This window comes from Sabethes cyaneus, chromosome 2 (genome assembly GCF_943734655.1).
Source record: "Sabethes cyaneus chromosome 2, idSabCyanKW18_F2, whole genome shotgun sequence".
Lineage (NCBI taxonomy): Eukaryota > Metazoa > Arthropoda > Insecta > Diptera > Culicidae > Sabethes > Sabethes cyaneus.
In genome coordinates this window covers 229,738,272-229,854,180 of record NC_071354.1, presented here as the reverse complement: position 1 = coordinate 229,854,180, position 115,909 = coordinate 229,738,272, and the positions used below count along the sequence as shown (strand labels likewise).

At 40.6% G+C, this 115,909-nt stretch overlaps 2 protein-coding genes across 2 annotated transcripts; both read right to left on the bottom strand.

Annotated features, from left to right (window-relative positions):
* Window positions 1–11,874: 11,874 nt before the first annotated feature.
* On the bottom strand, window positions 11,875–14,607 carry LOC128734900 (DCN1-like protein 3). The gene is made up of 4 exons (XM_053829298.1): window positions 14,550–14,607; window positions 13,683–14,210; window positions 13,481–13,618; window positions 11,875–13,420 (listed from the first exon to the last, which is right to left on the bottom strand). The coding sequence occupies exons 2-4, from the start codon at window positions 13,801–13,803 to the stop codon at window positions 12,753–12,755; spliced, it is 927 nt and encodes a 308-aa protein (XP_053685273.1). The 5' UTR covers window positions 13,804–14,210; window positions 14,550–14,607; the 3' UTR covers window positions 11,875–12,752.
* A 9,604-nt stretch (window positions 14,608–24,211) lies between these two features.
* Window positions 24,212–103,767, bottom strand: LOC128734668 (syndecan). Its single transcript, XM_053828964.1, has 5 exons — window positions 102,845–103,767; window positions 60,040–60,159; window positions 50,568–50,826; window positions 43,599–43,841; window positions 24,212–28,793 (listed from the first exon to the last, which is right to left on the bottom strand). Exons 1-5 carry the CDS (start codon window positions 102,932–102,934, stop codon window positions 28,621–28,623), a joined length of 885 nt encoding a protein of 294 aa, XP_053684939.1. The 5' UTR covers window positions 102,935–103,767; the 3' UTR covers window positions 24,212–28,620.
* Between the last annotated feature and the right edge of the window lie 12,142 nt (window positions 103,768–115,909).

Genomic DNA, 115,909 nt, shown 5'->3' with positions numbered 1-115,909 from the left:
CTTTCGATTATTATGGCGTTAAAAATTAATAGCTGGGGTAAAATAATGTAATAACTAATTAAAATATAAGTATAAAAGAAAGGTGAAACAAAGCCATCAACAGCGTTTACAGAAAATCGAGACAGAATTAAGCCAAACAAAAGATAGAGCCCTGAATTTAAATGTAAGAAAAATAAGGTGACAGAGTTGGTACAAAACTTAAAAAAAGACCACAACATATACGAGAACCATAACTGCAACAAACATTATGCTTTTTAACCATTTTAAATTTGTTTTTATCTGAAGCTTGTTTTAATTCAAGTTTCGTTCAAGTTGTTTTAATTTGTATTCCGATCCTGTTTTTTTTTTTCATTTCAACAATGCTTTATTAAGCATAGCACAGCATGGTTTGACAGCCCGTGTGCTGCCTGTGATTGATCTAGTTTAGCAGAAATTACACAAAAAACCATCAATATGATGATTGGAAGTAGCAGATCATTCTCAGTGTGCATCTACTGGTGATCAAATTCTTTATGATGATCAACAAAGCTAGCCACTCCTAATACAAGTCAGTTTAAGAAAAAAAGGAATGGTAGTCCGACACTTCCTGCTACTAGAGATCGAGGATTCCTCTGCATCATCCATAAATGTTAAAGCAAACAGTTATTAATGGTAAGCAGGCTTGGCATACACTTTTCGCTTCGATTTTGCTCTTTTGATTACTGCACCTCAGCGAAACAGAATTTGAAAAAGTGGTGTATGGGGCATTTGTAGAGCTGGTAATTATCTATAATATTGCTGAAGAAAGTAAAGCTTTATCTTTAGTATTTACGCCGCTGTGGGGCTGCATTGCCGTTGGTAGCCAAAAGAGCGCTCTTTTTGCTACCAACGGGGTAGCAGCCTTACAGCGTCACAAATACAAGAGATAGAGCTTTACTTTCTTCAGCAATATTATAGAGCGCTACCAGCTCTATAAATGTCCCATACATCACTTTTTCAAATGCCAAGCCTGATGGTAAGGTGTAAGATCTGGATCCACCGAGATAGATGGTAGGATCATTGTCATTCGATCTTGCGTACGATTTAAGAACGTGTTTGATCGTGGAACAGAAAGTGAAAATCCAAAGCATCGATATAAACAACCTCGAGAACTCAGTTTCCGATTAGTTCGATCCATTCAAAATCACTGTCTGTCCTTAGAACGTCAAAAACGGCAAAAACCTTGAAAATTAGTGGGGCTGGGGAGGGGTTTCTACGCTACCAGGTTCGCTTAACTTCAATGACTATTGAGTAATTGAGGGAGAGCATGTTTTTAATTTAATGAGTGGAAAACATGAAAATTTATTAATTGTAGTTCTCAAGTTTGGGCAGTATTACTGAGGTCTGGTTTGCCAGGTGGTGTGGTCAAAGAAGAAAAGGTTGTTTACTAGTTTGCTTTTTCGTTTAACATGAAAAGAAATTTGCTTGTAATGGGATCCGGTGAATATTTCTGTACGGTCTGCTTTGCTCTAACTTGGTGACGACAGTGCCGAGAAAGTTGAGCATATTTCATTACTATGGACCCCCGTTCGTTTGACAGTTTTTAATCTGAACACTTTTTAATTTGAACCCCGCGCGACGTGCAAATAAAAATGGTTCAAATGGTTCAAAATTCTAAACATGACATCACTTGCTTATGCGGACAATGCACGTAAACATATTTCGTTTGTACTGATCTAGCGTGATTAATCTGTTTTACATAGCGTTTTCCCAACGATCATGATAGAAATCCGATCGTAGAATGAAATATTCGCTGCTTACAACTGTCAACTGAATCAAACAACTAAAACAACAACAAAGAGCAGAGCGACCAGTTCACACAAGCTCCATCATAATAAGGGTTGCCAATTGTTCAAATTAAAAACTAACCCCGCGTTAGTTTGCATTAGGAATCGTTCAAACGAACGGGGGTCCACTGTATACTATGCTTTTTCTTCTGATATTTCATCGAAAAGCGATTGTTTAATTGATTAAACTGCGAAAGAAAATGTCACGACTTTGATTGATAATAGTCTTTTGTCTCCAGTCTGAAAGAGAAGACTAGCTCTGCTTGATAGTTGTGCTCTTTCTGCGCAAGATGACTGGTTATAAGAGAAAACATTATTCAGGCATCATTCGGTGGGATACCAAACGGTTGAACAGAAAACGAAAGCTCTTGGGCGTTGTGCGAAGTAGATTGCTCTGTCTCGATATGCTTATTAAGATGAGCAAAATGAAGCCTGGATAACAACGAGTGAGCATAGCGATAATAGACCAATGGCTGTAAAATAAGAGAGCAAGGGCGCGAAAAAGAAACCTCGTGTTTTTTTAGTCTTGACCTTAAAATGCGTTCAAGCATATATATTAATATTTTTTTGAAATTGTGGTTCTACAATTAATGAAGAGACGGTAGGGGAAAGTAATGAAGATTTTTTAGAATGGAGGGTAAAGAGCGGAAAGGTGAGGAGGGGAGGAGGTTATTGGTAGCTACGCTTAACAAGTAGTCGTTGTGACTCCTAGATTTTGTCCAATGCAGGACGGTGCATGGATCGAACCAAGCTATAATCTGTGATTATAACCGGATTAGAACCCTCAGGTCTCACATTAAACGGGCTTAATAACGCGCCCAAAATCCTCACAAAGCACCGAACACCATCCATCGCGGCCATATTTTTTTCAGCTTCCCTGGAAAGTTGTTTTCGTCCATGATTTTCCATAGCTCTTCACAGTTGATAGTATCGAAGATGGCCTTGAAATCTATGAAAAGATGAGCGTAGGGACTTGGTACTCGCGACAGGAGGATCTGTCGTGGTACAAAGATTTGGCTCGTCGATCGCCCGTCCGCAAAATCGGCTTGAGAACTTCCCACGAGTCTACTTGCTAGCGGCGATAAACGGCGAAAGATGATCTGAGAAAGCACTTTATAGGCGGCGTTGACAATGGTGATCGCTCGATAGTTCTCACATTCCATTGTAGTCTGTAACCATCGGTTACAATGCGTCAATTAGCATCGCCAATTTAATTTGCTTCGTCATTTAGCTCAATATTCTCAGCCCAAATTCCCTAAGTCAGCCCCTGAGTCAGCTGTTTACTAAGTGTGTGATATCCCTCCACGTCTGACGCCCTGCCTCTGGACGGAGGGGTCCTACAAGCGGGAAAGATTTTTATATCATATACACTCAGATCTGAGCCAGCATTCTACTGTGTGTATGATCACCCTTTAAGTCGGTTGCTTTGCGATTGGGACGGAGCGATAGCCCCCAAGTCGGTCGTTTTGCGACTGGGACGGAGGGGTCACTCACGGGGGGAAAGCTTGCTAGAGAGTCTGTTGGTAAAAAGGTTGATCTGTCAACTGGGTGAGTTACCACTCACTTACCACTTCCTCCACGTCTGTTGCCTGGGAGGGAAAAGCCACAGATACATGATCGCCCACAGATATCCTGAAACATGCGATCAAGAAATTCAATGCCACAGGGTGTCAACCAGGAAAACTGTTGCCAGGACAAAATTTTGGTAAAAAAGTATATAGTTATTAGAAAGCGAGAAATATAGTCAATTAAAGATTGAAGTGAGAGAAAAACCAAAGCTGAAGTAAAGTACAGAAAGAGTTAAAAGTTAACGTTAAAGCAAAAGTAGATTGAATCAGGTATAATTGGCGAGAAAAGTGCAAATTTAATGCTTTATCGTTCCTCCGTTCCAACCTCAGCGTGCGTAGGTAAGCGTACGATAGTTTGCCTGTTAGCTTGATCACGATCGCATCTTTGTTCTTTTGGGCCTTCTTCGATTTTACCGCCGCGGCCCCTCTGGGTTTCTTGGTAGTCGGATTCCGCTTGACCACCCGCTATTCCTCATCGGTCCCTCACCTGAAAAATTTAGGTGAGGTGACTGTGAGAATAGGGCCCCTGAACTTATCCTGATAGCTAACGCTTACTGTGATTCTATATTAACGTAATCTGAAACTTTTCGTGTTCATCCTTTGGTTATTAGTAGTTCTTTTAAATATTGGTAAAAAAATTGTAAATTAGGAGGAGCAGTTCATGATTTTAACCATTTTAAGCATTCAGCGTCAACTTCGGATCTTAGAATTTTAATACCGTTAGCATCAGCAGATTCTAACAGTCATCATCAAATTTTTTACACATTTAAAAACATTTACTTAAAAATCTATTAGCGGTATCGTTGTTATGTCTAAATGGTATTTCTACTGAAAAGTGTCAGGAAAGCCAAACATAACATACCCAAGAAGTACTAAAATTGAAATGCGCAAACCAAACACCAACAAAACATAGGAGAATTCGTTTAGCAGTTCAAATATTAGCTCGATCTTATGGTGTGTTGAATACATTATTCTCCATCCGTCCCATTTTCGTTGAATTCTAGCTCATGGCAATTTTGTAGCTCATAAACAAATTCGCAGATCTAATGTAGATAAATATATACAAATTGACAGACTGTTTACGCCGTTAACTGAACCGTACGAATGGGCGGATCATCTTAAACTTGAAACAATAACCTTCACGTTCGCGTTGTTTTAGACAACGCCTTTCAAACGGTGCACTTTGGCTGAGTAAATTTCATCTTAGTCATGTTCGCTAAAAATGATACACCCTGCCCAAAAGCGTTGCTTTGCTTTGCACAACTTGAATCCGGGAAGTACAATTAAAACTAATTGCCGATCCGATGGGCCGGATATGGCGCAAACTGATACGCTGCATTCAATTTTTCAAAAGAATGCACTTCACATGCTGTTCAAATTAACGGCCCCACTGGACTGGATGATTACTTACCAATCAATTCAAGAAATAAAGTTCCATATTGAACAAGCTGTTTTACTGCAAACATGTTAACTTCCACTAAAAATGAAAACCTTTTCGAATTGTTGTTTACGGTTTTATGTTGCATTACTCTCTTAAATGCATCGAATCAAAGCTCATAAACCGCACCCTGAGCAATGATTAAACCTGACAATGAAAACTCAAATTGCTGAATGTTTACTGTAGGGCTGTAAATTCCGACTTTCACATTCATTCAAACATTGTACGAATAAAAGATTTGATGCTATGGTTAGTTCAAGACGCCAAAAGCGTATAAATTGAAGTTCAAAATGATGATGATCACAATGAAATATTTCAATCGCAAGTTGCATCATAGTATTTGTCTACTTTTGTGTTCAATTTAATATCAACATTGAAAAACCCTTCAAAGAAACGAATCGCAAAGTTTCAAAATAACTTGGGAAACTTTTCCTTTGATTAGGACCAAACTGTGTTGAAGAAATAGATGGAATTTAACCAAACCTTAGTTTCCTCGAACTAAACGTAGCTTTGAATCAAGTTCAATGCCATCTTGAATGGGACAGTACGCAATCTCAATTTTGCACGCCCAAACATCATTTGAAACTGGAATTGTTCGCATTAGTCTTGCACACCAGCCGAATTGAATTCATCAGCAGAGTGGTTGGATCACCTTTCAATGTAATTTCCAGCTGGTTGAGTAAAATTTGCATCAGACGAACTTGTGAGTAACATTCATCCTTTTAGAGAAACGAATTAAATTCAACACCATCCATCGTTGTGGATGCTTCGAACTGCGGTTCAAACGAACTCTGCTCTGATTTCAATAACTCAATAAGCCGCTTGTTTCCATCAATCTTTCGTAACTTTGACCTCTGCTGTCGGTCGGAGCGAGCAGGTATTGCAATAGATATGTATTTCTTCTTGCACCACTTGTGACTTGTGTGAACTATTTTTTTTGTTTTTACACCAGCTCAATTCAGGGTCACCCGCACCGACGACCGGATTAATTTTGACAGTTGAACCAATTGTATAGTGTTGTGCCCCCACCGCACCGCACCACGCACCGGACGGACGCACGGTTCGTAACCTCTAAGTTTTATCCAGTCGAAGTCACCCGGTTTGCCTAGCAACGCTTTGAGCATTGTAAAAGTTTGATTTGTTTACAACCTTCAAATTTTCTTTTGGCCAATAGTGATCACTCAAGCTTGCTGCAATGCTTGAAAAATAGTAGCAGAAATCATCTTCACTACTATTTTATCGTGAAAGTTACAAGTCACAACTTGAGCTTGTGGCAAACCTGCTCTGGATGGACCATCGGACGACAACTGACGCCGAAGAACTGTACAAGGTAAAAACCAGTCAAATTGGGCAACAACATTCTGCGCGCGAGGTTTGTGAGGTTTTTGATACATTCGATTACAGTTATTTCACTTCAAGGTTACTATACATATTTTTATGTACCTATAAAAACCAAACTGTCACCATACTGGCAGTAGGTGTGTATCGTCGATTACAATCTGCCGGTTTCGGGTTTCTTGTCACCACCCCATGCGCAAACGAGCAACGCTAGGCAACGAATTGGCAGATAATTCGTGCTAAAGTTTGTGAATACTTCATTAAAATGCACTTACTCAATTATTAATTGATGCTCTCCTGATTGACTAAAGATCTGCAGTATATAATATTCAACATTCTTGAAAATAAATTTTGCAATTTTATTGTAAGCGCTTGTGGTGTCGTATTGTTTTATTTACGCACCCCAAAGACAATTTGCTCGATATGCTGCGATAGGCAGCCAATCGTTAGAGCACAGGACATTCCTAACAGTTCCTCCCAGCAAGATTCGAACATGCGACACTGCGCTGGTTTCTTAGACCAATGTCGTACCGTGAGCGCAAATGGAGCGTCCAATTTGAGCTTTCTTTTTTATTGTTAGTTTGCAGTACAGTAATGTTTTTTCGCTAGAAAAATTGAAAATTTTACTGAACCGATAGAAAAACTTGAACAATTAGTTTTCCCTATAAAACCCGTAACGCACCGTAAACGACGATGATCGCCGACATCTGCCGATACCACGTTCGACCTGGTCGAGCTCTATTGCACGATGAGCCTCCCTGTTTCTGGGGCCGGAGGGATTGTTGAAATAAGCGTTTTCGTCGTACCGTCGTTCGGTATCCTTACGATGTGTCCAGCCCATTGTAGCCTACCACCTTTCGCCAGATGCACAATAGCAATAGCAATCGTCAGTCCTAATCGTAGTGTTGTGCGAAGGGCGAAGTACGTCTGACTTACCGCAAAACTTGATCACTCGATCTTATATAGCAAACTGACCGGAAAACCTTGTTCGTGCATATTCTGCCATAGCTGATCTTGACCGACTGTATCGTATGCTGCTTTGAAGTCAAAAAAAATGTGATGCGTTGGTACGTTGTACTTCCGACATTTCTGCAAGAACTTCCGGATAGTAGAAAGATGGTCCGTAATTGCGCGAGCCTTCAAGAAGCCCGCGTGATAATTCCCAACGAAACCTTGAGCTATCGGTAACAGATGACCTAACAGGATCTTGCAGAGTATCCACAGAGAACAGACATCCATTCACGAACAAATTTTTTGGGAATTGTTGGATAAAATTTCAAATTAAAATCACCTAATATGCTAGCGTCACCACCACTATAGTTTCCCAACTAAATGATTCTTTTGATTTGCACACTGACAACCTTTGGCTCCTCTGCCGCTAGTTTATATGGACTATAAGCGTTATGCTAGCGCCAGAAGCTAGCTGTTGTGAGTTTAGTGTAGAATTTTATGCGCCTTCAGCGACATCATCACTATAGTTTCCCAACTAATTTGACATAAGTTTTATCCAAGTGGGGACCTTTTGCTTGGATGTCTGTTCTCTGTGGAGTATCTTGTAAGCGGTATACCGGCATGCGGCTTTGTTGATCTTCAGCAATCCGATTTCTCTTTTGACTTTTTTGAGATAAAGTGTTGAAAAGTTACTATTTCTTGACAGTGTGCAGGCTATGGGTCCTGTGGCGAACAGTTGTCATAGGTTGCCTTTAGCCGCGCGTGTAACGGTTCTTTCTCGTTATCAGGTCTACGTTCGTTTTCTCACTTAGCTGTACGCCTGTAAGTCTAACCAGTTCATTTACGAGCTTCTTCAGTCCCGCCGGATTGAGATGACCCATCTGTCTATGCCAGGCATCCAGGAATACTGCCGAAGAACACGCCAATGTCTTGTCACCTACGTTGTACTGCTCCAGCTTAAAAAGATCGTTCAAGTGACTGCCTGTTGTCACTACATCGCCGTTCCCGTTCACTTTATATTCGTTTTGTACAATATTGCTCATGGAAACGAGGTTAATCGAAATTTGGTTAATACAGCGCACGGCTTTGATTTGAAGTTAAAAACTACTTTTCCGGCAGCGTGGCTTCACCATAGTTTTACCGACCGCTTCTCATCTCATCTCATGTCATCTTACCCAAATGTTACCACTCGATGGCTTCAAGTCCGTCAACACTGCCTTGTTTGGTGTGTCGTGTGAACCGTTGTTCTGCAGTCGAAAAACCAGTCGATGTTACTGGTTGACTCGATCGACGGTAAGACGTTAGAGAACACTTCTCCCTTGGTACTTACTCCTGCACTTCTACAAGAAAAAATCTGACATAACCTAATCGTAAGGAGTTTGTTCAAGAAATGGGGAATTATATTCAGTTAAAAGCTAGTTTGGTTGAAATTGGATCGACGTGGATGTTTTTGGTTGTAAGGCAGACGGACAAAACGATGTATCCTGCTATGTGTTTGAACCCTCAAAACCCCCTCCGTCGCTACGCTCATGCTTTCACTGGTCACCAGGATAGGTTCTCGTCAACAGCCCGGATGTCGTTGGCTAAGCTGCGTCGCCATGAGCCTCTGGGTCTGCGGATTCCAGTTGAATGCTTCTCTGCAGATCTCGATCGCTCCTTTTCTCAAGGTGTGTCCGATCCAGTTCCACCTACGTTCACGAATTTCTGTTGCTATCAGCCGTTGATGACATCGACGATGGAGTTCCTCATTGGATATCCAGTTGTCAGGCCACCAGGCACGAATGATATGTCGCAGGCACCGGTTAGTAAATACCTGCAATTTTTGCGTTGTCTCCGCTGATACGCTCCGCTGTGAAGTTGGTGGGATTGTTAGTGTTCACCCTTCCTGCAGGCATAGTCGACGTGGCTCCCGAACTTGAGCGTGTCGTCGACCATGACTCCCAGGAGTTTTACTCAACCTCTCAGATAGATTCATCGCAGACTTCCAAGGTGATATCGTCCGCAAAGCCGACAATCACAACCTCTATCGGAAACTTTAGCTTTAACACCTCGTCATACATGACGTTCCACAACACCGGGCCCAGTATGGTACCTTGCGGAACCGCTGCGGTGATTGGAACGCACTTCTGACCCTCCTCCGTGATGTATCATAGCACACGATTCTGGAAATAATTTTCCTGTACAGCGACACCAGCACTTGAACGTTCCGAAGCGAGTTGGCTATGGAGTCCCAGCTAGCGCTATTAAACGCATTTCTCACGTCGAGCGTGACAACTGCGCATTAGCGGATACCTGTCCTCTTGCGCTGGATCGCCACCTCGGCTGTCTTAGTGACAGACAAGATGGCATCCACCGTAGATTTGCCTTTTCGGAGGCCGAATTGGTTCCTTGACAGACCGTTTGTCAATCACCCCACGGGTTCGCATTGGCACTAGCACATAACCTTTCAAAGCAGGCACGTTTTCCCACAACTTCCGCAATTTCAACTGTCCACCAGTAAGGACCTCCCATACCTAGGTCGGCTTTTCCTAGACATGGTAGCATTACACACTCGCAATAGTACCTCAATCAAATGATCAGCGTTCGGATCGGGCATACCGCGATCACGGCACTTTTTTTGGATCGCTTCCACAAATACTTTGGGATCGAAGTATGATGTCTTCCATCCACGGGTGGTTGGAGTGTCGGCTCTACTCGCCGCCTGCCGGAAGCAAGCTTCCGACTGCTTGAGCACGTTCAGTGGGCATACCGATCACCCCACTTTTAGCCTAGCAGCTTTCAGGGCTTCGTTTTCGTCCGCCAGTGGAAGTCGTATGGTGGCTACCTGGGTCCCGGCCGGACCCTTATGTAGGCGAACCGTCTCGGTTGCCACCACCACTCCGCTTTGCTCTTTGAGAGCTTGTACGACCTCGCGCACTTCGGTGATCTCATCCAGGTTCTTAGGCTGCAGTCACTTCTGGTGTGAGATCACGTACCTGCACTCCGTCCCCGAGCACTCCTTCCGCTATGGACTTGCATGTGTAACTCTTTTTGGTGGCGTCCTTCTTTAACTCGAGGATCATATCGCCCGTGCGTGAGCGGCGCATGCTCCGCACCTCCGCGCCCAGATCCCTGAGTAGGGCGTCTCCTCTCATGGCCTTCAGAACCTCCGAGTATTTCGACCCGTCGGTTTTCAGGATAAGTGTCGCCCTTCTAGCACATTCCGTGGACTCCTGGGCCGTGTTGCGACACTCCGTCAACGGGTAGGCGTCCATCTGTACTGTCTTCGACGCCTTCACGGTCACCTTCTTCGCCTCTCCTGTACGCGCCACGAGGTCGTTGTGCGTTTTGGTCGCTGCATTCAAGGTTCTCCGAAGCATGAGCAAGCTCTGCTTCAGGTCCTTGGAGAAATTGCCGCGACATGACGTGAACTCGATTATTATATCGAGCTGCTGGGACGCTTCTACCATTTTAGGTACTTTAGGTTTTCCACCCTACCTGCACTTGTTGTATTTTTGATTTTGTTTTCCATAAGATTCCCATGAGTTGAGGGGAAAGAAAAGTCCGCACATCAGATCTCCTCATAATGCGGTAAGGCCGGATTACTGTGGAGGACGCCCTGGTACTCCACTGGTTTCTTTTATTAATATATGAATATCAAAATGGGTACACGGGTTCCCAACCCAGTCGCCCACATTAGGGTTAATTTCATCCAGTGACGGCGCCTCAGTCATGCGCTGTTGGTTTTGTTGGCCGTTGATATTTGAAACTCGAAAGAATTGTTCAAGATGTATCTGAATTTCTGCAACTCTTGCATGTTCGACCTTCCCAAATATGTTTAGTTTCATCGCCCATACCTAACTACCTACATCATCACTTTTATCACCAGCATTTGACACCTTTTCTTTGGCTATCGACTGACCACCGTTTGACTTCAGATCGCGAGCAATTTTCAACATTATAATTATTATTATATATGTACAATAAAAGAGTATAAATTTCCTATTTCCGCTTCATTAAAAAATATCCTACTTACTTTTGCGGCAACGAACCAAAGCGAATCCAGCATCCTTGGTTTGTCACTCTCCAAACACCCTGAATATCAGATGACCGCAAATGCATCGAGTATGGGCCCCGAAGTTGATGGCTTCTTCCTGGTTTCCTGCTGGAGATTAATAAAGACTTTATTCATCTTTGTTTCGGGGTGGCTCTTCCATGAGATATAACCGCAAGTCCAATACGCGTGCACGATTTTCTAATTTGCCACGAAATCGCTTCGATTCGACATTCCGATTAGGCCTGTTCCTATCAGAAACATAACGATCGACGTGTGTTATAGCACACGTTGAATTCTGATCAAACCGAAGTTTCTGATCGGATCCGGGTCCGATCGGTATGTAGAATAGAGTAGAATTAAACTCAGCATTTCATGCTCAACAGCCAAGAATACTCACCGACTAGCTTCCTTCAGCAATTCTGTCGTTCTTACGGAACGTTGAAAAATGTTGCCTGCTCAGGGATTGAAGCTTCGTTTTTGATGACTTCCTGCATAGCCTGCTGAGTTGTTGTGCTATTTCGGCAGCCGTGGCTTACATTTCTTTTATCGTTTCTCACTATTTTAAATTATTTATACATAGGTATCAACAAGGCGTTGCAAATTTAAAATTAGTGCCTGAGCTGGAAACTGAGTGAAAACATAATTTAACTTCTTTAAAGGCGCTAGCCCACATTGCGGCAGCAGCAAAACTAACAAGGCCTTAAGCTTGAAGTTTTTTTTTTCAATTTTATTTTGCATTTTTCTAGATTTATCTTAAATAGAGTTTTTCACTAGTTGGTTTAAATTTAACCTACTGTTTTTTTTTCTCTCGATCCATCTGTTTTTATCTGTTTTCCTCAATTTAGAACTGACTGTTTCCAACAAATACATTTAACACACACATTTGTTTTTGTTTCTCTTGTTCCAAAATAAGACATTTCTTTTATTATTTTATTCGTTTCCGTTTTGAGCTAAAATGTGAAAAAGTTCAATGTTTAGTCGGTTAAGTGTTTGTTGCTGCGTCGCGCTGTAATAATGTGGTTCCGACGACGACGACGAAAGATAAAATTGTTTTTACTTAGCCGAAAAGCTTGTACATAAATTCCATTTTCACTATCGCCTTCCGCAATTTTCCTCGCTATTTTTTGCGTTATCATTTGCAGATGATATGAATTTTTTTTTGCTAAACGCGCAGAGCAGACTAAAGTTTTGTATTTCGTTTCTCATTTAACAAACAAACCACAAATTCTTTTTTTTATCTCTGATCGTAACTGGATTACGCTAAATTTCGATATCTATATAAGAGTGTATATAAAAAAACAAATATTAAGAGTACTCATAGTCTTAAGAATTAAAAATTCGTTACATTGAACAAATGATTAACATGCGTAAAGTTTGTTAAATATTTGCTTCTTGTCCGCTCGAGGTACGGCCACCCGAAGCCGGACTTAAGGATGTTCGCAAATTTCTTTAAGTCATATTGCGACGGAAATGGTAGCAAGCCGAGAACACGCTGAACTCTGTCCGGTCGAGCGCGTTCTCGCGCGGTTGCTGAAAATAATAAATAAAAGTAAAACGCGTAGTCGTGCGCCGCCCCAAAAGCCACTGCTGCTGAACGAAGGCGTCGTTACAAAATACTATGAATTGTAGCCGTTGTTGTTGTCGTCCTCCTCCGGGACCGCCCCGTCCGGGTCCTTGACGGCCAGCTTGGTCCGTTCCTGTTCGTACTCGACAAAATCGTCGAACAGGCTGGGCCACGCCTCGGTGTCATCGTACTGTGTAATATCACAGGTCTCTACAAAATTCAGAAACATATTCCAGGTGTCTCTCGGAACGCCCCGGATGTTCTGGTGCTGCTCTAAAAAGTGCAACCACCGAGGTAAGATGTCCGGTGTGTGAACGGTGAACACCAGCCGCCACAGGCTGATGGCCATATCCAGCGATAGGATTCGCTGGCCCTGCTCTAGTCCGAACCAGAACGTGAATCTGTACAGCAGCTTAAAGTCTTCCGAATCATCCTTGAGCTTTTCCACGTTCTGCTGCAGCCGAGCTTTGATGTCGTCGATGCTGGCCGCGTTCATCTTCTGCAAACCCTGAATGAACTCGGACTTGGTAAACTGGCACATCTGGGACGCATTCAAGCGCCAAGCCAGCACCAGGATGGCAAAGTCGTCCGGCTTATAACCTAGATCACAGCACAGCCTTTCGATGCCCTCCGACAGAATCGCGTCCTCCTGGTCGTCCTTATACTCCTCGAACAGCTTGTTCAGATCGTTGTCCGAGATTTGCGTGGCAAGATCCTTTCCTGCAATCGGTCACGGTTTAATTTTTATTCTGACTCGTCGTTCCCAAATTTAGGTCTTACCTGTTAAAACAGCCCCATCAGGCAACGCGCCCAAGTTCCCATTAAGTAATCCGATCGGTTTCTTAAAACTGCCACTTTTTCGATCCGAACCAAGTGACGGCATGCGTATCGGACTGGCGGCCAACAGGTCTGCTGTTTCTAGAAATAGAATCAACAGACGTTAGACAAAGTAACATCCATCAATCAACCAGATTGAACTTACCAAGAACGGCCGCATCCGCATCGCCTGTGGCCGCTTCAGGTCCGGACACCAGACCAGCAGTACCGACATTGTTCGCCGTTGTGTTGGGCGGTGCCTTGAAGCATGTTAGACAGCTTCCCATCTCTTTTTGTTCTGTTTCTTCTCCTAACGCGAAGAAATCCTACCGTTTCGGTTCAACCGAAAGCTACGTTCTATCTACCCCCTACGTTCTATGTCCGCCGAAGTTGAATTGCACGCTGGATCCAGCCGGTGGAGTTGCTGCTCATTCTCCCGATGTGCCCTGCTGGAGGTTGTGGTGATGTTTGATGACGCTTATGGTAGTGCTTTGTCGATGCTAACTGGTGCCTTGAGGTGCATAAAAATTGCTTGTTGGTTCCCAACGTATCAACGATTCTGCATCGGAGACATTTTGGTGGTTGGCACTCGGATGACTGTGGTGGCTGGCTAGTGGTTGGCACTCGTGAAAGAACAGTTATGTCTGTTGGTTTTGCGGTGTCCCCTTTCTAGTTGTCGTGTTCTCCCAACTACCTGCGGAACGATCGGTAAAATTTAGTTTTCAGATGGTTTACCACAAAATAGGCGAATTAACAATCACAGTAGGCATAGATCGAAAAAGGTGGTTGAAAACACATCACAAAGACTTTATTTTCACCAATGTTTTGAAGAACATGAAAATGCGTGTTGTAAACTTGTTTGACAGATGGTACAATTCCAAGTATGTCGAAAAATAAAACCATTTAATATTTCTGAATCCTGCGAAGCGCAGTCGATCAAGGATGAATCCATAGATATTTAATTCACTAGATTGCTATTAATACTGACCAATCTGAATCTGAAAAACTTACTTTTTAACTACGATAAATTTACCTGTATTATTTTCTTTCCTTCACTTCACTGTGGCAGGCATTTCACATATCGCTGACTCTTCTTCTTTCTGACACTTCGTTGTGTGTGCGTCAATGATTGCAAGCAGCCAGTGACGTTCAATCAATGACGCCGATGATTGTGGTGGGTTGCCGTTTTCATCGTTGTTCTGTGGGATGAAAAAATCGTCTCACAATATGTGGATGCGGCGTATAAATTGTTAATTGGTTTGTCAATCCAATATTGCAAATTGCATTAAAACGCGAAATGCAAAAATCTTGCAAACAGTTTACAAGTAAAATGCTAGCAGCGAGCTGTCAAATATTTATGTCAACTTATTGCGAGTGTCAATCCCAATAAATTGACATGAATAATTGACGGCTCACTGCTGGGATTTTGCTTGCAAAATGTCTACAAGTTTCTTGCATTTCGCGTTTTTGATGCGATTTGCAATAAATAAATAGCTAGCTTTTGATATTCATGAAAACTTCGGGTTTGCGACTCTATCGACCCTCTTCTCGCAGTTGAATTTTGAAGATATGACTAATTTGTTAGACTAAATAAGAATTTTGAAGCTGAGATGCTCTTTCATTCGAATACGTATGCGTAGGTTTTCACTAGTGATCGACATGAGAATAAAAATGCCCTCCGACACAATCGCGTCCTCCTGGTCGTCCTTATACTCCTCGAACAGCTTGTTCAGATCGTTGTCTGAGATTTGCGTGGCAAGATCCTTTCCTGTAATCGGTCATGATTTTAATCTGGCTCGTCGTTCCCAAATTCATCGTAGTAAATTTTCAAAGGTTAATCTTGGTTCAGTTACAGTCCGATCTCGTTCCGAAAGTCTTGAATTATCTAAAGTCAAAATTTGCTGGTATGACCTTTTTCTGCCACTTTCCGTACAAAATAGGCAAACTTTCTATACACAATTTTTGAATATCCAATTTATATATAACAATTTCTAAATTTCTAAATAATAACAATTTCTAGATATCCAATTAATATTGAACGTTGATAGCTGTGTTTTTACCACCCGCTAAGTTTTCGATATTATTTCACTTGTTTTTCGTTCGTTTTATTGTTTTTTCTTTGTGAAGAGTGCTAACGAAGATTGCCTGTGGCGTTTTTCAATAGTAATTTTAATAATCGAACACAATCGAAGTAACTCTACGAGCTTTTAGGTGATCTTGTTCGACTGTTTTGTTTACATTAAAGAAACTGACTAAAGAAATGACAAGTAACTCATTTTCGGTTCGTCGAAATCAAGTGCGCATGAATCTCGATGAAACCTTCTGAATCTTTTGCTCGAAAACTTGCGGAGTGTCAGTCGATTAACGCGGGAGAAAATATAGACTGCAATCAAACAGTAACAAATATCATCGTATCATCACGAAATCGATCCGTGCTGCCTAACGAAAACACCAGGCAATCAAGTTTGTAGCGTAAAGTTCATAAAATCGCCGAAATGTTTAGCTCGAAAAAAATATTGTTAGAACTTTTTCAGCAACATTGAACAGAGTCACGCACGACAATCATCGTTGAGCAAATCAGGTTTAATGATGACAGGAGGCCACGAGTGACTGAGCTCCAGTGTCATTTCTTTAGTCAGATTCTTTAGTTTACATCTTGTACGAAGCTAGAGTGACTATATTAAAGATCTTGTGTGCACTGTATCTACCTCCTGATCGCATCCGCGACCCCGTTATCTTGAATGCTCATATGAATTCAGTTACTGCAATAGCTTCAATGGCGTCTCCTGTAAACGGTCGCTTTCTCGATTTATGCTTTGCTAGTGTGCAAGTTCAGGCTCTCGAAATAGCGATGGCTCCTTCCCCGCTTGTTAAGGACGTTCTACATCATCCACCTTTGCTGGTTATTATCCGTCAACAAATACGTCATGACGTGACTAGTGCACCACCGATCGTTTACTATGATTTCGCCCGTGCGGACCTCAGGGATATCCAAAGAACCCTGACTAGCATCAATTGGGATGCAGTTTTGGACAAGAATGACGTTAATTCTGCCGCAATGACATTCTCCAATATCCTAAACTACGCTATCGATCGACATGTGCCAAAAAGAACCATGCCCGCTCTGAAGCAGATACCCTGGGTAAACGCTATGTTACGACGTCTGAAATCCGAGAGAAAGACCGCTCTCAAGAAATTTTCAAAATATCGAACGTTGCCACTCCGTAACCACTACTTGTCGATCAACACACGTTACAAACGATTGAGTCGCTCCTGTTTCCGGAACTACCTGAGCAACATCGAACGTAGACTGAAAAGGAATCCCAAATCCTTCTGGAAGCACGTCAACGAACAGCGGAAGGACAACGGGCTTCCTTCGGTAATGTTCCTGGGTAGTGAAACTGCCAGTAACACAGAACAGTTTTCCCAACTATTCGCGCGGAAATTCTCCAGTGTATTTACTGACGAAAGATTGACAAGAGAAGAAATTTCCGCAGCCATCCAGTGCGTCCCCGTACTTAGCAAATGTTTAACTCACCTTTCTATCGACGACGCGATGATCATATCAGCCGCCGCGAAGCTAAAATCTTCTCGTTCTTCTGGACCGGATGGTATTCCGTCTCTTTTGCTGAAACAGTGTATCAACGCCTTGGCGGCTCCGATGAGCCACCTGTTCAGTTTATCAATCAGTACAGGTGTCTTCCCAACAATATGGAAATCGGCATACATGTTTTCTGTTCATAAAAAGGGGAATAGGAGAAATGTGAATAACTATCGCGGCATCTGTGCACTAAACTCAATATCAAAACTGTTCGAGTTGTTGTGTATGCACCTGTATTTGCATTCTTTAAGGAATATGTCGTAGACGATCAATACGGCTTTATGCCTCAGCGGTCCACGACAACCAAACTTCTAACTCTTACGTCCGACGTGATAAAAAGTTTTGACGAGCGGTCGCAGACACGGACCTTTCCGCTGCTTTCGACAAATTGAACCATCGAATCGCCATCGCCAAACTGGACAAACTCGGAATCGGAGGCTCGTTGCAACGATGGTTTAATTTTTATCTCTCCGACCGCCACCTAGAAGTTAGCATCGACTGGTTTACCTCCAGACCTTTCACTGCTAACTCTGGAATTACCCAAGGTAGCCATCTCGGACCTTTGGTTTTCCTCGTCTACTTCAACGATGTCAACTTCCTGCTTAAATGCCCGCGACTCTCTTTTGCCGACGATCTGAAGCTGTATGCTAAAGTCGATAGTCCGTCCGACGCCGCGTTCCTGCAAGAGCAGCTACTGATTTTTGCGAAATGGTGCACAGATAACCGCATGCTGCTTAATTCCGATAAATGTGAAATAATTACATTTTCAAGGAAATTGAACCCTCTCGTTTTCGACTACATGCTATCAGACGTGCCTTTACGCCGCGAATACTGTGTCAAAAACTTGGGAATACTGCTTGACTCCAAGCTTGACTTCAAACAGCACATCGCATATATTGTCGATAAGGCCTGCAGGAATCCGGGATTTATCATGCGGATCGCCAAGAACTTCAAGGGCATCTACTGCCTCAAAGCTCTCTACTGCGCTCTTGTCAGGTCCAACCTTGAGTACTGCGCTCCTGTGTGGAGTCCTTCTGTTTCTGTTTCTGTTTGCAGCACAAGGTGGGGCAGTTAGAGCCAAGTCTGTCCAGGGCTGAGATAAGGTGGTTGTGATAATGTTAAAAGAATCCGTGCGGATTACGCTAGCTCCATAATGTATTGGTGATTATGGATTAATGGGCGGAAGAAGAGTGACAGAACTTGGCTTGATATAATTGTGTGCTTGGTCAATATAGCATAAGATGGCTTGTACTTATCTTGTTTTCTCCTTCCTTTATTTGTTTCCTCATCTTGTTCGTAGTCAATCTTGATTAAACCTGAAGCAGGCTCCACGCCGGCCGTTCTCTCCATCGTTGTCACCAGTGTGGTCATCTGTGGCTGGTCTCTTGCCTCCCCTCACAGCAACATTATTGTTGCCGTGAGAAGAAGCGATAGAGATCAGGCAGAAAAGAAAAGAAAAGAAAAGAAAAGAGGAATTTTTTAGTCAACATGTTGATTGCAATTTTCAAGTTAGTAATATCACGAGAATTCTATGTCTGTCCATCACCTATGCTACTACCGACTAACTACTCGCTAGGCTGGACGCTACTCATCTCCCAAATACCCATGTCATCACGATTGACCCAGCGCTGTTCCACAACCTATGCTCATTAAAAACCACAGCCGCCTCTTTATCTCCCATCTTTGCAGTATTGTAGCTGATGGCGTAAATTTTCGAATATTTTGTGCGGAATATTATTCAAGAGCAATATTATCGCTCAGAACTATCGAAAAACTACTTGAACTTCCGAAAAATAGAGCAGATGCGATGTAATGGGGACTGGTACTCGCTCGTATTATTCCCGGTGGCATTAATTGCATATTTGTAGCGGTAGTCAACCGATTTGTCGGTATGCTCTTCAGACCGTGGTCAATTGAAATGATTCTGTAACTAAGAAGGGATGAGGTGGATCAAAAAGAACTTCGCTTGGAGATATGTATATATGCCGTGTTAGGTCTTAAGTGCAAGCTGTCACTAAAGCAAGACTTAATAAGATGTTAACGACGTTGATAATTCTGTGAGGATGGTATTGAATCGAAAAATAAATCCTCATACCACGGCCATATATTATGTACTATGACCCCATTTTAGGAAGTGGAAATGATTGAGGACAGCCCTTCGCTATCACTTGAATCAACCAGAGAATCGAATACCTGTTTTTACTTGAAGAAGTTTTAACTCTAAAAAGATTTAGTTAGAAATGGAATTTCAGTTGAAGTCTGCCAGCATTGGGCAATGGACAGAACAAGATATATATCGAGGCTATAAATCTTTTCGAGTGATCCACTAAGTCCGACCGCGACGACAGCCGCAAGAATGGAGAGGAGCAGGCCGCCGGTGAGTTGCCACCGTTCGACTTGATGGACTCTCCGACAGAGGCTCATCAGCATTAGGAAGGCCCTTGGGAGACAAACAGCGTCATACATGATCATTTTATGTTGTTAGTTGAATACCGTTAACGCGGTTAGTCACAAGACATGCAAATCATTCTAATAAAGGAGGGAAATAAGAAAAAAAAAAAAAATTATAATTACATCCAAAACAATACAATAGAGGTGACAGTAACAGCAACGATAGCAATATTAGTAATAATAGTAATAGCATAGGAAACTGATACAGGAAACACAGCTACTGACTATAACTTCCTGCCCATTAATAATTGTAATTTGGCAGCATAGGTATAAGAATTTCCGACTCATCATAGAACACTCAAACATATATTCATTCGTACCTATACACCCATGCACACTCATACATGCATACACATGTATACATGTACGTGTGTGTATATTTTTCAGTGCTGTGCTGTCCATAATCGCATAACAGCCACAAATTCTATGGCAATCTCATAGAAAATGTCTCGATTACGCAAATAAAGACATCACATCATTTTTGAACACTCGTTCGTTCTAACTAGCGATACATTTTAATTTTCATGAGTAAGTCAAAATCTCATGAATGGTGGGTAGGATTTGGTTTCAGTTTTCTAGAGAAATTTCTGTGCATACCAGCAATTCATCTAGGGAACCGAGTAAGCCCTCCCGGTGCTTCGGCCCAAACGGATTGAATTTAAAATCAAATCCGTTCGATTTCGCTCCATTCCGCTTTACGAGACACATGCTACACATAAAGCTAAATTATGCAATACTACATACTACACATATATCCAACTTAAACTATAAACATTCTACATGCGGAACTAAGAATTTTTAGGTCGTTTGGCCGAAGTACGCGTCAAACCACCTACCCATGGGAGGGAGGTCCAACCTTGAGTACTGCGCTCCTGTGTGGAGTCCTTACTACCAAAATGGAGTTGACCGAATCGAGTCAGTGCAGCGCCGATTCATACGTTTTGCTCTTCGAAGATTGCCCTGGAACGACCCCTTTCAGCTGCCCTGCTATGAACAACACTGCAGACTCATCGATCTTGACCTGTTGAACACTCGTCGCGACGTGATCAGAGCAATGGATGTCGCCGACATGCTGACCTCGAGAGTGGATTGCCCATGTCTACTCGCGAACCTCAACATATACGCCCAAAGTTGTGTTCTACGTAACGGTCCATTTCTGCGTGTACCACATCGGCGAACCAACTATAGCACATTTAGCACAATCATCGGTCTGCAATGCCATTTTAATCGACTAAAACGTCAGCCGCGGCGTACTGAAAATTCGTTTCCTGGCACTAGCACGTAGATTTTAGTTTAAGTGTATCAGTAGGGCCAGAAAGCCTCTTGATATTTTTATACAAATAAACAAATGAACAAATAAAGCAGGACGTTTAAGAGCAAATTTTAGGCCATTTTAGGGCAAACAGGACCAAAAACTAAAAATGTTTAATAACTCTGTAGCGATTGAGATTTGCTCATATGCGTAGAAAACATTTTTTTCATCAAATTTGGTCCTCTATCACCCCCTGTAATATTTGCACTAAGCTACCTAACACCCTGTATATAGGCAAAAGTAGAACAATCTCATCTGCAATACTTTGTGTGCAATGTCTATTTACACTGGCACTAAGAATCGCCCAAGACTTACCCCTTTGGATGACCGCGAACGACTGCGCGCTGCTCAGCAATCAGCACTATTGACGCGGCTGCAATGCCAGCGATACCGATGACTGCCGACACGATAGCGCGCCGAACGCAAGGCATCCGTGGCGATGATAGCTCAGAGCATCACTGCCAAGAGCTGCATGATGCGCGCTCCCGATACTGGAATATGCAATGTGATATTCTGTTCCAGGGGTACTCAACCTCCACACTTTGAATTATATCAGTGCATCTAAAATCCAATAATAAATTTAATTTTTCGGTCTGATATCCATGTGCATTATTTAAACTTATTACGGCCAAAGTTTTCATTATACAGTAGGAGGTGCTTGATGAGCTAAAACGAAATAAAAATAATTAAAATAACATATTACGCTTACCTGCTAACAAGGCCATGTGGCTTAGCCGTCTGCCCAAAATCGCAGCTTTGAGATTAGGCAGCCGGAAACCACGCAGTATGGCGCTTCCTAGCAGAGCTACTCAATAAAGTAATACCGGGTTGGCCGCGTGGAGACGTTAATTCACCGACTAATTAACTCGATCTTGGACTTCCTGCCGCCTATTTCGCAGACGGCTCAGAAGTCTCAAATCACTTTCGACCTGGTCGAGTCAACTTGCACGTTAAACCCTTCTGACTAAATAATGTGCAATGTGGTTCTAAGGTCCTTATCCAGCAACTCCTATCCCTACCCAGTCATGGTACCAGCCGCAATACGAGCAACTTTTGCGGAGATCAAGTACCAAATGTAAGCAAAGGTCGTATACCAACAGGGAAGGAGGCACTGATCGGATTATTCGGCAGCGACTTAGGCGACGAAACAAAGACGATGAATGGATACTCGGTACTTGGAACTGCATATTGCTGAATTTCGCAGGTGGCAACCGGGTGCTGCTTGAACAGTTTGAACAGCGTTAACTTGGTATCGTAGCTCTGCCGGAAATTTGTTGCAAAGGCAAAGGAGAGAAGGTTTGGAAGATCCGCGGCGTATTGACCCAGTTTTACCAGAGCGGTGACACTACCAATGAACTGGGAATGTGCTTTGTATAGTATTGGGTAGCATACAAAATCACGTGATAGATTGGAAGGTGATCAACGGGAGAATCATCAGCATTATCAACATGGCCTGCCCGCACAAAGGTAGACACGACGACAGCAGCTCGCCACGGGACGCTCTGCTCCGAAGTCCCTTTTTCCCCCGCAAAGATATCAACAAAGCCAACTGGAGATCACCTGACCAACGTTTCAATAAACCAGAATAACCCCGTTCTCGATCCCGTTTTTATAGCAGGCCGGTACTTCTCTAACATCAGGACGTATGTTCCCAACGAGGTGCGGATATTGACTCTGATAATCACCTATTAGCAGTATAAGTGAACTCAAAACTGTCAGCCGTATACCATACACGTCAAAGCCGTAAATTGCTTGAAAAAATTATCTCAACATTGCCACTAGGAAGAGCTTGGCCAAATATCGAAGAGCCTGTTGAATGGGGAAACCAGTTGACCACGATCCTAAAGAGTAAAAAGCACCAAAAAAAGGACAAAGATCGTGAACAACTATACTAATCTCACGTCCAAGTTTTATGATAAGATGAACCTATCTCAGGACGGCTACCCGCGGTAGCCTGACATGTGAAGGGACGAGGAAGGGAATCTAGTCACAAACGAGCGCGAGGTGGTCGACAGGAGGATGCAGTCCTTCGATGAACATTTCAATGGCGAAGTTGCAGGAAGCGAAACGGAAGTTCACCTAGGAGTACACATAGAAGATAGTAATGTCCCTGCCCCCGAATCTCCAAGAAGTCAAACGAGAAATCGGGTTACTGAAGACCAACAAAGCCGCTGATAACGGACTGCCTACCGGGAAAGCTTCAGAAACATGGCCAAGAATTGAAAAACGATGGCAACTACACTAATTTCCAAAACTTGGAAGGAGAAGCTACCGGAGCAATGCAATGAAGCAGTGGTTTGTCATCTACAGAATCGGTGATCGGCTCGACTGTTGCAACTATCGTGGCATAACGCAGGTAAACGCAGCCTACAAGATACTCTTCCAGATTCTGTTTCGCCGGCTGTCACCGACAGAACAAGGTATCGTAGGAAATTATCAGGTGGGTTTCATAGGGGCTCGAAATGTCGGCAGTACAATGTGCCCACGCGTCACATCTTTAGTGATTTCAAAGCAGCATACGATACAGTCGATCGAGACCAGCTGTGGCAGATCATACACGAACACGGTTTTCCGGATAAACTGACGCGACTGATCGAGTGATGTGTTTCGTGCGCATCTTGGGGGCGCTCTCGAGTCCCTTTAAGATGCGCCGTGGGTTGAGACAAGGTGACGGCTAATCCTTCATGCTGTTTAACATCGCTCTTGAGAGGGTGATACAACGAACGGGAGGCATGATTTTTACCATTTTTTCTAGATTTTGCAGTTCACTTTGATATCAAAGCCAGGACCTTTGCGACGGCGGAGGTAATCTACGCCAGACTGAAAGGGGAGTCTAGGAGAAATGGGCTAAAAATAATTGCGTAGCTAAGGGCACTGCTTGGAGAGATTCCCATCGTACATCTGGCGAAACTCGGCAGGCTACAGTGGGCCGAACACGTCAAAAGGATGCCGGTCCACAGTGCGACGATAATAGTTTTCTTCAACAACACAGAACAATAGAAGGGCTCAACGTGCTAGATGGCTCGACCAGGTCGAAAGTGATTTATGACTTCTGAGGTGACTGGGAAATTGGCGACAAGTGGCTCAAGACCGAGTTGAATGGAGACGAGTGCTAGTTTAGCCACTTGTTTAGACTCCCCTGGCGAAAGTAAGTTATTTTTAGACAGATAGTGCACCGTTTCCCGTCTATAATACTCAACTACCGAAGGAGAAGTAACTATAACTGGTTTTTCTAACCGCGTCCTGTCGGTCCTCGCAGATACACTGATTCTTTTCGCTCTACCTTTGAAGCAAAACACCGGCGGCGCACACACTCCCAGATACACTGTAAAGACTTTTTTATTTACAATGTCCCTTACATATGTGTGTGTGTGTGATGTTTGTATAGTAAACTTAGCATTTAGTAATATTTCTAATGATTTTTCTTTTTCTTTATGCCTTCCTTTTTGCTGCTGTTGTTGTTGTTTAGTCCATTACTACTACTAGTAGTAGTAGTAGTAGTCATCTGTTCTTCTTTTCTGGTTGTTTACATGTAGTTTCAACACAATGTTTTGTTTCTTCTAGTAGCCGACCAATCTGTTTTTTTTTTGTTTTACTATCGTTTGAATTCCGTAAATTTCTCTTCGTCTTCACACTGCACTGGCTGTTTGACTCTTTTAAAGGTAGTTTACGTCGTTCGAAATCTCTGTGTGAAATTTTGACTACCTCTTTGTTCTTCCATTATTTATCAGTTTCGAAAAAGAGGAGTTTTTTTTTGTTTGTTTTCAAGTTATTTTCAGTTTGAAGCAGATTTGCTTGCATTTTTTTTTTGTTTGTTTTGTTTCTAGTTTTCTGTTAGTGTTGTTGTTGGTGTTCGGAATGTTTTACGTATTTCCGGCGCAAAAAAAGAATTTTTAAATGCCTTAAAAAGTTTGTTTTTTTTTCTGTTCTACTAACGTTTGTTTGATCGACTTTCAAAAAAGCATCGAGCATACTACTATTGTAGAGAGTTATAACTGGTCGCGTGTATTTTTCGTACGTACGGATGTTTTTTTTTGTTTTAGGAGGAAATAAAGTTAGGATTAGAAACATACGGAGAGAGATTCGAGGGATTTTGCAGGTGAACCAATCATACTGGTAGTAAATAGTGTTCTGTTAGGTGATTAGTGAGTGAGTGAGTGAGAGGTTTAAGTTGTGGTGTAATGTAAGCTGTTCGAACTGTTCGAGGGACGGTACGTGTGTGTGTGACTTAGGAAACGCTTCGTTTGCAATATGCTATCATATATCATTTAAAAAAACAAACACAGTATCCGTCGTTACAACACTTTTCAATGGCACAAAAAAATTGTAAGAGGAATAATAAAGCAAACGCGTGTAGTAAAGCATAAATTAATTAGTTCGACGTTTGTGTTTCCTCATCATCGTTACAATCAGTCTCTAGTTATAGCTTTTAATAAAAAAAAAAACGATTTTGTTTTAGTAATATGTTAGAAAAGAAAGCTGATGGAAGTTTTTTTTTCGGTTAAAGCAAGCTGCAAAGCATTTCAATCATCTCAATCAAATCGAATCGGCTGAGAGTAGTTGACATTTTTGTGAATGCGCTATTATAAGAAGATATACAAAGAGTTGCTGTTGTTAGGCCATTGAATCCTTCTTTTCGTATTGTTTTTTTTTTCTTTTGTTTTATAATATTTTTTCTCTAACTTCGGGTTACACACGATTTTTAGTTGACATGATCTTTTATTCTTTTCTATAACGAATGAATTGTTAAAACACCTATCACTGGTTTTTGTTTTGCGATTTTTTCTGATTCCGATTTATCTAAACACTTTTTGTTTCTTTTTTTGTTGAAAAAGTGTGAAGGTTTGTGTGAGTGTTTGAAAGTGGGTCGTTTGGAAGAATTACTCTAGCACTGATCGAGAACAAAGTTGAAATCTCCACAGCGCTAGAGATAGTTCCGCCAAACGATCAGCTGCGTGTTTGTGACTTTCCGGACGTACAATGCGGCTGCTGCATAGTAGTTGACTGCGAAAACAGATACTTAAGAACGAGTATTACAATTTAAACGGAGATTAGGATTGGCTTATTGATTCATTCGTGACGCACTGTTTCCTGTATCTTTTCGCTTCTGGCAATCGATTTGTTTAGCTAAGTGTGCCTCATACAACCAACAATGCGGATTGGCATCATGCATGCATGCAGTTTACATTCTACGGGGTACATTATCGATATACATGTGTGTGTTTGTGTGTCTGGTATGTAAATAATGCTCAAGCAACAAAATAACGGAAATAAAATTTTGGTTTGTCTCCGAATTCCGATTGGCATTTCGTGATGTTTCGCGGCTAACGTTTTGTGTTTTTAGAAGCGGCACGTGCAAGGTGTTGATCAACTATTGCTGGCTTGTAGGATCATATGAACAACGAATTAAAATACAAAATTCTGCACCAAAGCTGCCCAAGTGATTATTCGAGGTTTTATTGCACCCCTATTGCGGTTTTAATTGCCAATGTTGGTCACTAGAACTGGTATAAGTGTGCAATAAAACCTTAAATGTTACATGAGTAGAGATAACAAATAACCGGTAATGTTTTGAATTGGAAAACCGTCAAAACATGCCTAAATACAAGTAATTGTACGCAAGGACCATGGCGACGTTACAAAGGTTCAGTGATTACTATGCTAATTACAATGATAATTACCTATTATGTAATAGCGAATCTTTTTTCAGTGTTTCCTTTTATACATACAGGTGTTGGCAATATTTCGGTTAATAATTTTAAAAGCTATTTGTATGTGATAGTTTCCTCATTTTTTCTTTGTAAATCCGATTCGAGATTTTATTCCACGTCACCCGCAACAACAAAACTATCCGGCATTGTTTTTTTTTCTTTTAAAAATGACTGACAAAAAATCTCTACCTACAGCTGGTTTCGCAATTCAAAGCCCGCCTGCCGACTCCTCAATTCCCCAGCGTGACAAAACTCAACAAATCTGTTTCCTCTTCCCGTTTAATAAAAACGAAAACACAAACAATCGTCATTCGAGAAAAAACGCAAAAACTATCCTTCAAAATTCTATTTACCTCTTGCTGTTGCTTCTGCTGCTTGCTGCTGCTAACACTTATGTTTTGCACTATACCCGAAAGCCGGTCCGTAGAAAATCAATTCACTCTGTATCAATCATAATAGAACTGCTGCTCCTGCTGCACGGCTTTTACTTCCGTTTTTTTTCAGTCCTCGCGAGCTCGAGATTATGAATGGCGGCGCTATGAAAATGTCAACCTCAAATCCGCCGCCTAAGCATGCCATGCCACAATGAATGTTATTTTTCTTCCGCAGTTTTGTTGTTTTGTTTTGTTTCGTTTTAGTAGTAGTAGTAGTGTGTCTTCCAACAGAACGTACTCCACTAAATGGTTTGCTTTTTATTGCTATAGATTTAATTTTAACTAATCCTTTTCTTTAATGATTACGGTTTCCTTATAATTTTTTAAAAAAGTTTATAAGTATTTTGTATAAATAATAGTTATATGTTTTTGTCCTATACAGAGTGTTTGTATTTTCTTTTTTTTTGTTTTACCATACTTTAACAATAAAGTATTAATCATTCCTTTTTAGCTTGTTTAGTTATGAAATATGCTTAGTTCCAAAAAAAGACAAGTTACCTTGAAACGAACGGAATAAACAAAACCTGTCTAATTTAATATAAAAAATAAAAAAAAACTTTATTTCTCTCCTCATACTTTCCCGTTTTTAAGCATGCCATTATATAAATATGTAACATCTATACTCTATAAACTTTTAGCCTTTTTCTTACATGCTAAAACTTTGCCTGTGTACGAATGAGTGTATTCTAAAACGCCTGCCGAATAAATGCTGCTCCGTTACGTAGTCGTGTCGCGTTCTCGACTGTCCTTACTGCCTCTACTCTCGCTACTACAACACACCGTTGCTGCGTTGGCCGATGATTATATACTGTCGTTTCGTTTATTTCAAAGATTCCTTCTACTGAACTAATATTTGTAACAAAGGAAAGAAAAAAAAACTGAACCAAACACAAAAAAAACACATTGCGCCACGATTGTTTTCTTGATTAAAAAGCGATAATTTACTGTACCCAGCACTGTGAACGCGCTCTGCGCGTTCCTCTAATTGGGCCTAAAAACCGCACTGAAAGAAAAAGAAAAGGTTCGTTTTTCTTTTGTTTTCATCATAACATCGCCTACTACTGCTGCTGTAAATTTCAAATCGTTCATCATCATCTGCTGTTTGTGTTTGTGTGGATGTAATTTTTTTTTGTTAGTAAAATTTTGCATTTGTATCTTCATCATCATTTTAAACTTTTGTTTTGAATTGTTTACACTATACATGATTTCCCGGGCCCCGGGAGGGGGAACCCGCGGGAACTCATGGGTTACCTACTACATGACTCTACAGTTGAGTGACTGAGCGCGAGCATAAAACCTATAGAAGCATGCGAACGAGTGCGTGGGTGGTGTGGAACGACCTATGTTGTTCTTGTTGTTGTTGATCGTCGAACCCCGCTCTGCGAAAGCTGATGTGAGAAACGTTATTATAGTTTACTACCGAACCTCCAGTTCTTTTGTTTTTTTTTCTTGTATCACGTTTCCCCGTTACGCACTTTACCACTCGTTGCCAGTACTTTTAAGTTGTTTCTTATTTTCTGTTGCTACTACGGTTATTAATCATCGCTGGTTGTTGCAATTTACAAATCACCATCACTGGAGTCGATCGAGTAGTCTCAGGCGTAGAACTCCCGATTGTTGGCATTCTTCGCGTAGGTATTGGCCGTTGGCGATCGCTTCGGTTCGTCGAGCGCGTAGCTGCCTTCGTCCTTTTTCCGCATCCGGTAGACGATGAACATGACGACTAGGATGGCACACAGCAGACCGACCACCGCGCCTCCGATCACAGCTGGAAGAAAAAGAATAAGATGATTGATTAAATCGTTATTCGTTATTATGTATCACATTAGATTAATAAAAAATATCGGTACTATCCAGACACAACCACAGGCAAAGTAAGTGCGGCATTTACTTTCAAAACGTTCGTGGACTTTGAACCAAAATCTACGAGAAGCAGAACAGTATAAAATCTCGTGACGGAGAAGTGTTGAGTGTTGATCAGCATCTCTAAAAAAACTGTGTTGCTTCATCAAACCCTCTCCGATTCCTAAAACGCTTGAGCAACAAGAGTAAAAATCATAGTGGCCAATCGTCTTGAGCTCGACATAATCGTGAGCGGTTTTCTCGCTTTGCTCGCTAGCTGTCGCGGCACGTTTCCCTAGAACAGTAAGAAGTTTTCCAAATCCCTTCAGTTTATACGAAGCTGGTTGATTTCGTTACGTTCTGCTTGCTTAACATTATCATTAGAATCACAGAATATCAGGGAAACCTCATACGCCAGTTCTACCTGACGAGACAGATAGTTTCGCCCACTAAAGCGCAAGTAGAGCCCCTAGCATAGCCGACAAGCCAATGCTCACAGCGGAGGCGTTCCGGCCCTGCGCGGGCTCCACGAACTGATTCTGAGATCTCTAAATGTAGTAAAATGTAGTATAGAGAAGAAGCCTAACACCGGTTGTCCTCAACCGCGTACCCGCGTATCAATTTTCCAACATAAACAACCACAAATGAGTCAATAGAAAGGCAAAAATCGGACCATCAGTGGTTATCAACTTAGCAGGGTTCTACGTATGGAATAGCCTTATCTTCCATCCCCATAACATTTCGTTCGCTGTCCCAGTAGGTCTACAAAGCAAATTGAGTACAGCACGAACTGGGCGTTCGCGGTAGACGATAGAAGCTTCAAAGTATAGAGTCGCACCCGTCTCTCAACTCTCGATAAGAGAAGTTCGTCGCCAAACCCCAAAAACCAACCTCTACCGAGCGCCCCGCTGTCCCTGCAGTCTGCATAGAACGTTAAGACGTCGAAACGTTTCTCCTCGTTTTGAATTTATAAAATTAACTAAATTTGTAATATTTTGCTACTACCTTTCTTCAACGGTTCCCTCCACCTGTTTTCACCCTCTCCCTGGTTAGCTTTACCTGAATTTTCTTGCTTATCGAGATGACTCTACACATTCTAGAACGCTTCGATCAACATTAGTAAAAATTTTACTTGATTTAAATGGGAACATCATTAAAATGAATTATGAATTTTCGCATTGCCTAGCATGTTGACCATTATTTGAATTGACTGTAAGATTTTTTTTCGATATTCAACCAGATATCCCTTAGAAAAATTAATTTTCTAGCCGCGCCATACGCACGACAATCCGTCCTTGGAATCACTGAAGGTAGTTCACATGGTCTGCGGCCAATAGAGGCGGCAAATGTACAAGCTGGAGAGAATTGAACTTAAAACTGTAAGCCATCCACTGATCCACATCTCGTAAAGGGCATCACCACCAACGGTACTTTGCGAAACATCCGGGATTTTTTCCGTATCATCGTGCGAGTGGGAGTCCTACCTCTTGCAGCATCGTGATGTGACCCAGTGATCAATTGCCTTTGGTTTGGTCACGGTGCCAAAAACTACAACATGGTCCTGCTGTGCACTCAAGTACAATATGCAAACAACCTGATGATATCAGGCCGAAGTTTACCAACTACGAAGAAAACCATCACGCCACAAACCGTGACTGCCCCAAGCGAACAGATTTCAAATGGACCCGATAACAAGCATCAGCAAACAACCATCCTGGTCGCGGGCGCACTGATCACCGACCTTCGGCCATCAAGGATATCGAGTATCTTGCTCTTCAGCCTCTTCAGTCGGCAGGTCCCAAACCTGTGTCCACTCTTTCTCAACAACCAACGAATTGCTGCCACGAATTTAGCAGCTCATCAAGCGGCCTTAAACTCCCGTTCAACCCAGCATCGCCTCACCTCTGCAGCTGTCCTAGCAAATTTAAATCCTATCCCCGCGCCTAGTCTGCCGCATGCCAGTGTCGCCTCCGGTGCTCCTTTCACGACGGAAGAACTCGTGCAACTCATCTCGAAGATCTCTGTTAAAAAACTAAATCAGTCCGCCAATTTTGGTAACTTTAAAATACATCCGTGAGCAGAAGCGTTGAAATTTTACTGTCAGATCATCCTGATCCTGAGCCTCCCAGTTGGCCTCGAGGTATGATGCTGGCCTAATAAGCCAGTCGTCATAGATTCGAATCTCAGCTGGGACAGGCTGTTGGAATCAATAGGATCGTAGCAACTGGCCCTGCAATTGTTTTGTATTCTAACAGTTGGCTGCGAAGTCTGTCGTATAAAACGGTTCAAAAGTTAAAGCAATTTGAGAGTGTTGCCATTTTACCGTGGACACCTTTTAAAGTCAAGTCAACCCAGTGCTAAAACGATACAATTTTCCTATGATCATCAGAGGTTATCTATCTGGCAGATAACTCTGAGTAGTGTCTGTTGGCAAACATTTAACATCTCTGTAGGTGTACCGCGAGGAAGTATCCTGGGGTTCATTCTGTATAACATATACACATCTGACATCCGTCCCCTTCCACGGGATGGCGTGTTGTCTCAGTTTGTGGACGACACAGCAATCGAAGCCTCAAATAACAAACAGTGCACAGTGGGCAAAATCGGGCAACTTTTTGTTGCCGCTGTTCTTAAGGGGTAAAAAGTGACTTTTCTTATGTAAAAATTCACGAGAAATCGATTGGTGATGGTCTCAACGCGCGAAAATTACGGAAAGTAGCCCATTTTGTTCCATACACCCGTATTTTCTAATAGTTTTAAAAGAATCATACACAAACTTTTTCTAATTTGAGATTCTATGGTTAGAAAAGAAAAAGAATGTTGGGAAAAAGGTATCTGAACAATTTTATTTTAATACAGGATAATCTAGTAGTCCGTTTTGCTCTACTTTACTCAAGGTTCTTGTAACACAGGCAAAATGCCAATTCGATACTTTTACCAGAGATTCTTAAGAAGGCATGCTTGTTGGGAAGGTTGAAAAAGCCAGAAGATCGAACGATGATCCAACTTTTCTTAAAAATGTCGTGTAAGGGAATGTTTTGCCCTGTTTTACTCTATAACTTTCGCTAAAATCTGAGAATGCATTAATAAGCAAAGGAGCAAATAAGAAAGTGCTCCGTTTTCGTTCAAATTTGGTGTGTTTGTTCCTAGTCAAAAAATTTAAGACCCATATTTTTTTATTGGGCGCTTAGGGTGCCTTTGCTGAGTTACGGTGGCCACAAAAATCATCATGTTTGCCATTCTTTCTTTGTTCAAAGTGTTTGTACTTCGGAATGTTTCGAGCTCCAGTCGAATATTATTCTTGAAAAGATTGAAATATCTTTTATTTAAAACTAAAACCATTAAAATCGGTTCAGTGGTTCAAAAATTATGAAGTTTTGAATGAAATAAAATCGGAAAGCATTGCAATTTCTATGGCCACCCTAACTCAGAAAGAGGCATCCTAAGCGCCCAATAAAAAAATATGGGTCTAAACTTTTTCACTTAAGAACAAACACTCCAAATTAGAACGAATTCGGAGCACTTTCACATTTGTTCCTTTTCCTACAATGCATTCTCAGATTTCTGTAAAAGTTGTAGGGTAAAACAAGGCAAAACATTCCCTTACATGACATTTTAGTGAAAAACTTGATCGTCGTTCGATCTAATAACTTTTTCAACCTGCCCAACAGGCATGCCTTTTCAAAATTTCTGGTAAAAGTATCGAATTGGCATTTTACCTGTAGTACCTTGTAGAAACCTTGAGTAAAATGGAACAAAACACACTTGTAGACTATGTTGCATTAAAATAAAATTGTTCATGTACCTTTCTGCCAGCATTCTTCTTCTTTCCTTACCACAGAATCTCGAATTAGAGAGAGTTTGTACATAATTATTTCAAAATTATGAGAAAATAAGTGTGAATGGGGCAAAATAAGCTACTTCCCGTCATTCCCGCACGTTGAGACTATCACCAATCGATTTCTCGTGATTTTTTACATAAGGAAATTCACTTTTTATCCCTTAAAAACAGCGGCAACAAAAAGTTCAATTTTTTCGGTCGATTGTGCCCACTGTGCAGTATCTTGAACCAGGCTCGGTGTTATCCTAGCAGTGCGTCCACTGCATTTTAACAATGAAACTTATGCAAAACCAAATTCAAACCGATTTTAACCAAATCCCGGGAATCAAATCCTACAAGGCTGCAGCTCGCGGCAAGGTTCAAGTTTGCTTTAGTGTATAAGTTTGCGAAAAAAATCATGATTTGTGATCTGTTGCCAGCAGCTGTATCAAAAAACGCCATATTCGCAGGGTAATTGTTCGGCATTCTTGCAACACGCCCTGCCCGTCGTATCAGTCCAAGTTTAGCCACCTTTTGAATGCTAAAAGCAAAGCCTTGGGCTTAAAACCATCATTACACATTACCCTTCTTTATCGACAGACTTCGCAGCCGGCTGTTAGAGTACAGGAAAATTACGGGGCCAGTGTAATGATCCTACCGACTATCTAGCAAGCATCGCCTAGCCGGGATTCGAACATATGACGCTTCCGCCGATAAAATGGCTTCCGCTGATTCTTCTCCCGGCTGCGGCTGGTGTAATTGTCCGCCATCACTAAAGGGTGTTCACGATAAAATTGCAACACACTCAAATTGCTCTAACTTTTGAACCGATGGGTAAAATTAATTGAAACTTTACATGAAAAAGTGCTCAAAGTGCATTGTTTATACTGTGTGAGTCTTTATAGCAGGTGCGTAAAGATATGAAAAACGGAGTCGAAAGAACAGCTCGTTTGCACAAGTACATAAGAATCTATCACATCGTGCCATCGGTAAAAAGTTGCTAATCCCGAAATCTACGGTTTCGTGTCATAAAACGGTTCCAAGAACATCTGACCGTCGATCGTGAGTTTAGATGTGGAAAAAAGGCGTCCGTCTACTGTTAAGGATCACACCCGCGTAGTTAGGGCCTTCGACGGGAAACCAAACTCCTCTATTTAGAGATAGCAAAAAAAGAAGGTCAAAACTCGAGATGGATTACGTACGTTCAAGGTTCAAAAGGACCCAAAAGAATACAGTCGCGAAAAGCAGTGCCCAGAAATTATACGATCAAAAGCTGACGAAACCTCATTGCTGTGTTTTATAGACGACGACACCTACGTGAAAGCGGATTCCAACCAGATTCCGAGGAACCAGTATTTCACTGCAAAGGATAAGTTTGATGTTCCAGAGAACCTCGGAATACAGAAGATGGCGAACTTTGCCAAGAAATACTTGGCAATTTGTTCATGTGGACAACGGAGTACACCTTTCGTAACCACAGATACTATGAATGGACCGGTGAATTTGAAAGAGTGTCTCTAAAAGCGACTTCATCCTCTTCTGAAGTCTCACAACTGTCCTACGATTTCCTCGGCATAAGCAAGTAATATCGATTTCGTGTCAAAAGATCCTCAAATACACCGGTGCACAGTGGCTCAAACAGCGAAATACGCGATCGTTTGATATAGCGCCGAAACGTGAAGTTTTTCGCATATAGTGTCTTTAGGAACATTTCTTGGTATAATAAGCCCCTTCTTGCGAGAGAAATCTTTGGGTGATTAATTCCCTAGGGTGTCGACTCAAATCCAAAAATAAAATTCCCTGACTTTCCCTGATTTTCCCTGATGCTTCAAATATTTTTCCCTGACCCTCAAAACTCGAATGTCAAGCTTATTTGGGCGATTTCTGGCTTAAGTTTTTAACCCTTTAGCATGGCTTATGCGAGCTGCTGAAAACTAAAGCTAGATTTCTTCATGATTTAAGAACACATATCAAAGATTCTTAACCTATTTTTTACCAGCGTTTCGAAAACGCCCTCTTCTATCGAGTCTAGGGACAGTTATGTTTGAGGTATCAACTTGAATCCAAAGAAACAAAGATTGAGAAATAATCTAATCGACCTGTTTTTGCACAAAACTTAGATGTTACATACAACAAAATTACAGCCGTGTAAACATAACAAATCGTGCTAATTTTCAGTCAGCTCAAACTAGTAACTTTGCCACTGGAAGGTGGACACATGTCTGCGGGTTTTCAGTTAAACTAAAACAAAACTTTCCTGGAAGTTTCAGCTTGTTATCTTTGCTGCAAAAAGTATGGGGTTAAGGAGATGATTCCTCAAAGATTTTTGGTACAAAAATGTGCGTTTTGCTGGCTTCGAGGTACGGCAAAACTTTAGCTAGCTATATTGTTAGAAAATGTCCAAATGGCAAATATTTTAACCTTCAATGGTGGACAGTATGCGAAGTTAAGACTACAAGACTAAAGCTGTGAGTCATGATTTCGGATTGCAACTATCGAGACTTGAGAGCAACAATGACTCGAAGGTAGTTCGATGGCCGGCCGTTCGGTCCGATGACCGTATATGGGTGTTGAGAATTAAGGCAAATTCTTCAACTACAGCTTAATCAACGTATAGTCACAATCATAAATTCGATGATACTAGGAACGAATTGAATCGCCCAGTTAGCTTCGAGGTACGATGCTGATCTAACAAGCGAGTTGTGTTCGAATCTCGGCTAGCCGGTTTTTGTTAGATAGAATCAGTAGGATGGTCGCACTGACCCCGTAATTTTCCTGTACTCTAACAGCCGGCTGCGAAGTCTGTCGATAAAGAAGGATAATGTCTAGTGACGGTTAATGCTCAAGACTTTGTTTTGCTTTGCTAGGGACGAATTCAATGACAGGTTCGAAAGGATTTATGGGGTGCGCACGACTTGAAAATTCAAGACTCTAGCTCCCAGATCGATCCTGTTTAACGGTCAATACTTTTTGGAAGTCACAATATACAGTCTTTTCTTAGCGACTTTGACCACTATCTCGTCGTAAGATTCACGCAGATCCACTCCACGTTGCAGTGGAGTACACCAGAAAGCTTGATCAACGAATCGCAGAACAACATGACGAAAGGGAATAAGACGTAAGTAGGCTGTGGAGGATCCGCCATGGCGCCAACAACTACGAGGGAAGTGATAGGCACGACGTGGGGAAGACAATCACCCTTATTCTGCGAGTCACGTGACTCAATCAGCGGGGTGGTGTGGCTGTCAAATCACATACATTGTCCATGTCCCACTCATTGGTTTTGGTACCTTTGGTACTGGTACCTACTTAAAGGTTGATTCGTTTTAAAACAACTGAAACTATTTAGAAAGCAGTTAAACACAGCCTTTTAGTTATAATTTAACTATTATTAGCTGTTATTTTCGATACGCTGGCTGGTTCCAAATTGTCGCCATCCATGGATGTTTAGTCCGCAAAATTTTGACAATTTCACACCCCTGGACGCAATACGACAATTCTCACTCGCCACGGCGAGTCGAATTGAGTGCGATCACCTAGGTGACAACCTTGTCACCTAGGTAACAACCCCGTGCCACCTAAGTGACAAACCGTGTGACCTAGGTGACAAAACGAGTCACCTAGGTGACAAAGTGAGTCACCTAGGTGACAATTGTCACCTCATTCGCGATGACTCCAAATTAGTTACGTCACTCGTCTCGCAGAATAAGGGTGAGTGTAACAGCTTGTTTGATGTCGAATGCCAGAAAATGACAGATGAGAAGAACCAGGCCAAGAGTCGCATGCTCACTGCGGTTCACGTCAGAACAGAGAAACATGTAAGCTTTCTGCGTAGTACGTAACCAGCTGAACCAGTCCCGAAGGTTGCCAACTCGCATAAACGCAAATTCTACAGAACGTTAATGCTCCCGGTAACCCTTAACGGACATGAATCATGGACACTGAAGGAAGATGATCAATGCTTGGGGCTTCTGAGTGTAAAATTCTGCAATAGGTGAAAACGCTGTGGATCGCGTGTAAATAACAGTCTGTATCCCGGTTTGTGCTCTTGATGTCTGCACCGTGAAGTGCTTGGGGTCTGCCATTGCTGATTTCGAGCACTACAGCGAGTGAAGTCTGACAATTGTACGGCGCAAAACAAATAAGAAATTTACGGCAAACTGAAAGATAATCGAATCGCCACTAGACATGTAACAAGTTTTAATTCAACCGATCAATCTGCGTATATTTTACACGAAAATTGATTTGATTCCAAAGTTGATCAACAATATTGCCGGGTAAACAAAATTTCCCTGATTGAATTTCGAAATTCCCTGATATTCCCTGATTTCCCTGATCCAAAAATGAATTCCCTGATATTCCCTGATTTTCCAGGTTTTTCCAGGAAATCGACACCCTGCCCTTAAAAGTGAGATACGAAATTTATTTTCTCGTACATTCGAGATACAGGTTTGGTAATTTCAGTAAAGTTATAGTAAATATCAATACAAACAACTTTGTCAAAGACACCATACTTGTATCTTTTCATGGAAATTGGCGTTATTCGTGAACAAACCCTTCAAAACAGTTTTTAAACCCTGAATTATCCTCGTCAACTTTTATGTGTTCATAGCGTCCTAGAAAGTTGTTTATCTTGCTAAAATCAATGTTTTTGTAGAACATTATTATACCCGATTTTCTGCAGTTTCGGAGATTTTGAGCATTTTTGATGAAAAATAGTACTAATTTGAGCCTCAATATTTCCCAAGGTGGCAAATGGTGGCAGACCAAACAATTCCTACTTAAAAGTACAACAAAAAACCTTTAAAAGCAAGTGTCAATTGTCTGTATCCGTTTGTATCCTCAAAAGTTATAGTTGTTTTAAAAATGCATCTCAGTCATGTTTATAGAACAATTAAAATGTACTTCGGATGCAATAAACGCCATTTTGTTTACGTTGACAATCTCTTTCTAAGAAGTTGAGTTACCAGCAATTTTTTCGCCTATTTTCGAGTCGAAAATGAATGTAGACTTAAAATTATTTGCCGCAATTAATAAGAGCAAGACTTCCAAATAACTAACTTAAGTCTATTTTGTTCAATACCTTCGACTGGTGTTTTTTTAAAAGATCACACTCATAATGGGCTGGTACCGAATGGCCGAAACACAAATGGTCGAATCACGAATGGGTGAAATCCAAATGACCGAATTTAAACAACAGTCACAGAAGACCGAATTTTCTCGGAATGACTAAATAACTATTTAATTAGAAAACACGAATCAACAAGCAGTTAACAATTAACTTTACTCAAATCAAAAATAAAATAAGCAACACATCTTTTTGTTGTACTTTTAAGTACGAGTTGTTTGATCTGCCACCATTTGCCACCTTGGGAAATATTTAAGCTCAAAAAAGTAGGGTATTGTCGTTGTCGTCGGGCCACTGTTATGGTCGGGCCATCTTGATTTTTACAGTTTTAGTAACTCATAATATCTATGTACAAGCATTGTAATACCTCTTACTGTGACAGCTAACTTTTCACAATATTGTGAGTTTCAATCGTTTATTCAAAACACGCGTACTGAATTCAGTGACTAAATTTTTCAAAAAAAAAGTTTTGCAGGCGCAGTAAACTTTTCTTCGAGAAACGATTCATGAAATGCAATTTTCGAGATAAATGTTGAAAATGTATGAAGTGTGTTGTGCTTCACAAGAAGACTATGGAAAAATACCCTCTAGTAAAGTGTTTGGTAAGGGTAAGGTGAAATGCTAGAAAAGCGCTATTTGTAAAGGTCAGGCCACTTGAGTAGTCATGGTTGGGCCACCATAATTTTAAGCGCAGAAGCGCTAGAGAATGTCAGTCACGTAAAATGTGATGAAATAAAGTAAAGTTAATACGATAAAAAACCTAGATTTTTGTTGTTTTTTTCATTGTAGTTGTACGCTTCGGAAAAGGTGATTGTAGCAATATTGATTTTACAAGATAGCCAAAATTTCGCAAAAATGCAATTAAAAATAGGATATTTGTACCTATATGAGCCGTTGCTCACGGAATTCATTCTTTTCATGTCTCTATATAGAATTTCAATACGTATATCTTAGATTTTCTGCGGTGGCCCAACCTGTACAACATGGCCCGAATATGACAACATTTTTTGTTTTCACGTAAATACCTATAACTTTTTTATTTTTCAAGCAATCAGTTCAAAACTTTCCGGAAATATACCTTATTCTTAGACCTTTGTAACGATGTATTCAGATTTCCGAAATTCCTTTTTAAACGAAAGTTATGGGCGATTTCCAAAACATGGCCCAACCACGACGACACTCCCCTACTATTTTTCATCAAAAATGCTCAAAATCTCCGAAACTTCAGAAAATCACGTATTACAATGTTCTACAAAAACATTGATTTTAGCAAGATAAACAACTTTCTAGAACACTGTGAACACGTAAAATTTGACCAGAATAAGTCAGGGTTTAGAAACTGTTTTAAAGGGTTTGTCCACGAGTAACGCTTCATAGATAGTTTCCATGAAGAGATACAAGTATGGCGTCTTTGACAAAGTTGTTTGCATTAATATTTACTACAACTTTGCCGAAAATACCAAACCTGTATCTTGAATGTCGGAGAAAATAAATTTCGTATCTCACTTTTAAGGGAATTAATCACCCAATAATTTCTCTCGCAAGAAGGGGCTTATTATACCAAGAAATGTTTCTAAAGAAACTATATGCGAAAAACTTCACGTTTCGGCGCAATATCACACGATCACGTATTTCGCTGTTTGGACCACTGTGCTGTGCTGCGACCAATCGGAAAATACTGGGCTATTATGAAACGGAATCTTCTGAAACATCCTAAAGTAGTCAAACCAGTCATGAAATGAGGAAAACATGGCTAAATATGCAAAACATGTCGATTTTGAGGTTGTGGATAATTTCATGAGGTGGGTTAAGGCCAAAGCGCGAGCATTCAGATACGGAGGCGAAGTTTAATAAAATAAAGACACTAAAACTAAGTTTATTTATTTCATTTGATGTCCTAAAAGTTTTATTGTCAATCAAAAAAAACTCGAATTATGCGAATTAATCTTGTGATTGCAATTTCAACGTGGACACCCTTTAGTGAGCTAAGCTAGAGAAATTCATGAACCTCAACAAACTCATAGGACGCCTATCGTTAGGACAATGCCTAAGTGGCGTTGGTGGGCCCCGGTACCGTCGGGCAGAATGTACTTGGTTTAAGATGCATTTACTTTTATCCTAATCTTCTATTCTGGTGTACTGTTCGGCCGCAGATGCTCTGCTGACAATGTCTATGCCATCAGCAAAGCAGACGAATTGAAACAGATTTGTTGAAGACCGTGCCTCAGTGTGGTAAAATTTGCTCGACTCATAACACTCTGTAGGCTGAACAGCAGGTATGGGAGACCATCACCTTGTTGAAGCCCTCTGTGAGATTCAAATTAACTAGATAATCAAACCAACAGAATCGGACGTAGATTTCGTAGATTAAATCAGTCAGATCAGCTTTCCGGGGAGGCTGTTCTATGTTAGTTTTAAATCATGAACCCTAGCTTCATGATTGTCCATTGTTCTTTGCGGTGGATGTTATCATAAGCAGCTTTGAAATCGACAAATAAATAGCGTGAAGAACTCTGTATTCGAGGTCTTTCTGGAAGATCTTTCGCACAATAAAGATTTTGTATGTCCTTCAACGGCTTGATAAATCCTAGCAAATGGTGTTCACAATTGGTGATAGTCGGCGGAAGATGACTTTGGCAGTGCACTTTGTAGATGGCATTAAAACGATAATCGCACGATAGTCCGTTGCTGCACCGTCGCCGAAATTACTTACTGGAAATGTATGATTCTGACGAATTTGAATCGCTATTTTGAAAATGTCAAACATCCATTTTAATCCTCCCATTCTGATCCCAAGTAACAATTCCAAGTTTTATTACGTTCGTATAGCGGTTTTCATGACCAATTTCATAAAACCGCTAATAAAACTATGAGCTCCACCAGAACTTTCTGATGACCGCTATAAAACTGCTTTCTGACCAAGTGGCCCACTCCTCGGAATATTTTCATAACCGCTATAAGAATCACGTTATAAACTCAAGTAGTCGTATCACGCTCTGCTGAAAGCAGCAATAAAACCGATTAAGCTTTCGCTGCTTGACAGCCATCGCCGTAATTTAAAAAAGCTTTTCGCTTTTTGCTTTTTGTTTTTCGATTTTCGCTTTTCTAGCAAACGCCATATAAGTTCGCTAGTTTTGTCAACTTGAAAATATATCCGTGAGCAGAAAAGCTTTAGTTTTACTGACAGATCATTCTGACCGATTTGGTTTATAGCGGCCAGAATAAAATATCCCATAGAATATTTATTAAATTTTAAGCAATTTCGTTGCTTTGCACTATGTGCGCATTTAATTTCATCGTGCATTTTGATATGATAGGACGATAAAATCAGCGCGCCACTGAAATTTAGTAATTTTCGAAAAGTGGTTGTTTTAACAAATTGAAAATATTCAGTTAGTCAATCTCAATTTCTAGCAAAATCATTTTAGTTGCTTCCTATGACAGGAAACCCGATTAATAATGACCTTCTTTCTGCAAAACACTTTGCTTTGATGAATTGTTGTTTTCGAGCTAAACAAAATACTAAAATATGGCAATATGGCTTCGCATGAAAAAATGATTTTGGTGTTGAACTTTTGTATTCTTCATAATAGCAGCAAAAAAACTGTTTGGTTAGAGTGTTACCATTTTAATTGCTCTATAAAACTAACAGATTTATTGCGGTTTGACAAGTAACCGCGATAAGATCAATTTTGATTGGTGCGCCATTTTGTGTTGCTACGTCACACTTATGGTAAGTTTATAGGAGACGTGGTGCAGCCAACAAGCTTTAACGTGGTAATATAGGCAACCACAATAAATTCGCTTTATTTACAGTTTTATTATGGTTTTCTAGCTAGCTATAAGTGTGTTTGGACTCGTATCCTCTTGGTATTGCGCAATACCACAATTCATACCGCGATAAAACCTTTATAAAATTCAAGTAAAACCAAGCGGCTTTGATTTGTTACTTGGGATGACACTATGTATATCAGATCAGGCCTGTATTCTCAAGTCAGAAAAAATATTTAATTTTTTTTTATTATTTTCGACTATTTTTTCACCATGTGCTCACGTGCAACGGATTACGGTTTACCATAGTATGTATATCGTTTGCAGTATGTCCACATTGCTGTCCACATTCACTAGACGCACAGTAAGCTCCGATTCCGATTTAAGATCCAATAACTTTGTTCAAGCGAGATTTCATAGCAAATGAATATACATAATTTTGAATTAGCATTTTGCATGGTGAGTAAGTTTCAGCTTGAGTTAAGCCCGGATTCTATAAGGAAAACACTGATTGTTCGATAGGTTGATTATTAAACGTTTCGGCATCGACACTCTCTTGCGAAAGACCGTAAAAAATTTTCTTCGAGCAACAAGTAAAGACTGCAGCAAACATAAATATTAAATATTGCAAGCACCTTAACTAAAAAGGGTACGACGTTGCGAAGAAAACGCAATTCTGCATCCACTTATTGCATATGCAAATGTTGCTTATAATTTATGTAGAATATATGGCTAATTGAGTTTCAAAGTTCATTATGAACGACAATACCTAAATAATAAATTCACGACGAGCTCGAAACTTTATGGTTTATCACATACTGAGCTAATTACCCGGACGTCGTTCGGGGGAATCTGAAACTGTTTTGAATTTCTACCCACGACATTTTGATTAGAAAAACACTTCACTTAGTTTCTCTATACCAATCGTTGGTAACCGTTTCCCATTCAGGTGGTAAAAATGGTTGTATTTTTTGGTAAACACCGTTTTCATTGATAAATTTGCAAACCGCGGTTTATTCCACGGAGCTGTCAATCTGTCATCGAATCGAACAATGTCGTATTTGCTAGTAAAATTTACTTTAACATTATAATCAACCCTCCGTCGTTAATCTACAAATCTAGAGCGCGATTCTAACGACTTAATGAATAAAGAAACCCCGAATTAAACTGTCACCTGCAAAGTTCGAACCGTTCCTTTTCGCCATGAATAAAGAACAATCAACCGTGTCTCGCGCATTATTCTAGAATACACACAAAGCTCTACTGCTGGATGTTATTTAATACAGAACCCAGAGTGTTCCGGAGTGAGTCCGGTCGGTCCTACTTCGATTTCATAATTAATGCGCAAACTTGCGAAAACACTCTCGATGATTTAGCGTTATTAATTAATGAGCGAGCAATTTATAATTCTCCGTCGTTATACGCCACCGACCGTCGTCTGGCCGCTCATCCATCGAAACTCCTCATTCAATATTGATTTCACTCTCTAGGTAGTAGCAGAAAGCACTTATCGGAACACCCCCGAAATAGCGGTATTAAAATTCAGTCCGTCTGCTAACGAGATAAGTTTTGATCCTGTTGTAATTAATTTCGCCTCGACGACCGGCCGGCCGCTGCCGTCGGCCGTCGGGGAGCAACCGAGTTGTACGACCTTCATTAAATGTTCATATGTACAAAATTTCTCACTCAATGTGAGGTTGAACCAAATCGGTACACGAAACGCCGCTTAGAAGCTTATGAAACAGTACGTACAATGAAATGTTTTGCGAAAGTTTGCACTGAAAGTGCTAGCTAACATAAATACTGGGGAAAAGTTTGATTGCATGCAGCACAACAATTAACCTCTTTGGCATGTCATGGCGCTTGTACGGCCCCAGAAAAGGATGGAGGACCACCTGGCCTGAAGTACGTACGTACGCGCCTGAGTGTGAATAATTATTATTTCCCAATATGCAAATAAACAACGGACGTGTCGGGTAGGCTGTTATATTCGGGGAAAACGTTGAACTAACCTGCGAGAATGCCCGGCTGTGCGAAGAAGCTGGCAGTCCTGTCCTCATTCTTGGCGTTCATGATCGATACGCCGCTGCCTCCGTACGGGTTAGTGCTATCGTGACCGTGGCCGTGACCTCCGGCACCGACGTCCGTGGGTGGGATACGCTGGGTGTGGCTGATCTCGAGGTCTCCGTCGGGCGATTGGCCACCGTGGATTATGCTGGTACCCGGTTGCTTGTTTTTGTCCTTGCCGATTGGCACTGGAGAAAGTTGGGAGAAGGGAATTCATTTCGTCATTAGCAATGCGTTGGTTGAGAGAGTTGTCGGAACTAACATTTAACTAAAATAAAGCATGCAATAATAATAAGTTAACAGTACTCAATGGCCGGCCAGCCATTTGTAAGCCAAACTCTAGCCTAGATGAGTGGTGATAGATGAGGCGAACATTTGTGCGTTTTTTTTATTTGCATTGCCTTGTGTCCTTTTAAGTTAAAAAATGAACAACTCGCCGATGGATTCATCGGAAGAACAACTTTTGATGTCCTACACAGATGAAATAGCAAAGGCCACAAAACTTTTCTAGCAAAATACGGGCAAGGATACAAAGTTCCTACTAGCCAGCATAAACTCTCAGTGTTTTAATAAATTCCCACATGTTACTCCTAACCTTGATTTTGCAGTTTTGAAGGAAAACAAAAAGTGGTCGTATTATTTTAATACACATTGTTAAATCCCAAAACAATTATCCCATTAGTCAAGGGTTTTTCCCAATAATGCGCTCCGGCACGGGCGCTCTGAGGCCCCAGTGCGTCACCTTCTCTTTAAAATTTAATATAAAACAAAATAACCCAGAAGCCCAGGTTTTTCAGAATATTTAAAACTCTTTCTTCATTCATGAGCCAAACAGTACGCTCTAAATTTTACTGACATATTCACAGATGGATTACCGACGGCTCTAAACGTCCATCTTTTGCTGCTCCTTGAGAAAAAATGCAAAAGAGCACGGGGGAAAACTTGACAAAAACTGGACAACGGAATAGAAACGCTAGAAACGCAAAAACGATGGAGACAATAAGAAAAAATAATATGAAAACAAACGAATCGTGACAGAATGGAAGTAAAAACGGGACGAAAGAAAAAGAAAACAGTGGAAAAGAAGAAAACAGGAGAAAAAAGACAAAATGGGAAAAAGAGGAAACTGGACAGAAAAAGAGAAAAACGGAAAAGAAAAGAAAAATGAGGAAAAAAAGGAGTAACGCTAAAAACGAGGAAAAAGAAAATCAGGACAAACTGTACCGAAATGAAAAAAAGAAACAGCACAAAAAAGTAGTAAACCTGGACTGGTGAGGAGACTGGAAAAGAAAAAAAACAAGAGAAAAACAAGAGGGAAATCAGGACTGAAAAGAACGAAAAACAAGGAAGGACAAAACGAGACAGAAAAAATAAAGGGCATAAAGGGAGCAAAAAGAAAAGAAAAGTCAAAATAAAGGGCGAAAAAAAAACAAAATGAGAGAAAAAGAAAAGAGTTGCAGGTTAAAAAACGAGAAAGAAAATGTAGGAAGACAAGAAAAACAAGAGAGAAAGGCAAGAAAAGGATAACGGAATGGCAAACAAGAGAAACTAAAAAAGTAGAACAATAGCTGGAGAAGCGATAGAAAAAGAAAACCAATAGAGGAAACGATTAAAACGGGATAAAAAGGTTAAAAATGGGACAAAATTAGGATGAGATGGGAAATGAGACAGAAATAAGCAGAAAAGAGAAGCGGACCAAAGAAAAGATTGCAAAGAAAAAGATCAAAAACCGGAAGATGAAAAAAAACGGAGATCAAAGAAAACCAAAATTAAAATAAACGTGAAAGTTACAAAACACAAGAGAAACACAAGAGGAAAACAAAAGCAAAAAAAGACTGAAAATAAGAAAAAATAGGACATGAAACGAAAACAAACGAAACAATGAAATGAACAAAAAAACCTTGCGTTTTGAAAAATAAAAAAGAATAAAAAATGAAATAAAAAGTGAAAAAATTTCACAAGAATGAGCAAAAATGGAACCAAGAAGAAAATAACGGAAACAGGAGAAATACAGGAGCAGAAAAATTGGGAAATGAAAACAAAAAACCCGAAAAAAGAAGAAGCAAATGACAACGGAAGATATACAGGATAAAACGAAACACGTAGGAAAAGGACATAACAAGAGGAAAAATGGAACCGATGAAAACGATAAAATAGAAAAGGAACGGAACGAGAAACAAAAAATAAAATGAGACTGAAGAAGAGGAAAAACGGCTTGAAAATGAGTAACGGAGAAAACAAAACGAAAAATGGAACAAAAGAAAAGCAACCGGGAAATCAAGACTGAAAAGGGCGCAAAACGAGACAGAAAAGAACAGGAAAGAAGAAAGAAAAAACAATAGAGGAAAGCAACGGAAAACAGGACTGAAAATATGATAATGATGATGGACTGAAAATATGAACAAGAGACAGGGAACAGAAAAAAACGGAACAATGAAATGAACAGAAAAAAGAAAAGAAAAAGAGGAAAATGGAAGGAAAAAGACGAAAAAGCAATAAAAACGGAACAAAGTGGAAAAACGGAATAAATTTTTTTTCTTAATTCGAAACCATCGAAACCAAAAAGAAATAAGGTGAAACACAGGAGCAGAAACATTGAGAAACTTGAACAGAAAAAGAGGAAAATGGAAGATGAAAATAATAAAACGGAAGATAAATAAAATAACACAGAAAGGCAAACAGAACGTGACAGAGATGTAGGCAAAGCAGGACATAATATGAGGAAGAAACAGATGAAAACGAGAAAACCCCACAGAAAACAAAAGAAAACAGACCGCAAAAGAGGAAAACCAGACCTGAAAGTGAGTAAAAAGGGAAGTAGCTAAAAAATAGAAACAGAAGAGAAAAATAAGAGGGATATCAGGACTGCAAAAAGCGAAAAACGGGACAGAAAACAAAGAGGTAAAAGCGAGTAGTAAAAGGAAAAACGAGATAAAAGAAGAGAAACAAGACAAATTGAGGTTGAAGATAGAACAGGAAAAGAAAAAAAACGTGACAGAAAAATGGGAAAACGAAACAAGAAAGATAAAAAGAAATAGTAAACAAGAGAAAGCAAAGAAGAAACGAGTAAAACGGGAATAAAAGGTCAAAAGATAAATATAAAAGGAGGAAGATGGAACAAAGTTAGACGGAAAAACGAGACAGAAAAGGAGAAAACGGACCAAAGAAGAAAGGAAAAAACGGAAGAAAAACGGAGAGCAAAAAAGCCAAAAATAAACGAAACAATTACAAAAAATGTGTAAAACACAGAGGAAAACACGGGGAAAACCAGGAAAAAGTAGGACATAAAAATAACGGAAATGAACAGAAAAATGAAGAGGAAAAGAAGTAAAACTTACAAGAAAAAAAGAAAAACGATACATCGTACCAAGAGAGTGAGAGAAAACGGGATGAAAAAGGGAAAACAAAGCAAAAGGAGGAGGCTGGACAGAAAGAGTGAGAAAGGAAGAGAAAAAAATGGGCAAAGAAATGAAATAATACAAAAACGAGGAGAACGAGAAAGAAAATGAGAACAAACTGGAACAGAAAAGGAGATAAAACGCAATATAAAAGGAGAAAAATTGGAGAAAAGGAAGAATAGAGTAGCAGAAAAATGGGAAACGAAAACGGGAAAAGAAGAAAAAACACAGGAAAGTAGAAAAAGGAGTATATAATAAGAACGGAACAGAAAAAGAAAAAGACATGACAGAATTGGAGAGAAAACGGGTCGTAAAAAGAGAAAACAGAGGAAAAACTAAAGAAAAAAGATAAAAAACGTAGAAAAAGTAAATGAGAACAAAACGAGAAAGAGGAGAAATACAAGAGCAGAAAAATTGTGGAACGAGAACAGAAAAATAGAAAACGAAAAATGGGACAGGAAAGAAAGAAGAAAAAAAGGAAATAGTGGACAAAAAAAGGAAAAATGAGAAAGAATAGTTAGAGAAAAGAAATATAGAAGATAGGGTAGAGGAAACTAGGAAAACGGGATAGAGGCCAAACAATATATAAAAGGAGAAAGATGGGGCAAAATGGAAGTGGGCGGACAAATGACACAAAAAAGAACTAAAATAAACCGGGAAAAACGAACCAAAGAAAAAAAACTGAAAGAACGGGAGAAACCAAAAATAGAATAAATTGAGAATAAAAAAATGAGTCAAAAACAAGATGAAAAATGGAGGGAAAACGGAATCAAGAAAATGGGAGAAAAAGAAAAATACAGGAGCAAAATTAAAAGAGAAATAAAAAAATGACAACGAAAGATAGACAGGCTACAATTGAAAAAGACAAGCAAAGCGTGACTGAAAAGTAGGAAAATTAGGATCAAATAGAAAGAACGGAACAGACGGAAAACGAAATAATAGAAAAGCAACGGGACAGAAAACAAAAAATGATACTGGAAGAGATAAAAACGGGTCTGAAATAAGAAAAAACGGAACAGAGGACGAAAAATTAAACAATGGAGAAGTACAAGAAATATCAGGATTAAAGATGGGTCAGGAAAAGAAGAGAAAGCGGGAATAACGGGCAGAAACCCCGAGAAATGTTTCTCTATGTGGAAGGGAATATGAACCAAATAAGTGAAGAAATGAAAACGAAACAGAAAACAACAAAAACGTGACAAAAACAAGTGGGAAAACGGGAAACAACAAAAGGGTAAACGAGGCAAGAAAGGAAAAACGGAACAAAAAACAATAGAAACTAAACGGGAGATTTTTTTTAACGGGAGAACAGCGAGAAAGAAAAACCAAAACCCGATAGACGAAACGAAACAAACGGGACAAAGCGATCAAACGGCATATAAAAGGAGAAAGATGAGACAAAATGGGAATGGGATGGGAAAATGATATAGAAAAAGAAGACAAACAAGAAAAACGGCCCAAAGAAAAAGATAAAACTGTAGAGAAAAAGACGAAAAAACAGAAACAGAGCAAAGGAAAAATATAAAAATAGAATAAATGTTACAGATAAGACGAAATAACGGGTCAACCAAACGAGGAAAAACGAAACAAACGAATACGAAAAACGAGAAGTAAACGAACAAAGGAAAAAGGGAAGAGAAAAGACGGAAAACGGGAAAGAAAATAAGAAAAAATGAGAGAAAGACGAAAAAGATGACTGAAAAAGTGGACAAGAAATGAAGAAAAACGCTACAATGAAACAAATAGGGAAATGGGACAGAAAAAAGGAAAACGAGAAAAACAGGAAAAACGGAAGAAAATAAAACAAAAAAACGAAATAAAAAGTTGAAAAACGGAAATGGAGAGGTAAAACTGAACAGAGGTAAAACGTGAGAGAGTAAAGCTAAATAAGTCAAGTAAAAATTTCAAGTAAAACTTCGTGTCTAATGTGCCGTTCCTTGTCAAGTTCAAAGTCTGATTTTAAGCCCCAGTCTATTTTCATTCCAATATTAAGTCAAATTTAAACTCTGATTTCCAGTTTTCTGACTGATTTGTAATTCCAAGTCTAAGCTCAAGTCAAATTTAAACCCAATTTACGTCCAATTGCAATTTCAATTTTAAGTCAAATTACGAGTTTAATTTCAAATCTAATTTTTTCCAATTTTAAATCCGATTTCAAGTCCAATTCCAAGTCTAATTCAATTCAAAATTCAATTTCAAATTTCGGCCGATATTTTGACGATAAATAATAATAAATTCACCATCCTACGCTTTTTCGGAGGCCGGGTACCCTACCTCTTGTTTATGTCTGGTGAGCACACTGGCGGCTTTTCCCAATAAATTCGTAGACTAAACTTTTGACTTCACATTCAGCAATTTCAGCAAATTAGATTTCGACGCAAATTGTTGTTTTTGCACAAAACCACACAATCGATAAAATAGCAAAATGAAAATCCATTGACGGGTGAGTAATATAATTAAACTCGCTCCTACCGGGTTCAATGCCGCTGGTGGAAAAATCAATTGATTGCCCACTTCCCATCATCTACCCCCTTCTTGACAGCAAACTAAGCTAGGCAGAAAAAAGACGATACCACCACACCACACGCCACTCAGCATACATAGCTTAGAGGAGAGGCTTAGTTAGAACGCTGGCTGGCTGGCTGGCAAATAAACGATATGCAGATAAATGTGGAATGCTCCTGCAGCTGAACTGAACTGAACTGAACACATTCATCAAAAGCGTGTGGATCTGATGGTAAATGTTATTTCTAAAACGCTCGAGCAATGTTTACACAAAAATGTGAAACGCAAAGAAAAAGAAGTAGACGCGCTTTTACAGGAATGCGATGATGCAGTTTTGATGTGGAGCGCGCGATTGATGATTGAGCAGTGATGAGCGATCATGATGACATGAGCGGAGGGAGGAAAAGGACGGACGGTACAAATGGTGACACGATTTACGAAGCGATCGGCTGTGAAGAGCTACATGAATTATTAGCAAAAATTCAACCAGTGGTGAGCTATTTTTAGGACTTGATGAGTGCTTCCTGCAAAAATACGAATGTTTTGTCTTGATGAAATTACGATTACGATACGAACGACTGATGAATTCGAATTTGAATGAATCATGAGAGCTCATGCAAGAAAAACATCATTAAGTTGGAAAAAAGAATCGAATCAAAAAACTAACAGACAGACAACTATTAATTAACACGAGCAATCGAAAAAATACAAATAGTTTGTAGAGTCGTTTTCTGGTGAAAATGTCGTGAAAACATTGTTAAGAGTGTGCACATTTTTTTAAGGAAATTTGTATCGACAGTCATCTTCCACCCTAAGCTGTAAAATTATAGAGAATAAAATGGAGTTGATCTTAACAGTAAGGATTCGTCGCCCCGGCGGGCGAAACACGACTGGATGAGAGGCACACAAAAAGATTCCACCCGCCCAATCGCCTTTCAGTCCCGCGACGGGGCCCGTTTCCCACTTATTACTAGATGGTATAAATTAAATAAAAAGCCATGCAAAACTGACTATCTTCATCGTCTGTCGTGGACGGATCAACGGAGGGATTTTTGATTTCAGTGTAGATATCATCGGCGTCAACGTGGGTCTCATGATCACCTGATCCTCCTCCTGCGTTGTTGCTATCGGTGATGCGGGACCGATCCTTGGAGCCGCCCGGACCTACGTTCGCGTTGCTGTTGTGATTGGACGAGGAGGAATCTTCGTCGTCGGGTCCCCACCCGGAGCCGGAAGATTCGTCGTCTTCCTTCTCTAGATCGTCGCGAATCTGCAATGGAACGATAGAAATAAAATAATGTCAATTAGTTGTTAGATTCAGATCAAAGATCAAACAGTTTTATCATTATGTTTCTAGTCTAGAAACGAAGAATTGAAGGTATTTCGCGTTACAAAGAAATATATTTCGCCGATATACTTTTGGTTTGCCGTTGCTTTTCAATGCGAAAATCTACTAAAAGTTAATTAGAAGCGTACCCATTTTTCGTAAGGTTATAGAGTCCAAATTGATTTTATATATAAAAAAATCGGTTTATACACTCAAACGCTGCCTTCAAATCGGTTTACAATGTACCAATTTGAGCCTTTTGCTCTACCTATATAACAGCTTGTAAGGCAAGTTATGCCACGATAATTCCTTATATTTTATCGATCAACTTTTTTGGAAATCGGAATCATATAAGATTGCTAGAACTTCTCTTTGTTCTTCTACCAGAACATATGCACAGCGGGTAGAAACAATTGCAGAGATGGAGGAATCCCACCCGGATTGGTACAATTATAGGGTTACCTAAACGATGTAAATAACTCACACAAAAAGTAATTAAAAACAAAAAATGCGAAATTTAGATTCTTTTTCCAAACAGAAAAAAAGAAAAAAGCAAACCAGGTATCCAATTACGTCCCGTCCCGTGAAACATGCCGTGATCATCACATCCTTTATATTACAAAACGTAGCAGAACACTGATGTAACACAGTCTGCTGTCAGCAGAGTTCGCCAATCAGGATGCACGTTTGAAGATAATTAATGTACGTGCATTATCTATCTGATCTCATTTAGTGCCCGTTTTAGCTTTTAAAAAGAGCACCGTTCTGGGTGGTGGTGCAAGTTAGCACAGCGCATCGCTCGATCCCTGTCAAAGGGTTCCACCATCGGCACCATTTGCCATTCGCTGGCTGGCTGCTGAATGGTGGACGAAATGAAAACAGAAAAGTTTTTTTGTGTTGTTTTGTAAAACAGAATTCGATTTGTTTGTTGGCTAAATTAGTACGAAAACAAAACCGAACATAACAACGTTACAACATTGGTTGACTTCGGAATAGAATGGCGGATTTACAGACATGTCAGCATTTGTGGTTCAAAACAGAAACGTTACGTGTTCGTGTTTCTTACGGTGTTTGGAAGATTTGTGCCTGATTTAGTTGAAGATTGTTTGCGCACTTGATTGGAGTTGAAAGTCGGTTCATAGCTGATTGGAGAGGAGGTAGAATCATCTCCTCCCGAAGCAAAGTTTTAACTGATTATGTCCATTACTACTTAACTAGAAGAGTTAAGTTAGTGAAGTAAAAATTATCAGTAGCCACCATCATCAGCGACAAAGTGGTGTCAAAAAGACCAACACCTTTCCAACACATTCACTTTTCCTGGAAAAGCTACACAGTGTTCTTGAAAGTTATCAAGAGCTTGGTAATTCCATTTTATGTTACGAGCAAGTTTCATTTGCCGTTTTATGTTGAATATAGGCTTTTTTGACAACAGCGTCCCAGCGAAACAGAATTCGAAAAAGTGGTGAATAGCATTAAGAGTTAATTATTATCTGCAATATTATATACGTATCTGTGGGAAATAAATATAAATAATAGAATTTAATTTGGAAAAAGTTTTCTTCGTTTCAGGTTTCGAATTGTACTAAGACCCTCCAAAAACTTAAGTCAACCACAAATGAGCCAAACCTCGGACCATCAGTGGTCAGCAATTTATCAGGGCTCGACCCATGGAGCAATATTCATCTTCCATCCCCCTGGCATTTATGTACTGTCTTAAGATAGGTCTACAAAGTCAATTGAGTGCAGCACGACAGTTCGCGGTAGTCGACAGAAGCTTTAAAGCGTAGAGTCGCATCCGCTTCCTAACTCTCGAGACCAAAAAGCTACTGCGCAGTATTTATAACGAGAGTCCATCACCAAACCTCAAAATTCGACCGCTAAAAAGCGCCCCGCTGTCCACGCAGCCTGCATAGATATAAGTTTGCAAGTCTGCATAATGCGACCGAATTACAATCATCGAATAACTTTCTTCAGTGGAATTTTTGCATCACCTAATTTTTGTATTTAAATGATTAATTAAATTAATTGTAAGATTGTTCTTCGATTCCAAGCGGATATCCAGAAATTTTGCTCATTATCTTTTAGATACACTAAAATTTCTACGGCTTCTCCATATAAAGGATTTTTGGTAGATTTTTATGAGAATTAAGGATATTCAAGTGTCCGATTAATTTGGAACTATTAGTTATCAGAGATCCCCGTACTGGCCTTATTCTTATTCAGAATTAAGGCACTTTCTGAACACAGCAATCACATTTGGTAATTTTTATCCCGAATCCCACTTGAATTCACAAAAGTATTCATATCCCAAATAACAATTTGGGTTTTATTACACTTTTATGATGGCATTTAAGACCAAAATTGGTCTTGAAGACCACTATAAGAGTACAATAAAACTCGCATTGTTGCTTGGGATAAATATATACCCGCATTCAGAACTAAACATTACCGCTGTTCATTTACTGATTAGTTAAAAAGCCATACACAACGACAAGGTTCCGTTTTACCGTAGCGCATTTAAGCTTAGTTTCAGGTCCTAATTCAATTCTAACAATGATTTTAAGTCCTATGTTAAGTCTTGCTTCAAATTCAAATCTAAATACTATTTAATTTCAAGTTCGACTGTATCTTGGTTTTTAAATCCAAGTTTACGTACAATTTCAAGCTCGATTTCACGTCCAATTTTTAATCTTTTCAAATTAAATTCAACTTCAAGTCCGAAACAAATCCTTGAAACTGGTCTAGTTCTAATTTAAGCGATGGTGGAAAACTCCATGGAAAAATGGAAAAAACTCCATGAAAATTTTTAGAAATATTTTTTTCTTGTTTGTCAATGTCTAATCTTTCAAAGACAAAATTTGCATGGACACATTTTCATGTTGATTTTGAATTGTGATCAAAACACTAGGTATTTCTGAATATTATTTATCTAATTCAAAAATCCTTATCTCAAGAACCGCTAAACAGCAGAAGCAAACAGGTTTTTCATGAAAATGTAAGTAAATTTTCTTAGCATATTCATAGATGGACTACCGATGGATCTGGAGGTAGTCCGTCTCATGCTGCTCCTGGAGAGAAAAAAAAAGGCAAAGAGCACGGAAGAAAACGTGACAAAAACTGGACAAATGAGATAAAAAAGAATAGAAAAATGAGAGAGAAAATAAAGCAAAACTTGCATGAATAAATCACGAAAGAAAAATCTTGACAGAATGGGAGGAAGAACGGGACGCAAAGAGAGAAAAATGTGGATAAGAAGAAAACTGCAGAAAAAACAGGAAAAAAAGAAGAAACTGGACGAAAAAAGTTGTCCCTCTCCATCTCCAGAAGAGAAAATAAGAAAAATAAAAGAAAAGAAGCAAAAACCTTAAAGAAAACAAGAAAGAAAACGAGTATAAACAAGCCACAAAAGTAGAAAAAACAGAGAAAAAGAGGAGAAAAACGGGATAGAAGAGAAGGTAAACAAAAGGCAAAAATACTGCGGCAGGAAAATTGAGCATTGTATTGAGAATAGCAAAAGAATTAAAAAAAATGAAAGCGCAAAGCAAACGGCGTAATCTAAAAACAGAACATGACAGAAAAGGAGGAAAAGCAGCACATAATAAGGGCAAGAACGGCGGAGTAGACTTGACTTATACAAAAATGACTGGAAAACTGGAGACTGGAAAAGAAAAGCCTGACATGAGGGAAAATGAAAAATAAAAAAGATGAAAAACAAAACATAAAAAAGAAAAGGCCTTGCTTCAACAGGTATAAACTTACAGACCAACGCACGCGATCTAAGGATGAAAGCAATTTATTCCATTTTGAACTGTCGACAACGGCAAACGAAATTACAAAATAAACGTGAACATTGCTCCGAAGTTTTAATTAATGTCCTTCAGCGAGGTTTTGGTTGATTTGAAAACGACGCTTAAACTGCCATCTAAACTCAACTTTGAGCACTCAGATATCAGTCATGAGCCAGAAAATCAACTGACAGGTTAGTCGAGCAATCATTCAGCACTGCAATTCATGAATGAATTGTTTTGAAGGGTATAAAATTGAGAAAGAAAAACACTGTCAGCAGTTTAGTAGTCATGTCCATGGGCTGACAGATAAAAGAATACTACCAGAGGTAAAACTGTGTGCGCTAAATACGTTTTATATTCACCTTCATGTAGGGCTGTGAATTTTTCGAGCACTGAGGACAAACGCACTGAGTGAAACTTTGAAATTAGTACTGTTAATAATTTTCTTCCTTGTTAATACCAGTATTGTATTTATACTTTCTAAAATACCCGAATGAGAAATAAAAGGGTCTAAAATAAAAATAAAAAGACGGGACAGAAAATGAAGAGAAAGAGAAAACCGCGTGCAAAAAAGGAACAACGAGAGAGAAAATAAAGGACAACGAAAAGGTGGAAAAATGGGAAATAACAAGAAGCAAGCTTGGGAAAACGGAACAGAAAGCAACACAAATCGAATGGGAAAAAACGTATAGCGAGAGAGAAGAATAGGGAAAATGAGGAGAACGGAAAACGAGGTCAAATGGGAAATAAAAGGGGAATAGGATGGGAAAACGGGACAAAAAAGAAAAGAAAAACAGAAATAAATAGAACAGAAAAGGGTAAAACTGGAGACAAAAAGATGAAAGATACGAAAAGAACACCAAAAAGCAGTGGAAAATAGAGGAAGCCAAAAACAGAATAAATGTGACCGAAAAGAAAAAAAACGGCGAAAAATACGGAGGAAAACGTGATAAAAGCAGTACAAACTATAAAATAAAATAAAAATATATAAAAAAGAGGTAAAATGCGCGATAAGATAATAACTGGCATAAAAAAAGAAAAACGATAGCAAAATCTGGACAGAACAGGAGGGAAAATGGGACAAAAAAAGAGAAATGTGGATAAGTAGAAATCGAGAGAAAAACGGCAAAAACTGGACCTGAATATCTCTTTTTTTTTTAAAAAAAGGAAAAAATTAGAGAAAAGAGGGAAAACCCATAAAGAAAATGAAAAAGAAAATGAGAATAAACTGAACAAAACAGCAAATAAATGAAACAAAAGAGGAAAACAAATTAGATAGAAAAAGAGAAAATATAGTGGCAGAAAACCTGACAAGAAAAAACAAGAAATTAGAGCGAAAAAAATAACGGAAAATAAACAGTATAATACGAAAACCAGAACATGACATGCGAGGAAAAGTAGGACATAGAAGAAGGAAGAACGGTATAGACTAGCACAAAAATAGAAAAGGAGTTAGCGGGACAGGAAATAAAGAAACGTGACTCGAAAAAAGACTGGAAATGAGAAAAAACGGAAGAAAACAGAGCAGAAAAGAGAAAAACCAGAGGATAATCAGGACTGAAACGAGCCAAAAACCGGAAAAAGAAAAGAAAGAGAAAACAGCGAGCAAAATAAAAACAACGAAAAAGAAAAGTAGGGACAGCGAGACAACTAAAGGAGCGATGGGACAGAAAAAGAAAAAATGACAGAAATGGTGGAAGAACAAGACAAAGAGGGAAAACGAGACAAGAAAGAGAAAACAGAACAGACAGCAAGGGAAACCAAAAAGGGAAATACGCATTGCGAGAAAAAAGAAAACCGATACAGGAAACGAGGAGAACGGTAAAACAATGACAAACGGAATATAAAAGGGGAATGGGATGGGAAAATTTGGCAACATAAAAGAAAACAAAAACGAACCACAGAAAAAAGAGAGAAAAAGACGAAAACCGGGAGATAAAAAGAAAAACCGGAAAGCAAAGACAAAAAAAGAGCCATAAACAAAATAAGCGTGGCAGAAAAGATGGAAAAGCGGAACAGACGAAAACGAAAAACGAGAAGGAGGAGAGTTAGCAAAAGATGAAAACTGGAAAAAGGGAAAAGAGGAAAAAGTGAAGAGGAAAAAGTGAAGAGAAAATACGGGAAACAGGATTGAAAATAAGAAAAAATTACATAGTAATCCAAGAAAAATAGTACAATGACACAGAATACACGGTAAAAAAAGAAAAGTGAGGGTACACAAAACAGGGAAAAAAAATGGAACAAAAGAATATAAAAACGGCACTGGAAAAGTAAAAAAGGAACAAAAACGTGTGAGACAGTAAGACGAATTTTTATTTGAACGTATTTTTAATCATTCGGTCATTCATCACTAAATATGTTAAACCTAATTTCAATTAAAACTTCGATTTTTATTTTGATGTCCTTATCCAAATTTAAATTTAATTTCATATCTCGGAAAGGGTCGAAAGGTCCGATGCGAAGAATGATTAATTGGATGAAATAAAAAAAGTGATATAGACCAAAATTATATCGGTTTGTTCAATGACAGATGGGGCTCGCACCAACGCTCTTTCGTTTGGTACCCGAAAGTTCTACTCACTAAGCTACTGCCGCCCGTTGTATTAGGGTAGTCTAATACCGTCGTATAGGAAGTGGGTATACGGGGGAATGATAGCATTGGGAGAATAAAACAAAATTAGGTTTTTCTTATCTTCCTGTATGGATCACTGCGGCTAGTATCGTTGATCTATTGTGATAGCACCCGGGTGTTTGCTGTAAAACTCGCACTGCATTTCTTTTGGCTATAAACGCTACGTGAGCGATATGCTCATTAAATTTTTATGCGTGCCTTTCTTCAAAGCTTGCTCTACTTTATCCACCCGTTCCTCACCGCCAGTACTGTCCCATATTATAACTGTCCCTGGCGAGGACTCCATGCTTTCCTCTGACCAGCACATTTTAACTATAAGAATGACTTTTGCACTGTCCAGAGGCTTCATCGAGGTTATACAGAATTCATTCCTTCATGGTGCAATTAGGGGTCTGAGAATTAACTCACGCTAAAGTCACTTGACATCGAATGGGCTGATTCTAAGATTCGAACCCACGACCTCACGCTTTTCAAAGCAGACTCCTGGCGTCTACAAAGCCCCCTGTACACTACCTCATATAACGGGCGGCAGTGGTTTAGTGAGTAAAACATTCGGGTACCAACCAAAAGAGTGTGGATGCGAGTCCCACCTGCCATTGCATAACCCGATATATCGGTATTGGTCTATCTATCGCAATTTTCTAGTTTACGCCATGACCGCGTATAGTCAAATATACGGGTTAAGTTTTTACAATTTACGGAGGGAACGGTAGAAGAAAGTTATGAAACAAAGAGTCGATAGGATCTAACAGATTGAGATCAGCTGTGAAGGGCGTAAGAGCAGAAGATGAGGTTAGGGAGGGTCATATGAAGCAACGTTAAGCGTGGCTTCTGGTTTCAGGGTTGGTTGGAATATCACTTAAACTTCATTAGCAAAAACACTCCTAACGAAGGTAAATAAATCATATTCTTTGTGGGAGTGTTTGGTGTAGCAGCTTCACCCTTTCTTCTTTCCCCTTGATTTAAAAGTGTTGAATGGAATTAGGTATCATCTCTGATTCCACTCATTTCTGTTCCTTGCCAATTTTAACTCCAATTGCACCCGAAAGCTCGGAGTTTTCAACATAATCGGTCGGTGCTTTTGTTATAAGTAAATAATAGATTCGCAATCCTACGATTACTTCTTTTTTCCAGGCCAAAACAATCTTCTGAAAGGTCGGGTACCCTACCTTTTGTTTATGTCTAGGAACGTTGGTGATGATAATTAACTCTACAATTGTTTTTTTCGAATTCCGTTTCGCTAGGCGCTGTAGTCAAAAGAACGGGAAACTTTTAAAGTAAGTAATGCCCTCGGGGTAAGATGCAATATTCCTGTGTGACTCTATTTCTAGGAAACACACCAGATTTTATATGTTTCGACATTAAAACAGGTGAATCGTGAGATTTTCCAGACACAAAGGAATGATTTCATACCTGACATCGCTTAAGCTTGGTGCACAATAAAAGAGTATATTGACACATCAATATATCACGGAAAGCGTTCGTCAATGTTGTATTATTCACCGAGACAAACAAAAGGACATCCTTCATAACGTCGCATCGTTCATTTTTTCCCAAGCGTATCCGCGCGCCCAACGACTGCTCTAGCGAGCGTGAACGAATTTATGAATCACGTTCATTGTTTATTACCGCCGCGCCTATTATGGATTTGAGCATCTTCTTGAGAATAACAGAGCGATGATGCCGGGGTATTATACTGCTCCCCCGGGGGGTCCTGCCCGATACGAACAACAAACGGGGTTACTGGAGCGAGCTTCGCAGCTTCGTCGAAAAGTGCCACTTTTACTGCAATTTTATTTGCAGAAGAGCTTTTGTGGATCGGTACATTTTAGCCCTAAAGTAGTTCCTTGTCGGGAAAGGACAGGAAGACACCCTTTAGCATTATATGAGCTTCGGTTTCCTCCTGGGAATCACTTATGGTTCTACTCCTCAGGCTCTAAGTATATGTTTCTGTGTGTGTCTCTCTATCTCTTCTCCCGTCAGAGGTTATTTGCAATGCCGCTGCAGCGTATAATTTTTGACTCGCCCGATGTACACATCCTCCCCTAAGATGGGGTAAAAGCTGTTTCGGGTATGATAGTACAGCACAGTGCACACTGTAACAAGTTCGCCGAATGATTCGGTAAATATTCAATGAGGAAATAACTTTTATAAGAACATATTTTAATCCTCAGAGCTGCATTTGTGAATCACCGGAATCAAAACACGAAGCATAAAATATACAACTTATTTTGATTAAAATTGCTCGGTTCAGCGCTGTGCAGCTGTCCCGAGGCTGGAATAAGTTGCATTTCACCACTGGCACTGCCAGAGCAGAACAGGAACCAAAGTACCACTCGTTTCGACGTGAATCCTGCCAATCTAGGTCGCATTTGCTGCCAACAGCAGTGCAGTCTGTGCAGCAGTCTAGCGCAGCGCTCTCTGACGCTGCCGACTGTGAAACACAAGGAACCCCACAGTCAAGTGAGCACCAGGAGCGCACTAAATTATGCATGAAACTCGTTTCCAAAGGAAAGTTCTAAAATTGACGTGAAAAATTGGCTGCTACAAGGTTTTATCAAGACAAGCTAACAAAATAGTACAGAGTACAGGGAGTCTTAAGCGGCAGAGGGAGTGCCGGAAAAAAAATTGAATAGAAAAAAAGCGCGGCGCAAATTGAATTAACTTTTCCCGGCATAGAAAACGGGACGGCCGGTGGACCTCCCCTTTCTCCTGCTGCCGTCAGTCAGGACTTACCTCTCCTCTGCTTCCGGAACCCTCGAGGCCTTCATCGTCGATGTAGATATCATTATTTGGACTGGAGCCTGCCGCGCCAAACGAAGTCGACAGAGACTGACTGTTGCGGTTATTTGATTTCTGCAATTAAAACCAAACACAGGAGAAACGCTGTTAGAGAAAAATATAAAATACAGGAAACATTTCATAATAGTCGGGTGGATCCCTGCCTCCTGCCGGTCGCCCCCGTGGGGGATGGGAGGCTGGGACAGCTCTATTCAGAGCGCAAAAATACACACGGATAACCGGCAGGGGAGGGATAGCGTAAAAAATCGTTTCAGGCACTTCCTTTTGAATCTATGTCACCTCTGCTCTGAAGGGACGTACGTCATGCGAGAAAAATATGGTAAATTGTTTTGCTCACAGTGAGTCTCTTCTCGTCACACACACATACATACAGACACACATACAAACACGTGCGCGGCTGGAGCTTAAACGAAGTTCGACGTCCTCGTGGCAACTGCCAACCAACCAACCAACCAACCGTTTATGCCGTGGATGCGAATGGAGATAGATTAGAGCTTCGGGCGGAGTAGGAAAAAGTTTTTAATGATTGCGTTTTGCCTATAATACCGACATTGTCGTTAAGTAGTCTCTTACGGATTGTTTTCAACAAAATGGGAATCGGTTTGAATGCTGGTGCAAAACTTAATATGTTTAATCGTATCGTTCTCACATGTTTTTTTGATGAATGAAGTCGTTATAAATAGAATGAATTGCTTGTAAATCTTTCCAGACACATGCATAAAGCGAGTGATAAAAGAGAGTATTTATTCATTTACGGCGTACAAATTACATTGAATGACTTCTCAAATGTATGATATAATGCAGTATTCAAGCACATTTATATTATTGCTAAAGTATTACAGTACATTTGCATCATCCAGCAGAACAGTTTTGCGCATTGTAATGCGTTCGGGTGAATATAGCTTTAATTTTTCGTTACTTTCATTTACTTCGACTCAATTTGCAGTATATACTTTCAATTGTCAATTTACATCGTATGTTTTGCTTTAAGTCAGCCTTGCGTAAAATGAAATTCTAAAAGTTCTTCGCACCACTGCCCGGCTGAGATTCGAACATACGACTGGCACGAGAGCAAATCAAACAAACATAGCGCAACATTCTTATTTCGACACGGCAGGTGTCAGTTGTAGTCCAGGCATAAGGAAGTGAATAGGACCAGTGATGTCAGATATACGGATTTAGGAATTTTCTGCAGACCTACGAATCAAGTGCTCATATCTATGGCTTTTCATAACCTTCTCGGAAATGGTTGTATATTTCTTTCAGTTACAAAACTCACGCGTACGCTCACAGAAGTGAATAATAATGAAAGTTTCCTATAGTTTTTCTGCGAAAGGCGTCGAAACAAAAAAGACAATAAAAATAGCAAAATCCGATGAAAAAGCGACAAAAAACACCACAAGCAAGCTATGAAAAACGATGAACAGACTACGAAAATACGTTGAAATGATGGCAAAAAGACCATGAAAAGACGACTGAATTATGGCAGAGAGATGACAGAAAGACGACCTATACGAAGAGAAAACAACAAAGAGACGACCAAAAGATATCGAAAAGACAACAATAGGATGACGAAAAAAGACGAAAAGGCGGCAAAAAAAATCAGAGGGGTTGTGTATAAGACACGATCGCATATATAGGTAACGCAGGACTACGTAAGTCTCTTTGTAGTGATAGTGGCATGTATTCAAGCTTGTAATCATTCGATTCTTCTTGTATACATGCTATATGCAACATATATACATGCTACATGCGTTGTATGTAACATTTATCAAAGTAGTAACATTGCATACGTTCAATTCTCAAAAGATTGTGCATTTGAAAACAATTTAACAAAATCAAGAACACAAACTATTACTTTTCTGCTACTTTACTGAAATTAAAGATTGTTTTTATTATCCATGGTTTCCCACGTTGAAGGAATTTTACCAATTCAATGCTATTTTATCAACAGCACTTCTTTTCACTACACTTCTAATGAAACGGCAAGCATGCGTATTCATACAGAGCCGTATTATAACCGAACACTACAGCTGTAGCACATTTTTCCAACACAGACATCAAATTCGCCGAGGTTTAATCGTCACGCAGTAAAGAATTTGCGATCTATTGGGACAACGAACTAGTGTCCTTTTTTGTGGCACACTTCCCTATCACAGACATCAGATTGGACTAGGTTTAATCGCGTTCGTAAGAAATCTGTTGGTACGAGGGGGCTTTGTCACTCTCTCTGGCGTACTTCCCAAGCAAGGACATCAAAATGGTCTAGGTTGAACCGCGGTGGTAAGAAATCTTGTTGAAATGAGGAAACTTTGTCACTTGTTTTGGCTTACTTCCCAAGCACAGATATCAAATTGGTATAGGTTTAGATCATCGTAAAGAATCTTCCAACCAATCACGAAGCGAGAATTCTGGTAAAACATAGGTTTATTATTTTCAATTTTTCAATAGTTCAACATCAAGAATCCATACTTTTCTTCATTTGGGTCAATTCTTAGAAGATTTTCCGATCGATTGGTGTAAGAATATTGAAAATCGATCGGAAAACCGCTGAGCTATTAGCGCTCAAAACCTTTCATTTTTCGTGACGCTTGCATTTTTCGATTTTTTGGAATGACACCCTATCTCAAAACTTGCCGTAAGACGTAGTCCTACGTCAAAAATGACAAAAGACGGCAAAAAATACGACGAAAGACGCCGTAAAAATGCCAGAGCACAAACAAAAGATGCAAAAAGAACAATAACGACGAAATGACTATAAATAGATGTAAAAAAGCCGACGAAGCGACGATAAAAATATGACAAAGAAAGGACCAAACAACGACAAAAAGACTGTAAAAAGACAGCTTCTTATTGTCCTGACGCCAGGGCTTGTTCGTTCACTTTGACTCAATTTTGATTCATTTGATAGTACCGTCTCAGCCGAGCAAAACTTGACAAAGTTGTATATGGAACATTTGCAGAACCAGTTATCATTTACAATTTTGTTGAATAAAGTTTTGCTGTATCTGTTGTAGTTACGATACTACAATGCTACAATGCTACGTCATTAGTAACTAAGTGAGCATTCATTTAGTCACTAATAAGATACTAACATTGTAGCACCGTAAATACAAAAGATGCAGTAAAACTTCATTCAGCAAAATTGTAGTTAATAACTGCTCCTACAAATGTCCCATATGTAACTTTGTCAAGTTTCAAAACAGTACTGAGACGGTACTGTCAAATGAATCAACATTGAGTCAAAGTGAACGAACAAGCCCTGCCTGACGTCAAACAAGATGATGAGAAAATTGCAAAAATAGACGAAAAGACAACAAAAACAGCGAAAAGATGACAATCGTAGAAAAATCCACAAAATAGTAACAAAAATAGCTGCAAATGCCCAAAAGCCGCCGAAAAAATCAAACAAAAATGTCGAAAAAGAATGTTAAAAACGACGAACGAACAGAGGACATGACACCAAAGCAGCAACAAACAAAAACCACAAAGTAGTTTAAAAAGCGTCGAAAACACGACAAAACATGCAAAAAATAGCAGAAAAATGAAGAATCTATATATATAAAAGTGAGCGTGAGTATGTTTGTATGTTTGTATGTTCCACCATAACTCCAGAACGCCTTGACCGGTCTCCATCAAACTTGGCACACATGTTCCTTGATATAATACTATCAGCACTGGGGGGTTGATAAAAGAGGAGGGGGGGGGGATTCATAACAGGGGGGGCCTTAACTCCGAAACGGCTTGACCGTTCTTCATCAAACTTGGCACACATGTTCCTTGACATAAGAGAATCAGCACTGAAGGGGTTGACAACAGGGGGACCGAAATGTTTAGACGGTTCTCCCATAAGCGCAGGACAAAAGGAGGAGCTGATGACCGGAGGTTGCTGACGAGAAGGGGGGAGTAGCGCCAACATGACTGTAACAATTTATCCGTACGACAGAAAAAATCAAAATACGACACTAAATCAAAACACTAAACTACAATGCTGGCAGCTGTAGATTTGTCAAGTGTAATTATGCACCGAATCAAAGTGACCTGTATAAAAAGTGTTCGATCATTAGTGCTAACTGTTGTTGGCCGACTCTGTTTGAGTCCCAGGGGCAATCATTCAAACAGCGTGGAGTTCATCTGAGAACACCATATTTTTCCCTTGGTAAACTTTATGTGGCATGCTGCAGAGTGAGCTCAGCCAATAATTTGTGCATTCATGCTCCTGATGGTGACACTAAAAACCTTGTTTACAAACAAGTTTTGTCTTGAAGTGAGAAGAAAGGAATGACAGGTTTGTTGTATCCATGGAAGAAACACTGTTGCACCTTCTACTTTTTTTTATTAGGACAGCATGTAATACTAAACTAATAAATAAATGAAAAGCTGTGTCTAGAAAAGTACAATAACAAAACTATTCATTTCCTATGGGTGGGGTAGCCATTGTTAAAAGCGGAAGGTGCAAATATGAAAAATGGCTTTTTTTTCTTTCTTTATAGGGCTTAAAGAAAACAGGTGTGCAGGTGGCCGGGTAGACAAAAGAGGGGGAGCTGACAAATGGGGAGAAACGTCTGAAACAATAACCGATGTACAAGTGGCTGTGAGATAAAGGCTCCCCGAGTAAGATCGGGCACTCAGCTAGTATGGAATAAAAATCCCCCAAAATGACGAAACAAAGACGCCAAAACAGCGATAAACAAAAATGAAAAAATAGGATAAAAAATGATTGAAAAAGCATCAAAGAGGACGATGTAACAACAGTAAAAAACAACATTTTGGTTACCTTTTTCTATGTGCCAGAATGACCTTGAGTGTTCAAAAGGACCCTGCAACAATCTTAATGTTTGTCTTTTATGTCAGTTTTGGTTGTCAAACAGGATGGCGAGAAAAGGTGCCAAAAAGGTGATGAAAAAACAGCAAAAAACGATAAAAATATGACAAAAAACAAAAATAGATCGACAAAATGACGATGCCAAAATGAAGTTGTCAAAACAGTAACAAAAAAGACGACAACAACGGTAAAAAGCCGTTGACAAAAGTGGCGAAATATGCAAAAATAAAGTCACATAGTTGAGCAAAACTGAAAATGGCAAACAGACGACGAAAACGTGATGTAAAGATGACAAAACGACCATGAAAAAACGACAAAAAACGACAGACAGATGGCAAAAAACCTGACTATTTAGGGCGAACCAGTTATCAGTATTGAAAAAGTAAGAAAAGACTATTGAAATATTGGCATGGGCAGTCTTCAGAAAATATCAAGACATAGAGTTGATCTTTTCTCGACGTTTCGACACTTTGTTGGTGTCTTTTTCAAGGGGTACTGTGGTAAAACACATTTTATAATGTTAGTGTTTTAAGTTGCTTACATTCTTTTTCATTGCTTACATATCATTTACGTCTTTTGTTCTATTTTGGGGAGTGTACATATTATGGCCATGAAGGATAGTAGTTGGTACAGCTGGAACCGGAAGGGGATGTTTGTTTTATCATAATTGATTGTTTTTTATACATTACACAGTTTTTCTTACTTTGAATTATTAAAAAAAAACTTTTCCTGCTTTGTAGCTATACTGCGAACACTAAGCGCTTCTTTTTGAATTGTTATTTACAAAAGGGTTTCTATTGCTTGAAATATTTCGTTTTAGCTGTATGAAATCTTATGACATCATGATAAGCTTGAACAATACATAACCCAAGCAGTACATTTGTCGCACTCATGGTTGCAGAAACTTATTTATCACTAAAATTAGTCGTAAATCGGTTACCACAACTGAATTGTAACAACTGTGCTAGTGAACTGCGCTGTACTGAATAGTTTCGATTCTAACAATACTGTAACCGGTATTTTGATCTATAGTGACACCGTACAGGTGTTTTTCTACATTCCTCTCTTCATTTTTCTATAGTATCTGTGGATTTTCATCCTTGGATTTTCGAATGCAAACAATGCTCTACTATCCACCTCGTACCATAGAACTCTTTCGCTTCTACAACCTCGTACCATACTTGAGGGAAACTGTTAAGAAACCAGTTTCATGGTGGCGCTAAGACAACATTTACCTTCCAAGCAACAAAGATATGGATCTACTACGGTTCCACTACCTCGAAAGGCGGATACAATTAAATTCTGAGCTGGCTAAGACCCAGCAGGAGGAAATTTCTGACTAACTTTCCACTTGGTTACGCTCGGAATTTGACAGATGCGGAATTCCAAATGGCTTATATATGTATTCGGTACCTGCCTGTTTTTCCATAGATAAACCTAAATAAGTCAGACTGGTGTGGGATGCTGCAGCAACGCCATTTGGCGTGTCGGCAATCTCTGACGAGTACACTCATCAAGGGACCTAATCAACTTCGCTCGTTTTATGCCAAACTCCAAAGAGTTGTTCCACCAGCTTCTCATGGACCCGTAGCACCAACAATGCCTGTTTTTGTGGAAAGACCTACAAATCTACGTTATCAACATGATGACAATTGGCGCAAGCTGCTTTCTCACTTATACCATACTATATGAAAAATTGCAATGCGGATTTGAGTCATCAGTGCATGCCGTCCAGTTAGCTCAGGAAATCCCAAGAATACACACTACGGGCAGTGTTGAAATGCGCAATTGAGCGAGGAACAGTCCAGAAGTCCGCGCAGCTCTACAACAAAGTGGATCTAGAAAAGAACTTCAATTTGTTTACCGGAGCTCGAGCTACAGAAAAATTATTGGACATGTGGTGGTGCCCTGCCACCGATAGATTCGTATACAGAATCCTCAATAAAGTGTGGCACCTTCAAAGTTTCACTCCCTACCAAGTCTTGAATGACTAGTCCAGCTAGCGACATATCCGTTAAACTAACTTCTGCGATGTACTCGGTAGATCAAAGTCACCCAATTTGTGAGCTACACACAGCTTGTCAGCGAAGTTTTGGACATTACTAAAACCAAGGAATGGTTCTGAGTTCCCAAGAGACAAAATGTGGCAGATGATGAAACCAAGTGGGAAACCTATCCAGATCTTGGCTCACGATTCTAGGATGGTTCAACGACCCTGCAACGAGTTGAAGAGGCTAAATAAAGCGGTGCGTTACTCTGAGATACGACAGGCCATCGACAGAGCGCAGAAATTGGCTGCATCTTCAATCCGTCGTCATCGCCACATATGGGTGGTAATTGGGAGCGGTTCATCTGCAGCGCATAAACAGAATCTATCGCATACTTCCAACGATGGCGAGTCGTCTCCTACGCTAACTCTAAACCATTTCATGTTCAGTTCTTTGAATGGTTTCAGGCAATGGATGGCAAATTTTAGAAATAGTGGGTATCTGAATACCATCCAGAAATAACGAGAAGAACGAAAAAACACGACAACCCTATTAGACCGACGCGCGTGTGACAATCAATTGACCGATCGGTGATCGACGATTTTCTATTACCGATTTGGGCAGTGAAGTCACATTTGTCACATTTGTAGAGATTAGCCAAATACATACGAATCCGAATTTATTTTTTTGGTAAACTTCAACCCGCATGTTTTTTCTCTGGTAAAGCGGAATCCGAACTTTTAAAAATTTCATGTCCGGTTTTTGTATGGCTTTGGGCTTCATTTTTTCTCATCCTTAAATACGCTTTCAACACACGGCAATTAAAATACCTTAATAACCGAATCATGAATGTTATACATAAAGAGCGATGACCAATGAGCCTCAGAGAACTGTCTTAGTTGTTACAGTAAAGTCATAAATTGTAAAAAAGGTGATCGTATAAACGACAAAATAAGTTTAACTTACTTTAGAATCATGAAAAAGAAAAAGTTTACTTGTTGGAGTAATAATGATAATATCTAACTCTGCAACCAAGGCATCCAGAAAACTAAACCTCGGTGTTTATTGAATCTTGTGTCAAACAAAATGAATTAGACCAACATTGAATCAGAGTAACAATGAATTAAACAATGAAAAAATGGATCAACAAACAACAGATGTTTTACCACGGTGGAGACAACTTTCAGTTAGGAAGACTATGTGGGACACACACACATACTTGTTTTGGCACAACAAGGACAACAGAAAACTTGCCATTATTACAATTCACTAACCATGGAGACAAAACTTTTTCTCTTTCGGAAAAACTTTGTTTCAAAAGGGGACAAACATTAATTCGACTACCTAGTATTCATACAGCAACGTGACGCCAACCGCGTTCGTAAAACCGCTCTGCGGCAGGAAGCACGTGTAGTGGAAAACCGGAACAAACGGACACATGAGCGATGGAAAAAGTTGCCACTGTTTTCCCACTTCCCAGCAGCAGATCCGGGAATTTGAATTTTTCCGGAAGATTCAGCCGACCATTGTTTGACGATGATCGTAAGCGAGAAACGCCTAAAAACTTTTAAACCAGTTTTATTTGAAAACCTTCTTTTGGCAAAACCCACGCAAAGTGCATGCATGAGTGTAGAAAATCTTTTTTATCCTACTTTCATTTTGCAGGACATTAGAAGCAATTCCATTCTTATGTCCATTTTTATTTTTTTTACAAGTACAAATAGTAGAAATATATCGACTGTTACACAGCGGATTTCCGTTCTCGTTTTACCAGTCTGGTACTGGAGCAGTCGGAAGTTGATTCTAGTTTTTGGGATAGATATGAATCCAAAATATATAAATGAAGAAAAGCTCAAGTTTTAATACTGATCGATATGGTATGGTCATCGATTGATGTGTAAACTAGTAAAATTCATTCAAAATTGGCATTTAATATCATTCAAATTTTCGTGGCATTAACCAGAAGTTACATTAGGGTGTTAACCTTGCAATAAGACGTTGTTCTACATCAAAAATGGCTAATTGTTTAGTTTTACATTGAAGAATGGAATGTTATGGAATATCAGCGTTCATATTTTCGTGGTTTCCCTACACGTCCACGATATATCTAATAGATTGTAGTGATCTATGGTCTTTTGTCGCTATTATCACTAATTCTAAATACATCCTATAGATGACAAAAAGAAGACTCAGTTTTGGTTGACTGACATTATCAAATCACCATCTGTAAAATAATAAAACAAAATGTCACACTAGACGTTCGAAGCCTAATATGAAATAATAGTCTGACAAATGGCTTAATAAGGAGTCCTCTAACATTCTGGTGGTGCACCACGCAACGATGCAATTCTAACGAAGGTTACAGTTCGTTGAATTCAATTTGTTTAGATCTTCTTAACTCCTGAAAAGTAAAACGTTCAATTAGGGTATGCAATGGGGAAGGCAACTAGAAAAAAGTGCCCAACATAGCTTTAGCCATCCCAAGCCCCTACCTAGCGCCTCCACGTGGTCATACCTGGAAATACTTCAATTTGTATAATTGAGTAGCCAAGCTGAAGCTAGGAGGTGCGGGGTCGTGTGATTTTCTGTTCCTAATCTTACAACCGTAGTTTTAGGCAACCATTGAACCACACGACATTATTTTCAAGTGTTATATTTTTTCAAACAAATTTTTTCAGAGAGCGAAATAAGGCGCTATATCATTGACCAAATGCAGCCTGGCTTCTAAATACCAGTAGTTCATCCCCGAGGGTCCGAAGTATCACTTAAACCTTTATTAGCAAAAGATACTTCCCGCGACTGTAAATAAATCATTAAATATATGGGAAGCGTTTGGTACGGGAGGTCCACACTTTCTTCCTTCCCCTTGATTGATTCAAGAAATCATCATTTTCCAGGATGCTTTCAGCAATCAGCAATCAGTCAGCAATTACGTAAAACAAAGATTCGAGATTATATTGTTTTTCATAACTGCAAGGAGACAGATGTTAGCAGAGAAATAGACATTGCCAATAATAACCGTTTTTTCAAGTTGGAAAGAAGCACTACATTTCATGAAGAAAAATTTATTTCCTTAAAAATTGTATTGCTTCAGTCTTCAAGCTTGTACGAACTGCCACAAAAATATCAGCACAAAGTATACGGTACAACATTTAAAAAGCGAATATGTTGCGGCTTCGACTGTTTACCATATCCTAAGATGCCCAACAAACATTCGCATGCAAGGTAGTGGAAGATTAGCCAAATTATAGACGTAGAAGGACATTGTTCTCTTTCTCGTTTCTTCAACAACAAGCCCTCTGGTTTGGTTATCAATTACGATGCACCAGATGAATGTTTGAGGAAAATTTTGATCCCCTTTCTACAAAAACATCATGCAGATATACGTGTTTTGCCCGGATAGAGCATCATCGCATTACGCCAAAAAAACACAATCGTTCCTGAATACCCATTCGATCCCATTTTTACCTAAAAACCACGACCCGAAAAGTCTCTCCCAGTGCGCCCAATCGAAGATTTCTTCGGGATTTTGAGTTCCTTGGTGTACAAAAACAAACTGGAGAGCCACGAATTGCAAACAGTTGGTTGGTAGAATCAAGAGATGCATTCGCAAAGTTGACATGACGGCCGTACGACGCTCCTGTTTTGACGTCAAACGAAAGCTGTTCGCCGAACAGCCGATTACGGACCGTTTTCAAATGTACGCTAATTTTTTTTCAACAATGGATAATGTATCTTTAATTTCGATAGATCATATCATCTTCATGTATCTTTGTCTTTTTTTGACAGCTTGAGAAAAAAATTCCAAAATTTTAGTTGTCACCCGTTAGACACTAAGATTGACTTATCAAAAAGCAAAGCCATGGGTATAAACGTCCTTCAGAACTTGACTCTTCCTTATCGACAGACTCTGCAGCCGGTTATTAGAGTATAGGAAAACTACTTGGCTAGTACAAAGATCCTATCAACTCTGTAGCGACACCGTCCAGCCCAGATTCGAACATACGACGACTGGCTTGTTGGGCCAGCATCGTACCTCGGAGCTAGCTGGGCGAGCATTGACTAATCAAATATATTTATTTTGTTCACATAACTGGTTTTCAAAAATTGCATAATTACGATGGTGCGTTAGTTTTAGTCACTAATCATTCTAATATGTACGATAAAATTTAATGCGCATATGCTGCACAAATACAGAAACTACTGAAAATCCATAATTCATTCTTTCGGAAATTTTTTGTTTGGATCGCTGTAAATCACTTCGATCAGGATGAACTGTCAGGAAAGCTGTCTGGATGATTTGGCTTTTTATACAGCAAGGTTTATGCTTTTTAGCTTTATCGAACAAAGCAAACAATAAAACTTCATTAGATTAAGATGGTTGCCGTCAAGCAGCGAAAAGCATAATCGGTTTCATTGCTGCTTTCAGCAGAGCGTAATAAGCTTATATGACCTTTTGGCCTGACTATCTTTAAGACATTATAAAAACCTTTTGATGAGTGGGTCTCTCGGTCGGAAGGAAGGTTTATAGCGGTCAATCAGACGGTTTTAATGGAGCTAATAGTTTTATTAGCGGTTTTATGATATTGTTGGTAAAAACCACTTGAGGAACGCAATAAAACCTAAGTTACTGCTTGGATTGCGGGGGTTTTAACGTGATTTTCGGGATTTTCGCCTATTTTGAATTTGCATAGTTTTTCAATCAATAATTCAATCAATTCAATAAGTTCTACGCGATCTTCGGAATTTTCGCGGTTTGTTTCACGCGGTTTCTGGAATTGCGCGGTTTTTTATCGCGAATTTGTGCGTTTTTCCTACGTGATTTCCGGAGTTCACGCAATTTTTTACAGTAATTCGAGAGGTCTTTTTCACGGGAACTTTTTTTTATAGCGAATTTTGGAATTTACACGTCTCTCTACGCGGTTTTTTGTGTGGCAAATTTGGAATTCACATGGTTTTTATCTCGAATTTCGAAATGTCCAGTTTTTTCTTCCCGAACTGAGAAATTTACGCGGGTTTTTGATTGCGAATTTTAGAATTTACGCACCTTAAACGCCTTTTTCGAATCTACGTGATTTTTTTTCACGCGTTTTCCGGAATTTATGCGTTGTTTTTCAGACAATTAGGAATTTATGCAATTTTTACGCGAGTTTTGTAATTTACGTGTTTTTTACTGCAAATGTTGCAATTCCAGTGGTTTTTTTTTGTGTGGCAAATTTGGAATTCACACGTGACACGGTTTTTTTTGGCGATTTTCAGAAATACGCATTTTTTGAACGTGATTTCCAAAATTTACGCGGGTTTTTAAGCAAATTACGAAGCTCACGGAATCATTTTTATCGCGAATTTTGGAATTTACGTATTTTAAAGCAAGTTTTTAGATGTATGGTATGCGAATTTTAAAATTTATGAGGTTTGTACGTGAATTTTGTAATTTTCACGATTTTTTTAGAATTTACGCGGAACATACCCTTCGCGTTAAAAGCGACTTCAGTGTTCATTTAATATGGAATGTCGATGTTATTAAGGTACATGGCAAGCAGAGAACTCATATTACTACCTTGAGGAACCCGAGTTTTTGTTAAACTGAATAATTTCACTCGGGTAATTAGTAAACTGCTAAATTAAGCCCGTAGGGCTTTTTTATTAGAAAAATATTACTTGTTAATACAATTTGTGGTCGTCTGCTATTATGTTAATTCGTCAAAAATGAAAAACTGACTTTCTACAAGTACTACAACGGTTTTCAACTCTCAAAGTCGATTACGACAACAATCTAAATATATTTAATTAGAAAAACCGAAACCATAGTTAACGTTCATAACTAAACTACCTCCTATTGTAAAATAAAGCTTATGAATCATCAGTATATTGCTCTCTAGTACATTAATTAATTAAACATGTTCAATGCTCACATCAACTGGTATAAAATTTATGCGTCGAACGTAGCATAACGCAAAGCCGATTAGTTCGGCCTTGTCTCATTAGTCTCAAAGTTGCAACTGATGCAAACTATTCGTTTGCATATTCGAATGTACGCTGCAGCAAATGTTGGAATTAACAATAAAAAAAATCCCCGTAATTGCGCTGTTCTACTTTCAATACTTTGCCTTTGCAAACTGTAACGAGTATAGCGGATTATTATGTTTTAAGAAAAAAAACCTTATAATCCCGCAGAAATAGACTGAGAGCGTAATTTGTCAAATCACATGGAGCAGTGAAATTCACCGTGGAACAAAGAAAATTAGAATCAGCCCAAAAACAACCAGGTAAAACTAGAACACGAATTTATAAAGTAGAGATAAAAAAATCGGGTCAAAAACAATTGGAAGAAGGAGCAGTTTTATATTTGCAAAACATGAAATCATGACACGTATCATTTTTGAGTGGTACACGAAAAAGATCTTTTCCTAAAGAACCAAACTTTTCTGGCAATCTCAGTAAAAATTTAAACTCAACGTGTTTTATTCAGTCTGCTATCTGCAACTGGCATTATACGCCCTGAAATCGAAAGTCTGATCTCGGTGTGCATCAAAAATAACACCCATAAAAGCGAAATCAAATCACAGCTCTTAAAGCAACGATATTTGCTGTTTCGGTGCGCTGCATTCCAATCCTTGGGGCCTGCTATCCTTGTGTCTAGAGTCGAACTGAATAATAACCGAGAACTACTTGATTCTCCGCTCTTGAATATCACCCTTCTATGAATAAGTGATGAGTATCATATACGTCGGTCAGAAGTACACCGGTACATCTCCGATCCGAAGATTCCGCAAACGGAAGCTCAACGCTCCTAAGGAGCCAGCATGACTAACAATATTATGCCACGGTTCTCTCAAAGAAAATATCATTATCCGCAACACCTTCCACTGACGTCATTCGCTACTACGTTCGTTCGTTCGTTCGTTCGTTCGTTGGTTGGCAGCCTCGAGTGACTATATTTCCTGGCACATCGTCGTCGTCGTCGTGTTCATGCATCCCTCTCATGGTCCATCACTTGGCCGTACTGGAACATTAAATAGAGACGCATGTTTTCCACTTTGCATTCAATCCGTCCGTCGTCTCCTTTCCGTCTAGGGAACAGGAATAAAACGGAAACTCTTTTTATCTTTCCTACACACCATTCAGACGAGACACGTTCACATCTTTTCATGATTAGCCAAAGCAAAGTTATATACAATCTTTTTTTTTGAGCTCTGCCCTCTGGCGATGGCGGCAGTCTCTTGGCAGCCCAACCAACTAATCCCTTCATCTACCAGCTCCAAGGCATCGCAGTTCATTTTTGCTGCTACTAACGTCATCGTTTGAACGTCCGGAGAATTTACTTTTCCCCACCCTACTCAAATACGTCGTCGTCGTCGTCGGAGGCTGGGCGCTGAACATACACTACTATTTTGCTGCGTTGCGAAATTTCAAAGCCACCCACCACCCCCTCGGCTGGACACGTTCGACTCCTGCGGAGCACCAACAGTTCGCATGTTATCCTTATTCCGATATTATTGATTTTTTCGTAGGAATTTCAAAATTGCATAACCAACAGCAGTAGCTGAAGTCATCATCCACCACAAGAGCACTCGTTTGTTCCGACGAATACTAACTCAAAAATATAGGGCATATATCTGACTACACACCTTCCCTGTCTTCCGTGATAAGGGCGAAACTCACTGTACTCACAAAGTCACTACACAGAACAGAACACACGCCTATAGAGGTCCTGCTGCTGCTGCTGCCTCGTGCAAACCACGTACACTCGAGCTACTGTCAAAAGGAAGCTTTCAGCAAATCCAGTAATTTCCGTTTCAATTCCGAACCATTTCAGCGCACTTCTCGATGCATAGTTTGTTATTTGCTGGAGAAAGTTTGTGAAAAATAATCAGTTTTCTAACAACACTACCACTAGCAGCCACCTCCGAAGACAGCAGATTTGTATCTGACAACGCCGGAGCAGCAAGGAGCAATTAGTCGCGAGATAAACTTGTACTGCTGCTGCTCCTCTTGCAGCCTCTGCCACTACTACTACCACTTGTCTACAAAGGAAAAGAAAATAAAGCAAGCATCGGGATGAGTCCCGCCTGCGTTCGTCCTTTCGCTGCGAAGGATGTTTCAGCTAGTGAGCTGAGCACTACGAAAAAGAATGCAATGCAGTAATTCCAAGAGATCCTTCCGCGAGGGCTCGTCATCCTCTAGCAAGCACCGAAGAAGAGCGGCTCACTCAACCGAGAGAGCGCGACAGAGTCATCTCCGGTATCTGTTGGCCTCACTAACAAGCAAAGCAAGGATGCTGGGGCGTCCTCGTGGGAGCCTCTTGATGTGCTCTACTCTCACTCGCACTCGCACTCTATTCTCCATTGGTGAGCTTTACAATCTCGTCGAACCAACCAAAGCAGCAGCCAGAATACATGCGCCCAAATTGAGGCAAACAATTTGCTCATCATTATGATAAACATCACCGAGATCAGCATCATTATCAGCAACATCATCATTACTATCATCATCTGCGTCCGCGAGCGAGCAGAGATTGAAGATAACCCGCAACAAAGGACAGCGTTGCCAAAACAGAACCACTTAGTCCCCCCGTCCCATCCGTTTGTGAATGCTGCGTTGCTGTCGGTTGAAACAGTACCTACATTCAATCGGACTGCTGATGCAAGGATTTTGCTTTGTTTCGATATGCACAGAGAAAACCACAGAATGCTGCGTTCCCCATCCAGCATCAGCATCAGCGTCAGCAGCGGGGAGGCACGGCACGCACCACAGCACAGCATCATATCGATTTGGGTTAAATCAATTTCGAAGCCCTCCGTGGTGCGATACAAATGGCGCAGCAGATCTCGGGAGATTGATTCTCCAGAGGAGGATGTGGATACCTATCTACAATTCGGTTGGAAGTTTTGTTCGTATGCGAGATGTGAGGCTCCCACAAGGCTGCTGACGAAGGCAGATATCGAAACGGAAATTGCATGAATTAATGGGGTCTTGCGGATGGTGCAGGTTGAGGGTACGCGGAGATTGTTCAACTTTCTGCCAAACTTAATTCTGGCCGCAGAAGAGATTGTTGCATTGATTGAGTTTTAACTTGTTTGTTCTCTGAGTATAATGCTATAAATGTGCATTGAACAACCTAAACCACAGTGGCTTTTATTCGGATGCATTCTTTATTTGAATTTTACCGGCTGCCAATCTAATTAAATCAGAACAGATTTTCCCTCTGACGTTACGACTTCACTTCTTTAAAGCTTCATCAAGGATTGAATAATGTTTGCGCTTTGTGCTTTGTCAAATATTTTTGTTTCACAGAAGATGTTTGATAGTCCTCGTTATGTTAAAACTCGTTCTAACGAGTAACGACGTTACGTACGGGAATTTCTAAAAATTATCATTCAGGTTTGGGTCGAAGGATTTCAGAATTTAGGGACTGAAACTTTATGGACTTATTGAAGGAAACTTGTTTCATTTGTCTGCTCACTTATTTCTGATATGTGCTTGCACCCGAGGCACAAAAAAGATTAACGTATAATTATGCATACGTCGTCTGTGTTTGGCAAAGTGAGAAATCATGAAGCAAAAACTCTTATTTTACTATTCAAAAAATATCCAAATAGCCCTCAAAGAGAATTTGAAATAGACTGACATTATAGCAAGGGCGTGCTGAAGTAATGGTACTATTAAGTATGTCCATCTATTGTTCGACATAACAAAATACATTTCTACTATCCAACAACCGCCCACAGTTAGCTTCGAAGTACGATACTGGTCTAACGAGTCAGTCGTCTTATGTTTGAATCTCGGCTAGGCGATGCTGCTAGATACGGCCAGTAGGATTGTTGCATTAGCCCCGTAACTGTCCTGTACTCTAACAGCCGGCTGTGAAGTCTGTCGATAAAGAAGGGTCAAGTCTTAGAGAGACGTTTATGCTCAAGGCTTTACTTTTCTTCTACTATCCAACAAGGCTTTTTCCCAGGCAGGTCCGTGACTAGAAATTTATTGGTATTCACTTCTTTTCACTTGCTTTCACTTGACAAACTTGAGGCTTCTTTTGCGATGACTAAACTCTTATTTAAGCAACCGAAAACTTGCTGTAAAAATAGACTTGTCCTAGTTCAGCTTGTTTAGTAATATCTCCGGAGTCCGGAGACCCTCGAGGCAGTGTTTTTGGGCCCTTGCTGTTCTCGTGATTTGGTAACAACATTACTAAACTATTACACAAAGAGGTTAGCAAGGTGGAGCATCAACTGCCCTGTTTATCAGAAGCACCTGAAGAATGATCCCCAAATAGTCAACTACTCGATTTAGCAATCAACCAATTCTTCCATGGATGGTATTGGATCTTCACTTGGACGCAATGATTTTGGTACTATGGAAACCAGTGACCCTCTAACAACAGTTATGCTACTACAGCCTTCGTTTTTCAGTCGTGTTGGCTTTTTGTGTGGGTGTGTTTCTGCCTCGAGTTATTCTTCTCCTGATTTGTTTCATTGTTCTAGCGCAGTGGGTGGCTTGAATGACTGCAGCGACACGTTGGTCCAGACATTGCGGTGCAGGAATACTACTACTCTCCTACAGCTAAGGAGGACACCCTTCCAAAATCTGACTGCATCCACTTATACTGTCAGAATGTTAGAGGACTCCACAATAAAGTCGATGACTTCATATCAGTTACTCACTGCTGCCCTGACCCTGGTTCCATTCAGCACAGTTGTTTGGAATGGAATATAATGTTTACCGCAATAACCGCGACCCCATTATCATATCTTGCTCTTGCCATATGAAGAATTTCTCTCCATTGTTATTGGTCTTGGGCTACTCGTCCCAATTCATTGCGCGTCTCGACACACGCAGGTCGAATTCATTCTGGTCGAACCATCTGGCACGTTGGACCCCTGAATTCCTGATGCCGATGGGGTTCTTGAAAAGAACGGATTTCACTGCACAGTCGCCCGGCATCCTTGCGACGTGGCTGGCCCATCGTAGTCTCCCAACTTTCGCCAGGTGTACGATGGGAATCTCTCCAATCAGTGCCTGTAGCTCGTGATCCATACGCCTTCGCCACTCTCCGCTTTCCGTTTGTACTCCAGCAAAAATAGTCGGAATCACGTTTCGTTCAAATACGGCTCACGTATGTCTTCCGTACTGTTACTGCAAAGTTACTGTTTTAAGTTCGTAGAGGACTAGCGAACTGACTAGCGGACTTTTCTTGGACTGTTTGAGCGGAAAGTGCTGCGGACGATATTTGGCGGAGTACAAACTGAAAGCGGAGAGTGGCGGAGGCGTATGAATCACGAGCTACAGGCACTGCTTGGGGAGACTCCCATCGTACATCTAGCGAAAGTTAGCAGGCTACGGTGGGCCGGACACGTCGTAAGGATGCCGGACGACTGTGCGACGAAAATAGTCCTCTTCAACAACCCCACCGGCACCAGGAACAGGGGGGCCCAACGTGCACGATGGCTCGACCAGGTCAAGAGCGATTTGCGACTTCTGAGACGACTAGGAAATTGGCGACGAGTGGCCCAAGACCGAGTTGAATGGAGACGAGTGCTTGAAACAGCACGAGCCACCCCGGCTCTATGCTGCTGAAGAAGAAGAAGAACCGGACTGATTAGCGTTTTGTACATCATCAGACTTTGTGCGGCGGCGTATGCTCCTTGATCGAAGCGTCTTGCGGAGGGAAAAGTAGGGTTGATTTCCAGCTTAAATGCGGCGTTAAATCTTCTTACTCGTATTATTGTCGACGGTAACCAGAGATCTCAAATATATGAATTCTCAACCACTTCCAGTTCATCGCCATAGTCACTGTCACATCAATAGTCACTGCTCGTGGCAGGCACACGTTGCTTTCTCTGAAGCCTCTTCCTGTCATATATTTGGTTTTCGACGCATTGATTTGTAATCCTATCTTCCTAGTCTCCGTTTTTAGCCTAGCGTAGATTGCCTCCGCTGACCCAAGGTTTCTAGTAATGATGTCGAGGTCGTCTGCGAAGGGTAGGAGTTGGCTACTCTTACTGAAGATCGTTCCTCTCGTTTCGATGCCCGCTCGCCGGATCACACCTTCAATAGTGATATTGAATAACATACTGGACAGTTCATCCCCTTGTCGTAACCCTCTGCGCGATTCGAAATGACTCAAGAGCAAGCTTGCCATTTCCTCACTCATTGTGCAAAAAGTGCAACTTTTTTCATTCAACACAATGAGCAGAACTGCTCCCACAAATGAGAAATACATCCACGCAATGAGAAACAGACCAAAAATAAAGAGAAATATAAACACACTTTAGATTCTCATTATGCGCTCGTACTGCAGCAAGCAACGGCACGGGAATTACATTGTTGCCATATCTGTCATCCACCATCGTCATTTGCAACATTTTTTTTCACTGTTGCCGCTGCGAGAAGTCTAAACAGTTTTTTAGTGCCATATCATGGGCAGCCAAAAAGTGTATTAACACTTTGTTGCTCAGTTTATTCCTCAATGAGAAGAACAATGAGCAGGTTGCTGGGCAATCGCGATCAGTAAAAAAGAGAAAAGTTCAAACAAAACGGAGCAACATAAATCGCGACTGAGTAAAGTGTGAATTTTTCTCTTCTCTTTTTTTATTCTGAGGAGGAATCATCCTACGTAGTTTCGCAAAAGCAGCAGGACCTTAACAAAATACCAAACGTTTTTGGTCATTCGTTAACGAAAAGCTCAAATGACACTACCGCAATACCGAAGGCATCTGTAATCTTTTCGATCAGCAGTTCTCTAGTGTGTTCGCTAGAAATAGTGCTTCTGCCCATTACGTGCAAGAAGCCCTGAAGTTCGTTCCTGCAAACGAGCGCTATATACAGATAACTAGTTTCACGCAAAATGAAATTGAAGTTACCTCAAAGCAGTTGAAGTCAGCAGCGTCTCCCGGGCCGAATGAAATACGTTCGATCATACTGAAGGATTAAGCAACAACTCTTTCGAAACCTCTACAGCTTATTATTAACCTATCGCTTCGTCAGGAAATATTTCCTGTGTGCTGGAAAAGATCTTATATCTTTCCTGTGTTCAAAAAGGACATCAAAAACGGATTAGGTTGCTTTTTTTCCATGTGTGGACTCATTACTGCGACCAGTATAGTTGATCTATTGTAATATCGCCCGGGTGTTTGCTGTATGACCTGCACTGCATTTCTTTTTGCTATAATCGCTTTTGAGTGAGCGATATGCTTATTTTAAATTGTATGCGTGCTTGCGTGTATTGGGGTTTACCCTTCCTTCAAAGCTTGATCTACTTTACCCACTTATTCCTCGCTGCTAGCACTATCCCATATTATAGCCGCCCCTGGCGAGGACTCATTCGTACCTCTGACCAGTACACTTAACTATAGGAGGGACATTTGCACTGTCAAGAGGCTTCAGAGGGTAAATATAGAATTCAGCACGAAGGAAGGGTAAATGGAGGGGCCTGAGAATAAACCCATGCTAAAGTCACTTGACATCGAATGGCTTGATTCTACTAAGATTCGAACCCACGACCACTCGCTTGTCAAAGCAGACTTGGTAACCTTGCGGCTACGGAGCCCCCCATTAGGTTGCTTAGCGCAGGTTTAAAATTGGGTTTTCTTGACCGCTCGATTAGCACAACTCTGGTGGAGTTCACCTCGTTTTGTCTACAATATATTAAAGGTGGAGTACAAGTTTCCAAGGTGTAAACCGTATTCGAAGCAGCGTTCGGTCGCGTCGACCACACCATACTGCTAACCAAATTAAAGCATCTCGGTGCCTCAGTTGCTTTCGTCCGGTGGTTGAAACTCTTCTTTAAAAACCGGTGTTTTTCTGTGAAACTAGGGTACACTGAGTCTTGACATCCGAGGTACCTCAGGTGTTCCTCAGGGTAGCAACGTAGGATCCTTGCCATTCTCGCTGTATTACAATGATGCCTGCAAGTTTTTTTCTCCAGGATGCAGAGTCGTGCACGCTGATGACCTCAAAATCTACCTTGCAGTTTGCTCAGTTGCTCATTGTATGGAATTACAAAAGCTGATCGACATGAGCGCTGCAAAGTGCTCCGTAATCAGTAGCAGTCGAAACAAGCCTACAATTCAATAAAGTTATTCCATAAACATCCAAAATATTGAACGTGTTCAATTCAACGCGGTCGTCAAGGATCTTGGTGTTCAATTGGATACCGAACTTACATTCCAGGACCACTACAGCAGTATGATTTTCAAAGCAATAAATTAACATTACATTAAAATAGATCATCGCTTAAAAAACATTCGTCCAAATTAAAAAATCAAAATAATTTGAAATCACTACACATCGCTTGAATTGGTTCGTGTTGTCCGAATTGTGACTATAAGAAAAGCTGCCCTAAGAAATCCTAGGTATTTTAATGATCGAAGCATAACATTGCCATTAATCATAGCTGGAAGTTCTGAAAAATCGATTTCACATTTCAGAACATGAGCAAAGAAGACAGCTCTGGACATGTTTATCCTTTTGAATACTTAGGATTTTGATGTTCAGCAACTTACATCTATTGTCATATGATGGAAGGTTCTGAGAGCCTGACCAAGGAAGATCTCTCAACGCGTATCTTATCAATTTGCGCGACATGGCTTCGATTCTAGATGACCAATTATTTTTAAATGGATCTTTGACTTAGGTTACGCCACCCAGGTTACGGTTTGCTTTGGTGTTAGAGTAGATTAGATTAATAATACTGACTCGTTCAAGACGAGACCCTTGGATTTTGCAGGCATACACCATCGGAGACTTGCTTCGAGTAAAGGTGATGACTGAGCATTTGGAAACGCTGATGGTAAGGATATTTAAACAGAACTATTCTCTAAACTGGTTTATGGGATCATGCAATTGCTTGCAGTCAACGGCGAGGAATATTTTCAAGTCGTTAGCATATAACAGCTTGCAGCCAAAAGGTGTTGCAAAACAAACGGCGTTAAAAAATATAACGAATAGTAACAGTTTTAGGATACTTCCCTGTGGAACTCCCCAGCAATTCCAGAAGCTGAACGAAAGATTCAGCCTTGCCTAACTTTACTGACAGCTGTCGATTTTTCTGTAATTTCAATTCAATTAAAGTTTAACTGCACTTCATTTTTAGCTCACGTTTGTGGGTTTCGTGTTAATCATAAATTCACTCCCAGAGCGGATATGCCTACAGCTAGCCCAAACCAATACCAAATCCGCAATAGCTTGCTAACTCTTAAATACGGCAAGTGTGTACCTTGCTAGATTAGACAGTCGCATACTGAAAGTACGTTCTCATCGTTAGAAATCGGTGCTGCAGAATCGCGTCGAATGCTCGTCGAAGCTTACGAAGCAGGAAGCCATCTCTATATGTTTGAAGGTTATGGCAAAGATCCAAAAGATCGGAAAATAAATTCCACAAGGGCTGAACAAAAGACAGCAGGAAAACCGAAGTCATTTCTCCATCGGTTTGTGACTGACGATAACAAGTGGATTTATTTCGAGAACTCCAAGCATCAAAGATCTTGGGCAAGACCAGGAGAACTGTCAACATCGATTGTACGGTCAAATCGCAGTTTGGTTAAATTAGAAAAGTGTGATCTATTATGAACCAGTCAAACCTGACAAAACCGTTAATACTGAACAATCAACATTCCAAAAAAGACAACACAAAGTGAATTTGTTGCATGAGAATGCTCTGTCACACACTACAAAATTGAGTCATTTTGTTGGAAAGTTTTTTCACATGCGGTTTACCCACCAGGCATGGCTCCTTCCATCAGATCTATCGATGGGACACACACTAGTTGAGCAATTTTTCGCTTCTTTCAAAAATGTTGCAAAATGGCTTGATGAATGGTTTGCTCTTAAATAGAAACTGTTATCTTTGCGAGGTATCCATAAATTACAAGAGGAATGGGAATAATGTATAGCTGTCGATAGAAAATACTTAGAATAAAATAGAGTTTAATTTTAATGTAACGTTTTAGTCTATAAAGCGAAGTTTGATTGGGTAGACCGAACCTCCCTGGCTTGTGAGATAATCTTCCTTTGGCGCAAAACGAATAGCCCTGGAAAATCAAGTGAAACAGTGATTTGCTGTAAAAATGGTTACACTTTGCGAGCGAAACTATTCATCACTTTCCAGAAGCATGGACCTTCGCAGTAGCATGGCTACTAACAGGAGACGGAAAATGCCAAGTAATAGTAAGCGTCGTTATTCGCCATCGACAGCCGACGCCGCTATTACTTGCTGACAAAATCTCCTAGATCCATGTCTTCACGCGGGGAGGCTCAGAGTGGTGAAAAAAAACTTCAAAGTCTAGCTACCATGGCTGAAGCGGATAAAAAATGGATAACCTTTCCGACCTATGTAACCAATAAACAAATATACGAAACCTCCTGTCCGTATCTTTTCTTCTCGAAATCGTAGCTTTCAATTTAAAATATATGGTGGGTCACGTGCTGCACCTTGAACCACCTTGAGCCTACCAGTGAGCTTTTCAATAAAAGCAAACCAAAGCCTAGGTGCTACATTCGGCTTTCGGAGCCTGACCTTCTGTTTTTATTTCGACAGACTTGGCAGCCAGCTGTTGACTATAACAGTTGCTCCCAGTCGAGATTAGAATATGCAACTATATGTTTGTTACTTTTCACTATCATAAGCATTTATGCATTGATTTCTAGAATAAAAACAAGATCTGAATAACTACTGAAGCGAACAAAATAGTTTTGTAACTTTACCTTAGCCAAGTATTAAGAGCCCGTTTTGAGAGTTGAAAGCTCATTATGACTAATGGTGGTCATAAACATTCACATTTCGGAGCACATTCACACATAATCAATTACCACGATTTTCCGTGAAAATTGGGAAATCCATCATTCAACTTTTAATGTGTATACAGAAAAGCATTGCGTGCAGCAGTGCCACCAGCCCACCGATACCAACCGTCACGAGCCCATGTGTGTGGTAGTCGTATTCGGTCGTAACCGTCCAATCGAACTTCACTCCATGCCACTCGTCGATTCAGTTGATTTGATGCCGCCCACTTGGCTTCTGCGTGGCTTCATCCGAAACGCATTCCGCACGGCACACCACCACCGAAATGGAAAGAAATTGATTCAGATGCTACCAAAGCTAGTCGAATGTGGACGGTGAAGTAGGATAGAGCGTGTGGAGGAAAGGATGAAATGGTTTTACTGGTTTAATCGACAACTTACTGGTTTGCCCCAGTCTGCCGGCCGGGGAGCGGTGGCAAGGTGGTGCGTGTGCGTCACCAGGAATGAAAGGTAAGTGGGCCTATTTCGGGGTTTGTGTTGTTATTCGTTATTCGCCAGGCCCAAAAAAACGTGACTCGTTTTTAATGCTAATACAACAATATCAACATAGAGGGGTTATCAATGAACATTCCATGCCACCAAATATATGCACACAGCAAGCAAGCAGGTGCTGCTTCGACGAAATGGTATTTTTCGTAGGAATTTAAATGTTATCAATTCTGACTAAATCCGGTTTTGCAACCACTGTAGACCGCAAGGATTTGGTGAATATTCACTTTCCTGAAGTCTACTCACTTTTCCAGACAATACGAATTGCTAATAGACTGACTATAAAATAGATCGGCGATTTTCATAATCCTCAATGGTCGGAGATGCGACAAACACAGGAGAAAACGAGTTATTGTTGTATCACACTTGAAAACCAACCAACCAAGCTTTGCATTTTAAATCAATGTCTGTCTGAGCCGAGCAGATTATTGTGCTCGACAGGACTGCTTGTTGTCCTTGAACTATCGAGCTTCTCAGCGAGCTTCGAAGCGAGATTTCCAGTGTCACACTCGGAAAGCTTTCGTCATATTAGAATAAGATGTCTGGCTCTCGGTAACATGTAACACACTTTGCAGCGTGGGCAACTATTTAGTACAGCAGCTGCATGTATTTATGCTTACTCGAAGTTTGTTTACGCATACTCTAGGGTAGACGATAAAACAGCCTCTAGACGAGCGAGGAACGGTTCTCTGTCTAACCGGCATGCAGGAGAAAACTAGCAAATAAGCAAAACATAAATACGTAATTCGTTTTCAACGGTGTCAGTCAAAAAATGTTTACTTTATATTTGCTACGCCTTTCTCTGTGGTACGAAACTACCGGGTCTGGTTTACAGAGCTGCTAAGAAGACTAGGTAATTAGAGAGAACTCTGTAGTAAATCTGAAAGTTTTCAAATTAAAAGTTTAATCAACAGCAAACGGGGTTTTCATTGAATCTATCACATACTCTAATACCGAATGAAAAGGACTGTTGTTAAAATCGGTAAAAAATGTTTTTTAATTATCTATGATTGTGAAATGATGTTTATTCTTAGTTGCTTAGAAAATTAACTTTAATAAAAAAAACTTTGCTTCACACTGCTTGGTTCATGAGATACAGAGACTGGTAAAATAATAAGACCAACGCTCATCAAACTATTCCAAGCTGCGATACTCGTCACTAAGAACATAATTTCGTATTTTTTTAGAAACAATATTCGAAAAACTATACTCATAGTTGATAAAAAAATTTCGTGTCATTTAAAAAATTCGTAAACTTATCTTCAACCGCAAATGTAGAATTACAAATGATTCGTAATTGGTACGAGAACACATTCGTAGCACATTTTGTACCAGAACGCGTTTGATGCACTGTTATAGTCGCGCATCGTTATCGACGAGATCCGGTTACGAAGAATTAATGAAGAAAATATACTATTGATGATCCACTTCATATGCAGTCGTTGTGGTTCTGTGGTTTGCGGCGTCGACAGCTGTTCTTACAGTAATAATATGACAAACGAGCTCAACTTTGATTGCCGATTATGTCAACTTTTTTTCGGAGAAAAAAGAAAATCGCTATTTTCCGATAGGTGTCGAGCCTGTTTCTATCATGAGCTTTTATAACAATTGCATAATGCACGAAGCATTTTTTAAATACAACGATGCGTACGGATGCACCCTCGTTTGTATATACGAAACATTCAGGATTAATTTGACGAATCTAGTTCGCAGTTGAAAACAACAAAAAATTCGTAAAACAAATGTTCGTTTTTGTAATATAAGCAAAGCAAAGCCTAGGTGCTGCATTCCGTTATCGAAACTTGACCTTCTGTTTTTATACGACAGATTTCGCAGCCAGCTTTTAGAGTGCAGGACAATTGCAGGGCCAGTTGCTACGATCTTATTGACTCTAACAGCCTCTCCCAGTCGAGATTCGAACATACGACGACTGGCTTATTAGGCCAGCATCATACCTCGAAGCGAACTGAGAGGTTATATAAATTAGGCTTAAAACACTCTTCAGAAGTGATCAGAACGTTCTAAAAAAATATTGCCCTTCAGGCAAATAAAAGTACCAAAAAATAAGCGCAATTCAATAAGACCCGAAAATGATGGTGAATGACCAAATCGTTTTCAGTGGCCCTAATCATTAATATTTGGAGGTATCACCGTTTATCCGAATAACTTCACACGCTATGTCCGAAGGAAATTATTATTTAACTTTCATGCACCTCAGATTTTTCTTCACAGGATGTTAGTATTGCTCAAAACAATTAATTTAGAGAAGGTCTTAAAATATTCTATCTCGGGTTTTTTTACAAAATTCAATTTTCAAGGTTTTACAGGGGTCATTTCCTCTCAAGTGATCATATCTGTTGTAATCGGCCACCTCCAACTTCAACCAAATTTGGTATAATTACTCATTCCGATCCCATATTCAATTTCCCAAAGTTTTGTACGGGTTGATCAATCCCCCTTGCAGTGACATGCAGTGAAAAATGAGTTTTTTCGAAAATCTAAGAAAAATGGAGAAGCGTCACTGCAAGGGGGATTGATCAATCTGTACAAAACTTTGGGAAATTGAATGTGGGGTCGGAATGTGTAATTATACCAAATTTGGTTGAAATTGGAGGTGGTCGATTACAACGGATATGATCAGTTGAGAGGAAATGACCCCTATATAACCCTGAAAATGGAATTTTGTGGAAAACCCAAGATAGAATATTTTAAGACCTTCTCTAAATCAATTGTTTTGACCAATACTAACATCCTGTGAAGAAAAATCTGAGGTGCATGGAAGTTAAATAATAATTGCCTTCGGACATAGTGTGCTTCACGGACTCTCCGCTGCATAGACTCAGCAAGGGTTCGACATGTGCTGACAGGAATAGTGTCGTATCATGCTTCCTGGATGTTAGCCCAAAGTTCCTCCTTGTTCTTTGAATTCGCAGGACTCACGGATAGGTTCTCTATTGGATTAAGATCAAGCGACTGTGCCGGTCATTAAATAAAATCAATGTTGTTATTTTTAAACCATTTCTGGATCAATCGAGCAGCATGTTTAGGGTCATTATCTTGCATAAACTGTCATTTGAACGGTATGTCCTATTCCGCATATGGCAGCATTGCGGTTTCTAAAATCACTACATGCAGCTCCATCATTTTATCCAGAAAATTGGATCAACCCCGTACCAGGAGAAATATTTCCAGATAATGATGTTGCCTCCTCTACGTTTAAATATTTTTATTGTGTAATGAGCTTTGAAAGCGGAGTCCATAGGACGACGAACCCAACGTTTTCCATCGCATCGAAACAAATTCACTTTTTCATCATTCTTATCATATCTCTTAAAAACTTACCATAAGTAGGGCGTAGCAAAACAACACGGCATACCAATGCAAAGTTGATCTGATTGCGGTTACAGGCAAATAAATGGTTTTCAAAAATTGCACAATTTAGATGGCGCACTGATTTTATCCACCTATCATTTTAATGTGCATGAAGTTTAATGCGCATATACAGCACAACTGCGGAAACTTCAGAAAACTTTTTTTATTCTATTGGATATTTTGTTATGGTCGATTTAAACTAAATCGATCAGGATGACTCGACATCAAAACTAGCTTTTCTGCCACGTAAAAGGTGTACCACATCAAATTGCACCACGGAAGAAACGCTGTAGAAAATTACCCATTGGGTATTTTCTCTTGAAAACTTGAGTAGAAGTAGTTTAGAGTGTATTGTTTATACTCTATTTCTTATCGCGAATTATTGCGAATATTATAATATTCGAAAATTGGAACAAATGGCGTCACCCGAAAAGTTACGTCGCGAATTTATTTTGCGCAAGCACCTGGAAAATCCTCAATTCTTTCATCATGAATGATGAGACTTACGTCAAGGCGGACTTCCGGCAGCTTCTGGGGCTACTGCATTTCACCGCCCAGCACAAGTTTGATGTTCCGGAGGAAGTAAGGATGCAGAAACTCACATAGTTTGCCAAGAAATACATGATTTGGCCAAGAAATACATCATTTGACAAACAGAGTCCGCCGTTCGTGACTACCGGGACTGTAAACGGGCAAATCCACTTCAAGGAGTGCTTATAAAAGCATCTGCCTTCTCTGTCGCAGCAACAAGAGGGCCCTACGATCTTCTGGCCGGATGTATTGGAGAGGTGCAAAGCCCACGGAGTCACTTTCGTACCTAAGGTCATGAACGGCTCCGACCCACCGGAACTAAGGCCCATTGAAAAATACTAGGCTATTATGAAGCAGGCACTACGGAAGCATCCTAAGGAGGTCAAGTCTGAGGAAGACATGAAGGAAAAGTTGATTTTGACTTTTTGACTGGAGTTAAGCTTAAGGGGCGAGCATACGGTTGTGGTATTGAAGTTGAATGAAACAAATATGCCAAAAGCTTACTAATGGGTTATATTCTGTTGTCTGAAAGTTTGAGAAGGATCGGTCAGTTATGTAATTTTCTACAGCGTTTCTTCCGTGGTGCAATTTGATGTGGGACATCCTTTATATATATTTTATTGCCTCCCAGTTGGCCTCGAGGTATGATTCTGGCCTAATAAGCCTGTTGTTGTATGTTCAAATCTCGGCTGGGAAAGGCTGTTAGAGTCAATAGGACCATAGTAACTGGCCCTGCAATTGTCCTGTACTCCAACAGTTGGCTGCGAAGTCTGTCATATAAAAACAGAAGTTCAATTTAGCATCTAGGCTTTGCTACCTATATATATTTTTAAGTTAACAAAGCTTGCTGATGATTTAACTCTTTACCAGAGCATGCTTTATGCTCTACAGAACAAAGCGAAAAGTTTCATTAAGGTAAGGTGGTAACTGTCAAGCAGCAAAAAGCATAATCGGGTTTATGGCTGCTTACAGCAGAGCGTGGTAACACTACTTGACCTTATAAGCTGATTCAGAGGTTATAAAAACCTTCTGAAGAGTGGGCCACTTGATCGGAAGGTAGTTTCATAGCGGTTATCAGAGGGTTCTAGTGGAGCTTATCGTGTTATCAGCGGTTTTATAAAATGGGTCATGAAAACCACTATAGGAATGTAATAAACTTTAAATTGCTACTTGGGAAGTACTTTCTTTGGACTCCTACCGACGAGCTGCTTCTCAATCAACCGTCTCAGAATTGTTCTGAAACTCACTAGTAAACTCAGCTCATCGCTTATCTTCGATGATGCCTTGAAAGGATCAACAATGGACAATCGTTTGATGTGATCGTAATCCTTAGGTGTGGTTTTCCGGAGACGTCCAGTTGCTAAAGAAGCTCAAGGAGAGTTTTGAAAACGAATGTTTTTCATCTACCAACAAAGGCTGCGATGTCTCTTCAGGGTTTTACCCTGCTTGGCCATTTGATGGATAACTGCCCGCTGGGTTTCCGTACAGTGATAGTTCCGTCCCTGGTGTGATAGGTATTTCGCCCTGGATATTTTTTACTGCTCGAATTGTACAATGTACAGAGGAGAAGTAGAGATGTCGTTAAACCTTCCCAATCCCGGTTGATTTGGTTTGGTTTTCCAAACCAAACAACCACAAATAAATCAAACGGAAGCCAATCTGAGACCATCAGTGGTTATCAACTTATGAAGGCTCGATCAATAGCACAAATTACTATACCTCTGCCATTTATGCACTATCCCAGTAAATTGAGCGCGGTAGTCGACAGAAGCTATACAATGCAAAGTCGCACCCGCCTACACCCAACCCAACCCAAAACCGAACCAACTAGTGCGCACTATTAATAAATGAAAATCTGCCGCCAAATCCCAAAAACCTGATTAGAGACGAAGACCTTCTTCTTAAAGTGGAGCAGCCTGACGGACAGATCGACCAAGAACAATCGGTACCAGAATCTCTTGATGTAGGATTACTTTTGAAAGGGAGAACTGTAAACAACAAAATCAAAATAGCACGACTAAAATATTATGAACATATTATAAACAGTGGGAATGGAATACTGTGGACAGTCGGCCGCTAAACCCCATCTCCTTTACGGCTGTTCTTGTTGAGAGAATTCGAGGAGTCTGTACATTCGATACATACAAAGTACAATTACAAATGTATCATCTACGAGAGAGCCGTCGTTCAAAGTTATTAGATGTCAAGTTAAAGTCGAATTGATCGTAGACTTTGTTGGACCGCATTGTCATAAATCGAAAAGGGTCGTATAGTCCATTGTTTGCATTCCAGCCTTGCAAGTACAGGAAACTCCTAGTTCTGAGGTGTCGTTCAGGAGCATACATGTTCAGTTGACTCAGAATGGCAGGGCAGTCAATATCTCCTAAACTCATTCTAGCCAGGAACATGGCGTGAGCGTTGGCACGTCTTCTTTCCAGTCTCCAAATTAAGCAAACCGCAACGTTCCTCATACTACGGTAGGTTTCTGGAATGGGAATCACGCCATGGAGGACATCGCAAAGCATACCGTAATAAAATTTCTGTCCTGCTTCGATTCTGGCGATCCAAATTTGTTTATAAAGACGTCTCGTTTCTGATACGAACTCCAAAACAAACTTTACAAGTGGATACTACAATGACCGAAAACTGTACGGGTCACGGAACTCCTTAGCGATTTTAAAAGTAGATCCTAGTTGTTGGCAGTTATTGGCTTTGGAAAGATAGTGTTCTATCCAAAATGATACCAAGATCACGAATATTTGTTTATTTGATTGTGAAATTCAACTGACACAGTTGTCTTATTGAATATTATAGTCATAGTCGTGCCTAAAAAACTACTATTAAATATTTTCTGGGCAAACTTATGTGAAGGTTCGCCGAACATAAAGAGGGTTTTAACTGCAGAGAAGGTTCGAATGCAGGCAATAATTAGTTAGTTGCATCCAAAAGTTGTTCGATGAAAACTCGGCTGCAGTAGTCCGGTTGATCGGAGGGAGCGTTGCGACGCACGGAAGCTCAAAGCAAATAGAATTGTCGGTGAATCGATTTCGTCATTTAGGATCTTTGCTACACATACAGCTTGCTGAACCTTCCTAAGCCGTTCGAGTGTTTGAAGACCCAGAAGACGACAGCATTCGGGATATGGGGGTAGATTTGCTGGATAACGCCCTGGTAAATCTCGTAGTGCAAGCCGGACAAAACGTTTTTGCACCCGTTCTATACGCAGATTCCATGCCAGCTGATAAGGGCACCAAACTATGAACGCATTTTCGATCAGTGGACGTACCAGGGAACAGTATAGCGCCTTCAGACAGTGAGGGTCACAGAAATCACGAGCAATCTTAGCGATGAAGCCAAGCTGTCGGGAAGCCTTCAATATTGCAGTGGTGCGATGTAAATTGAACATCAGCTTGGCATCAAGCAGTACTCCGAGGTCATTGACTTGGTCGACTCTCCAAATTAGCTGTTCTTTTATTTGGTAGTTGAAGAAGATTGAACTAGCAATACAATGGAAAGTCATTACTTGGCACTTCTTGGATGCTGATGACCAGCCAGTTTTTCCTGCACCACTCAGCGAGCATATCCAGAAGCCTCTGAAGCCGCATACAATCATCTATAGGACGAACTGGTGAATACAATTTCAAATCGTCAGCGTACATTAGTTTGCATCCAACTCCAAGCAGCGGGGCGATATCGTTGAAAAACAGCACAAACAGTAGAGGAGCCATGTTGCTGCCTTGGGGCACACCCGACAAATTAGTAAACCGGGAAGAGAAACAGGAATTAAGCTGTACACGCAGAACTCTGCCGCATAAATAGGAGCTGAGCCATTCAGTGAAATTCCGAGACGCGCCAAGTCGCGAGATTTTCTGCAGTATTTTATGGTCAATACGATCGAACGCTGCTTTTAGATCAGTGTAGATTACGTCAATTTGCGCTTTTTGTTCCATGTGGAAAATACAGGTAGACATAAAATCCATAAGGTTCGTGCTTACGGATCGACCAGGCGTGTTTGTCCGTGTTGGTCGGTGGACATAAAGCATTTTGTTCTAGCAACGATAAAATTACTCATACAATTACAAATAATTTTGATGCAGCAGAAAGATTCGTAATGCCCCGATAATTGCGAACATTGCGGCAGTCGCCACTTGGCTAAAAAGAGAAAAGAGCAGTGATACAAGGTTGCTCCCCTGTGGTACACCAGAGATGTTGCAGAACGAGTCGGAAAATTCGACCCCGAGCTTCATACTCAACCTACGGTGTGTTAGGTATGATTGTAGCCCCTTGTAGAACGGTGCGGAAACTGCCAGCTACTCGAGCCTTGCGAGAAGGATACTATGATCCACCCGATCAAACGCTGCTTTCAGGTCCGTGTACACTGCATCAATTGTGCGGGCAACACGAGATGAAATCAACGAGATTCGTAGACTGAACTGGGTAAGAATCCAACGCTGGTTTAAAGAAAAGTAGCGAACAAAGCAACGTTCGAGTACTTTAGAGCTGGAGCACCCTTCTTGTGTGTCAGGGAACATAACTGAATCATAGGGTGCTCACCCTGCTGAATTGAAGCATTGAACAATAAACAACCATTACCTGCTTTTTGCAGCCCCCAAATTCTTTCTGCTGAACGTTAAATTTGTGTTAAAAGTGACACCCTGATTCCAAATCAAAATTCATTTGACTCTGATGGTGGGTTAATTAATAAAATTAGTCTGACTAGTGGGACAAGTTCATCAGTTCTATATCTCGGCACACTACATGGTTGAGTCTCGACCCTCGACCTAGGAGAGAGAAAAGCATCAACATTTGAAATTCCAGTAGAAAATAGTAGGTTAATATAACAAATCTAAATCGAATAAAAAACGTGACAAAATCGGGAAAAACGTGATAGAATCGGTGAGTGACAAAATAGGGTAGCCACTATATTATCACCATAATAAACAACATAGCGTACGAGTACAAAAATTCAAACAAAGTCAATTAATAAAATACATCGCTAAGCCATTGTCGTTTGTTTAAGTGCACGTTTTGCTAGAATAAGTCATCATGAGTCATAAATAGCAGTAGTTGAAAATTGTCCTTCAAACGTCAGGCTGACTCAAGCGACATTCCATTTCGCTTGAGCCTTAGGTCTCATCCAATCAACAATCATTACTGAATGATTAGATTACAGAGTTGAATCCAATTTTTAAATATTCGCAAAAAGACAATCAATAAAGTTTAGAATGTTTCAAAGCAGCAAACTCTGTAATAGTTTGCAAAACAATTGATCGTGGATTAGGGGTCAATTGAATTAAACCTGTATTTATTTTCAGTCCCCCCTCATATCAACGATCCACCCCAATGACTCCTTCTGTTTTTCTTTCCCTTACGCTTCAGGTAAGGGAATCAGCGTACAGGAAAATTGTTCAAGGCTCAAATTTCCCCATGTGTGAAGAACGTGACGCACTGAAACATGACGTGTCGATTATCCTCTGCACTGGTAGTGCTTTAGTTTGATAGCAAAAATCGCGGACACTCACGGGCGTACTTCCACACTGCATTACGTGTCCCTGCTACCGGTAACCTATCGACATTTTTTTCTATTCTAATCAACAAATGTGACATGGGCAACGAAAAAAAACGTATATAAACATATAAACATTAAACTTCGGTGATTGAATGGCGCAGATACGCACAGACAATAATAACAGCAAAAGCAATAACAACACACCGTCAACAATGAATGACATTCGCTCGCAGTAATCTTCGTCGTCGTCGTCGTCGTCGTCTAGTCCAGTCCAGGTTCAACAAATAAAAGCAGGCATTGATACGAAAAAAACAAACTGAAAAAGATCTCCAGTTGTTGTCGGTTGTCGTCGTATCGTGTGTCTCGTCGTTCTCCACAGTCGCATTTGATGCAGTCCATAAAACTCCAGGCAAACGATGAAGTCAAGGCAGGTCCGTCCCGTCGTCTCTCCGTGTTTCGTCGTTGTATATTGTTGATCGCAGGTGTGGAAGAAGAACGAATGCAACCGAACGACAGGACAGACAAGGAGACAGTCGATGCATTTGATTGAATAATTGATGAACCATTTCTGCATCGAACGGCTTTTTACCTTCTCGATTTTCTGTCTCTTTCGCTCTTTCCGTTCTTCTTCCCAGCCTGTCTGTCAATGTGTTGATTCTGTCCGCTAGTTAGCTAGAACGCAACTGACTGGCTGACTGCTGGAGGCCGGTAAGGCAGGAAACATTAGGTCTCGCCATCGCCACGCCAGCCGAACCGAGAACTAGCTGGACAAACAGAAGTTATGAACCGATGAAATTCTCGAGAAATCGAAGTTTCGACGAAGGAACAATAAAATCAATATAAAAACAGAGTAGTTTCGAAGGCGTTTACACGCACAGACACACGTGCAAACGTAAACGTGCTCACCGTGGTGCCGTTAACACATGAGGTGTAGTGTATATTGGCAAGGGTGCCAGTTTGTGTGACTGTAACGAAATGTAACACCTAATGTAATAATTTTTTAATGTGCTGTGTTTGACCAATACGTTTAGAAACGCTCTTCTGGATTTGGATGTCTTCTTTGATGTCAGTAAATGACCATTTTGTTATTTTTCTTAGGTTAACCTAAGTGGCAGTAAGTGCATTAGTTCCAGTAACGGTTCGATTTATGCTGATCTTTCTCACTCAACAACTCGTTTGCTACTCGCTCTTATTGGATGCATACTATCCATTGGATATGGAACTGCAGGTCTAATTCAACTCAATTAAGGCGATTATCGAAAAATTGGCATTCTGGAAATGAACCAATTCCTTTTTAATTTAAACTGTTAGGGTAGGTTGCTGCTTCATCGTAATTGTCCATTCCCGTCCTATCCAACACAAATTATTAAAAATATCAGCATTTTTATGACACACAATGCAAAACTAACTAAAACTAATGTTTTCGTTTGTTGTCTATCATACGCGATCAATCAAAGTGAGCTGAGATCTATTTAAATGCTTTCTCTGGTCCTACCAGCCAAATTTCCTACGTTTTTTCGAGCGACGAAAGAGAAAAGGTCGACTAATCGTTTTAATTTCCGTCATTCATAAATGAAAATAACTCACGCAAGGCATTGTCGTTATTCTACAGCCAGGAAAACTTGCCTGACCTGCAGAAATTTTGCAGAATAACATTTGTCATGCCGTCCTACGCAAATACATGCGCGTTAGCTTCGTAAACATTGTTGTGATTTTTAATTCGGACGAATAAAATTTTTGATGCGCGGATTTTAAAAACGGTACGACGAATTTAAGAAATAAAGTCAGTTGCGTAATTTCAATAACATACTTTAATACTCGCTTTTCAGTGATTTCAAAGTTCACGGATCGGAAGGTAAGTGTGTTTACTCCAATCAGCACAAGAACTTTTGGAGTATTCATTAAATCCATCCAACAAACGATGAAAATTAGAAGGGCTTTACTTACTACGACGGGAATTAGAAATAAACCCTACATATTGCTCAGTGTTCCTACCACAGATGCAGGAATCTTTTCTAATGTCTTTCTGTGGCGGCTTTTGAGGCATATAAAGACTACATGCTCAGATGTTTCCTCCACGCCACTGCCGTTAGTCACAGCATTCCATTCCTGCTGCCATTTGACTAATGACACTGGCCACATGACTTTACTTATTCATCTGATGTCCTTTTGCTTTAGCATTCACTGTCCGCCACCAAGATGATATCGATGGAAATCGTCCCGGCTATAACGCAGACCGCTTCCGAGGAGATAGTTATGTACGCGCTCCCGATACCCATTGTCATGAGTCGCAACGTGCTGTTCAATTTCTTCATATTTCACTGAGTTTCTAACGCTGCGACCTAGGCTGGAGCCTAGGTCCGACGAGGATACACTAGGATCATCAATCCACACGCCTAAATGTTTCAACCTACGTTTTGAGATCATCGTGTGTTGATTTTCTTCCATTGAACCGCCTTACGGTTGCTTACCACCAACATTTCTGTCTTATGGTGGGCTATTTGTCGTCTCAATTGCTAACATTTCCACCTGTTCCAGCGACTTTCCTGTTACTATAACCACAATACCGTCCACAAAACCAACTATGTCTACGTCTCCAGGTAGATTCAGATTGAGTATATCATCGTACTTTACGTTCCAGAGCGATGGTCCCAGGAAAGAGCCTTGCGGAACTCCTGCTCCTGATCGACCTTTGTCCCTTGTTAGTCTCATAGAGAAACAAGCGATCCTCGAAGTAATTTCTGAAGATCGTACACAAATAATCAGAACGCCTTCTTAACGTCGATCGTTGCGAATGGCATCCACTGTAGATCTCCCTTTCCAAAAGTCGAACTGCCTCCTGGAGAGTCCATAGTTACTTTCCAGACATTCCGTCAGCCTGTTGAGAATGATCCTCTGCAGTAGGTTCCCTAGTATATTCAGCAGGCATATTGGTCTATACGGTGCAGTAACCACCGAGGGTTTCTTTGACTTTGGCAACAACACTAGTTTTTGGACTTTCCATTTTCGGAAAAAGACAATCGTCTACTGTCTAGTTTATACATATCCGGACACGCCTGCACTGGCGCTTGCGGGGCCACGTTAGGGATTCCGCCCGGACCGGGGGCTTTTTTTCCATGTTGGGTATTTTTATCACTGCGACCATTTGTTTGATCTATTGTGATATATCCCCCGTTTTAATATAGCTATTTTGCTAAGATGACGCACCCGTATCCGCAGCGATCATCATTATTTGACTAATAGCATTTATCCAGCCTGGTGATGCATTTCGGATGTTGTTCTCCAAATATTTTGCGAGCCATTGAAATGTTTGAAGAGATAAACCGTTTTGACTGCCTAGCATTGAAAGTGTAATTTCAATTTGATTCCACTTTCATTCATTCCCATGATTTTAGCCCCATTTTTAAAGCAAAACCAGATAGGTCCTACGAATTGACGAGATGATCCGAGTCTTGCAAGCGCATCAGCTCTTTCATTTACATCGATTTCACTGTGACCTGGGACTCAGTAGAAGTTGACTTGGTTACGATAAGACAATTTTTGGAGTGATTGAACACATTCCCAGACATGTTTTGATGTACATGTCGCCGACTTTAGAGCGTTAACAGCTGCTTGGCTGTCGGGCATGATGCATATATTTGAATGTTTATAGTTCCTACGCAAGCACACACGATTTGGGGCAGCATGGATGTAAATAACAGGGGTGAGTACCTACTTGAATACTTAACTGCTAACAATGTCAATGTATGCAATGTAGGGAATGTCCCCACTTTTGTTAATGCTATCAGAGATGAGGTCCTAGAGCACTTCTATAGCTGAGAAGGTCAAAAACTGGCATGTCTCTGACGAAACAAGTTTATCAGACCACAGGCATATTGTTTTTGATATTAAGGCAAACTCTCTCAAAAGAGAACAATACAAAAATCCGAAGAAAACCAACTGGAATTCATTCAGAGAACATCTGGGAAACCCTAGGAATTCCTGCCACATTAATATACGCACAGCCGCTGAGCTGGACGCTGCAGACAATTACCTACAGAGTAGGTTTATTGATGCTTATACTGCAAACTGTCCGTTAATCACACGGACAGTCTGCCGTGACGTGCCCTGGTGGACGTGGAATGAATCGCTCAGCAACGTTCGTCGGGAGTCTAGGCGTTTATTCAACAGGGCTAAGATCACGTCTAATTGGGAGGCCTGCAGGGCATCTCTCACCAAATACAACGCAGAGCTTCGGAAAGCCAAAAGAAAGTCCAAAGTCAAGTTTTGCGAAAGCATCCAGACTCTGCCTGTGGCGGCGCGACTCCAAAAAGCGTTAGCCAAGGACCATAATAATGGCCCAGGGCAATTGAAAAAAGAAGATGGCAGTCTCACTGTTACTACTAGGGACGCGTTCGAGATTCTTATGAACACGCACTTCCCTGGTTCGACAGCGTCCACTGGAAGCGAGGTCGGTGCGCAACAGCAAGTTGAGTCGACGCGCAATGTGTCAAGCGACTCGGTTCTACTTGCGCGCCGACTGTTTACGGAGGCTTCAATCAATTGGGCACTCAGCTCCTTTGAACCAATGAAGTCTCCGGGTCCGGATGGCATTCTTCTCACAAAAAGCGGACGAGATTTTAATGTCCGAGCTCATAAACCTCTTTCGTGCCAGCTTTACGTTGGGACATGCCCCGGTAAGCTGGCGGAAGGTCAGGGTGGTGTTCATACCTAAAGCAGGCAAAGATAAAACTATGCCAAAAGCTTCCAGACTAATTAGTCTAACATCAACGCTTCTCAAGTTGTTGGAAAAAATAACGGATAATCACATCCGTAACGAGTTTCTAAAGAACTCTCCTTTACATGGCAATCAAGATGCTCTTACCAATGCAAAAAATCTACGAAAACCGCACTTAACTGCCTAGTGACGCTGATTAAGAAGTCGCTTCAATACCAAGAGACGGCACTTTGTGCTTTTCTTGACATTGAAGGTACTTTCGACAACACGTCATTCACCTTAATTAACACGGCTCGCCTTAATAAAGGTCAAAGGAACTGATCAGCCCACAATGAGCTGGATTCAAGCAATGCTGTCAAGCAGAGAAATCAGAGCCTCATTGGGGGATACGTCGATCACAATCTCAGCGATCAAAGGATGTCCTCAAGGAGGGTTCTCTTCCCCTCGCTTTGGTCACTGGTGGTCGACGCACTCTTGCACAAGCTATCACAGCATGGCTATGAGGTCATTGGCGTACGCCGACGACGTGGTACTTATTGTCAGAGGTAAATTTGACGCAGTGCTGTCCAGTCGTATGCAAGGAGCTCTAAACTCCACTATTTCATGGTGCCTATGAGAGGGGCTTAATATATAAACCCCTCGATAACAGTCGTGATACCATTTACTAGGCGGAGGAGACATACTCTTACTCCCCCTACACTGAATGGAATCAGACGAAGCTTCAGCAATGAAGTTAAACATCTGGGTATTATTCTGGATCATAAACTGAACTGGCCCGCTCACCTAGACTATGCTGTCAAGAAAGCAACAACAGCCATCTGGGCATGCAGTTCACTGCTTGGCAAAACCTGGGGACTGACACCTCAATTAGCCCTTTGGTCATATACTACTATTGCACGGCCTAGGCTAACTTATGCCGCTCTTGTGTGGTGGCCAAAGGTAAACAAAGTGCAACGCCTGACATGTTTGTCGGTGACCAGCGCCGTGCGCACTACACCAACTGCAGCCATGGAGGCAATGTTATGCTTGCTACCTTTACATCCTCATGTGTAGAAGGAAGCCGAACTCTCGGCGCACTAAGGTTGCATAGGTCGTAACATACTTGAGGGGGATCAAATTGGTCGGACCCGGAATAAAGGAAGCTCTTCCACTGGGCAAATGGCCCACCGTGTTCCAAGCGGAAGTGTATGCAATATACATCTGCGCCAAGATATGTCTCAAATGAAAGTATAGGTATGCTAAAATCGGAATCTTTACGGACAGCCAGGCTGCACTACCCGGCTCTCAAGTCCACCAAATGTGCATCCAAAATAGTTTGGGAGTGCAGCACAACCTTGAGGGAGCTCTCCCGCCAGAAAAAAGTTTCATTATTCTGGGACTCTGGGTGCCTGGACACTGCGGAATCGAGGGCAATGAGCTTGCCGACAGCCTAGCGAGACAAGAATCTGCTCATCAGTTCATTGGCCGCGAACCGTTTCTGGGCACCGTTTCATATCCGCTGTGAAATGCGAATTACTGATCTGGGAAAAGCTAGAAATAGCATCCAGACAAGCTGAACAGTTTATCTACCCAGACCCTGCAGTAGTTAACAAACTACTTACCTAAACGCGTAGGGAACTGCGCACAATCACGGGACTCCTCACCGGACATTGTCCCACTCTTTACTATTTAAAGAGAATTGGCAAGGTCTTAATCGACATTTGCCGCTTTTGCAATTTAGAACTAGAAAGTTCAGCGAACTTGCTCTGCTCCTGTGGAGCTCTTGCGTCTTCCAGGTTCAGCTTCTTCGAAAGCTACCTATTAACTCAAGAAGGTAGTTGGTTTTATTAACCATGTAATACCTAATTGGTGCACAGTCTAACAACCCAGCTCAACTCCATCAATGGGTATGAGTAATCCGTAAACTGTGTACAGCAATCGGGGCCAGCTACAAAAAACAATCTTCGTGACTGTCGCAGTGGCATTTTTGAACCCAGTGCCCTTCTGGCATACAAAAAAAGTGCCAGAAACCAGTAAATATGGAGAAAATGCGGCACAAAGTCGAGTGTGAGTTTCGAATTCAAGAACAAGCTGCAGAACGAAAGTCACGTTTGCAAAAAAAAAACAAAACAAAAAGAACAAGAGTAAGAACAAAAACGTTTATAAATATCGTACATAGTTTTTCTGCAATTCATGCTTGAATACACGCTTACAATTCGGACAGTAAAGGCATAAGTCCCTGTTAAGCGAAAGTGCAATGTATTTTACTAATCAACCCTTATTAATGGATCCCAATTGAGTCAGGAAGTACGAATGCTAGTTATAATTTGCCTATGGACAAGAAGCCTAATTACGCACCACTTTTATGAACTTCCGCTGGCAGTGACCGGAGGGTTCTTATTGTTGGTAGTTGCAGAATTCAGTATGAAGGAAGAATGTGAGCTGTTCTTAAAGCGACACTACTCACTTCCACACGGAACTACCTCCGGATACTGTGGGTGTTTTAAAAAACTTCGAAAGAACTCACTGGCCGATTCCACCGAAGCATATCCTCTAAAGAACTCGCAAACATTCAACTTTGCTAAGGCTTCGATAATAGTGTAGTAATCGCAGCACAGCAGGGCTAGGAGTAAATCCAGAAGTGTTTGTTTTGTTACACCTTTACGACAACGCACCGTCGCTTCCGAGAAGGAACGTGGTTTTCAACGAGGCTTCGAGGGGAGGAGCAACAGCAAGTGGCGTCAGAGATAGGCCATGAAATTTTACGGGGGGTACGATAGTAAGGCAAGCGCAAGGTAAGTGGCAGCATAGCTCCCCGTGGCATATTGAAAGGTGTGAAGCATGCCGAACCGAGAAAAAATGCATCCTTTCCACACGCTACAGGCTCAAGAGCTGCTGCCTGCGCATAAACCTAGGCGGCTAGAGTTTTGAAGAATTATGGAAGCAAGACTGGATACTCCTGCTAAATTGCTTTTGTTAAGACGCTTTAAGAAATTTAATAAAAATGCTCTTAGAAACACTTACTTCAAAGCGTTTTGCTAACGCTCATAACCACTCAGTATTAAATTTTATGAAGTAGAATGTGTAAGCACAACTTTCAGCACATTTTCTCAGCTTTCGAATGGAAACAACAGAATTGAGCAGCCTAGCGTACTTTTTATGCTTGAGCTAACTTAAGGCAAACAGAAAGGTATGGAATGGAGAAGGCAACTATGAAAAAGCGCTCAACATAGCTCTAGCTATCCCAAGTCCCTACCTAGCGCCTCCACGTGGCCATACCTGGAAGTACTCCAATAGAGTAGCCAAGCTAGGAGGTGCGGGACCGTATGGTTTTCAGTTCCTAACCTTACAACTGTAGTTTTAGGCAACCCTTAAACCACATGACATTATTTTCAAGTGCTTTAACTAATATTTTTGGTAGATTAAACTATTTTCAGAGAGCGAAATAAGGCACTATATTCTTGGCCAATTGCAGCCTGGCTTCTGGTCTAAATGCCGTTGGTTCATCCCTGAGGGTTCGGCGTATCACTTAACCTTTATTAGCAAAGATACTTCCAACGACTGTAAATAAATCATCTCTGTGAGAAGCGTTTGGTACGAGAGGTCCACGCTTTCTTCCTCTCCCTTGAATTCAAGGAGTTTAATGGAATTAGATATTATTTCTGCTTCCACTTGATTCCTTGGAATTCTCTCTGCGGTATATGCTGCGCAGTCGGGGTCTGGCCGTTGGTCTACATCCGGAGATGCTCAAAATCCCAAACATAGTGCAATAAAATTTTACAGTCATCAATGAACATAAAATCATTTCAGAGTCACGCTAAACAACTTCGGTTCCGGATGTTCTTGTGCGAGCAACCAAACAAAACTCGATCCCGCCAACAAAATAGCTGAGCATCACAAACCATAAAACCGATGCCTGTTTAGGTATTTATCTAACATGCAGATATAACCAGTATCGGCCGCATGACATCTCGAAACACACCTTCCTTCCTAGTATCACAACATGACATCCATTCAGTCCGTCATCGCCAGCACACACACTCGATTCAAATGTAAACAGCAGAGCACCCGAGAATGGCAAACTCGACCTTCTGGCAGCCAAACAGTACTAGCTAGGCTAGCATGTTGGGACCGATCAGTCCTTTGCCCGCCTCCGGCCGGAGCCATAACAAGTCGATAATAAACTTAATACTAATGGTGTAGCGCACTCCTTCTGATAGGCAGCCAGGCAGGCAGACTGACTAAAAACCGAAGGCGTGTGACATCATTAGCGAATGAGCGGAGCCTCCGGCACGGCACAACAATGCACCGCAGACACGGATCGGATGCCATAAACTCATAAAACTGGCAACATTGATAAAAAAAAATGCGATTCATAATATTCTGTCTCTCGCGTTCTTCTTCTTGGTGACTCTCGGGTTTCTCCGTTAGGCAGCCTTTTTCCCCGATCGCTTTCATATGTGTAAAAGGAAAAATATTCGAGATCGAAGTCATCATTCCGCATTCATAGCAAAATTCATGTGCCGTACCTGTTCATCCTGAGCGAGGGCGGACCACGGAGCTGTCAGCATAAAACACGCCAGCAGCGTAGTCGATATGTAGATTCTTTTAAGATACATCCTGCTCCTCCTCCACCTTCGCTGATTTAATCGAACTTTTCAGCTGCTCTTCCTGGGGCGACTTCCTGTGCTGCTCGGCTCACTTCCTGTCTTTCGTTCCCGTTTAGCGAAAAGCCAATTTCCTTGCAACTACGCCTTAAACTTGATTGCACCGAACAATAATCACTTTACAACTTTTGCCACCTCAAATTCCTCAATATCTCTTGAAGTAATTTGGTTTTATTTTATTTTTTTTCTGCTGATTCTGCTGGTCGGATTCCAACTCCGATGTATATTATTTTCCTTTCCGTGCCCTGAACGGCCGCACCACTACACACAGGCACACATTGTACACATACTGCTCACTCAACACAGCACAACAGGAGGCCACACCACGAATCAATCGGGAACGAAGTAAAATAAAACACCAAAGCAAACAGGCGTGGGGACAGCGGGCTGTGCTGACACGGGCAGCGTCCGCGGAGCGGAGGGAATCAAGTGAATGTATGCGAGGCGAGATACACCGACACGGGCGAGCAAGTGTGAGAGAGAGGAACGTAAATCTTTCACAATTTTCACGCTCGGAACGAAGGGACGACGGTTCGCACACGGACTTTTGGACACTCGCAAAGCACTAACTACACCATTCCGGGCCACATTCGGACGGGCAACGATCGGATGCAGGCGAAAATGATCACTTCGAGCGATAAACAAATCGCGGTATGTCTTCTTTTTAATTGAAACGGTACTAACTTGTTCGCACAACACTCCTCCTTCGCACGCTCGGTACTCTTCTATGATGATCAATGAAAATCACCACACAAGAAATTCTTGCGACTTGCGCTTTCAAAATGTCTTCCGAAACTCTCTCTAATTCTCTTCATCTGAACTGAAGGAACGTCGCTCTCACACTCCTCTGGAAGCTAAAACTTTTGCCCGACGTGAAATGCGCAGGGTTAGTTGAGCTTTCAATAATGACAGATATAAACATGAACGAAGATGCCAGATATGCGGACCCAACGGAAATTCCGAAAACTTGTTAGAAAATTGAATACTTATTTACTGAACATCATTTGCTCTGATTGTTAGAAAAGTCCACACATTTGAATTTTAAATGCTGAGCTCATTGTTGCAGTAGGTATATTATACATTCAACTTTTGCAATGTTTGGGAATGCAAACATCTCTCGTATCGTTGCAGCCAAATTAACCAAAAATCACCGTTGAAAATGTAAAAAAATCAAAGAAGAAAAGTTCCTGCACTCAACCAAAAGACCACTTACATCTTACGTGCAAACGCACATACTTTTTAAAAATGAGCTGTCATATACGTTTTATATTCAGCATATAATATTTAGATGACAATACGTTAATATTCAAGCAGACATCATATATATTTTACATACCTTTACTTAATTTTCTAATACCATTCACATAACTGTCACGTGATTGTCAGGTGTGCAAAATAAATAGGTGATGTAAGGTAACTTTCATATGCCGTTCACATAGCTGTCACTTGTTAGTCAGGTATGCAAAACGTAATTTTTATGTGCTCGTCACATAGCTGTCACCTGACTGTCAGGTATGCAAAATAATTAGATGATGTAAGCTAATTTTCATGTGCCGTTTATATAGCTGTCACGTGACTATCAGGTACGCAAAATAAATAGATGACGCAACGTATTTTTTATGTGCCGATCACATAACTGTCACGTGATAATCAGGTATGCGAAAAGTGATGTAACGTAATTTTCATGTACCGTTCATATAGCTGTCACGTGACTGACAGGTATGCAAAATAAACAGCAACCATGGCATCAAGTGAGATTTACGCAAACGAATTTGGGCTCCCATCACGCAGTTTACCGCAAGTAATTAAATGTAAATTATAATTCATATAAGCACTAAAATTAATCCACATTAACAATTTCAGGTCTTGTGTTTTTTCGATGGAGTCATGGCAAAATACTTAGGAGAGAAATTATGCTGCGAGAATCTAAGGGTCCGATTGGTAGTGAAAAATTATAAAGTTACGATTGCACGACTGATCAGCGGACTGTCAATGTGTTTATCAATTTTAATACAAGGACTGCAATCCAAGGTATACGCGTTCTCAAACAATTAATGCATATTATGTTATTTTTTTACTTTTTTTAGATACGAAGCATTGCACCGCGTTGCTTTTCCTAAGTACCGCATAACCACAGAATCATTTGCGAAAAAGAACTGTTGCCTTTGTTGAGTACCAGTCTGAAGCTCAAGCAAACATTCAAGTCATCTACGAGGAATATACATCAGAACCAATTTTTCCAATAGAAACTTAGTTAGTCACTCTAAACACCTAGGAAAATTGCGCAATGTCTAAATGCAGCTAAATATAGTAGATATAAAAAGTGAGTATATAATGTTTGTATGACGCATAGAAGTTTTAAATAAACTTTATATCATCAAATATCTGGTTATTTTTATTATATTAATAAACTATTAATACTATTGAAGAAATTAACCATTCCGCATGATGCAGATAGAATGTATGTGATATTCTACTAGAAGTTAAATGAAGTTCATACATAAGGCACCTGAATACCACGTAACTTATATGTGCACCCGACTATCATATTAATGTGAATATTTACGTGACGAACACATAATATTTAGGTGAAAAGTATTATGGAAAATATTTATATGGTTTTGCACTTGATATGTAAGTGATTATTATTTTGAGTGTGGTACCAATTCATTTGAGTGGGGGCTATGGCCTTTCTACGTAACTATCATGTTTTATCACAAATTAAGGAACATTTCTAACAAGTTTCTTATTTGAATTATATATCCCGCATTTTGCACCTTACTGGACACCGCAGTCTAAAAGTGCGACTGGCACAAAAAGTGCGACAATGCGAATGCTGTGAGTGAGAGAGAGAAAGAGTAACAACTGCAATGTTGCTGTTTTGTTTTGTCATATACATTGGCATTAGAGAAAAAATCTGGATTAATCCAGGTACAGCTGCAAAGTACAATAACATGTTCGAAATGCAATATTGCCATCATATGCTTGTTTCATGTTCATTTTCGCTAATCAATTTTTATGCACATAAGCGAAACGGCGCAACTACTTTCATAATTTTTGAAACACAACCGCTTTTAATTATTTTGATATCGAATGATGATTATTGAAATTTCGGTGAAGTAATAGAGACGCATAATTTGTTTTTCTGTAACTTCAAGAACACTGAAAACCCAGAAAATTTTCTTGCCAAAAATATTCGTATCTTTGCAGTTATAGATAATGACACAACAAGCTAACCTTTCCAATCTTTTGATGTTTTATGTAAAACAATCTCGTCCTTTCCTAGGCTGACCAGACGTCCCGGATTATGCGGGACTGTTCCGGATTTAGTTGGCTTGTCCCGGATTACTAAGCGTTCCGGGAAGTTTCCCGTCCACTGTTCTCTTTATCTTCAGTTTTCGCTTCATTATCTCCCAGTATTCCAATACCAGAAGAACCCGCACTCAGCACCCATGCACTCAGCTCTTTTAAGATGAACTGAAGTTAATTGTCGACAAATGCGGCAGGCTATCATGGAGTTTAATGAAGTGCAAAATCCGCCTGACGAGGCACCTACTCCTGTGTAACTCCGAGTACTTATCCGTCACAAAACACAGTTTTCACACGGATGCCAATGAAACAGATCCCTTGCCAAGTCATGACCTTTTATCACGAACCCATCCCTAAAACCAATCTCGAATCCGCTACAAACCCTACCGCGAGTTAGAGCATCATGAATTTAACATCATGAATGGTTTTGGCTGAAATGGGCTGAAAGCTTATTCATCATCGAGACAGACGCATGCATCCCATTTCGTCAACACCCGGTTGCACCGCCCACGAGACCGGATTATAGCCTTTGTTTATTGTTTTATGCCCGCCCAGTTAGCTCCGGGATATGATGCTGGCCTAACAAGCCAGTTGTCGTAAATTTAAATCCCGACTGATCGATGCCGCTACAGAGTTAATAGGATCTTTGCACTAGCCCCGTATTTTTCCTGTACTCTAATAATCGGCTGCGAAGTCTGTCGATAAAGAAGGGTCAAGTTCTGAAGGGCGTTTAAACTCATGGCTTAGCTTTATTATTGTTTTAAGCTTCTGTTGGGCTTCCCACTTGTTTGGTAACCGAGATGGATTCGCCGTACAGTACAGCGGTCACAACCCAGTTTTTTCGTCAATCCAGCACAATCCATGATGCTGAGATCAGCCTTGACTTTCAGAATGACCCTCACCCGCAGTTGACTATCAATAGTTCAACTCCAACGTCTGGCCTGCGCCTTGCGGATAGCCCAAAGAGTTTCCTTGCACCCCTCAATTATTCACACCACAGCTCTTTTAGGATAATCCGTCAGTCACGCCAGCTCCCGAGCCGACGTTGACGGATCTTGCAAGTGACCTCACACAATTAATTTCATTTCTTCTTCTGCATGATGAATATCTTGAAACCACGTTACCTTTAAACTACAAAAAATATATACCGAGCAGAACTGTTACCTGCCAAAAACTAGCATCCACGGCCACTGCAAGCGCAGCTATCGCCAAAATTATGTGCTCAATTTCTAAATGATCTCATCTTTACTACCGATTTAGCAAATAAGCCATTCAATATGTCCCGCATTCAAAAAATCTGGTCACTTTATCCTTTCCTAAAAACATAAAGACATTAAACACTACATAAACATCACATATTAAATATGATGAATGATGTTTTTTATGTGTTACAATGAAGATAGGCCAAGGCTAAGGTTTTCATTGATCCCATCCCGATCTGCAATACGCTCGTACAGATAAAGTCTGACTAAAAGTTAATCTGGACGCATAGAATAACCTATAATTCGGGGCTGGAGTGTCGCAAAAACCCATAAATGGCTGAATTGCAGTATTTTTATTCAGCTTTAGGTTTCACGATGTCCTTTAGGGTTTCAGCTGCATAACACAGTTCTGCCAACAAACTTGGTCCATGGCTGATCATCTCATTTATTTATTTTACTACGTCTTCAGTTAAAACTGTACAGACTGGATGTTTATTACCTATGTCAGTTGTCTAATTCTAACTTTGAAACGGTCTCTGGTTACGTGAAAATCGAAAACTACACTCAGATTATTTAACAAACTGAAACACTTCTCAAGTGGATGGTTTTGTCCAAATACAGTTCTATGTCTTACAGTGAGAAATAGCAGACGTTGTCGAGATCGTCGGGCCGGAACGGAAAAGTTTGCCAATCGCAGTGTAGGAGATATACAATGACCACCTTTCTATATATAGATCTTGTTATAATCCTTTTCGCTCTTGTCATTATATTTTACTTGAACTGGCATCTCTTCCACTTACTTGTATTTCACAATCTGTACACTCAAAATATATTTCACGTCGAAGTTACCTGAAAAGTTATGTGAATATTTTCCACCCAGCTTTTCCTGTACTATTTACGTGATTTTCAGGTAGTTCGCACGCATACTAATGCGTTAACGTGAAAATCAGATAGATGTTATTATTTTTTCCAATAACAATCACCTGGAAGTCTCGTAAATCCCTGTAGAGAAATTTACGTGATTTTTCACGTGGAAACGACGTGTGGATCATTTTGAGTGTACGATACAGACGTAATAAACATAACGGTTTAATCTTCCAAGCGTGTCGCGTTGTTTCTGTTCTGATCTGAGTTCCTTTTTTCGTTACGCGGTCGATTGCTCTCTGCTGGGGAATTTTCCCACACGCAGAAGGCCTGGACAGTCAATTTGGTTGTCCAGTATGTCAAAAGCAAACATTCGTTGGAGATATATGCGACGTTGCTGCAAAAGCTCTAATCTTATTAGTAGGCATCTCTGTTGCTGTTCGTATACGATGGTAATCTTTGCGGCTCACTCCAAGGCAGTCGCCGTAGCGTGAAACGAATGAAACAACGCTGTACTCTTTCAATACGCCCAGATTTGAACTGCATATTCGAGAACGCTTCGAACGAGTGAGCAGTACAGCGTCTTCAATGCATACACATCACGGAATTCTCGTGCATTACGGCGGATAAATCCAAGCATGGCAAAAACCTTAGAAGTTGTCGCATTTATGTGCTCGTTAAAACATAGTTTGTAGTTCATTATCACACCCAAGACTTTGATCGGCGTAACTCGATCCATGCTGAAACTGTTTACTCTGTAATCGTATTTTAGCGGCGTCCGTGCTGCAGTAAAACTTAATGCCTTGCACTTCGTTGCGTTCATCTCCATTCCATTGACGGCACACCAACGAGCTGATGGGTCGGTATATTTTCAAGTCGTCGTCGTACATAAGATGATGCGAGTTAATTCGGTGGCTTAAGTCATTCACGAACAAGATGAAAATTATAGGACCGAAGTGACTGCCTTGTGGCACGCCGGATGGTGATGAAAAACAGCCTGACACAATTAATCCCAATTTCACAACGGCAGATTTATTGATTAAATAAGACTTCAACCACGAGATGAGCCAATGAGGAAAACCTAGCTTTTCAAACTTTCTCAGTATTAGTTCGTGGGGCACTTTGTCAAAAGCTTTGGCGAAATCCACGTAGATACTGTTTACTTGACATCGCTTCTCCAAACTTGAGTTGAGCGCGCTAGTGTCTGTCATGAGATTTGTGGTAGTAGAGCGGTTTTTCATGAAGCCATGCTGATATTCTCTTATGATGGGTTTTGCCGCAGAATACAGTTTATCGTGTATCAGAAGCTCGAGAGTTTTCGCCAGACAACAGAGAATCGAAATCGGTCAGTAATTTTTGACGTAGTGGGCGTTTCCGGCTTTTAGAATAGGTGTAACAGCAGATAATTTCCATGCCTCTCGAAAGACACTCTCCGAGATCGACAAGTTATACATATATTCGACAGAGCGGTGGTCCAAGCACATCGGCGCAACGACGAACCGAACAAATCCGGGAGGTAGCCTATCCGATCCTGGACCTTTGGACGGGTCAAGAGACTTCAATATGCTGGTGACTTGTGCTGCGGTAAATGTTGGGTGTGGCATGTGTATATCGTACGAAGGCAAAGAACCTAACAGCTCCGGGGAAGCAACCGGAGGGTAATCATTGTAAACGGATTTGAAAAAAGTAGCGAAGATTTAGACCGACCCTTCGACGTCGTTACTCGTTTTGCCTTCGAGTGGTACCGACTGAGTAGCTTTTCTATTTTTGAAAAATCGCCAGAAAGAGGACGGATCCGACTTAACATCATCTTCTATTCTAGAAACGTACTCACGAAAGGAAGATGATAAACATTCGTCAACGTCTGCCTCGAGCCTGCGTAGAACATCTCTATTTTCAGCAGTGCGATGAAGTAGAAAGCGACGGCGCGCTTTGCGGAGAACGTTGCGTTGGTTTCGAAGCGCAGGGTTCCACCAGGGGTGATTGCTCGAGCGTCTGATATCAACTATACGAAGAGGAGTGTGTCTGATAACAACTCGGAATACCTCATCGTAAAAAATGGTGACTGCTGTGTTGGTATCTGCATCGTAGAGAAGTTCCTCCCAGTTCAGTAAGCTTAGTTCGGCAATAACAGTATCATAATTACATCGGTAGAAGTCGATATCGCGAACTCCATCCGAAATCCGAACTTCGCTGTGCATTTAAGCGTAAGACGAGCGGTTTGTGGTGACGGTCAGAGGGTAAAATCGTGGCCTGTTAGGCCTCAGTTATAGTCCACATACATAGACCGATTTGGTCGGAAGAGAGAATTTAACAACGACTTGCTCGAGCGCGTCACAATCACCTAGGCGTACGGGAGTACTGGAGACAGATTTCTTAACAGCGATCAACGTTCCACCGCCTCTTTGTAAGTGACTAGAAGCCTGGCTGCGATCGCAGCGGAAGACATTAAAGTTAGATGACAGCTTTTTCACGTTATTCCGAAGCCACGTTTCGGTGACTACGATAACATCATAGTCACTAGAAGCAGTTGTTAAGTAAAAGTCAATTGACTTCGTGCGCATTCCGCCGGCGTTCTGACAGTAGATAGTCAGTGGCGCGTTCCCTCGGTTACGTGGTGACGAGTCGTCGGTCGACCGCGGTTCGGTAGTACTCGGCAAGGGGCTTGCAGTAGTAAGGCGGGGGGAGACGTACGTAGCTAGTACGGGAGCGCTTCTTAAACCGTTGGTAGTCAACACTACTGGGGTTGTTGAAAGACAGAGGGTGCTTTCGGCGTCTCGATTACAACGGTTGGTCTGAGACTCGCAGTTGCCGGATTCCAAAAAACTGTTTCTTGTTACCAGTGTCTTCAAATTCACGAAAACGAATTCCCCGGGGCCATGTCTCAGTTGGAAGTGCAACAGACTTCAGTTCAGACGGCATTCCGATTTTGTACGACACGAATGTTAGCGATCTTGTGTATTTTCCACGAGGAACGAGCTTGATTACCCGCAAGTTGGAAGTTTTCAGTCTAGATTCCGCCAATTAGGAAACCTTTGCTTCGGGAATTTCTGGTAAAATTCCTGATAGATATAACCAGAATTTACTGGAATCCTGCTGTACGGCTTCCGGGACAACCAGATTTGTATCATCGTCACTGGTACCAACGCCACACATGGCCTCATATTTCGAACTTGTACCTTGAAACCCCACTAATATGGAAACACAGGAAACCTAACTGAATGCGGTAACTGGTATGGTATCACGTTGCTCTGTATTACTCTCAATGTACTCTGTAAGGTAATCCTCTACGGGATCCAGGAGAAGATCGAAGCTGCTCTCCGGTGGCAGCAAGCTGGATTCCGTACTGTACGATCATGTGTAGACCAAGTCGCAACGTTCCGCAATATATTGTGGCTGATCAACGACTAAACTGAAGATTGCCTTGGAACGATGGAGCTGCTTAATGGCCACATGTCATGCAGTGGCCTTTTAACCCAATGCCCTTCTGGCATACAAAAAAAATGGCCACATGTCCGATGGAGCTCTCCACTACATTGCTGATGGCTGTTTTGATAGTGTTCCAACAGTTCTCGAGAGGGGCTTTGTCCAGCTCGTCCTCTTCCGGCAGCGCAGCTTCGAGTTAATGCGCATAATTTGCGGCGACGTCTGGCTGCTTCAGCCGCGCGAGATCTAACCGAGGCTCATCTTAACCATCACTAGGTAGTGGTCCGAGTCAAAGTTAGCGCTTCGATAGGATCTGGTGTCGATAATGTCTGAAAAATGCCTGTCGAATGTCGATCAAAACGTAGTCGATCTGTGATTCTGATTTGGTGACCTCCAGGTGTACTTGTGAAGGATTCTGTGCTGGAAAAAGATACTAAGAACGGCCACGTTCTTGGAGGCGGCAAAGTTGATAAGTCTTAGGCCCATTTCATTGGTCCGCTGGTGTGCGCTAAACCTTCCAATCACCGGTTTGTATTCCTCCTCCTGGCCGACTTGAGCATTGAAATCCCCGATAACGATCTTGATATCATGTTTTGGGCAGCGGTCGTATTCACTCTCCAACTGCGCGTAGAATTCATCCTTGTCGTCATCGGTACTTCTGAGGTGAGGGCTGTGCCCGTTGATGATGCTTATATTGAAGAATCGGCCTTTGCTTTTCAACCTCCACATTCGAGGATTGATTGGCCACCACCCAATCACCCGTTTCCGCATCTCGCCCATCACTATGAAAGCTGTACCCAGCTCGTGTGTGTTGCCGCAGCTCTGGTAGATGATATGTCCATCTCTGAACGTACGTACCGTTGAGCTCTTCCAGCACACCTCCTGCAGCGCTACGACGTCGAACTTGCAGCTCTTCAATACGTCGGAGAGCACTCGAGTGCTCCCTTGGAAGTTGAGAGATCGGCAGTTCCACGTCCCGAGTTTCCAATCCGTAGGCCTTTTTTCGTCGCGTGGGTCTATTCTGATTGTTCCAGTAAGAATTTCCTTTTCCTTTCCTTCCACTGAGAAACAGTCTGAAAACCCACAAAGGCATCACTGGCCTATCTGATCCATAAGTTTATAGCCTAGGCATACTTCCCCCTCTACAGCTGTGACATTGTAGCGATTTTTGGTATCGATTTAGTGACGTTGACTATGAGACCTGCTACCTTGGAGCTATCAGAGCGATCATCAAGCTTGCTCTGCATATTAGATCGCAGTTGGGAGAGCAACCGAATGTCTTCGGGCAATTCAGGGTCATATAATTGCTGCATTATCAATATTGCGTTTCTGAGTAATCCACTATTCGATTTATTATTAATTATACTTAAAATTAAGAATGTGTCCTAGGAGCTTTCAAGATTTACTTTCACGAAATCAATAAATTTCTCCAACACAATACGGAGAGTCGTGATCGACGCGTGATCAGCTAGTACGGAATCCAGTGGCGTCACTTTTCTTCTGAATCCGATTACAACCTTGCTGAGTTTTTTGAGAGTGATACAGTCCAAACGTGATACTGTACCAGTTCAAATATTAAGATTAAGGTTCCATGTCCCACTTACACTCCATCAGAAATGTCACGATTTTTCAGATATTGCTGAAGAACTGATGCACATTTGCGCACATTTTAACAGCTGACTGCGAAGTCTGTCGTATAAAAACAGAAGGTCAAGTTTCGATAACGGAATGTAGCACCTAGGCTTTGCTTTGCTATAACACATGTCGATCGGAATGTTTCTGATCGGAACGGGTCTGATCGGTATGTAGAATCCAGGCGAATGACTCTGAACTAACTCATATCTTACACGCACTGATTTGTAGAAATGTGAGCTCTATTGTCTCTGCAAACAACTGTTGAATTCGATGTTCAACGCTCAACTTTCGATCTTAAAATAAAAACCAAACTTGTATTCAATGCATTTCCGGTCTGCTGGTTTAGTTTTTGAGTGGTAGTGTAGCTGAAGCTGCGGAATTTTTTATTGTCATACTTCATCTTATAGAGCTTTAGATCATCCCCCCCTTAACTCTGGTTACGAACCTGAAAATGCCACTATTTGTTTTAAATAACTCCAAATGCCAAATATTCAAAAGTTACTATTATCTATAGTTGACACATTCCGCCGTGACGTTACAACGTTTTGACTTTTCTTTGCACAGTATTTATGTTTTAGCTGGGAAAATCGTTGAGAAACCCCCAAATATTATTATATATTTGGAAAGAGCATAAAATTTCCTATTAAAAGTGAACAAATTAATAGCATTTGCTTTGCCCAGATTGTTTTGGAAAGCAAATATGTAGCGTGACGTTACAACGCGCCAGAAATACGTCTTTTGGTTCTTCTGTTAAAAAACATGAAAATTCTGCTCTCTTTCAAATTTTATCTAAAAATTTTCTTCTATGATTTGATAAGAGATGAATACTGAACAACTTGCCGTTTTCAGAATTCCGATAGTTAGTGAAGTTAATTTTTAAACAGCTTTTACTTTTCGTGACGTTACAACGCTCTGCTTTGCACAGAGAGGGTCGTAGCTCCGTTGTAACGTCACGAAAAATCTGTTCATTTAATATTCGTTAATTATCGCTGTTGCCGCCCTCTGTACATAAGGGATAATCCAAAAATGTGTTGTTAATTTGTCTTTCACTATTTCGCCTACGTAACTGTGGGGTTGTTCACAAATTACGTCGCGCTGTGGGAGGGATGCTAAGAAAGTAAGACATAAGTAATAGCAACGAAACCTTAAGACATAGCATTATAGTTGCTTCAAGAAAGTTTCTTCATTTAAAAAGCACTTTCTAGTGGTGAAAAAATATTCGGCCATTAGGGTATCCTCAAGCAGATACAAAAAATATTTTCTCTATTTTAAGTCAGAAATGGTTGCTGTCTACAGAAAATTTGTAGAAAAACTAATTTTAAGAAACTTTGTTGGATACTTAAGATTTATATTTCTTACATAAAAAAAGTTATAGAGCCAAACTCTTAGGGACACCCTTAAAAAAATTTTTTCGATCTAGCTCTTTAATAACCCTTCGTATGGCTTACAAATGTTCTAAGAAATTGGTAATCTAATTAAATTGCACATTTTTGTCGAAAATAGTAGAGCACTATCTTTTTCCCTTTAGAAACTATCACTGGCTTTTTTATTTTTATATGTACTCTTTAAGAGGGAGAGCAGCTATGAGCAGCTAATCTCACTTGTTTTTTTTTGAGTTAATTTATGCTGTATTCCACCATGTACAACTTAGGGTAGAAGACTGTGGAAAATCTAAAAAAAAATATTATGAAGGCAACCGTAGGTGAACATGTATAAATAAAAGAAACAAGGAATAGCTCCTTAAGGAAAAAAGATAGATTTCTACTTTCTTCGACGAAAATGTGCAATTTAACTCGATTACCAATTTCTTAGAACATCTAAAAAGCGTACGAAGCGTTATTGGAGAACTAGATCGAAAAAAAAATCTTTTTAAGGGCGTCCCTAAGGGTTTTGCTCTATAACTTTTTTCATGTAAGAAATATAAATCTTCAGTATTCAACGAAGTTTCTTGAAATTAATTTTTCTACAAACTTTCTGTAGACAGCAATCATTTCTGAATTAAAATAGAGAAAATATTTTTTGTATCTGCTTGAGGACACCCTAATGTCCGAATATTTTTTCACCACTAGAAAGTGCTTTTTAAATGAAGAAACTTTCTTGAAGCAACTATAATGCTATGTCTTAAGGTTTCGATGCTATTACTTATGTCTCACTTGTTTTGAATCCGTCCGGCTGCCCGCCGTGACGTTACAACGCGAGCTTCAATCAGTTGTAACTTAGGTTCTACTTAACTTATCATCATTCTTTAGGCACCGTTTTAAAGGTATTTTTGAGTACAAAGAGAATACGGATTATTAGATTGTTCGAATTTGTACTTTTCTGCGAAAGCGAAAAAGTACACCTTTTTCGTGACGTTACAACGCAAAAAAATGGCCCCATTTCATCCACTTGAAATACAAAATAACTGCAAAATTACATCCAAACTATTTTTGGAATGGATTCAGCATATATTCCTTTGTAAATTGGTCGAAAACAAATGATATTATGAAAT

Bases quoted from the DNA above. Each gene is read 5' to 3' on its own strand.
- LOC128734900 (XM_053829298.1), bottom strand. From the start codon at position 13,803: ATGGGAAGCTGTCTAACATGCTTCAAGGCACCGCCCAACACAACGGCG. The intron at 13,619-13,682 runs GTAAGTTCAATC...TTCTATTTCTAG, and splicing joins TGCGGATGCGGCCGTTCTTG to AAACAGCAGACCTGTTGGCC. The intron at 13,421-13,480 runs GTAAGACCTAAA...GACCGATTGCAG, and splicing joins TGATGGGGCTGTTTTAACAG to GAAAGGATCTTGCCACGCAA.
- LOC128734668 (XM_053828964.1), bottom strand. From the start codon at position 102,934: ATGTATCTTAAAAGAATCTACATATCGACTACGCTGCTGGCGTGTTTT. The intron at 60,160-102,844 runs GTACGGCACATG...TTTTAATTGCAG, and splicing joins CCCTCGCTCAGGATGAACAG to AAATCAAATAACCGCAACAG. The intron at 43,842-50,567 runs GTCAGTTTTGCA...AACTTTCTCCAG, and splicing joins CACGACAGACGATGAAGATA to TGCCAATCGGCAAGGACAAA.